Source organism: Nesoenas mayeri (genome assembly GCF_963082525.1).
Source record: "Nesoenas mayeri genome assembly, chromosome: 6".
Lineage (NCBI taxonomy): Eukaryota > Metazoa > Chordata > Aves > Columbiformes > Columbidae > Nesoenas > Nesoenas mayeri.
The window spans coordinates 18776548-18920726 of NC_137545.1; the positions used below are offsets into that span (position 1 = coordinate 18776548).

The 144179-nt window shown below is 39.0% G+C and overlaps 3 protein-coding genes across 3 annotated transcripts; 2 read left to right on the forward strand and 1 right to left on the reverse strand.

Annotated features, from left to right (window-relative positions):
• Nucleotides 1-20292: 20292 nt before the first annotated feature.
• Nucleotides 20293-21372, forward strand: NEUROD1 (neuronal differentiation 1; the record flags this gene model as incomplete). The annotated part of the gene is made up of 1 exon (XM_080346494.1): nt 20293-21372. The coding sequence occupies one exon, from the start codon at nt 20293-20295 to the stop codon at nt 21370-21372; it is 1080 nt and encodes a 359-aa protein (XP_080202620.1).
• Nucleotides 21373-30273: 8901 nt separating this feature from the next.
• On the forward strand, nt 30274-85410 carry CERKL (CERK like autophagy regulator; the record flags this gene model as incomplete). The annotated part of the gene is made up of 14 exons (XM_080346950.1): nt 30274-30278; nt 31561-32231; nt 54690-54932; nt 62605-62736; nt 69503-69566; nt 71620-71762; nt 77630-77704; nt 79061-79238; nt 79516-79584; nt 79950-79978; nt 80063-80171; nt 83064-83160; nt 84374-84549; nt 85329-85410. 14 exons carry the CDS (start codon nt 30274-30276, stop codon nt 85408-85410), a joined length of 2073 nt encoding a protein of 690 aa, XP_080203076.1.
• A 3868-nt stretch (nt 85411-89278) lies between these two features.
• Nucleotides 89279-125981, reverse strand: ITGA4 (integrin subunit alpha 4). Its single transcript, XM_080347140.1, has 28 exons — nt 125774-125981; nt 125552-125673; nt 118557-118663; nt 118329-118458; nt 116812-116879; nt 116016-116145; nt 112458-112543; nt 112070-112129; nt 111849-111986; nt 110708-110819; nt 107606-107700; nt 107146-107236; nt 105829-105874; nt 105320-105474; nt 103259-103413; nt 100792-100941; nt 99097-99173; nt 96473-96623; nt 95639-95737; nt 95129-95208; nt 94815-94901; nt 94179-94269; nt 93365-93472; nt 92974-93093; nt 91142-91261; nt 90539-90637; nt 90215-90334; nt 89279-89379 (listed from the first exon to the last, which is right to left on the reverse strand). The coding sequence occupies exons 1-28, from the start codon at nt 125956-125958 to the stop codon at nt 89287-89289; spliced, it is 3075 nt and encodes a 1024-aa protein (XP_080203266.1). The 5' UTR covers nt 125959-125981; the 3' UTR covers nt 89279-89286.
• Between the last annotated feature and the right edge of the window lie 18198 nt (nt 125982-144179).

Genomic DNA, 144179 nt, shown 5'->3' on the forward strand with positions numbered 1-144179 from the left:
TCTCAAATATTTTTTAAATTACAAATTCAATTATTTGAGTAGTAATGTATAGAAAACAAGATAAACATACAATCTGCCTGCACCCAAACCCAAGCAGAGGTACAAGCTCTCTCCAGAGCATCCCTGACCAAGACAGAGGCCATATCAGACAGTACCAGCACCAGGAAGATGCAGCAACATCTTGGCCGTCTCTGGGATCTGACCAAGCGAGATCCTGGCAACGTTCACTTTTATTGTGTTCTGAGTTGCTTGTTTTGGGGGATAGGTATGCTTGGGATGTGTGGTATACAAAGAACTATTGCCTGTTTTTCTTCGCATGTTGTGTGGCTTCAGTTCCCTGAGTAAGATCCAGCTTACATCCAACTCTGGAGACAAAAAACAAAACAAAACAAAACAAATAACTTAAACCAGGGAGTGTCTAAATCAAATATGACAAGAATAAATGGGACAGTCATGAAAGAAGGAAGAAATGCTTATGCACCTGTCCTTAACATGTATATATGTCTCTGTGAATAAAAAGCAGGAAGTACATTAAAAACAAAACAAACAAAACAAAAACACAAAAAAAACCCAAACAACAACAACAAAAACCCAGACAAACAAACAAAAAACAAACACCACCAAACGTGACTGGAATTAGTTCTGTAAACACGTTCTTAGAGAAAGGTGGCAAAATCCTCCTTTAGTTTTCCCATGCCATGGTAGGTGAATTTCCGCAGGAGTAACAGGATGTACAAGTGCATCTGTAAATTAATCACCTAAAAGTTAGTAGGTATATTGTAGACTGAAATAAGAGAGTTCAAGAAATGTCTGACATTGTCTTTAAAGCTGATTTAAAACAAACCAGAGCAGAATTCTGAAGAAGAGTTCAGCAAAAGCTTTTCAATATGTCAGACAGAGTAGGTTTTACTTACTTCACTTCCCAGAAGAGACAGGGTTGCTCTCTAATTTCCAGGGAAAATCACATGTAATACAATCCTTTGGTAAAAAGGACAGACCTCAGCGTGCAAAGGAAAACAAACTTTATTCCAGAGGCAAAGGTTAAACACAAATTCTTCTATTAGAAAACATATCCAATCTTCAGATACTAATAGAAAGAGAGAATAACAGCTACAATAAAAATAAACCAAGAAAATCAATCAAACAAAAAAACCCCTAAGAAACATGTGTTTCTTCTGAGGAAAAAAAAAAAATCTGTTCAAATAATGAAGGAAAATTCCAGCCTTTTCTTCCTTAAAAAAAAATTAAAGAGCTTAAGTGGTATATGTTCTGATTTCTCCCATTTACAATCTGATGATGATCGTCTCTTTTTTTTCCTGCTGCTACATAATTCCCCCTGTCTGTCCCAGCTCCAAAGTCCACACATATAAAATCAGCCTCTGTGAAGCAGCAGGATGTGACAAGCAGCTCACTTATATCTACCAAGACCAAAGAAATATGAAGTTTGCGTGTTAAAAAGCATTTAAACCTGTGTACAAAACCAAAATTGATGCTACCATATGTTTTGAGGCTTTCCCCACATGGTATCACCAAGTAAAAGCACATTTTCCTGACTAGGAAGGCAATTTTTCCACACCAGCTTAGTGCCTCTGTTGTTTTGGCAGGAGCACACTCATTGTGCTTCTTCACCTTCTTCAGTGTGTGCGTGTTCACTGCATTTTGTCAGCTACAGCCTTGTTTTCCAGAGCCTGTAACCCGACCGCTTCCCAGGAAGCCCGTAATAGCAATCATGCTCTTGCTCATGCTTTTCATGTGTAAACCACAACATCTTTGGGTCTTTAATACTAATTAAGAAACCAAATAATAAATTAGATTTAAAGGGAAATCTTTCGGGAGGAAATAACAGATTCAATTTAATTACAATGACACATCTGGATTATTTTTTGTATTAGTACAAAGAATCTGCACTTAAACAAGTAATCTTTGTCCTAATAATTAAGAACATTTGTCCCTACAGGTTATTTCCTGCCGGGAACTGAGGCTGTTGCTGTGCAAAGGTGGAAGGAGGGCTGAGCCAGCCAGAGTGGGAGCAGAGAGACAGCTTCTCATCACAGCATCGCCCATCCCGCGCAGGAACGCATCTCCTTTGCAACAGCAAAACCTTGCTGCTCATCACTCCGGGATCACCCGCAGTGCCTGCTTTAATGCTACCAGCATCTGTAAGGGCTCCCTGGGGGGAAAGACAGTGGGCATGCCAAATATCTGGGGTGTTGGGATAAAAACCTGAAGACTCCCAGAGCAAAGCAGCAGAGCCAAATGTCGGCAAAGTTCCTCTTGTCTCCTACTGTTCCTCCAGCACCTCTGAACTTACAGATGAGCCTCACAGAAATGCTGGGAAAAGCCAAAAGCTCTGTTCCACTGCCCGCTGGCAGATCCAACCATTTCTTGCCTGTAAGACTGGAACAGTGGAATTGTGCGTGTTTCATCTCTCATCTTTACTCAGGCAAAGATCCCATGTGGGAGACGTGTACGAAAAAACACATAAAAACATTTGAGGTATTCCCATAAAGCCCACACTGGTATTCAAGAAGAGATCAGGCAGACCTCCAGCTATCCTGGCTCCTGCATGAAGAGGATGGACTCAACGACCTCTTGAGATTCCTTTCAGAACTTCCCCTCTGTGCCTATGTTTATAATTACTGGACCATGCCTATATTTGCACTGTTTCACTAGAATGATGCGTACACATTTTCTAAGGAAATGTGCAGCACGAAGGCATTATTATTATTATTACTACTACTACTACTATTATACTAGTTATTATTATTAACTTAAGAACTGCTGAAAAATGGATCACGGTTCGTCAGGAATTGAATAATGGGTTTTTTTTTTAGTCAGGGGCTTTGATGGCCCAAACAGTATTTGCAAATGAAGGCGAAGAACAAAACAGCGACAGCAGAGAAACAGCTGCAGAAAATATAAACCTATTAGCTGCAGCACCACCGTGTGTCAGCCCTGAAAATACCACATAGTGGGAAAACACCAAATTTATACAGGAACTGCAAGAGTAAACATTAAATATATATATATACACATATATACATATATATATATAGTTGGCAACTAAATAAGAACAGCTTAATTTTAAAACTTTTAAAAATCTGTGTCATGACTTGAACCTGTTATCCTTCTTCCAAGTATCAAGACATATTACGTTATGTCAAGGTAATACTAGCACTTCCAGAAAATAAAATACATTTCCAATCAATAAGGGAATACTTTAAATAGGAATTTAGATTTAAAACTTCTCAACAGTTTGAATGGGTTCGTATTTGCTAACTAACATACACAAGTGTGACGGATGCACTCGAACCCCCCGCCCAGATAAACCAGCAGCAGTTTGGTCCAGGCTACAGAGGAGATAAAGGACTGAGCCTCATCCAGGCCAAGAACTCCTTTCAGTAGACCTACAGGGAAGCAGAACAGTGCACTGAACACCGGTGGCTTGTGGGTGCAGGGAGTCTCGTGCAGACCTTTCCCACTGTATACAATTTGGCTACAAGTCAACCACTTCATTCTACAAATACGACAGCCTGGATGAGCCCTGGATGAGCTCTCCCTGCTAAATAAGTGAGCTGTGTGGCAATGGTTTTACTACTCACAAGTCAGTGGATGAGCCCAATTCAAGTTCAATATTAGTAATTTAACTTAAGCAGATGCATACTGAATGTAATTGATTATTCAGAGATATAAGGCTGTATGATTTTAACATACTCTTTGATTCATGTTACTTGGTAGACTAGATTTGCTAAAATTTTAAGCTTGTATTTACCAAAAGCAACTGCACACTACACTAAATGCCTGCAATATAAAGTCTAGCAGGCATTTTGTTGGGAAAAATGGAACTGACTGGGAAAATAATGACCAAAGGCTAATGCAGAGACATTACAGACATTTGCAAAATGGGGCCTATTTTGCACTTCAGTGAGAAGAAAGGATTTATCCAGACAAAATGGCACCTTCAAGGATATAGACCAAAACCAATGTCTACAATTGAACAAAACAAAGGCCCACGTGGAGTCAGAGAAAAAGGGTCCAATGGGGAGCAAAGGACCTGGTGGTGAAATATTGCTACTGGAGTGGATCTTGGTGTGGATGGTCTGTAAAGACACAAAAGTTTGTAGTTTTCTGTGCTTGGGTGGACCTCTGCACAGGTACCCAGCTTGAGCCAGCCCTTCTGCTATTCTACTCCATTAATTTTTTTATTTTCCTAAGAATTTTGTCTCCTAAAAGTCTGCTCTGCATACGGTTACCAGGCACCTGAATGTTTGCTGCTGGAGTTCTAAAATATAGACTCTGGAGCGAACAGTTATCAGGGAAAGAAGAATCCCAGTGTTTTGCAATCCTAGCGGTTTGCACCACAATGCATACTGGCCTGGCATGAAAGTTTTCCTCCAGTGCCCCAGGACACAGACTCCAGAGTGAACAGTTATCAGGGAGGGAAGACAGATACAGGCAACTGGAGAGAAGGTGAGCAGCATTCAGCTTGGCATATTTCCCCCATGCAGTAAATAATAGAGTGAACCCACCACCAAACCAAAAGAGAGTCACGCCCCTCTTTAAAAAATCTAAACATTGCTCTGCAGTAAGCAGAACCCTAAATTTCTCCCCCGTGACAACAAGCACACACACAACTACTCAGCAGCTGTCATATACTGTAATGTTTGTAAGAGTCGCAGCTTTCAGCAGGGGTAAGGATTTGCTTCACCTAACAGGGGTTGGTGCAGCAAGCAGCAGCCACTGACAGATGCTATTTCAGTGAAAATCTTCCTCTCGTGTGTGATACATTATGGTACGTGTGTCAGAGCCCTGTAGGCACACCTTGTTTCTTTTATTAGGGGATACCATTGCACCTGGGTTTCCAGAGTCACATCCTCTGGCCACATGCTGATGGGTCTGGATGTCTCCTCAAGGCTACAGATTAGACAAGATGAGACATTGTCATTGGGTCCTGCCAGCTGCTCCAATGGAGCTAGGTGTGTGCTTTTGCCTTGGCAACAACTGTCAGGGACTGCATATCCATGACATCACCACCTTTTTTTTTCGGAGTATAGTAAGCAAGAACAGTGATTGATGGCTTTTTTATTTCTATTTCCAGGCAATGTGAGATTCTCAGTACCCTACTGTTAGCATTTATCTTCAGGTGCTTTTACATGCTGCACAAGCCAAGCCAAAGAAGTGTCCTTCTACCTTACAGAGCAGGCTGTGCTGGTTGATCTGAGACAAAAACCTTCAGCAGCAATGGAGAGACACAGCACTTCCAGGTAAAGCACATAAACCCTCATAACCCATGCACTAGCTATTTTTCTGTAGGTTTCACATCCTAATTAGCCTTGTCTGGCTGCAGCCATTCTCTGCTGTTTATGCAGTGCCAGTAGCTGTGCGTGGCCCTGCTGAGCATCTCCTCTTGGCAGAGCTGGGAGAAGGGGAACATGGTGTCACCATGGCTTCCCGGCGCGCACATGGCTGGGGCTGCTCCGGCTGCCTTGCCCTGCAGTAGGCTGCTGCAGGAGCACATCCTTGAGCTTCTAATTAATTATGTTCAGAAATGGGATTTCCCAATTTCCCAATTCACTTGGGCAAGTCTGAAAACATTACTGTAGCAGAGCTAATGACCATGGAAAGGGGAGCACTGAGGACAAAGCTCCATCTCAGAATGCTGTGGCCAGGAGAGATGTGCTGGAGAACATGGTACTTGGCACTTTGTTTGGGGCCTCCCTCCATGGATGTACACAGGAGCCTGGAAATCACCAGCACCTGCTGATCCGTGTGTGTGTCTTCTGGATGTAGATTCCCACTCCTGTTTTTCAGAGGCAAGTTCAGGCATGGATGTGTCAGCTGCCTTAATGACTGCATTAGGCAGGGGGAAGATTTCTCTCTCCTGATCCTGATTTTCTTAAAATGCAACCACATAAATGCTCCCTCCTCTGAATAATCCCAGTTCTCCTGGTGATTTGCACAAATTACAATCCCATGACAAACTCCTATAATAGGACTCTATGATCCTTGTGGATCCCTTCCAACTCATTCTATCACATCACTTGTCCAGCTGAAGACCTTCAGTTAAAAATGGGCAGCATGTAGCACCCACTACAGAATGTTTTGCCATAGCAAGCTTGTTCAATTGCTAATGGCTACTAAAGCGATCATGTAGACCAAGCACCCCCTGCTGCTCAAAAATACAAACTCTTTAAATCCATAACTACCAACTCCAAGTTAACTGCATTTGGTTTCATCTAATAATCTGCTGAAAGTCTGAAGTAACCTGCAAACAACTTGCCTCTGTAGATTTCCAAAGCTTAAACAAAACCAAACCCCAGAAATTCCTAGCTGCTTTGAAGTACAAGGAATTCACATCTATTAGTACTAGCCCTGTGTGGGCTTTGAAATGTGTAGCACCACATAACCAAATAAGAGCCCTTAAATAGGTAAGTGTTGCTTAAGCTACCCCAAAATTAAGAATATCATATTAGCTTCTCCTCACTTCAGTGTGGTATTTACTTGTATGGCTACCAGAAAACAAACCCCAACCCTAACCTTCTGGAGAGCTATCCAAAACTTCAGGGTCAAACCTTCACTTGGTACTAGTTCTTACCCATCTTTGGGGAGACCTTGCAAGAACACAACATAAACCTGATCCTGCTATCCTTGTTCTCTCATACTCTTCAGCAGCCTTCACAGGAGCATAGCAACACTATTCCTACCTCAAAATTAAGAATATGACATTCACATTCATTCCCCAAATTATCTCATGTGACTGCTGAAGACAGCAGGAAAGATATGTCTGTAAACCTTATTTTCCTAGCTTCTTGTGTTACACTGACTCTTAGTCTTCAAGGGAGCTCAAGACCACCTACAATTCCTGCAAAGTAAGAATAAGACATTCAAATTCAACCTTGAACTTGCTTCAGGGTATCCTACAGGCCAGAGAGGGAAATGTGCTTGTCAGTATTTCATGTCCTGCTAATCCTACCTGTAACTGTAACCCCATGAGAGGGAACACAAGACTTGGCTTCAAGTTAAGAATCGAGGCATTCACATCCCCTCCTGTATGACTCTCCTGGAGGGCCACAGGAAACTGCTGCTGGCATCCGATTTTCCTAAATTTGACCCGAACCACCCTGTTGCTCAGATAGCTTAAATAAGACCATTAAATATCTTAAAATCTACCTTCCCTTTAGCTCAGGTAGCATTTCCATGTATAACAGGAAAGATGCCACCAAATTATCTTTTCCAAACCCTAAAATGAGTTGTAACAGTCAGCCTACAAGAGCTTAAACACCTATGGCTCCTCCAAGTTTAACAAGGCATTCATATATGGCTGTACCGATCTCATGGCTTTGCAAAATCCAGCAGAAAACCTGCTTCTCCAACACGTATTTTCCCAGATCCTAAACTTAACCCTAACCTCAACTCCCCTTTAGAGTTATGAAACCTCAGATTTTACAGAGTGTTACCAGGGCTAGTTCACTGTTTATCTCTGAGAAAGTTGTTAAACGCAGGTGGAAAACATACCCTTGCTCCCACACTTTCCAAACTTGCTTTGTGCTCAGTTTTCCAGGTTTAAACCCGTCCCAAACCAGATATTCGAATTTTCTGTAAAGTTCTTCAGCTGCGGCACGCCGTGTTGCCCTGCCAGGGACAGGCTGAGACAGTCCCCAGGCAGGGAGAAACAAGCTTTGAAGTGGCCAAGCGGCACCTCTAAACTCAGAGCTCTCCCTCGGGGCCGGCGGCTTCCCCGCTGCCCGGGAGATGGAGCTGCCGCCCGCCCGCCCCCGAGGTGCCGTAGCCAGCAGCCAGGAACCCACATTTAAACATACTGCAATTATCTAAATCCTAATCTGACTGCTTTATGCCGGTTTATTCCTTTATAGTAATTAGTTGAGGTGCACGGAGCGCTCTGGGCTGACAGCTGTAGATCTACAACGTGGCCGTGCCGCTGCTGTTTCAGCCCGCAGCAGAACTGGACTCTGACCAGAAGTAAAGCAGCAGAAGAATGATACTGAAAATACCATTTTCAGTTGATAGTTGTCTGAGAAAGAAAGAGAAATTTAGCAAGGGAAACTGAAACCAACACAGTTCTTACGTGAAAATGTTCATGTCACTAGAAAATTCATTTTCTTTTCTAGTAAAATTTAAAAAATGTATTTCCATCTGATGATGCAGAATTGCCTTTTTTTTTTTTCGGTTAGAAGTATAGGTCTATGCAAAGAGACTTGATTGCTCAGTCAGAAAACAGCAATTATAAATAATAATTCCCAGCAAAACCCTTTTTGGTTGTAAGGTTTTGTATTTGAAAGCTCAACAGCATTGTAGCTTGATAAGAGGACTGACTTGAGAAAATGGCAATGTGCTTGTAGGTAATAGGCAAATTAAGCCAGCATTCACTAGGTATGATGGTTGGCTGACTTTTTGAATTCTATTATTTTCAAAAATTCAAAGGCAGCTTGTGAATTTGAATTTTCCTCTTTCTAGGACCTATCTGTAGGACAGGTTCTTTCAGTGCCACCTTCTGGTAGGCATGATCGTCAGGAAGACTATGGCACTGAAGCTGATGTAGGTGCAGGAAGATTAAATGCCAACATAGATATTTATTTATGGAAAATTATAAAACAGAACGACACGATCTAATGGCAGATTTTTTTTTCTGCAAATTATTTCTATTGTTTGTACCATGCGTTGTTATCCTTCAATACATACTTAGATGCCTATATTAATTTACTTATAAGTAAATAAATGGACACATAAAGCACATATAACACTGCTATTCCATGTCTAGAATATGTGAGAAAGATTTCCATTCAAACAAATGCAAATGTGAAAATAGACTTTTAAGGAGAGTTAGCTTGCTTATTGTCACCATCTAATAAATATTTTCTCTATTTAGGACATATCCATCTCTTCTGCCAGAGAAAACAGACAATTTTTGCAATTGAGAAGAGAGCTTTATAATCACATTATTCACTGACTTTGTGGCAGCCTCTCTGTACCATCTTCAAAGATATATGTGCTGAGATGAGCTGAGGATGGAGATGGAAAGAGAAACTTGTGCTCAGATATTTCTGCAATTCCAGAGCAGAACTGAGTGTTCACAGACAGAGTCCTGCTCCCACATATGGGTAGCACGGTCCTGGACCACCAGTACAGGAGCCCATTCAGGAGATGCTGGTGCCACTGCTGGGAGCCTCAATGGCCCCTGCAGACTGTGGAGCACAGTGGTACATCTCTGCACACTTCAGTTGTTCAAAACAACTGGCAGCTGGTATAAATGGGAAATATTCTTCATCTTCTCTAATTTATTTGGAAAGTTGATAGGGAATGCCATAGTTAAATGAGCACAGAAATGGCTTTAAGTTACCTTGTTTTATTGCCTCCTCTGCTCCTCCCACTCATCTGCACAACACTGTCCTCATTGCCATTCATCTCTCCATGACAGCCAAAGTGAACTTCTGCACAGGTGCTCCATTTCTTTTCTATTGCCAGTATGAAGCAAAACATTTGATCAAATCTATTTTTTTTCATTTAATCTCACATTCTAATACCTATATTTCATTGAAAACTTATTTTCAGTTCCCTGTAAACAACCTCACATCATAGTCCAGAATATTATGTCCTATTTCCATCTTAATGCAATGAAATGAAGATGTGTTCTCTTGAAGTCAACCAGAAACAAAACAAAAAATCCCTGCTTAAGTTCATTGTGTTTAATGCAGGGTTTATTTAACAATTCCAGGCATTTAAAGAAAAAAGAGTTCCTTCTGTTTATAGAAAGGATTCATAGAAAATACTAAATTTCGTAATCAAATAAATGCTAGCAGAAAGGTTGTTGGAAACATCCTCTGCTGGTTGAAAGTGATCGTACATTGATCATACTGGCTGCAGCTTTGAAGGAGGAGTTAGCTGCAGAGGTGCAAGAAGTCCTGTGTTGCTGGTGATGGATCCTGAACGCCACCTTCTCTGAGTATGATGTTGACTCTTGCATGTTTCTTCCCAAATAATGCTTAGTGAATCCTTTTACAGACTCTCCTCCAACTTGGTGTGACAGAGCATCAGTATCTCTCTGGATATTTTCTTCCCCATGGAGTCTGTTAGTTTGGTTTCTGACTAACACAATGCTGTTGCCCAGATGAATGAAAGCTGCCATCTCTTCACACCAAAAATGTAGCTCTAAGCAGCCTTGTGCTGTCTGTTCTTCAGACTGAACTACTGCAGGTGAACTTGGAGCAAGAAGGAAGCACATTGCAGATGGACAGTACAGTGGGTAGGATGACATGGGTGCCAGCCATCCAGGGAGACTTTAGCCTCACTGGAGACATCTCAGGGAGCAGTTGATCAGGGATCTGAACAGCAACAGGCAGGAATTCCCTTCTGCCACTAGCTGATTCCTGCAACGGTAAAAACAAGAAGGACAGGATAACGTAAACATAATAACACAATGTTCCCATACTGGACCAGACCAAAGGTTCATCTAGCCTGCTAATCATGTTTTCAACAGGTCCATCCTGGGTGGTTTAGCAAGGAGGGGAAAATGATGCGGTTCCTCCAGAAATGATGGCCCAATGCAGCACTTCATTGCAGCAGAAAGAGTGAGGGTGCCCTACCATTCATTTTTCCTCTCTCCCCCATCTTCATTCTGCTCCTGGCTGTGCATTCCTGCCCCTCATCCTGCACTTGTGAAGGTGTTTGTCCATGAGCCAGTGTCACCTGTTCAGTAACAAGGAGTTTTCTGAACTGAGTCACAGGCAGCAGATCTGGTTCAGGAGATGGAGCAGACTACATAAACCGGGGCAAAGGAAAGAGAGACATAGAAAAGGAGGCAGAGGGAATGAGCCCTCCTGCCTTGAGCAGCAGCAAGCTGTTACATTTGTCTGACTGCACGTGAAAAGGCAGCAAAACTGAAGTGTTTATCTATTTCAAAAACTTTATGAGATAATGTCCTGCTTCTGTCTTGTAGACTTGTGAGCTAGAAGATATGCAGGTAATCACACTAGTTCTTACCGCAATCCCTCACATGCTTGACATAAAGTACGCACCTACATCATCACATTCAGGCTCATTTTCTCAGCATGAAGCCCTCAGTCAAAGGGTGGGAATACAGAAGTGATGCCAAGGGATGACCAGACCTGCTCAGCAGCACCACTGCTTCCAGGTCACAGCTCTCACATGCATTTGCTCACATCAGCTGTTGAATGAGCTGCCCTAAAATTTCAACAGACAATTTGAAATCAAGGTGATCCAAGAAACTTAGAAGTTCTTGTGGATATATAGTAGAACAAATGGACCATAAATTACCTTTTAACTTGATTATATGCCTGACACCAACTGAAATTGCCATGGATCTATAATTATATCTATAGTTTATACTTTCAATAATAATATATTACAGAAATACAAATTTTTCAAGGGTTATTTCTATTGTGAATCTTGAAAAAAAAGAAAAAAAAAAAAAAGGCTGACAGTGGCTTCTGAATTCTGGAGGGATTATTTTTAAAGGACATTTTTCCCTCTAAATCAAAATCAACATGGACAACTTAAATTTTTAAATTCATTTCCGAAGGAATACGTAGTCTATTTCCTGATAGCTTTGCAGAACACCAGTCTACCCAGAGATGACATGGATACAGGAGAACTACAGATGATAGTTTGAAATAGATCTTTAAAAAATATATATTAATGATACGCTCTATATTTCTGCTTCCTGTCAATTTTAAAAGATGCTAGGTCTTGTTCTCCATTGCCCTGCTGTTGGTTTTGAGGTTTTCTGTGTTGCCAAAAAGATTCTGCCAAATACTACAGCATGAAGTGCCAGGATAAATGTGCAGAAATACAAAAATCATAGATTTGCTCTCCACTGCTTTGTATTTTATATTGTGAAATACAGCTCTGCGAGCCACCTGAAGAGTGATCACATGAGAATTCTCCACTCCCATCAGAAGGGTAAGTTTAATACCGACTTTCAACAGTGACCATGCTCTGCAGAACAGCAGAGAGAATGGTTATATATGTGTTTTTGTACAAGTGAACATAAACAAGTGGGTGCTCTAGCAAACTGACAATAGACTAACAAAGGGCCAGATGCTCTTATCCTCTTACAAGGGTGAAGAGGCACAAAATGAGTAATTATTTATCTTATCATAGTGGCACGTAACTGAAGCTCAGTTGTGGAGGACACAGTGATTTACCAGCATGTTCCTGCTCTCTTGGGAATCCATATAAACCAAGCAAAGGTTCAGCAGTGAGAAAAAAAATCTGACAGAAGGACTGAGCCAGGTGAGAGAGCTACACGTTTTCAGGGTGTACTTTTCTCTGTGCTCAGAAGATGCCTAGCAAAGAGAAATGTTTTCCTGGGCAAGAATCACCACAGATGAATACAAAAGCTATACCTGGACACGTAAGTTCATGTGCACCACAGCACACAGCTTCACCCCCAGCACCTCAGAAATTGTCTCTGCTAGAGCCTTGGGCTAAGGCTCTGGTTTCAGGACCTCTCCCTGTCAGATGACTCCAGCCAGAACATCATAAGCTTTTGTGTGACTGCACATCCCATAACCCCACTAAGGCCAGCTGTCCTTGAAAGGGCATGTGGCAGGCTACAGTGTGTAGATCATTCCTCATCTACTGTATTTTTCTAGCTTGTCTACCCTTGTGCCACAATGACTTAAAGTCAATGTCCATCACAGAAGGTTAATTTTGCACAAGAACTTCAAATATTTTGTATTCCATAATTTTGATCCTAATGGACACTTGCCTTTGAGAGTTCTTGGAGTGTGATTGCAGGCTATTTATGCCTATGTTCTGTGTGGTCTCAGTCCTAGGGCTTTAATATCTCCATAACTCATTTAGGTGGATGTTAAGATTGCTCCCAGGGCAAGCAAACTGGACTCTCTGCATGAACTGAGAGCAGAACAAAGATGCTTTTTGGATAACAAAATGTCACCTCTTAAGTGTGCCTCTGGAGTCAAAGAAGGCAAACAAAGTGTGTAATCTGGTGCTTATCCTGTCCTTTGTGGGTAAGAGGTTGAGACACCACATTGAGACACAGAGAAAGAGTACATCGTATGTCCACGGAGTGCAGGGGAAAGCATACTTGCAGCTGGGATAGATAACATCCCAGGAGCATCTCTGAAAAGCAGTTACATGTGATGACACATGCGCTTGGGCAATTCCTACACTATTGTGAAACACCAGCGGCAATCACAGTAGTAAACTGGGAGTGATGACAGGAATGGCAGAGGAAGGCAAGCACTCAAAATGTGGTGCTGTGTATAGTGAAGAATATCCCCATATACACTTAAAATTCTTGGCAAGAGTTTCAGTTGACTAGTTTTGTTCTACAGCTGTAGAGGTTACACTGTACTGTGATGGCAAAACAATTCTCCATCATGTCCAGCTCACTGTGGAGCACCTAAAGCACAGATCCAGGTGTGAACTCACTCCAAGAGGTAAAAACAAAGCCGCATTATGTAATAAGATTTAATGATTATTTGAATCTCTTTTTCCATCCCTGTGGATCATTGATTTAACCTTCCTTCTTTTGTTTTCAGGATACTGCTGAAACAAGTAAACATGTTCTGAAATTAATCAGGATGATTTTTTGTATAACCCTGTAAGAGTGTTTTGACTTTTGCTTTCTCTCTTCAAGAAAGGAACACTAACAGAACCAATATCTTTGCTAGGAATTGCAAAATGTTCACATTGCATGGCCATAGGGAAGGAACACATAAGCTATTATGTGCATAGCCTGGAGTTCAACCATTATTTTATCTCAGAGGAAAACAAAATCAGACCTTTTAAAGCCTCCACTAAGGAGATTTCTATTTAGAGAATATGCAATAACTCATATTGAGACAAGATTTTAATCTCAGCAAAGCTTTGGATAATCTGCTGGCACCTGTGTTTGCTGCTCTTCCACCCCATTGCACTGCTCAGCGTGAGGGCCAAAGGCCGGATCCTGCACATTATGTCAGTGGCAGCGGTCCTGCTTCCCTGAGAGGAAGTCTTGGCATGAGTGAGGCAAAGGTTTTTCAGGATCTGCCTCGCAAAGTGCCACCTATGAGGAAATGACACCAGTGTCATCGACTTTTTTTTCCACTGGAGCCTCTTATTTTTTTTTGCCAAGTACTGCACTAGTCAACATTATTTGTTGTGGTACGTACATACTGGTATATCGTGCTGACTTGCTTGAGAAAAAGCAAAGACCACTCTGTTCAAGGGAAACAGGTAAAAAGGTATTATCTGGGATGATTTATGAAAGAATTGGTAAAGCTTTTTCATACATAGATCTAAGCTACTGGACATGTAGTCTGTGTGTGCTCTGGTTTAATTACATGAGCAAGTGGGGACATTTTCGGTACTATGCAGATACCACTATGGATACTGTGGAGTCCTGTTGCTGTGGAGGCCCTTGTTTCTGACTGAGATATGAACTCCAGTTACCGAGTATCACACTTAGAAGACTTTAGTCTGTGCATCTCAAGGAAGGAGAAAGAAATGTAAACAAACAAAAACAAATCAAACAAAGCAAACAAAAAAACAAACAAACACTCCAAACTTGTTTTATTCATGATAATTTGGGCATGCAGTGAATGGTGCTGTAAAGGAGGTCATGTGACTGGGCATAGAAAAGAAAATTTTAAAAATCTACTGCTGATGTATCTCATATAGGTTTTATCCCCTTAAAAGTGATTATTTATTTGAAAGGGTTAAAAGTAACATCAGATTTCTCTCCTTCTTTGATTCTGTGATTTAAGCTTCCCATTTTAAAGTCTCCACCCTGTGAAGAGGAGTGCATTATCAAGGAAAGGAAAGAGGCTTGCCAGGGACAGAAGGTAATTTCCCGTAGCAGGTGCGTACAGCAGGTGGTACACAGTGTACCTGCAACGAAAAGGTAGATTTAGTCTAAGATTTTATTTAATATGGAAAACTTATTGCATCCTGAGCCACTACTGGGGACGTGCCAAAAATCGTGTCTGCAGCATGATTTATTACGTGAAAATACCACCAAACTAATCAGTGGAGTTACTAATTAATACAAATCTGCATTTTTGCATAAGCAATTAGTGCAAAGAGAGTGCAATGAAAGAGGAAGTTTGACTCATTTAATCTCAGTGTCTATTCAAGCGGAAAGACTCACTAGGGCAAGGCACTAGGATCTACATTTGGATTTTTTTTTCCTTTTGATTAGTTAAAGGAACTAAAAGGTCAAATTATCAATATTTAATTCAAATGGAAATGCATTTGTTCAAGAGGAAAGAAAACACTTTATTTAAACAAGGTGGGACTCTGGGGGTAAATGCCTGGATCAAAAATAATTAGATTTTGCAGTTATAAGAGCATCTAAATCCCATCTGATAAGAATCCTTTTTCCTAATAACAGAGGTGGTTTGACACCGATAGTAAAGACTGCTGATGTTATTTAAACTCTAGCTCAGGCAGTAGCTGGCCTACCAATATAATTTAGACATTTGCTTTAATGGTACGTACTTGTCTGATTTTTTTTAATCAATTTGAATTATATTTTAAATCTATTGTGATTTCATAATTGTATGCACTTGACTAAAAGAGTCATTTTAAAAGCTGATAATTAAACCTTGATGATGATGTATTTTCCATTAACTAAATAGAAGTTTACATTTATAGAATTAAAACAACAGTATTTATTTAACGGTGAAAGGCTCAATACAATTAATACACTGAGTCTTAAGGGGGGAAAGAGCAGAAACGGCACCTTAATCATTCGTACGAATTTCGACCCCAGCTGTACACGTATCCTAGAGAGTAGATTGTGCGATACAGACTCATCCCGGCGCCAAACCGGTAACAGGGCGCAGTTTTAAAGCGTTATTCTCGCCGGTGATTTCTCAGTCGAGGCAGCCAGAGAGGCCCGGGCAGCGGGCGGTGTGGCTGCCCGCTCCTCCTGGCCCCTCTCGCCGTAGCGCTGGGAGAGGGGCGAGAGGCGCACGCCCGCGATGGGCCCGGGCCGGCAAACCCAAGCGGGACCTTCCCGAGCCCTGCCCGGTTCCCCGCGCCGGCAGTGGCCCCGCCGTGCGGTGGGATGGAGGGGCCGTGCTGAGCGGGGCCGGGGGGGCGGGAGAGCCGTTAGGGGCACTTTCTCTTTTCTTTTTTTTTTGTTTTGTTTTGTTTTTTTAGGATAACCCTCGGGCCGTGTGTGGGTGCCCCACTGGAGAGGGAGGGAGGGAGCGGGAAACGTGACATCGAAAAGGAGAGAGCCCGAACAGCCTGGGCTGCCCGGGCAGTAAATCACTCGCTAAATTATCAGCGCGGCTTCCTCTCTCCAATAGCTTTAAGCTATTTGGGGAGGCATCCTTTTCCCGCACTCTCGCAGGTGCAATATGAATCAATTATCTTAATTAAGATAATGCCGCAAACCCAAGAGATTTCCTCGGGAGCGGATTTCTCGCTCCGGACAACTGTAAGGCATTTCCACAGCGCTGCTCTCCCCCCCTTGCCCGCTCCCTAACGAACCCTCCTCCTGCCCGGCTGGGCTGGGGCTCAGCCTCGGCGGCGACTCGCGGAGGAGCTGCTCTCCCCTCCACCGCTCGCCGCTCTGGGCCCCAGCAGCCCCCGGGCTTCCCCTCCCGCCAGGACCGGGAGGCAGCAGATGAGGCGGGCGCCGGGGGCGGGGGGCGGCCGGGCCGGGCCGCAGCTTTGTTGGGACGCGTGCGGTTCGCGTGCCGCGCTGCGGGAGGGAGACAAGGAGAGAGAGGGGGACAAGGAGAGAGAGGGGGACAAGGAGAGAGAGGGGGACAAGGAGAGAGAGGGGGGCAGGGCGGAGAGGGAAAAAGAAAATTGAAAGAAAAGAAAGAGAGAAATAAAAAGAGAAAAAGAAGAGAGGATTCGGGAGGAAAAATAAGCAGAAGCCGAATTAGAAGCCAGATGGAGAAGGAGGAGTCTGTGGGTCAGGGAGGAAAAAAAAAAAAAAAAAAAAAAAAAAGACGCTCGGAGCCATAAAATCAAGGGGCTGGCTGGGAGGAGAGGCAAGGAAGGTGGGAAACCGGAGCCTCGGAGCCAGGGAACAGCCCAGGGGGAAAGTCAAAACCGCCTGACTGTGAGATCCCGTCGGAGAAGCGGTGCCGGAGCAGCGAGAGGAGCGAGAAGGATGAAGCCGGCGCGGCAGAGAGCCCTGGAGGGCAGCGTCCGTTCCTCGGCCCCGACGGGCTGCACCGCAGAGTGTCCCGTACCTACCGGGCCGGCTTCTCCACGGCCTCGCCTGTCCCCTCGCCCAGCGCCGCCTGGGGAGGAACCAGCTCCCCGCGCCGGGCTCCAAACCCCTCTGTCCGACTGCCTGCCGCTTTATCTATCTACTTTTATGTTTACCTGCAATTTGTTGACTATTTTGTTCTGGAGGAAGCTGACAGTACTGAACACACGCAGGGGCACACGAGCATCCCAAAGCTCTCACCGCTCCCCGGGATCGAGCTCTCAGCCAGGGCCCTCCTCTGGGTATATTTGTCGGTTGCTTCCCCAGCGTCCCGCACTCCCGCGTGTATTCCCAAGTCAGTCCCATCCAAACATGAGTGACGTTTTTCCAGTAGCTAAGGCAGGGCTGGCCCAGCCCCAGGCCCTCCCGTGCCCTCAAAACCTGTTCAAACCTCCCTGGTTCTAAAATGCCTTCCCTTCAGCAGCGCGGCAGCCCCAGCAGCGCCCCGTTAACGGTGGCGCGCTCCCGAGGGGGCGGCCGGCCCGGCGGGACGCCCTGCCCAGCCTCCCGGGACACCGGCATCCTCCCGGCCCCTGCCTCGGGGGCACCTCTACGGGCACAGAAGGGACTCGCCGCGGGCAAGGGCTGCCGGTAGGCGGGTCGGCACCGGCGCTGCCCTGCTGGTCGTGCCTCAGGGAAGGGCCGCAGCCGCCGGTGAGCCGCTCCAGCCCCGCTCATCCCGCCCGGCGGCACACGCCGCGCTGCCGCCCCTCGCTTCGCACGGAGAACCGGCCAGCTTGAAAATAACAAAAACGCAGCCGCTTGTCCTTCGTATTTTATACCGAGAAGGCAAACATCCCCCGGAGTCCTCTCCTGTCGCCTCGCCAGCCCCAGGGCTATGTAGGTCACGAACAGGAGAGAAACATTTTAAAAATAACCCGTCCTGAAAAAATTCCGCAGGGCGGAATTAGAGGTTTCACATTTAAAACTGCATGAGGCGAAAATAAATGATTTTTTTTTCTTTTAATGATTACATCTCCGGCTAATGCACGCCGGTAGCAAAGCTCCCCATGTTATCATGCAAGTGGGATATCTCTCTCGTTAAATCAAGCACATCTCTAAAATTTGGCGGTGTTTGCAAACTCCGCCGAGGCGTTTAAAGACTTTAAAGCCATCGCTCAGCATCTTTCTTTCAAACTCCACGTAACCGCCGGCATTTCCATCAAAAACCCGAGGAAAGCGAAACAGCGTTTGCTCCAGACGGCAGGACACAGCGAGGGGCACAGCGGCTCCGGGACGCCGTTTGCCCCAGCACCGGGCAAAGCCACGAAGGGGACGTTTTGTCTGTGGCGGTGAGGGAACGGGAAGGCCGGGGACAGGGAAGCTCCGGGGGCCAGAAGAGCCCGTTAGGGGCTGTGAAGGAGGGGCGGCGGGGCCCGCGGAGGCCGCATCTCGGAACAATGGGAACAATGCGGGTCCGCGGATCGGGGCAGGCCGCCTCCCCGGGCGGCGGCAGGGCGGGCGCGGAGAGGCGCGGAGAGGAGCAGAGAGGAGCGGTAGCTGCCCTCCGCCGCCGCCCGGGGGGGCCGCCCGGTGACAGATGGCGGCGCCCGACGGGCCACAAAAGGCGTGGCGGCCCAACGGGCGGGCGCGCGGCCGCATACAAATAAGGGGCGTCACGTGGAAAGGAGGGACACGGCCGCGCCTGACGTGGGCGGCCATATGGCGCGTGCCGCCGGGCGGGGCGGGGCGCGGGGCGGGGCGCAGGCGCGCTGGGCGGTGGCGATCGCCGCCGTGCCCAGGTCCCGGTGCCGGCCCCCCGCCGAGCATCCGCCGCCCCGCTATATAACGGGGGAGCCCGGCGCTGCGCAACCTCGGGAAAAAAAAAAAACACGCGCCGCCCTCGGACAGAGAGCTGCGCCGGGGTTATGAGACCGTCACCGCGCAGGACAGGCTGAGCAACGGAGGTAACGGGAAACCGGGTTCCTCCCGCCCCCCGCGGGAGAGGGGTTATTGGCGATGGCTACCGGGGTGGGAGAGGAGTCTGCGGGGTCGGGGCGGGAGGGACCTGCCTCTACCGGAGCAGCTTCGGTTTATGTTGTCGCTTGCGGTCGTGGGAACGGCGGTCGCTCCTACGGCTGTGTGCGGGCAGCCGTATGAGTGCACACCTGTATCCATCCGTATACGCACACACATATGTGTGTGTGTACATATATGTATATAAATGTATATATGCGTCCATGCACACATATGAATATGTGTGAGTACGTCTATACACATACTTATAATATACGTGCTTCCACCTATGCATCTCCTAACTTCCAGCTCCCTCTCCTCCGCCGCGGCACCCCACACTCTGGGCCCCAGTAGGCGGGCGGCATTGTTCCTCCCCGCTATGCCCGGTGCGACTGGGGGTCGGTCTCAACACATCACGAAAGGCCTCCGCGGGGCGCCGGGGAACGATGCCCGTCTGCGGCGGCGGGGATGATGGACACTGAAAGCCGGGACCGTTCCCGCACCTGTTACCGCGGGCGGGAGCCGCGGAGCGCCTCCGCTCGCCACCTCGCCGCGGGCACCCAGCGACAATCCTGGGGGCGGAGGCGGGACCGAGGAAGCCTCGCCAGGAGGGGATGAGCAGTGTCGGTCGGGGGAGCAGGTGCCTGGTGCCCATCGAAGGGGTGTGGGAGCCCCGCGCAAGGCGGCGGCAAGGAGGAGCGGCGGGGACAGGCGTCACGGGTGGCCATTCGTCCCCTGAGTGTCTTGTGTGTTCCCCCTCCCCGTCTTTCTCCCTCCGCGATTCTACAAATATCGGGGTTTTTAAAAAAAAAAACCAAAAACGTTTGGTCTGCTTGCGTCGTGTCGCGCGGGCTGTCTCCCGCACATGTAATCTGCTTATATTCCCCGCTAATATCGGCGAGTTACATAATGGCATTTGAACATATGTCAATTTAATAATAAGGCAGGACCGCGGAGACAATTAAAAGTTTGCGCTGGCACCGTGGGGAAGCCGGGGTTTCCCTTGGAGGGGGGAGCGCGGGCGGCTTCTCCCCGCGGGTTCCTGCGCGGGGCCGCGGCCGCTGGTCCAGGTGCTGATCCGGCTCTTTTCTGTCTTCGCGGAGCAGGTGCCCACCATGACCAAGTCATACAGCGAGAGCGGGCTGATGGGCGAGCCCCAGCCCCAGGGGCCCCCGAGCTGGACGGACGAGTGCCTCAGCTCCCAGGACGAGGACCACGAGGTGGACAAGAAGGAGGAGGACCTGGAGGGTCTGCACGTCGAGGCCGAGGAGGACTCACTGCGGAACGGCGAGGAGGAAGACGAGGAGGACGACTTGGACGAAGAGGAGGAAGAAGAGGAGGAGGAAGAGGACGACGACCAGAAGCCCAAGAGGCGGGGCCCCAAGAAGAAGAAGATGACCAAGGCGCGCATGGAGCGGTTCAAACTGCGGCGCATGAAGGCCAACGCCCGGGAACGCAACCGCATGCACGGCCTGAACGCAGCCCTGGACAACCTGCGGAAGGTGGTGCCCTGCTACTCCAAGACGCAGAAGCTCTCCAAGATCGAGACCCTGCGCCTGGCCAAGAACTACATCTGGGCGCTCTCCGAGATCCTGCGCTCGGGCAAGAGCCCTGACCTGGTCTCCTTCGTGCAGACCCTCTGCAAGGGCTTGTCGCAGCCCACCACCAACCTGGTGGCCGGCTGCCTGCAGCTCAACCCACGGACTTTCCTTCCCGAGCAGAGCCAGGAGGTGCCGCCCCACGTGGCGGCGGCCGGCGCCCCCTTCCCGGCCCACCCCTACCCGTACCAGTCTCCCGGGCTGCCCAGCCCGCCCTACGGCACCATGGACAGCTCCCACCTCTTCCACCTCAAGCCGCCGCACGCCTACGGCGCTGCGCTCGAGCCCTTCTTCGAGAGCGGCCTGGCCGAGGGCGCCAGCCCCGCCTTCGACGGGCCGCTCAGCCCGCCCCTCAGCGTCAACGGCAACTTCTCCTTCAAGCACGAGCCGGCCGCCGACTTCGACAAGAGCTACGCCTTCACCATGCACTACCCCGCCGCCGCCGCCGCGCTGGCCGCCGCGCCCGCCCACGCCGCCATCTTCCCGGCCGCCGCCTCCCGCTGCGAGATCCCGGTCGACGGCCTGGCGCCCTACGAGGGCCACCCCCACCACGAGCGGGTCCTGAACGCCCAGCTCAACGCCATCTTCCACGACTGAGCCCTCCGCCCGCGGGAGGGGCCGAGAGGAGAGGGGCAGAGCCGAGCCCCGCCGCCCGCCGGCGGCCAGCGCCTTGTTTACAGGGGCAGCCCGGCGGGGCCCGCCGCTGCCTTCGGGGGCCCCCGCGCCCCCGCTCACCTTCTGTCTTGCTTCTGCTCCTCGGAGCGACGCTGTAAATTTGGGTTAGGGGCATTGGGATCGCGTCAATTACCTGATCGGGATAACAAAATCACAAGCAATAATTAGGATCTATGCAATTTTTAAACTAGCGATGGGCCAATTACAAAATATATATGAGATCTATATTTTTCAACCAACGTTTTACTACTTGTTACCTTTCCCATGCTGAATTATTTTGTTGTGATTTTGTACAGAATTTTTAATGACTTTTTATAACGTGAATTTCCTATTTTAAATCATGCAGCTTCATCAATTTTTATACATATTGGAAAGGTAGAATTATATCTAATTTATACAAAATAATTTAACTAATTTAAACCAGCAGAAAAGTGCTTAGAGAAGTTATGTTGCCTTAGCACTTCTTTCCTTTCAAATAGTTGAAGAAGAAAAAAAAAATGCACAATCCGGGCAATTTCTTTCCCATGAAAGTATTCTTTTCTTTTTTTAAGATTTTCTTGTTGTTTTCTTTTCTTTTTCTCCTTTCTCTCCTACAAGAAGAACCAGATCCCCTAGATCACGAGAAGATATAAGAACGAGAGACTTATTTTCTATTAAAACATATCAATTCAACACATTACTTGCACAAACTTGTATATAAATGATATAAGCAAATGCCAACACCCTTTTTAAATCGAAAGCTGCTTGACTATCACATACAATTTGCACTGTTTCTTTTTAGTCTTTGAACCCTTCGGCATTCCGTGTTTTTTTGAAGAGAACTTGAAGATGTTAATGTTTCCAGGCGGTATAAATGCATGATTTTTATACATATTCACACAATCCGTGGTTGTCATATGCTCATCTTATAAATCGGAACCTAAAACTAATCAGGTTGTTAAAGTCGGGCTATATACCTATTGTAGTCGATTAGTACGGTAGCTTGAAACAAATTCAAACCATTTAATCCGTAATTAGAACAATAGCTCTTGCATGTACAATGCAGTCCAGAATAAGTGCTGTTTGAAATGTAACGCTGGTTCAACTGGAATCAATCTGTACTGTAATTTTGTTTGTAATCCTGTATATTATGGTGTAATGCACACTGGGATTTTAGAAAAACATCCATTCTTTGGCAACAACATAGTATTGAACATTTGGTCGAATGTTGCGTTTCTCCTTAAATGTGATTATTATTTTTTTTCTTAGTGTAAGTAATTCCTATGGGATTATTGTTTTATTCGGATAGCTCATGAAAGGTGCAACATTTATTATTTGTAGAATAAAATCGGACTTAAAAAAAAAAGGACACGAATTCTTTACTTATCTCGAGGGGTTGCGGGAAAAGAAGGGGGGTGGCGAATTTTGTTGGTTTGTTTACAGCGGAACTGGCCATTTGCAATTCTGATTTGTTGAATTAGGGAAACGGGCAGAAATGCGGTTCGCCTGGGAGCTGCGGCTACCGGGCTGGGCTGTGCCGAGCGCCTGCTCCCGCTCCGGCAGCCCGCGGCCGGGCAGGCTCAGCCCAGCCTTGCTCAGCCCAGCCCAGCAGGTACCGCCCACCCGCGGGTCTCCCCTCTCAGGCCACGGCGGGAGCACTGAGGGGACCCCCATCCCGCCTCGGCCCGCCGCACCGGCGAGGCTCCCCGCACCGAGCGGCACACCGGGCAAACGCCGTTTCGGCCCCGGCCTCGCCGGCAGCAGGTGCTCCTTCTCCCGCAAACCAGACCAGGATCCAGCGCTGTCGATTCGCAGTACCCCCTTCCAAACGCGAAACGTGTGTTTCTTTAATCTCTACTGGTAATTCTAGGGTTTAATAAACCCGGAGACACAACCTGCGGGAGAGCAATTCTCCTAATGACCAGGAACGATTATCAACAGGTCTTTGCCTCCGACTCTCAGATTTAGTTATACGGGGCTCCCTGAAATATCCGAAGCCTGTCACAACGCAGAAGTATTTCAGAAATATTTCACTTAAACACAGCAGAAAGTGAACAAGCTCTCCTGTGGATGATAGCTTTTTTTTTTTGCCTTTTTTTTCTTTTTTTTTCCCAAGAGAAATCAAGCTCTTGACGTCTATTCTAAAGGTGTTTATAGCTACGGAAATCCAACGCGTAAGCGTTGCAAACCCGTGTTGGTGGTGCAGCACCCGTTTCTGCCGGTCTTTTGTGCTAAAAACAGGCTGAAAATTAATTGCGACGCCGGCTGATGCATTTTACAGCACCTCCCTGCATTGTAGCACAGCCCGCAGCTCTGCACTCCAAAACTGTGGCAGAATCTGAAGAAAGCAAGAGGCAACTTTTCAAGCACCCGATTAACTTTTCCCTGTCAGTGGCAACACAGCTAAATATAACCTAGGTAACCTGAGGTGGGGAAATGAATGACAATTATCAGATAAAATTGAAAAACTGACCTAGGCTTGCTCGCCTTTTGGTTATGCACCTTGTTCTTAAATATAAGGATTCTTTTAGTCAGTCGAGGGGCAACTCACATGCCACCATCTTTTATTCAAAGGCAGGCACAGATGTTCCTTCTGCAGGGGAGGTTTTAATTTATGAAAATGATATTGTTTATGCATGAATGCACTCTGCATAACACACAGTACTTCCATCTGATGAGAGAAATACCACAGAACTAGTGCCAATGTCAGGAACATATTCTGCAAATTTAGTTGCTTAAATGTTTAATGAATATTTGGAAGGCATTTCCAAACCACAAGAAACCTTTTCAATTACCTTTTCTTTTTCCATGGTTAATAACAAAATTCAACTCCTCTAGCCAATGCAATTTACTTAAGTGATCTACCTAGGCTATCTGAATGTTTGCTACTGTGATACTTTAGAGAAAATAATATTTTAATGTTATGAGCATCCAAATAAGGCAAATGAATTAGGCATTTTGGTAACTAGAGGCTCCATTTTACAAATCACTTTTGAGTTTTGTTATTTCAATTAGTCTAGGGTTTGCCTTTTTTTTTTTTTTCCCCTCTCACCATCCTTATAATATATTGGAGATTTTTTTCCCCTTGGTGCTGCTTCTGATGCCTCTGTGATATTTATTTTCTCTTACTGTTAATATCAAGCAAAATCTTGAAATCTCTGCTCATAACTCCCCCAGAAAGGTCTATCAAGGTCTCTTTCAAAGGAAAGAATTACTCATACTGCTCCTCTGCTATGAACACATTGCTAATTAACTAAAGCTATGGTGGGATTATCTAATTTCCATATGCAGAGGGGTTGAGTCACACACACTGGGTCAGCCAGCAAAGGCCTAGGACTCTATTTTTATGGCTTGTTGGGACCAGTGGCATTTCCCTTCTTCTTTGTGCCATACTGGTGCATGCCTGAGAAAACTCCAGTGAAATCTCTCCAGGAATCACAGGTAACAGTCATGACTTATGGCTTTTCCCTTCTTGGTTTTCTGAAGCGACAGAAAAGGGTCCAGACGTTGTGGACTCATCATTACCTGTACTACAGCTGAGGTCACAGCTATGACAGAGGGGTCTGAAATGGTGGAACTCCAGATCACAGGTGTGTCTGAAAGGCTGAAGCCTCAGGTTTTACCTGGCACAAATAGAAAAATGTGCCTAAACAGCATCAGCCTTTGGCTCAGTGCCTCCAGGAGGCCTTCCCAAGTGAAGGGAAGTAGGTTCAAGGAGAATAAAAAATCCTGAGTTCACCAGAAAACAGAAAGTCTCTTCCTCTAGAAGATAATGTTCCAGAATTTTAATAAACTAACATTAAAAACCAACATACAATCCCAGAGGTAACAGGAATTACTAGAAATAATTCTAAACTAAGTCTTAAGAGCAAATAAAACAGACCTTTTTCTGTCATCTGTAACAGTAAAAATTCTGGCAATTACTTCAGTATTGTAATTGATCAAAACTGGATCCACCATGACTTTAACAATTGCTTTTGACCTATTAAAAATACAGCGAGTGTCCTTTAAAAAAAACCCAAACAAACAAAAAAACAACAACAAACCACAAAAAAACACCATAGTACTTCTCTACAAAGAACCATCTCATGACATAGTTTGAGAAATTACAGAGTTAAATTCCTGTTCTCTTGTGTGTATATATATATATATATATATAGTATCTAAAGAGAGAAAAAAAAGAAAAAAAAACCCCAAACAACAAAACCCACCCAGTTCTCACTCATTCCTGTTGAGGAAGAACTCACAGAAATGAAAATCTGGAGTTCTGCCTGGTGCCGTATCAAGGAAAATATGCCAAAATTGGTCTTTGTTTTTATTGACCAAGATGGGTTGTATAATAATTATTTCAGAAATTATAAATGGTCTACACTATTTTCTCAGCTGAAAATACCATATTACAAAAAGCCTTAAAAAAACATAGTACAGGAATGTGTTGAAACAGTGAGCCGAAGATCTACAAATAGACTGTTCTTTAAATATGTACATAAGTGTTTTTTTAATAATTCATATATGTATTTAACAAACTGTCAGAAGTTATGCAATACAAAATTAAAACTGACAATGCTCTCAAAGCATTCTCTTAAGTATTTAGGTTGCCTACAGGATATGTAAAACATAGAATACCAGCCCTGGCTTTCACTTTCCCAGCTTGTAGTGGTCTGCGGCATAGAGTTAAAAGCATTTTGCTGAAATAAAATAGAAGCAACTAAGATTTACACTATTTGGCAATATTTTGGTGAAAGAAGAATAGAAAATAAATTCAGAGTAAAACTTTATTATCTTAAAAGGACAGCATGTCAACCTTAATGCAAAGAAAAAATAAAATATCTTTTGGTCAACATATTGTCATTGCATATTCCTTCCTATTATCACATTTTCCTTGATTTTGAATAAGATCAGTTTCAGCTCCTGGTGCTCATAGGAATGACTTCAGCTTGAAACTGTTTTTGCTGCTTTTTATTCCTGCATAATAATCTCACTCGTTCTCTTCTTAGCAGAATTTATCCATCTTATCCACCTCCATGAGTTCAGACTTTCTTTTCCTTAACTACTCTTCTTTCTTTCTCTCTCTCTTTTTCTTTTTTTTTTTTTTAATGGTTTCCTTCTTTCCAGATGTATAGAAAGATGTATTGTAATAGCAATGCTCACTTTTATAGACTATTGGTGCCATTTTTCTTCAAAATAATTTATTACTTCACTTATGGTGTAAAAAGTTTGGTGTTCTGCTTGGTGTCTCTTCTTCGAAGTCAAAGAAAAAACAGCACAACAGAGGTGAATTAATATTGAGGACTATAAAATATTCTTTTCCAGAGTAGCAATGTAAGAAGGGAACATGCTTAGGAGAGCTAATATTTGGGAATGAACAGTTGAAGTAAAATTGACTATACACTAAACCTTCACTGTATAAACAGACACTGTAGACAGAAAAATATACAAGCCAAGGATACGCTGCCAATTTCAAAATTCAGATTTCTGCAGAAGCAAATCTCTATTAGCCACTGAAGCAAGCCAGCTAGAAGAAATGGCCTGTTGAATCCTCCAGATTGGACATTAGGCATTTTCCTCACAGCATCCCATTATCTCTTCTTAATTCCCATTCCTTAACTTCAGCATCAGATTATCCATGAATCTCAATCTGGACTTCCCATTTCTTGCCTATTCACCCCATTGCATTTTTTCTTGAGGAGAGAGGCTTCATTTTTCAACAGTATGTTTTACCTGCTTGCTTTCCTTCACTAAACACTAGCTATACTTCCCTCACTTGCTATTTCTGCTAGAGGTTGTCATATCTCTTCCCTTTCTTGACTTCACAGAATTATATCAGAAAAGATTTCTGAGACTTCCACTACTTTTTAACATGTAGACAACAATAGATTATTTCCTTCATTTGGAGAGAAACACTGATAGTTAAGGAAAGGCTAGCTAATCTCCTAATTTCCCACTACCTCTTATCCAGGCTCATAGAATGCTCCTCTCTCCTAGTTCAGTTCTCTGTGGTCAGGGGCAGTGCCTTGGCATGGTGCAACTTCTTCTCCAGGTCCAGACTGGCAAGAACAAACTCTGAAAAAAAACCCAAAACAACAAAAACCAACTCCCACAAAAAACCCCACAAGAGAGGATCTCTGCTCCTTCACTCAAGAGCTGTGGTTAACAAGAGATCCTCACCCTGGTATCTGCTTTCATGATATCCTTGTTTGGCCTTACACCTGCCTTGATAGTACAGACTTTTCTAGTGGCTGCTGGACTGGCACTGACACTGGTCATCAAGCCTAACCTCCTGACTCTGCTTTTCAGCTCGATATTTGACCTACTTCATTATAATGGGTTTGTCTAGCTAGGTGGACTCTTAGCTGCACACAGGTCTGCTTGCCCTGGTCAGATACATAGTGATCTGCCTAACTTGTTGTCACTCTCTGCTCGGCTCATGTTATAGAACATCCTGCACTAACTGCTCCTTGACAGTTCTTTTGTGCTTCTGGCTGCTTAGGCCCTGAGGCCACTACCAAGCCTTAAAAAACCTGACCAGCTCCACCTGCAGCCCCCTCCTCTCCCCCACGTGTCCCACCCAAGGGCCTGGAGCTCTATTTAAGCTCAGCCAGGGCTATCAGTTCTTCTTTTAGAGATGCTGTGGGATGCTGGTCTCCAGTTTGGCTGTAGCTATGATGTGGCTATGAGTGTTGATAATCTAGGTCTGCAAACTGGTGTCCTGTTCTGGCTTAAGCCCTGCTCATTGCTGTGAGTTTACCTGATGATTTGGATTCTTGGGGGATCCTAGTGCTCTCCCTTGGACTACTGTGCTCAGGTACCACCCGGTGAATCCTGGCCAGAAAGGTCCCTGCCTTGCTAGCCCTGGGGTTCCCTTTTGCTCCCTGACCTTTAGTGAGTAGCTGGCCCTTGTTGTGCCAACGGCTTTGCTTCCCTTTCTGGTGTGCCCCTCACCCCCTCTTTGCTCCTTCTGCTTTAGCTGTTCTATTTGTGTAAAACAAACAGAAGATGTCAAGATAATTCTCAGGGCAGCTCCACTGGCTTTTTAAGTAAGTAAAATAGAGTAATATGGGATTAAGACTATAAAACAGTGCTGAACTGTTTTGTGAACTCAGTTCTATGACTTCTTTTTTATTCCTGGTACACTGTAAGAATGCACATTTTCCACATTTCTCACTAGAAAAAGAGAATAGCTATGTCTTGTAGAAAACTGCTAATGAACTAAATGTCCCTGTGCACTGCATTTTTAGTCACTCTTAAATTGAAGGATGTACATTAAATTCAGCGAGTTACTTTATGCATAAAAAACCCCATACAAATATCTGCAGAATACTTCTAGAGATTATCTAAAGAGTTGCAAAATCTAATGTAAAGTATTTTTATAAAATATGTTCTTCAATTTAGTCTTTATGAAGAGGTGAATAGGGTTTCTCTGTGTTCATGTATCTATTGCCATTGAATCAATATGCATGACAGAACAGGAAAGTAAAACACATTTTAGGTGCTTTGGGTGACTTGCAGTGGCCTCTACATCATCCCTATTCCTTGTGCAGCTTACTGTATTTCTAGATGTCCATTGATCATTCTGGAATCACAAGTGCCTATATTCTCCACTTTGAAATACTAGCTATGATCAAAGATGTAGAAGAAAGCAAGGCCATTATATGTAGGTTTGGTGATCTATACTGTTTGCCTACTATACAGTTCCTGCTACACGTTTACTCGTTGTCTTGTGTCTCTCTTTTTCTTTCTCTAGTATGGGAACATCACACCATACACTCCATGGGATGATCAATATGCACAATCCTTCCTATGAGAAAGGACCAGAAAGTTCTACATGTGAGTGTTCCAGAAATAGTCTGGAAGATGGATAAAATTATATTGCTAGACTATTCCTTTTTTTTTTTTTTTTTCCTGAACTCAATGTACAAATCTGAAAGTTGTGATATTTTTTTAAAAGTCTGTTAAAGTAGACTTGCTTAGATTTTTCTTTTCCCCACTGCCCCCAGGAAAAAGTGTCTAGCTTAGACTTTCAAAGGATTGTGGGGACTGAGGATTTGTGAACAGACTCCTATGTTTGTTCCTCCTGTGGTTTTTGTTACTATACACAGTTATCTTACTGTTTTCATCTACTACATTTTGGTATCTTAACAGTCATTGATTTAATACACCTTTCAAGTAACATCAATAAAAGGGTCTTAAAAGTTTTAATGACATCAGCTGAAAGGTATTACAAGTCTCTTAGGAACTGTAATAGTCTTCCACTCATGGTACTGAATTATTTTATGGTCCTAATACAGTTCTCAGCTTATCCTTTCTTGTACCTTATGAGAAATTACCTGGTGACTATATATAATATACATACATAGGTTAGGCTAATAAATGGTCTCAGAAACAAACAGAAATGACTACAGGGAATTAGAAAGGGCATACTGCCTCAAAATTGATTCAACTGTATCCAGTTTCATGTTGTGCTTTATCTTCTAGTTAATGATTTAGCTTGCCTTTTGAATGACATCAGTGCAAACACATTAAAGATCACTGATGCCAAATAACAGACATACGTTTAATTGGTTCATCTAGTGTTGTACCAGAATGATAAATTGGTATGGCAAGTTTGTTTGGCTTGCAGTTATTCCTGCCTTGTCACTCAGTTATCTTCAGGCAAAAAATGTATTTTGCATAAAACTTTCACATTTTACACAATTTCAATTATATACAATTTTTAAATCTGATTATTCTGCAGTCAAGACATTTATATGACAATAAAGAAGATCTAAGGGCCAAAAAATATTGACACAATTGAAGTCAGAATAAACTTATTGACACTAACAACTTTAGGCAAGTGAAAACGTTATGCGGTAATGTTAGGGTTCAGAAAGGCAAAATGGTGAGGGCTGCATTTCAGTGAAAGCTGTATCAGTGGCTTGATGCAAATTGAAAAGCACTTACTAGGTTGTGTGTTCAACAAATGTTCAGAGTATACTTTAAATGTGACAAAGAAATAAACGGAAATAAGTATAAAAAAGCTGTACCCTAGTTACTTTAAGAATATGTGTTAAACCTGTCTCCTCAGCTACATAACTAGGAGCTTGGTACAGGTTCTTATGCAACTATTAGTATTACAGAAGGCAGCTTAATAGTTGTGAAATCATATCTTATCTCATGGACTCTTGGCTGGTTTAATTGCAGACAATCAGATTTCCTTAGCTGTAAAAGCATTTCTCTTCTAAAGAGACAAACATCACAATAAGAGCTGTGGATATTTTGACAGGCACTCTGAAATGTAGTTTGTATCAGTCTGCAAAAGGCAGTTTTCATAATTTATTGCTTTATTTATCAGAGAGAAACTGCATATTTGTCTTATTACAAATAATAAAGATAAAATTACTAAACTGCTCATTTATGAATGTCCTTTTCATGCACTAATAGGCCACCAGGACATTATACAACTCAAATGAAAAAACTCTTCCTGTGTTCCTTCAAGTGAAGCGCTAACAGGCTCAGGAACACCTTATAACTTGGAGTTGATGCTGTAGCTCTAATGTGATTGTCATCAGCGAATCTTACAGCACATGTGAGTAAAGCTGTCATACCTCCAAACGGTTTAGAGCCTGGGAGCAAAGAAGTGTCTCCCTCCTCTGTGTTAAAGCTTTGAAGGTGAGGGATGACTATGCTACATCCTCGGTAAACTTTCTGCATCGGCCCACTTGACACAGAATCGGTTCTTGTATGAGTTTATATTGGATTCTGAGGCCATGTGTTCCTCAGTTGTTATGAAGGATATGTATGATTGTGATACTTCCACCTAGGTTTATGATAATACTGTTCTGCAGGATGTCAACATGTGATTTATCTTAAGGCTAAGCCACAGAGACAACCTGCAAAAGACTTGACCTTTTCAGTATGAAAGGGCTATTGTAACTTCATGTCATACTTTTCCAAAGCTGAATAATCGTAATATTTTAGTGACAACAGGAAAATGGAAGACATATGGGAGTCTGACGAAGAAAATGAACTTCTGTAGCTAGAGAATTCCTTCATTGCACTCCCTGGGGAAGTACTCAGAGTAACTCCGGAGAACAAACCCTTCTCACGCCAGACAGCCTTTTGGCTATTGTCACTGCACTCCGGTCACCCCAGAGCTCGGTCCCTCGAGCAGGGTGCCGGGCTGGTGCCGATACCCGCGACGGGCCGGGCGGCACCCGGCGGAGCCCTGCCGCGCCCATGGCAGCGAAGGGCTCGCCCGCAGCGGCACAAGGAGAGGTTTCCCGCAAACGAGGTTCAGCGCGGCCCGGACAGGCTGACCCGCTCCTCTCCCTCCGCTCCCGCGAGGGAACGGGCGGACCAGCGGGCGCTGCCGGTCGCGGACGCGGCTGCGGGCCCGGGACGGGCTCCGGCCCCTGGGCGGCCGCGGCTCCGCCCGCGGGGCGGGGCGGGCGCTGCCTTGGCAGCAGCCGGGACGCCGCCAGCGGCCGGTGCGCGGGGCGGCGGTGCTGCCGCCATGCTGGGCGCCGCGGGCTCCGCTGTCCGCCTGCAGCGACGGGCCCGGCCCGAGCGCGCGGCCGGCGGCCCGGCCCCGCGGGAGCAGCGCGCGCCGGCGGCGGCCGTTGGCACCGGTCGCGCTCGCTCCTCAGCGGCGGCAGCGGAGGAGCGGCGGTGGAGGGTGGCCCCGCTGGCGGCGGCCCCGCCGGCCGAGGCGGGGGAGGAGCCGCTCCTCAGGGGCATCTTCGAGATCAGCAAGAGGAGCTGCGACGTGGTGCTGAGCGCCCGGCGGCTCCGCTGGAGCCCCATCTTGCCCGAGAGCCCTGCAGGTGGGACGGGCCGAGGCGTGGCGGGGCGGGGCAGGGCAGGACGGGGGGTGTCCGGCGCGGGGACCGGGGCCGGGCCGCCTCCGGCAGCGGTCGGCGAGGCCGCCCGGGGCGAGTCGGTCTGCCCGCGGCGCTGCGGGGGAACGGCGAGCTGCGGCCGGGGCCTCTTGGTGTGGGACCATGGCCAGTCGCCTTAAAACGGGGTTATAGTGAAGTAGTTGAAGTCAGTGGTGTCAGACATGTCTCTTCCCTTCAAGGTTACGCTGGGGATTTAAAAAAAAAAAAAAAAAAAAAGTTCATAACGCAATGAGCGTCTTCTATTTGAACCAACTCTTCCAGGCAAGAGCCCTTAACTTCTTGGCGGGTGATATGAAAAGAACAAAATGTAAGAGATGGTATTTTATGTCTTCTTACCGCTGGGTGGAACAGTAAGAGGATTTGATTTTGTTTCTGCTGCATCAGCTTTTCTCTGTTGATTCTCATTGATAGGTACATAAACTAGGGTGCATATAGGTGGGTGTGATTTTGTGAGACATGCCAGAGTTTTGTGAGGAGGCTTCTGTAACAGGTTGTCATTACTCTATGTTTTCCAAAGAAGCAACAGATCATGAGAAAGTGTTGTTGCAAAGGATTTGATCATGTGAAACAAATTATGCGCAAAAGTTTTAGAAGAATAGGGATGCTCCTTAAACTTATCAAAGTTTTTTTTCCTTCTCTTTTATTTTTTTTCTTTCTCCTAGAAACTGTGAAAACATAAACTCTCAAAACTACTTAGAAGCTCTTATAGAACTTCTACAAGACTACTTAGAAGCTTGTTTACTGCCTTGACCTCCCAGTGCTTATGTAAAGGAGAAATTAAAGTTGTGTTCAGGAATGCAGAGTTTCCAGACAGCACAGTTGCCTTCTGGTATGGTGCAGTTTACTCGTTAGGTCTAAAATACCAGTTTAATTTTAGTATTATTTTGGACAGAACTTAGTACTTCATGTAGGTGACATCCAACAGCCATAAACTTGGTGTACAGAGAAAGAAATTTTCATCCACAGGCCAGTTTTTCTATATTATAATAATCTGTTCCTCTTCAAGGTAGCCTGTATGCTGCAGGGGCTTGAGAATGGTGGAGATGTGTGGAACTCCAGTGCTGCTGCTGCAGAGAAATAATCAGATGGTCACAGCTGAAGTTGTTATGCTTCGTTTCATGAAACCATGTTGACATACCAGAGCTACTGAAATCAAATTGATATGGTGCCATGCACAGCTATTGACTCTTATCTTCCGAATAGTGTAACAGTGTTAGTGCAGTGTTGTGCTCAAACTTAGCTACTGGCTTTTCAGCAGGACCGTTGAGTTCTGATGATAGCCGCACTGATGTGCATATGACAATTCCTCTTGTGGAGCCAGTTTGGGTGCCTTAGTAATGCTGTTACACAATGCTGTAGCCTCTCTTCCTTCCCTTTTGGGATTAACTACAGGTCTCTGTGTATGTGATCTGAAGTGAGATTTATTAATTATTTAGTTCTGTGTGCAGTGCTCTTATTTGATTGTCGCTTTATCTTCTAGTTACTTTAATGTAGCTTGAGTTGTCATATATCAGGAAGTAAGGCCCATGAATGCCTTTTGTTACCAGAGAAAGATTTTAAGGTACAGAGAAGAAAAATGAATTTCTATATATATTGCTTCATGCTTCCAGGGATGGGAGTACATTCTGTGGGTTTTTTTGTTTGTTTTCCTAGGAAAAATTAACCCCCTAAATTGCTACTTTGTGTAAGATCTTTTTATACTGAATTTACTCATGAAGACATTGTGAGCTTTTCTGTCTTAGTTCCTGGAAGGTAATAAAGTATGCAGAACTTAAAGTCAGGCATATTACAGATGGCAAAATTTCAGGGATCTTATGAAAAGCAGCACTGACAATTTGGTGTCAATTACATCAGGATTTTGGCTTTTACTGCACATGTGTTAAATATATGCCAATACTTCATTGTCTCTGACAATTCAGTTTTGTACTACGGTGTATTGAGCTGCTGAATATTTTGGTTTCTGAGAAGTTCTTTATGTCCTACCTCTTTATTAGCTTCAGTGCAAAAGGCAGTAGTGTCTTCCAAATGCTAGTTTTTTCCTGAGGGCTGTGGTAGGCTATGAGCTTTTACCATAGGGTTTCCAAATTCTTTAATGTAAAGTACTTACATTGAAGATAAAAGGATTTTCAGTTCCTCAGTGGTACAGATGCCACCACTACATCATCTGTGGCCGTTCCTGCTGATGTAGTTGCAGATGTCAAATGTGGGGTTTGGAACCTGATTTCCCACCCCCTGCTATCTTGTATCCCAGCAGCAATTACCCTGGGGTGTTGCAAGGGTGGGACCTGTACTGGTGCTGGGTGCTGGAAGGGGCCATCTGTTACTGTCTCATTCCATGTAACAGAAGTACAGCAGTGCAGAGCTTGAGCCGAGCTGTCAGTAGGTACAGGCAATGGTTGATGGCAATCTGAATAGGTCTGTTCCACTGGGATTTAGCTTAAGCATACTTTCTCCAAAACAAAAGATTCATAATGTAGTTTACTTTAGGCTCTAAAAGGTCAGGTCTTCAGACTTTGCCAGTGATGCTAAATGAAATGTCTCTTGCTTGGACTTGCATGTAGTAATTTTTCATATTTTCAGAAAAGACCTTTCTTCTATGGCAATCACTCTAATCTGTCAAGTGCAGGGACTGCTAGGTAGTTGCTTTCTCCCCTTTTCCCCTCATCCCAAATAATTCATAAAAAATATTCCTGTCTTGCTGAAACTTTCATTTGTTGTCCACAGTTCTGCCATTCCCATCATATGTTCTTGTATGTGGTAGCTCATGCAGCCTTGGCTCTTTCAGCTTCTCCTAAATAGAACTCAAAGCTCCAGTTTAAATTTCCCAAGCAGGTGATGTCTGCTCCACCTGGGCTTCATGTGTGTGTAGTTGTGCTCCATTGCACTGTTTCTGTGGAGCTTTTGGTGGTGTGATTATAAGGCAGACATCCTTCTTTGCCCTCCCTTTGAATTCTGTGGCTTCTGTTTCCTAGAAGTTTTTGGCTGCCAGTGCTCACTGAGGATTTTTGATGGCATGCTTTGTTTTTCACTCTCCACTCCTCATAGTAAGCCTCTTCTCCCCTCCCAAATAGGCATGACCCATTATGATATTTTTGTGTTCTGTATTGTAACACAGCTTTGGGCAGAAGTTAGGCCTGGGCAAGCAACTACATGTGGAGCCTGAGGGAGCAAATGAGTCAGGTGGGAACATGGGCAGCTGCCCCCCCGGACAGGCTAAAATTACCGTTTGGCTGTGCAGCTCAGCTGAGCCTTTTCTTCTCACTAGAGCCGGATACCCTCTGAGCTGCTTGCTTGCTTCTAACAATGCACTGGGTAGTGCAATGAGAAGCAGAGCTCACAGTCAGTAATTACTAGTTTTTTCTCCAGCTTCTTTTCTATATGACTTTCCTATGCTATAAATATAATAACTGAAATTAGGAAAAAACAAGACTTCACTTTCTGTATTAATAATCCAGCCCCAAACTGTAGAGCTTCTCATTTTGGATGCTGCTTCAAAACCACAGCAGAGAAAGCTCTCTTAAGTACATACTTGAGTATTATATGTGATTTTTAGATATTTCAGAACATAGTAAGAATGACTGAATGATGGAAAACAATTATTTACATTTAAGAACAAATGCTTGGAGTGGGAGTTTTTTTTGGTGTGGCTAACGTTTACAAACTAATGAAATGTAGAGTATTAGTAGCAGTGGATGTGGGAATTGTTTGTGTTTTAGAACAGTTTCAGTACAGATTCAGTCTTCTTTATTCTGTTCTTCCAATATGGCTTGTTTTTTTGCTGTTGAATGAGAACTTTAATCTTGATATTTCTTTAAAGTCTTCCACCTATTTTTAAAGATTGCTGCAGAACTTCCCAATTTACAATAACTGCAGTTTTTCAGCAGATTTCTGTCAGACAGAAATGGAACAAAACTGGCACTCACTCAGTGTTTTACTGGTATGTGAAGTCCAGAGGCTTTTGATCATTCTGAAAAACTTTGTAAGTACAGTTTCTTGTGTGTGTAGTATACTTGACTGAGGAGTATATGAAGTTGTTCTCTTAGACTGACAGCATGTAAGCTGGACTAAGTATTTGCATCATAAAAATAATTTAGATAAAACTTGCTTTTTTAACATAAGTAATTTTGCATAATGTCATAAATTAATTGACCAATAAGAAAGGAAAATCTCTGGAACAATCCAGAGGTTCATGTATGATTGACTATATATTTCCATAATGAAGTAAAAAAAAATCAATATGTGTTGAAGTATACTATTCTTACATATAGCATACTATAGTTCTTGCTGATATTCTTCTAAAATCTAGATTTATAAATATTCTATATAAGTGCAGCAATAAGGAAAAAAATCACTGATGTATTGCAACAGTGAAAGAGTTAGCAATAAAGGCTCTAATATTAATTCTGAGTGCATAGTGGCCTGCTGCCAAGGCTATTTAGGAACAGATGTGGCTGAAATAGATACCAATAGTCTGTTTGGGATCTCTGAAGTAAGACATCTGTCAGTCTATCGGTCAGTCAGGAATAATGGAAATGGGAACTGGCTGTTACAAAATGTGAAGTTCCACATTGGTGAAATTCAAAGCTTTTGATTGCACTTCTGACCTGTAGAGAACATATTTTTTATAAGTGTCTTACCTATTGTCAAAATAGGAAACTATTTTTAAGGAAGAGACCTAAAAATAAGTAATATGAAGTATATCTGACAGTGAGATGTACATGTATCACATTAATATAAGGCTGTAAAATGTAAATTGGAGGAAGAAGGCATGCTGTTTTAAGCAATCCCATGGTGTCTGAACTTGTAAGACACTCAAATATTTTTCAAGGAAGTTAATAAAATTAAGGTCTTTAAGATTAATACTGTATGAAACCGCAAAAGAATTTATTAATTTACAACTTTTTGTGAAAAATTAAAAATATTTAAGGAAATTTGGTATACTCATTAGAGGACTCTTAAAATAAGTTCTTAATTCAGACAGCTTTGAAACATAATGTCTTGATTCTCTGTGTGTCTTTTATCCTTTTTAAGCACATCAGTTAATGACTATGTGCTTTTGGAAAAATTTATGCTGTTTCATGCTTTCTGGTATTTTTCTTGTATTTCGCATGTTTATGTACCTCTCTGCTTATGTTGAAAGGGATTAACACACTCTGGGCATCTAATAGTGGCTTTTGTGTGTACTTTAATTCTCTACCTCCAAAGAGAGAGATCAGATATTTAAATTTTCACTCTAGAAAATAAGTTTCTATGCTAGGTCTTGCAAATTGTATTTGTGTGTGTTGGAGTTCACCTACATGTCAAGTTGCACTTGTGTTAGTGAGTTGGATTCTGGTACTCTATAAGTTTGAAATAAAATTATTTATTTACCTTCCTCACAAAGTAATAACTCTTCTTCACGACGTTTTCTTTTTAATGCAAAGTCTGAGATTGCTGCCTACTTTCTTTGTCTATGGCTGTTTCTCTCATTGAACTGTGTGTAGGATGTGGTTCTGCAGCACCTTCTCCGGGATAGTTGTGGGGATCATGGTTCCTAATGGATTCTTCTCCTATGGTAAAGCCATACAAGCATACTTCCATAGTTGTAACTGTCCATGGTAATAAATGGGTTAGAATTCAGAAAATTATGTTCTTTTGCATTTTCTTATTTTGTATCTTGACAAAGGTGTACTCAGATTGAGACATTTCTATCTTTATTTAACAGTTACAAAATAGAAATACAAATAAAGCAGGATAGTCTGTCATCTGGTCTTGTCAGAGTCAAAATAAACAAAACTCAGAAAAACAATTTTCCTTCCATTGCAGATAGCTTATTTGTGAACTATGTATATTACAAGAGCAGTGGGTAAATAATAGATGTTGCTGCAATTATGCAAAAAGTTAAACAAAAAGGTATTGGATAGAAGCAATCACTTTCTGTTTGCTGTTTCATTTAGGTGTATCTAACTATATTATGCACTGCTTTTAGAAGAAAATTTTTACTTCAATACCCATAGTGCTCTAAAAATATGTTTATCCTTCTTAGACAATTTATTAAAAAGCCTATATGGCTGATTATCTGAGAACATAAACCTGAATAACTGAATAGTCTTTGTGTACATTAACATTAGTGGGTTGTGGAACTAATGTTTTCCTTTCAAGGAAATCAGTGGTCCTGGTTTTTATGACTTATAACAGTGTGCGGACAAAAAACCCATAATGTGTTGAGTATCTGATACATGTATTACCATATTGCCATAAGGAACTGCTATTATGTTAGACACCAACTGATTTTGTGATAGTGTTGGATTTCTCTCACATATGCTTATGTTTTTGTACAGATGATCCTTTAGGAACATCTGCTAGCTTTGTGGTGGTATCTGCTGTTTCCTTTCAAAATGTGACCTTTTTGTCATTTACTGCTGGGACTGCTATAGAATTGCATTATACTAATATCTTTTTCTAAATTGATTCCCCTCTCATAGACACTAACTGTCAATTTTTTGAGTTAATTTGGTTTCACCATTTTCTGAGATACTACAGATTTGAGTGCAACTGTAAAGTTGATAAATTAACCTCTTAAAATACCATTTAATTTATTGTATATATATATATATATATAAAACCAAAAAATACCAAACAAAAAACAACAAAAACCAAACCAAAATAAAAAACCTACAAACCACACCTGCTAACTTGAAACAAGTGACTAGAATGCCTTCCTTCCTTCTGTTTAGGTGGTCTCAAAAATACTTGCTTCTGCAGACTGTAAGGATGGTATTTCTCAACTATTTCATTAGGGAAGAAGTTTTGGAACTCTACTCTTGCAGTTTAGGAACCCTTCACCCTTTATGTGTAGTGCAGATAATATCCTTTGGACAGCAATACCAGTTCAGGATCACATCTTCAAGTGTAGCTGAATAAGTGAAATTGCAAGCACAGCAAAAATTCAGCTGTGCATGTGGCACTGCAATCGGCAGGGAAATAATAACCCTGTAAATGCAACCAAAAATGGATTCGTAGTGTGCTGAAAACTCTTTCTCTTGGATGAATCACCCAAATGTATGATAATGTCTCTTCCACATATGGATGTTATCTGGGTAACTGGGTTTTATGTAGTTACAATTAAGAGTCGAAGACATTGTTATTTCTTATTTCTGCACTCTGGCTGAGCATAGAAATCCTTTTTGTAGGACTTCAGATTTACTATCAAACTGATATACTGTGGCCCTTTGCAAGAAAAAAAGTGTTGATTTTTTGTAATTTGGAAAAGTGGCTAATTATTTTGTTTCCGACATAGGATATATGCTTGTATAGAGATAGTACTTTCACATATTATTCATGGCGTTAAAAGTTAAATGGTATTTAAGTGTGCATGAGACTTAACATAGTTTAAAAAATAATTAGGCTTCTGGTACTTCTTTAGCTTCATTCATTGATATGCCTTAACATCTATTACTAGTTATACTTTTTGCTTCAAACTGGATTAATTTCAAAAGTGATCTTGAAGTTAAAGTAATTAACTTTATACTTTTCAGTGACAATGCTGCTAAAGGCAAAAAATAGTTAACTCATTTAAAATGCATTTGTGGCTTTCTTGATTGAACCTAAATTTCCTTATGAACATGGATTTCGTTATTATCAAAGTACTCAGGTTAAAAATGCTTTATTGAATGAGAACATTTTGCTTCCTCTAAGGTCTCATGGTAACTGTTTTTCTATTGTGTTTCCTCATGGAAAAAAATCCCACCCTCTCCCATGACTTAAGTCGAGCAAAGCAACAGGAATTGTCACACAAACCTGGAAGTTTTGTGATACTGGAATTATCAATATCACCAGCTCTCCTTTGGAGAAGCATCAATAAGCTGTGTTTCACACAACATGCCAGTCCCCATTACTTAGATACAGTTATTGGGAGTGGCTTGTTCATGGTGTAGGACAGTATTAGCTGATTTAATCTTTCGGTAATGAGTTTGGTGTTCGGAGATGAGTGCATTTGTTTGAAGCCTTGAGCTGTATTGTATCTTTATCCTACTTGTAAGTGGGCGGGCTTAAAAATGCCTATGGAAAGACTGAGAGGGTGCTTCTGATTTTATTCCTTCCCCGAAGTTTCCTATGTTTCTTCTGTTTAATCTTAAACAAAGTCCTCACTTTATTCTTTGGATGGGTTTTTGATTAAAGTATTTTTTTCTGTGTGATCTACGTTTGTCATCCTAGCTGAATATTGTGCAATATTTCAACAGTGTCTACTGTAAATGCCAAATATTGAGTGTTATTTTATTAATGTTAGAGATTAAAGAAAACAAAACCAAAGTACAGAACTCATGTTGAGCTCTTTATGTATATCTATCAATGACAACATAGCTCTTAGCAACTTCGATGCAATAAATATGTAAGCCCTTAAGTTGCAAAATGAAGAAAATGTTTCAAGCCACACTTAATTTGGAGATTTTGTAATATGATTGTAAGCCAAAGCATGTAGAATGATTGTAAGCCACAATGCTTAATTTTTGTAAAATTAGAGCTCAGAAACCAGAGTGGATCCCAAGTTATTCACATGATCCCAGGATAACTTGTATAAGAATTCAAAATTATTTTCCAGGCCCACCATGGACTTTATGTTACAAGCAAAAATTAGTTTTTCTTACTAGTAGTATCGAGGCTGCGCTTTTTTCTCATGTTTTTTTAGTGGTAACAGACAGAAAAAATGTTTGGTTTTTTTTTAATTATTATTATTTTTTTAAAGGAAGATAAAAAGTGTTTTAAAAAAATCTAGGTCTGAATTTTCATGTGAGCATTGATGTATGGTATGCCTTTCTGTAAGGCATTTGAATAAAGAAAATTCTACTACTTCTGTTTAAGATCTGATGCAGCTTCCTCCTTCCCTTGTCTTCTTGTTTGGTTGTAGATGTAGGAATATATTAAATCTCTGACAAAAAACCCCCACTATAACTTGGTTTACCTCACAATTCTTTAATCTAGCATGTGGCTGTTTCTTCCCTGTGTTGCGATTTTAAACAAATGGTCAGCTCATGAGCAGAGTTTGATGCCGAACTCTGAATTTCCCAGCTTTTGTTTATTTGAGTTATGTAAGATGATAGTTACGTAGTTTTCAGTATGGAGTAGTTGCCATAGTTGTCAGTTTATTTGAACTGTGACAATATATCTCTTTTGTGAGTCCATACACTGAAGTGAATATCGGAAAGTATGCTTTGTGAAGCTCAGAAAATGCAAAGCAACAGATGTTATCTACTGCACAATTATGTGTATCCTGGAAACAGATCTTTGCACAGTGCAGACAGTCTTGGAAAAACAAAATTTGACATACAAATGGTCAAGTTAAGGGTCACAGCAGTAGATACTTATGACTAAATGTAATGCTGTTTTGCAGATACTGCTCTGAGTTTGAGTAATTAAGTGCTCATCATTCTATTAAAGCCCCCTGTCTGACAGATGTTTAAAAATCATCTTTATATTTATATTTTGCTGTTTTAGTACAGTAAAATAGAAATAGAATAACTATTATCACTTAATGTTGTAGGAAAATGGCTTTTAAAAAAGAGCCTATGTTATTTTAACACTAGTGAAAATTCTTGTGAATAAATTGTTAAAAGTAAGTAGAAAAAAATTCAAGATAACTGGCTTTCTGGGTGAGAACAGCGCATCTTTGCCTGGCTGATCTGTTGACTGTTCAAGGTGGTTCAAAATGAGATGGCTCCTGTCTAAGTCCTCTCCCTGGTATGGTGTTTGTCACAGGGCCTGTTGGTGACTTGTCAAATAGCTCTGTCAAGAAAGGTACTGAAAAACTTCATCCTTGGATGGTTTTGGACTTCCCAAAGGCCTGTTCTGTCACATTTACATATAGTAACTGGGGCTGAGGTAATTAGCTAGGGATCAAAATAATCATAGCACCACTGAATAATACACTAACAGTTAGATGGCTATAGATGGTGGTAACTCGTGTCAACATCAAACTTTGAACAGATTTATGGCTTCATTTAGTAAATTCTGCCATTGACATATTCCAGGGTAAACCTAAATACATTGATATGTTACAATAATCAGGAAAAGGCTGTATATAGATGTCTATTTTTAGTTTGGTATTATTTTAATTAAAGGAAAAAGAATGCTTCTGCATATTTAATGTGAAAGATACTGATTCTTCATCGCTTAACTGCAACACACTCATTAAACAAGGCTGTGATTAAACTAAGAATATCCTCCAGATCCTTTTTGGTTCCACAGATCTTCTGTGATGGAAGAACAGTAATAACTAAGGTTGCTTTAAAAAACAATGAAAAGAGTACCTGATAAATATTTGTAGGGTGTTGATCTTTTGTTTGTTTGTTTACTGTAGTACAAATATAAGTGAAATGAAAAGGTGTTACTAAAGGTGTTGTGGTTTGGTGATTTGTAGGCTCTTTCGTGGTGGTGGTGGTGTTTTTGTGTGTATATTTGTGTTTTTTTTCACCCCACTTACATTTGTTGAGGAGTAAATTATTTAAAATATGATGGAAACAAGCAGGTGGTGTTTTTGAAATTTTGTCCCTAGGTCTCACTTGTTTTGTGGAAACTATTAGTGGAATGTATGCACAGCAGTTCAGTACTGAACTTAACAACGTAATTAATACACATTTGTTTGTTTTTCTTGCTTAAAGCAGTTACTACTTTTTTGCCTTTGCAGGTTTAGCAGTTTAGCAGTCTTAGTTTGTATGCAGGAACAGACAAGTAAAATGAACTTACAGTAGAAAGAAAGCTGTTCTTAAATATGTTTCTCTTTGTTTTATGTTTCTAATATTTGTTTTCTTTGTCTAATTCATAGCCTGCCAGAAAATTTCCTAGTGCCTTTGGTATGTTAACAGTGTGGTCTGCAAGGAGTATGGATGAGAAAAAATGATGTGGGATAAACGTGGAAAAGCAAAAATGCTATATTTGAGGTTTTGGGGACTGTTAAAATCAAAGAGGAAAAACATTTAGAGGTTGTCAGTTATGTCCTACAGCACAGCTTCAGACCCACGTCCGTTCTACAGATTTGACTAGACAATGCGACAGTGAGTCCAGGAGTTGATATAATTAAGCATAGTGTAATGTACTGATCTCTTATTTGAATGCCATCAGCTTGAGATCAAGATCAGGAGCTGTGGCTACATGGTTCCACGTTAGGAATGGGTTTATTATGTGGAAAATGTCATCTGTCACTTAAACAGTTGTTAGGTTTATTATATTAAGGATCATTAGGACATAAATAGAGACTAAACCAGGTGTTTGTATGCTCTATAAATGAACATTTATTTAACCATGTCTTGAATATTGTGTGCAGTTCTGCTGTTCTCAACAAGGATGATGTGGGACTGGAGAAGGTTCAGGGTAAGGAATAGCTCCTCAATGAGGGTGACACAACACACTAGGCCAGCACTTTTTGGTCTGAAAGGAGGTCTGTTTGAGATGAGGCTTGGAGAAAGTAGATGGCAAGGGCTTTCTATCTTCCAACATAAGACATGCAGTGAATTTAATAGGCTAAGAAGAACCAGACTCAAAACAAAATAATCATGCAGCAAGGAACTGCAAAACTTACTGCCAAAGGATATTGTAAATAATAAAAGATTTTGTGGATTCGGCTGGAGATGGAAGGCCTAATTTAAATGCTGTTCAATGTGAAGAAATGGCAGTCAGTTCAGAGTGTCCCAAATGAAAACAGGTGAGGAGTGGGAAAGTATTGGTGGAAATTAGAATAAATGCTTGCTTTATTCCTTCTCTTTTCTTAGCATCTGCTTATGGCTGTGGTTTGATATAGGATACTGGGACAGATGGACTTTTGCTCTGACCTGGTATTCCTGGTCTTAGGTACCAGAAACCGGTTAAATTATATTTAAATGATACTTTATGTAAAAGTGCATTCCGAACTAGTCTGTAACTCCATCTCTATTTGCACTACTGAATTAGCTTTCCTGGTAGAATTTGAACTTCAGTTTTGCAAAGTGCTTGTTTTTATCAGTTGATCAATTAACTTAAAGAATGTGTGTTCTTTGACAAAATATCAAGAGGTTATTTTTATTAAATATTGTTAAGAATTACAGTGCAGTAGCAGACTGTATAGGAAACCCATATTTCTTAGCTATAAGTGCCTTGAAAATACTGCTAGTGTGTACATTCAGAATTACTATAGTCTTGTGGAGGTGTTGTTTGTTTTGTTTGGTTGTTTTTTGTGGAGAAGGGAAGCTAAATTCCAAATACAATAGCTACACTTGTACGGGATATTAGTCTGAAACCATTGCAAACCATTTCAGAGGAGTAATTAGTTTAATCAACCTTAAGATTAGGAAAAAGTGCAAATTTAATATGGTTTAGATTGTGTTTTTCCATAAATCTCTTTCAGAAGACTTCAGATGTTTACAGGGTGAAAGATGACCCTCAAGGTAAAACATTCCATTCATTATGTCAACAGTTTGAAGATGTGTGCCAGGGTATCTATAGTAATTAATTCTTGAACACAGGTGGTGATAATTTTCTTGCACTGGTTCATGTTAAGGCTAAGCCAAAGGTTATTGTCTGATTTGTAATGTGTGACTGGATATGTGTGGAAACTCAGATTTGTTCAATTTACTTTTAAATGAGCAAGGTAAGTTTAATATTGAGATAGAGGAAAATTTAGATAGAATAGTAATAATAAGGTACATACTGTGCAAGTGCCTATTGGAGACAGTCTGAAGATGCATCTCTTAGTTGCTGTATGGGTGCTGTAAATATGAATATCTTTCTGATCCTGTGACCATATGCAGGATTTTTATGCTGTGAGTAAAATTCTTAGCATCTGCAAGTAAGATATTTACTTGAACCTCATAGTGCTAATCCCAGTACATGTGTGTCTGTGTGGTGTAATTCTAGCATTTATAAGTTTGGAGGAACAAAAATTCATGTGTATTATGAGAGATTTGAATTGTATCTTTGTCATCTGACATGTGTTTCTCCAACAGTGAAAACTCATCTGAATTTTTTTTTTATATGTCAATCAGTAGTCTTTCTGTTTGATTTTAGTATGTCTTGATACTAGGATTACTAGGATTAGGAATAGGCTGTGATTAGGAGTGGTTATGTAAATGTGGTATGTAGCTACAGTTACCACACTGGAGTTAAGAGGAGTAGACAGGGTATGACAAGGAATTGGCTTAAAATGGATAGGAGACTGCTTGTTTGAGACTGTTGATGCACACAGGGAAGCAAAGCATACATCATGGAAAATTTTGGGATGTTGTTTTGACTAGTGGCTCTGTTTTGAAGAAGTTGGTATGCCTGTCAGAAAATAAGTAGGTTTCTATATGTAACATAGTATAATACAGGGCGTTTCAAAAAGATGGACCCAATTTCAAATCACTATATCTCTGTTTGGGACAAATTCAGCTACCATCTCGAAGTTGTCTGTGCAGCAGGTGGAGGGAACACAGAGCATTTATAAAAGGGTTACTTGATAACTCTGTGAAACCATTTGTAAATTTTTGTGTTGTTGTAACATGTTGCCATTGTGAAATACGCTGCTTTGAAATTGGGTCCATCTTTTTGAAACACCCTATAACGTATAATGCTTGACGTAAAAGTGAAAGTTATTTCTATGCTGATAGTTAATTTTGAATTTAGTGGTACTTAATGCTAAAATTTTATTCACTAAATACTTCATGGATTCTGCATGTTCTTTATAAAATACATTAACTTATTCTACTTTATGCACTTGTTATTACACAAAAAAACAAGATAAAGATCTTTTGATTTTTGAGAATCTCATGAAAATTTCCAATAATGTGTTTCAAATGACTCATTATCATTTGTTCTTATAATTCCTGAACTGTAAAACAATATAAAATATTAAAACAACTCATAGCACTGGCTTTACCTGATAATTTCTGAGTGTATTTTGATTTCCAAAATAGCATTATATATAATTTTATTAAAGTCTAATCAGATATTCCACAGAATTATTTTTTTCTGGAAAACATTTTGTAGAGCTGATGATACACTTTGTCAGTGTCTTATGCACATGGTTCAAAATTTAAATTAACTTAAAGAGATTCATTATTTACAATTTGGGGTTTATTTCAACATAAGTGTATTGCAGTGTGTATTCAACAGTTCTGCTGCTAAATGAAGTAAGCATATATTTAGCTTGCTGTGCAGATACATGGGCACAGGTGGACATCTTGGTAGTGTGCACCATGCAGTGAAACACATGGCGCTACACAACATGGGGCAAAGAGCACGCAGTTTGAATTAGAAGTCATTTTATGGATACCATATAAATTTGTACTTGCTCATGTATGGACTGTAATTTCTAAAAAGGATGTTTATGTTTTTATGTTGAATGTTTGTGATACATCACTCTAATGTAGTTGTCCTTTGTGGAGCAAGACAGTATTGTTTGAGCCTTTTTATGTCAATATTTTAATAATTTATCTTTATAACTGCTTTTGTCTATATTTATAGTAACATTGGCACCCTGTGTACAGAAGATACGATCGATGCTGAAAGGAAACTTGCATCCATCTGGAAGCAATAAACTTTTCTAAAAGACTGCACAGTGTTACTTAATCCTGTGATTTCTTACTGTGAGCGAAATTAGGGTTTGGTTCAGTTGTGTCACATCATATTGGTATCAAATTTTTTGTGAAAGCTTTGTCATAGTATTAAGCTACGAACAAAATTTTTAAATTGATGAAAGCCTGAGAATGTAATTTCCTCAGTCACAGGATTATGCATCGCTGCAAATGTAGTCAATTCTGTATAATAACAATCCTTGTAATACCAGAAAGCCGCTGGAGTGTTGCATTTTGTAAGCTTTCTCTTTAGATAAAGGACTAATTTGTGTATTGCACAACTGCCTAAGTATACCTTAAATTTTGTGTTGTGTTCAAAGTAATTTTTGTTCTATACCTATGTGTTGAAATATTTTACAAAGTTAGAGAAATATGAATAGTTTCTCTAAAAGGAACAAGAACACAGGAACATGTATGTTATGAAGATCATGTAAATTTTTTTTTTTCCTTTCTTTCAAGTCTGTTACAAGTGTGTTGTATATGAACAAAACCGGATTCATTCACCCCTGCAGGCAAAGCAGTGTAGCTTACATTCTTCCTATTCCTATGTGGCAACTGAACTGAAGAGCATTGGAGTGAGGGAAAGGTTTTATGCTTGTCAGAGGATTCTGGTGGAGCTGCTCCCATCTCATACCCTTGGGCTAGTCCAGAAGGTCCAAATAGGATGATACAAAGGATGACTGAGTATATGAAGAGATCTCCTAGAAAAACAGACCAAAGATCAATGAGGATCAAGCTGAACATGTAGCTGTTAATCAGTGAGAAGTTCATGGATGAGTATATGTAGCAGCTAATAGCTGTGCTTTAATAGCTAAAAACTAATATACATGAATTGCTGATAGTGTATAGAAGGAAATTGTCCTGCGTTTAGAATGGTATATGTCCGTTCTTTATTCCTGAAGGAAATGTTGGATTGAAAATAGTTTCCAGAAAAGATCAGAATTCAGGTATTGGAGGCATGTGGAGTTCTCTGTGGGACACTAATATTAAGCTTTATGGATGGTTTCTAAGTCTGTATTTGAGGCTAAAACAAATCTCATGCCAATAAGAATCCAAGTCAAACCAATCATTAACTTGTTTTTGATAAAACTCAGTGACGTCATGTGGCCATAAAAGGCTGTTTTGTTTCCCCATGTCCCCCTTATTTTCTGAAATGACAGAAGTAATTGCTGTGATTCTGACATAAATTAGTAGGTACAAAACAGTGTGTACATGGTAAGTTTTTTTTAAGGAATATGAAATTGAGCTCATGTTTCCTCTTTGGGATTTTTTAGTATTTTTCAGTTCTGCTACCCCATTGTATTAAAACATGTAAGCCATTAGATCCCAGTCTTAGGCTTTATGTCAGAAATCTATCTCTTTTAATGAATTCCATTATATGATGTTTGTACTGTTGGACTAATTTAATCTGGTGCTTGTGTTTGCAGAGGTTTTACAAAATGATGTAAATCATTGATGTTTGTTACCCTGTTATTCTGAACTTTGTTACCTCACTCCTTTCACTTATTACATGAAAAGCCTCAATGTTTCAGGTGCTTAATAAAAGGTTTGCTGCTACTTTTCCGATCATATTATGAAATCAGGCACTAGGTGGGCCAAAATCTTAATGTTAGTTGTAGAGCTTTCTATAGTAAATTTATTTTCAGTGACCTCTTTCTTGGTGTGGTATTAATGAGAAAATGTTAACTATAATATTAAAATCAAAGTCTCTGCTGCATGCATCCTGTCAAATGCTTCAGGTTCAGAATCACTCACTGTCTCCCTTGCTTGTTTTCAGCTAGGATTATTATTCTGCACAGCTTTATTCCCAGTTAAACCTCTTATTTGGAGGGTTATTTTTCATTTTGTCAACTCTTCCTTAAGGTGAAGCTTCTCATCTGGGACAGCATTATGCCTTGTGCTAAGCTTTAATCACACTTCTTCATAGAGGTATTTATTCAATAAGCTATTTGGTTTCTTTTCAAACTACCAGTTTCGAAAAGTTTTTCTGAAGTTCTGCCATTAGTCTGTAATTAATAAGCAAGGTACTTCACTGCTGTAAAACAGAGATGGAACAAGATGTTAATGAAAACTTGATGGATAGATGTCTAATGAGCCTTATTACAAGAAGAAGGGCCTTGTCCATGGTGTGCTGGGCATCATAGAGACTGCTGTGCATTTTCTTATCACTTTGAAGCATCTCTAGTGTCGTACAACTTGTGTTGAACTGATTATATTAAACAACTTGTCAGAAGACTAAGCCAGCAAAAAACAAAAGGAAAATGAACTGGACAATCTATGTTACTTTAGGGAGTTGAACTGACTCAACCTGGTTTTGCCAGGTGCCAGACGTAAGGAGAAGGGCTGGACTACATAGTCGTGGCAGGTGAGTGAAGGGTAGGTGCTGGTATTGGAAGAAGCATTAGCAGCAAGGTATTGCATTGGCTTGGCAAAATACGTCACTTCACCATCAGATTCTCCGGAGAAGGAGAATGAAAATTGGTTGTATTCCTGTCAGATGTTTTTAAGCTCAGTTTTCTGCCCTGAAGGAATGCAGCTGTTGCTGCAAGTGAATAGTTGCCATTAAAAGATTAAGTTAGTAGCTACACACCGCTTTTAATCTCCAGCTCTGGAGGAACTGAGGTGCATCTCTTTAATACTTCATAGTACTTTCTGAACTTCTTGCTGTTTCCAAAGAGGTCATTACACACAGTTTGAGAAATGTTTTTCTATACTAGGGCCTCAGTTGTGTTGTGCTTCTCTAGGAGGACTGGAGTAGTGTAAATGTAATCTTCGAAGGAAAAGCAGCTGCTCCCCAGTCTGGCACTTGCTGTACCTTGTTCTCCTCAGTTTACTCTTTTAAACTCTTGGCAAGCAGAAAGTGCAATTTTGTTTTCTCTGCTTGCAAAAGAGAGTAAGAGGCATAACATCAAATTTTGCCAAAGGTGTTGCATGACCTGTCTTTTTGAAATATAAAACCCTTGAAAATTCAGAAGTTCTGAAAATAGCTTTTATGTCTCATGTTTATGGTCTTTAAATTAATGTTAAATAGCCTGAAAAGCTATATAGTGATTCTCAGCTCTTCTGGCAAGGGTGATCATACGTGCTCCTTTATATTTGTCATTGCCACTTCTTCTTAATCAAAGTTGTAGCTGGAAACTCTGTAGAGCTTTTATGAATGAGTTGTATGCTACTTATTGTGCTCTGCGGGCTACAATAGGGGGGAAAAAGGGCTTAATAGTTAATGACTTAATAGTTACTCGTTTACATGCATTAGCTAAACATTATCATATTAATTTTAAATATTACTAAGCCTAAATTTGTAGTCATATTGTCAAAACCAAATTAATTTTTATTCTGTTTATTTCCTTTTTGGTATTATATTCATGCAGTTATATTTTATTGCATATCATGAGTGGTTATTTTGAAAATAGCATTCATACAGTGCAAGATGATCTGTAATCAGTTCTACAATAGCTACTGTTGATTGCTGTATTTTCTTTGGTATAGTCTTGATGATTTTTCTTCTAATTATTTATGTAATGTTACACTGCACTCAGCTAAAGCAATCAACTATTAATGAAGTAAACTTTGGGAGCATAATGGGATAGAGAACCTTAAATGTGTAAGAGGTTTATCTATTAAACGTAGTTAAGTGGGACTAGGTGTCTTGTCAAAGGTCATAGGAAGAATTTATGGCCAAGGGAGTATAATAGGTTTTCCTTAATGTCCAGTTCTCGTACTTGAATTATACAGCCACGTTTCATGTACATTTTCTACTGTATCCCACGTACTCCAGAACTTTGCAGTAGAAATTAATTCTTCAAATACCACTTCTAGATGTTGGGCCTCTATTGAAGTAAAACAGTCCCAATAAATGTTTTGCTGCTGAAGTGTCTGAGTCAATATTTTAATACTATATTTCTCTTTACAAACTCATATTTTTCAGTAGTACTGGGGTTTTTTTTGTGTACGTTTTCATCAATTTTGCTTTAAAATTTAGATGATCTATTTGTTTAAAACTTAGTTTAACACTCTTAACTAATTAAAATTTGGGTTGGTATTTACAATTAAACTGTATTTGAGTGCATTAGCCCCTTACCCTTTGATTTAGCTCAGTGTGGTGTACTTAGACAATTTTTCATTAAATAGATTAGACGAGCACAAATAGGAAAAATGTAGGATAGTCTCATTACTTGAAATCAGTGAGGAGATAAATAGGGGCATAAAACTTCCTAGAAATTCACATATCTGGGCAGGCTTTTTTTCATGCTGTATTTGGAAAAAAAAGTGGACATGTGCAGAAACTGTGAGTACAATTAGCGTCAAGCAGATAAATCCAACTCTAATCCTGTTTACGCTCTACATCAGACAGATGTGCTGAGATTGATTTAGACAAGCCCTTGGCTTATAGTATTTTTTTTTAAGTGCCATATATTCTGTTTTTGTTAGATCATTGTTAAATGTTAAGTGCTGTTAGTTTTACTCTTCCTAATGCCTGTAACCTACTTTATACAGGTTCCCTCTCTGCTCTCATGATGACATGGCAGCCTGGTAGAAGAGATTATCTTTATTCCTTGTAATTAAGTTGACTTTTTTTTCAGTAGATACAACAATGGGAAGTGGGTACTGAATTAAATAAATAGCATGATATCTAATAGATGTATGCTTAAATCTCTTGTAAGAACAGATGGTACCCAATATCTTTCTAAGTAATGTGAGAGGACAGTTAATGTCCTGAAACAGCTAGCAATAACCAATATGATACTAATGAACCAATAGGTGTTTTTAAGTTTAAAAAAGTGTCTAATCCAATATACACTTTATTTTTAGAGTAAACTTAGTTGTTATCACATACTATAAGTATTTCATAAATGTAGCTGACTCTGAATTGTTTTATAAAATTTTACTGCATTTGTGATGATGTTATTTTCAGTAAAAACAGAAGATGAAAATTATAGAATATGCCTAGGGACTTTTATGCAGATTTCTTTTCAACATTAGTAAAAATTGGCTGTCCTAATTCTACTAGCTAGTTCAATAAGTCCTCTACAATTTAAAACTTGAGGATAGCGCTTTTGTATGATTCAGTATTCCTACAGTTTATATGGTTCTCCAAGCTGTATATGAAAATATATTCCAGTAAAACAACTAGAGTCAAATACTGGTTTTGAAAGTGTAGTGCAACCTAGTAAGAATATATTATTTTAATTTTCAAAAGTTTTGATGTGCATCTGAACAACACAAGAATTTGACAGGTACAGAATAAGAGGAAGATGTAAGGGAAATAAATATCAGGCTGAAAAAGCAGCATGAAAACAAGACTAGAAAAGCCTTACCTGCCTCATGACTAAATGCCATTCTATGAAAGCTAGTAGAGGAAATAAAAAGTATTTTAACAGACTTTCATTTGACCTGATTTGTGCAGGACAAATAGGCTAGTGTTTGTAATTTATTTGTGATGTATACACATAACCTTAGCATAACAGAATTTGTGATATTCTCAGCAAAACTAACAGTTTAATCCAAAATGTTATTTGTTTAAAAATATTTCAAAAGCAAACTCATTTAACATACTTGTATTGGTCTGGGGGAATAAATGCTGCAGCTCTCTGCTGCAGAACAGCTCTTATACAGGGTGTTTCAAAAAGACATACCAAATGTGAAATTACTATGCTTTGAAATTGGGTCCGTCTTTTTGAAACACCCTGTGTTTCACATCTTTGTTTACCCATTTTCCCAAAGCTTTGAGTCTGCATGCTCAAATTTTCAGTATTTTGTATGTCTGACAGTGAGACTTTCCAGAAAAAGATAAGCAGACCTCTTTGAAAATGCTGGTTTTAAAATTAAAACAAGTCTTAAATAAAGGTACTAAACTATGTAAGTCTAGGTAAGTGATTCAGGACATCACAAATACGTGTTTCATTTAAGGCCTACAGAGACTATTTACACCCAAATGTTTTAGAAGAGCAATACAAATTTTGGAAAAAAAAAAAATCAAGTCCCCAGATTTGGTAATGTTAGTATTAAGGTTGCTTGTACAATGTCCACTCACCCTTTGAGTGCATGTAAAATCAGAGTTCAAATGGAATCATACAGTTGTGGTTTCATTCATTGTATCTTATAGAAAGCACTTTTACAGCAGTTATTATAGTATTTTAACTTTGTTTTGTTTCATATTTTGTTGAGTTGCCTTCTGTTTATTTGCTGCGCGCTTCTGAAACTCTGCACTGCAGACAATTTCCCATATACTATCTCAGTGCACAGAAACATTTACTTGTCACAGTATTGTGGCTAATTATGGAGTGGTTTTAGTCCAATTTTACACCTTAGTAGCTGACACATGCAGAAATTAAGGTGGTAAAATGTATGTGAAATACAGTAAGGTCATGCTTCTATCTGCAGTAGGTTATGGGTATGGAACAGGAACAATACGAAAATGGGTTGGTTGATAATTGTTGAGAGAGGCAATACAGACCTGAGCTTCGAGCCATGTTAGCATTGCTGAGGTACAGTCCTTCAGGATTTCTGGATAGAAAGATAGTCACTGCATAGTTTGTTTCAAGAAATTATGTTGAGAAATGCCAGTTTCAAACTGTTACAAGAATTCCCACAGGCTTTATTTTCCTGCTCAGAAAATGTTTGACTTTCTGAAGACCTCAGCTTCATGTGATATAATGAAATAGGTGATATCTGATTTTGCAGTCTCACACCTGCAGAGCTGTCTGTCTTTTCCAGGAAAACAGTCAAAATACTCTTTTGGAGCTTCTCCCTGACACTTTAGTACAACATGCAGCAAATATTCATCAAACAGAATCGGTTATGGCTTTTCCTATTGAGAAACCACTTGACTGAGCTGTTGCTAGATTTGAAAAAGGTTTCTGGTTTCTAGTTTTTCTTGCCTTGGGCTGCAAAGGGATCTTTATTTTTCTAGCATATCAGATCTGCTGTAATTACAAAGCAAGCAAGGAAACTTTTTCTGTCCAGAGTATCAGATACCTACAGGAAAAGCAACTATTTTCCTTCACTCTGTGTATTGAATTTATTTTTGAGGAATCAGGTGTTTTACAGGTCGAGAGAACAGAAAAAGGAAAAGCCTGTAGCACAGTAGTTTGGTTGCTACATCTCCAATAGGCAGTCAGTCACTGAAGTGATAGTGTCTGCAGCCACAGGGGCCGTGTGTAAAACAGCCCTGAGATAAGAAAACCTTCAGTGTTCCAGCCTCACACAAACCGCCCCTGGGGTGAGGGTTTTGAACTGTCATAAGAACTTTTGAAACGATTTTTCTTTTACTTGTCTTCTGAAGTAAGTTCATAACTCAAAAATGAAATATAAGATTGATGACATACTTTTGATTTATTTTTCTATTTTTGCTTAACTATTTTCTGATATATGTTTAGTGTAAACCCAAAAGGCAGCAATGGTATCACATGAAAAAATACATTGAGCACTGAGTCAGCTTGGGCCACAGCACACTTTCTGATCTATGATTGAGGAGAATTCAATGAAGAATTTGCTTTTTGAATGCAAATATATAAAAGTGGTTCACTGTTCTTACAGTCTGCAATTTTATTCATTTTTTGAATATCAGAAAAGGGATTAAATAACCTCTTTGAAGTAATGTTATTTGTATAGCTGGACACCTAACCAAAATAAAAGAAAGTTCATACAAGTATAAGACCAGTGATTGAAGCAAATGATATGCAATAAATTTCAATATAGGCATGAGCAGATGGAATAACTGAAGCTAGATATGAAGCCATAATTGTATGGTGGTTTTAGACCTTACTCCTAATAATATTGGTAACATTTTTAATTTTTTTTTCTCCCCCCCTCCATATAGGTGATTCCACTATGGTTTTACAAGCTCAAGAGGATATTATTGAAATGAAAGATGTATTTTCAGTAAAACTGAAACGTCGTCGATTTGCAGGGCAGAAAAATGGTGGTACTGTGTTGGGCATCACAATTTTTAAATGCCTGAATAAAGAAGAGAATAAACTAACGGACTGTGCTATCCATTTAAATAACCTAAGTGAAGATCATTGTCATACATGGTTTAAACACCTAAAGGAAATTTTGAATGGTAAGCACTTAATTGGGGTTGATGTTGTTATTATTTCAGACTTGTTTTTGTTGACTATACAAAAGGTTGAGTGATGCCTAGAAAAATATTTTGTCTGTAGAAGAAACTCAGATATGAATGTTATTGCTGAAAATGTTTACTACTGAAGGTTTACATGGTGAAGTGTAAAATTTAGGAAAGTGACAATAATTGATAATTAAACAAATTGGTGCTATGTTTTGGAATTGTTTTGGAAACTACTGAAAATAAGTAGCTTTTACTGTATTCTACTGAAGAGTCTTCTGGGAAATCTACTTCTTGAAGAAATAAATATATGTTGTTGATGTTGTCACTTGGAATTGCAGCACATCTGATGGTACTACAGTTGCTGCAGTCCTGGGAACCCTTCAGGGACTTCCTAGTGGCTGTTTAGGAGCTCCCACCTGAGACCTACAAATTCTTTAAGAGTCTAATGAGGAGAGGCTTTCCTCTTCTTCATAAATACACAGGACTCTTATTGTATAATCTGATACAAAATGTATTGACATTAGCTAGTGATGAGAGGCAATTCTTTATTTTAAAAAGATCTTTCTGTGTTTGCCTGGCCTAATGCCAGTTTCAGGATGCTTTGTTTAACCCTTGATAGTTGCATTTATGTCATGGAAGCTGTATCAAATTCAAGAAAAAAAATATTCACCATTTAGGGAAAACAAACAAACAACAACCAAAGCTTTTCACTGTAATTTAATACAGTGAATATTGGAAAGACATAGAATATAGCACACTTGTGATTTAAAAAACAAACAAACAAAACCAAAACACAAAACAAAAAGCCACAAAGCAAACTCTGATTTAGCTCCAAAATATGTCTCTGTTTACAGACTATAGCAAATGAGTTTGTATATTACAGAAGAAAAACAATCCATTTTGTAATAAACAATTCAGTGTGAGTTTTAATAGTCTATACTGAGCCAGATTACAGAATTCAAATCTTGTGCATTTCTAGTGTAACAACACTTCCAATAGTGGCTTATAGTGTACTTCTAGTAAAGTGACTTTGTGAAAAACAGATATTAGAGAAAGTAAACATGAGTTGTTAACAACACATTCTTACCTAGTTTGCTTACAATATGCTTTAGATTTTCCAAATAAAATGTGTATTAAAAAGTGCCTTCCCTTTCCTCTTTTTGAAAGACTTTGTCACGAAATACCTCAATCTGTGGAAGTGCCAAGATTCTTACAGATCTCCAGCTACCCATAAAGGCAAGGACATTTGCATAAGGAGCAAATGTCTGTTTTGTTCCCAGATTACCCTCCATCCATCAGGAGCAGTGATACCATATGTTCACAGAAAAAAAGCTGCAGTATCTCTTGCTCAGGTTGCCTTGACTTCGAGGTGCAGTCTCTATTTTATAGCTTTGTAATTGGAAACCACCTGAACCTGAAAAAAAACATTCTGTGCAGTGTTGCTGTTTCTAGTTCTTCCTTCAGCTTTGGTCTTTCACCAGAAGCTGAAACCTTGTGCAGATTTTTCTTGATCTCTAATCAGTACATTTTTCTCCTTTCTTTTTACTTCAGGAAAAATAACCAGTCACAACCCCCAAAATAATATTTACTAATGTGTATATTGTTTTAAGTTCTGTAATTACAATAAAAGTAGTTTTCATACTGTTACATTTTGAAGTCTTAAGTAGAGATTCAAACTGCCTTTCTATCTAGGAAATCAGCAAAAAAGCAGCATCATTTCTGCATGTAGTGTGGCAGAGGCAACTTACCAGTAGTTCAAACAGTGATGGTATAGTAATGGTATAATTCAGAAAAAAGTCTTCTCATTTAAAAGGTACCAAACATTGTTCCCAGTGGGATTCAAATCTGAACTAAAAGTGTAAAATTCAGGTAACTTCTGTTGATTTCTCAGTAACTGAAATCTCAAAAGGCACATTGATATATAGCTCTGCTTGAAACAGTGATGAACTTTCATAGTTTTTGCAACAGATTACTTTCATAATAGTGCTGATGACATCTTTGCTAATGAGCTAAATTTGGCTCCTTTTTGGTTTCTTTCTGAACTGCAGGATAAAATTAAAATTTCATTATTCTAAAATGGTCAAAATTAAGTGTACAGGTCTCTTTTCTAATCTATGTGATCACAAAATTAATTTTCATTAACTGCTGCATTATTTCTTTGAAGGTTTTTATTGTTTCTAGGCTGGGACAAATTAAAAGCAGGTGATTTATTAATACCAAAGTGGAATGTATATATGTTTGGGTATGGCTATACAGTAAACATGCAATTTCATTTGTCAGAATGGCTAAATGTTATGAAAAGGTGTGTCTCCTTTGAAAATAAATGCAATTTCTATTTATTTACCTTGCTCTTTGACAAGTTTTAGATTTTTACACATATACATTCATTAAGAAACAACAATAGCAAGTTTATCAGTGATGATACAAACTAGAGATTTATTTGGAGATTGTTCTAGTCAAGATTTCATTTTTTTTTCCTTTTTTCTGAAATACTATGTACACAGTTTTACTGTGCGTTTTGTGTCTGACATGAATGTTTCTTGCATGGTTTTTCCTGCTCATACTTATTCTCTTCACAGTGAGTATCCTCTGTTGCTTTGAACTTGATTTCAGAGTACTTCAATTCAAAGCCTAACTAGGCTATAATTTTTTATGATGCCTGTCATAATAGAAGTAACACACAGTTGTAGAATTTACAGTGGCTGCTATTATGGCTTTTTGTGCATTTGTGGCAGAGTAACAAACACCTGAACTACCATCTTCCTGCTTTTAAATAAGTTCTTTTTTATTTGCATAACATTGCTGCGGTTCAGATGCACACCAGCTAGATATGACGAGCTTGTTCAATGACGTGGTGTTCAGGAAAACTGATCTTCTGTATATGGCTTATTTGTTAAACTGACATAAAATTACCACTGCCATTTTAAGGCATGCACCTATGGAGCCTTGGTTCTGGACTGGCTCCTGGAAAGCCCCAGATGGCAGCTTTGTCAGATTCTAATATGTTGCTTTCTCGTGTCAGACCTGTTGTACACCTGACTCTCAGTGATTTCCATTTGTACTTTGCATCTTTTTTTACCTGGACTTACGGCCATATATAGTGCACATACTCTGTCTCTGGCATTCACTGTTTAATGTAATAGCCTCTATGCACACAAATGCCCAGTGTTACTTAAAGGGTTAAGATAGCCCCAGAAATGGAAGTGCATAATTGTCAAAGCTTTTTTTTTTTTTCTTTTTGGCAAGATAAGACTTATTTTTATTAACAGGTGATTTGAAAAGATTTTGCTTAAAAACTCTGTAAACTATCAGAAGACAGTAAATGTCATTAAGAATAAATGGCAAAGTAGCAAAAAAATGCCTGAAATGCATTTTATTTTTATCTACCATTCTGTAGTATCGCTCACAGTGGGATTTGATATGAGTGTCTGAAACTTCATGCATGAAGTTTTAATTAAACCATTAATGTTAAACATTAACTTTGGTTAGTTAATATTAACAGTGGTGTCTCCATAGTTACATTAACAAATCTGTCTCATATTATTAATTTTCCTCATGTATAATATTCTTACTGTTGTATAAAGTATTTATAAGCATATGTGGTAATGACGTGATTTCAAGCTCTTAACTTTTGTAACATAAACCCATTTTCATAAAGCTAAGAACTGAAAGCAGCACAGATGTATGTCTGAGCATAGCGTCTCTGCTGCCCTATGAGCCTTTGTTTTCAGAACACCCTGATTGACCCACCACCCTTCATGGTTCACTGATTCACTTGATAGATCAAGTTTAAACTAGTGCATATTAGCACATTTGTTAGTACTAGAGGAACAGTTGGCCTTCCTGCTTTAGGCTGCTGGTTCATTTCGAATGGAGCAGCCACAGAAAACAATAACTGAACACCAGTTAGGAGAACACCAAAAGGCTGACAGACTGAAATCAGTTGCAGACTGCAGTAAATGAGATTTGGTTCATTCATATAGATATTGTTTAAAGAAAATTAAAGGGCTATTATTATTTTAAAATACTTTTAAAGAAGTTTTGCCATATAGTTGCATCAAAGTTTTATTTTTTACAATTATTGGATGTTTTCTCATTAAACACTATTTTCTGGTGTGTTATAAGATATCCAGAGCATGGTGGGAATGATAAATAATAATTTTTGGCATGTTCATCCTTTCATGTCAGTTGGCAATCATTTGGCACAAAAAACCCCACATCACTAGGGCACCATATCTCTGCTCAAATGCCTTATTTTTGTACCTATTTCTATAAACAAAATAGCTTACCTCTCTAAAACTGTAAGTTGATATTCAAGTAGGCATAAAGAGAATATTCTAACACTTTTATCCTGTGAATTTATTTGGTTTTTGAGAATCTCACTAGAACTTATGTATTAACTCTGATCTACTTTTCATAATGGTAAATACAGTTCTTGGTTTACAATCATTTAAGGAATGAATTTTTGGTTAAAAACAAAACAAATTCAACTCTCTCCTTAAAAATCTAGCATTTTTTCCCTGCCAATTGAAAAGTCTTTATTCTTTTGACTGCTTATGCTTTCTTTTAAAACTTTATATGGCTACCTGGGGCATAAATTTTTACACCTAAAACTCAAAAACAGTTAAGTGAGATAGTGATGTTTGGGTTTTTTCCTTCAGTTTTCTCCTAATGGTGCTTTAGCAATATTGTAGCTTGCGCTCTCTGGGTAACAGCATTTATGACACTTCATCACCTTTCTCTACTTCTACAAACTCTATGCTTCGCTATTCTTTCCCTCCACTTCGTGTATTATATTTTGTGTATATGTATATATTTAAGTTTAAATGTATGTTTTACTTAGAAATCAAAGATTCAAGTCAGTTTTTACAGTTTTGTGTCTCTAGGTATTGAGCATTTAGTGACAGCTGATCATAGGTAACAATTCCCATAGAGAAGATAAGAAATGTGACAGCACATTTATGAATGTGGGTAAATATTGTATCTTTTAAATCAGGAGTCTTAAATCTTGTAGTTTTCAGTTTAATTTCTATTGACACTTTAGGCAAAATATTTAGTTACTAAAATTATTTTTTTTTGGTCTTAATATTTTTATGTCTTCTGAAAGACTGCAACAATACCAGATTTCTGTTAAATGTCTTGAATAAAAGTTATTATAATGCCTGTATGATGATGATTTATGTGTTTTAATAGTCTTTGGGAACTTTCGTGTAGTATTCCTTACTAGTGCTGAAATTTCTATTATTAGAAATTATACTATATTACACACCTGCAGGGTTTGTTTCTGGAGAATCAAGGATATTTTAGGTTGGAATGGACCGCTGGACATTATCTGTTCCAGCTTCCTGCTCAAAGCAGGTGAACTTCTAAACAAGAACAAGTTGCTAAGAGCCATGTCCAGATAAGTTTTGAAAATCTGTAAGGATGGACATTCCACAGCGTCTCTGAGCAAGGTGATCCATGGTTTAACTGCCCTCACTGTAGAGTTTGGTTTTATTTCTTTATTTCAGATTGAAAGGTTCCTTGCTGTAACTTGTGTCTGTTCCATTTTTGTTCTTGCACCTGCAAGAAGTCTGGCTTGGTGGTCTTTGTTACTCCCACATAGATAGCTAAGGACAGCATTTAGGTAGATTCCCTTCTGAAGGCTATACAAAGCCAGCAACCTCTGCCTCTCACATGTGACCTCTTCAGCTATTTGTTGTAGTCACAGTTCTCTGTTGGACTCACTCCACCTTACCAGTCTTGTGCTGGGGGACCTAAAAATGGATGCAGTTTTTTTGAGATTCAGGCTCAAAAGATGGTGATTCAAGGCCATAGTGTTATCTTTTGAATTGCTGGTTGTCCTCTTTTTACTGCAAACCCAGTAAGCATTCAGCCTTCATGGCATCAATGGCACACTGTTGACTCATTTAAAGTTCTTGTCAATCAGGAACTCCAGATACTGTCTAAAGAGGTCAGTCCCCAGCCTCCACTGTGAGGGTTTTGCTGGGCCAGGTGCTGGACTTCATGTTTGTCTGAATTGAACATCTTGAGGCTTTTGTAAAATCTTTCTTGTAGCTAATCAAGGTCCTTGTGAATGGCAGCCCTGCCCTTCAGCACATCCACTGTCCTCACAAAGTTCCTTATTTTCTTTTTATCTCCTTTATAAATGAGATACTTTTAAATATAAGTACTAAGGTGTGTTACCTAAGACATTTAAGATTCAACAGGCATCAAGGATATATCAGGATTAATTTGTTGTGCGATGACATGGCACTGTGTGTAACATTTTGCCATAAATAGAATTTGAAATCCTGTTTTTTATGTATGCTTTCAGGCTATAGCAGCAAACTGATACAGTATTTTCCTTCAGGATCTTTAAGAAATCTTCTAAGATTTAGTAACACTAACTGACTAAAGTGCTACCTTGTGTTTAAATAAGTGAAAAAATAGTCTGTAGGACTTATATATTGTTATTAGATATTTTGATCTTAAGGAATACTTTCCCATTTGCTGCTGAAATAGTACTTAGCTATAATTGCTCTAAGGAATTATTCCTGGTCAGTCAATGAGGTAGAGTGAGGAGGAAGAGCTTCAGGAAGTACCAGCTGACACTCGGAAGGTACCTGCGGCTGTAAAAATTGAATAATTGACAGGGGACAGGAAGACCTGCTTTCATTCTTGATTTCTTCTGGGGTTGTGGCCTGCTACTAATTTTGTTCCTGAATGTTGAAAGCGGTGTACTTGCCAGATATTCTAGCTTTCATTTGGCTAAGAAAGTGATAGTCTAATTTGATACTAAAAGAAAATTTAGAATTTATAAATTAATTACTTGGACAAAAAATTGTTCAGCTAATATATTTTAAATGACTACCAAGGGAACAGCAATATCATATGCCACCAGTTGCTTTTTGTAGCAAACCAACCTCACTGAATCATGGCAATTGTAGCAATTGTAGAAAAGAGAATTTGAAGACTAATGTTATTGTTTTAGTAGAAATTATTTACCAGTCAACAAAATGCAATATTCCGAATAATAAAATTACTTAATGGGATAAATGTGCAAGACAAGGTAGTGTTTGCATAGCAGTATTTCTTAGTGTTGTTTGTTATTTCAAAGACCTAAATGTAACATTTTGAAACAAGAAAAAGAGCAATATTTCTCAGATTTCTGAATGATACTACCAAGTCTTCTATTCCTTTGTATTTCTTTGGACATCTTTTGAGATGAGACATTTCCTTTGCACTGTTTGGTTTGCATCTTGGAAAGCAAAAATGTTGGATTGTATTATCAGTTTTGTTGGGTGTTATTGTCATATGCCTGCTGGGACTGTTCATATTAAATTCCGAGAAGGATTGGTTTTGATGTTTGGGTTTTTTTGTTGCCAAATCGTAGAACTTCTCCACATTCACACTGCTCCTGTGTCAGGGTTTAACTAGGTTATGGCATATACATTTTTTTCCTGGTGATTAATTTCTACTGTTTATGAACTGTACACTCAAAAGTAATCAGTACTGCAATTTAAAGATAAATAGCAAAAATCCAAGAAGAAACTGAGACTTTTTTGAGACTATAATTTATTTATCCTGTTAAAGAACTGTAATGGATCTAATATTAAAAATTCATTGAAGCTATAAAAATAGCTGAGCTGTGTGCAATTTTACATATTTTGTGTTTTCTTTCTAGGCTTTCAAAATAGACCCAAATCCTTAAAAGTGTTTGTCAATCCAAGCAGCCACAAAAGAGAAGCCACTCATGTTTATTATGAAAAAGTTGCACCTCTTTTCAAGCTTGCTGACATCAAAACTGATGTCACAGGTAAGTTGCTTCAAGAGCATAGTTTAATCCTTTGTGAAACTAGTACTTAAGTGTGCAAGACAATTTGAATTTACTGCTAATCCTTATTGGCTTTGCCTGCAAGTAGTGCATTTGGAACTGCAGATATATACAACAGATAGATATATACAAGATAATGTATTTTTGTTTTATCAAAAAATGGTTTAGTAATTCTGTTATTCATTGATTATTTTTCCCCTATAGCTATCAATACTAGTAATATATTTTTTGCATTTTTTAAAGCAAGCATTCTATAAAAAGAAACAAGCACAATGTCTGAGAGTTGTATGTACTTGCTAAGAGTTGTTCCTGCATTCTGACAAACACATGTCCTTAAGTATTACTTCTCTTCTGAGAACATCTATTGGCCTGACATCATAAGAGGGGCTTATCCAAAGGAGACATTATTTCTGGGTTCTGACTCAGTTTCAGGGATGATATGGAGCCTGAATGATTAAGTTCTGTGATGACAAGGGCAGCTCTCACGAGGCACATGGGCATGACTTGCAAACTGGGGAATGAAAGGTAGAACTTTCATGTTGTAGCGATGCTGCCTTCTGCTCAGCAATGGGTTCCTGATAGCAGGGTTGGATTTAAGGTTCCCAGTTTCTGCCAGAGTTCCGTTTGGCTGTTTCCCTTGATTGACATTTTATGAGAAACTGAACAGGGAAACAATGAATATTTTTAAAGCAGTAACGCATAATGATCTGATCATTCCTTTTGCCTCCTTCTGTGAAGAGAATGAAATTTAGGCTGCATCAGATTTTGTCCCTGAAAACACCCAAGTTTACAGAGAAATGATGTTAGTATTTCCCATTCCAAATAATTTTTTATCCATAGTATTACAATTCCCTTTAATACACTGCTAATTTTAGATTATGCATTTCAAATTCATGTGACATGAAAACTCTGATGCAAGACATTTAACACCAAAAAGCCTTTTTCCTATGTTTGTTGTAGTTGGTTTGCAAAATAATCAGTTCCATCTTAAACAAATGATAAAACAGAGGTCTCATCCTACAGTTGTCTGTTAAACTTCTTATGAAATCATGACTACTTCAGGTTGCAGGGCAAGAATAATTCTGAGCAAATCTGATATAGGCATGAGGATATAATAATGCAATAGATGTTTGTACATGAGATTTATTTTACTAATTTTGTTACCTGTGTCTATGTATTTTTAAATTACTTAGCCCACAATTTAAAGTAAAATCAACTGACCATTAAAGACACATGAAAAAGATTGCTTGTGTTAGAATTCTGTAGTGATAATTTCTTAACTTCCCTTAACTGACAAGGGAATGCCAGTAGCTTTAGATCAGTTTTGATTCTCAGAGGTGTATTTTTCATCTGCAAAGCACAGATGATAGTGTGATGAGATTAATAATAATCTTGTTTTCTTAGAAATTGAACTTAGCCTTGTTTGGTCACAGTTTTTTGAAATATATTTTTTTTTTGGTCAGGCAAACCTTATTTAGAGATGACTGTCATATTGTTAAAATATTTATTGCTTTACTTTAAACAACTCTGTAAAGAAAATTGCCTTTTTAAAATTGTTTGCCTTACTACTCAGTATTTCTTTGCTGTGAACATAACCTTGTTTGTTAGACCCTGTTAAAGACAGCATTATCATTAACCTGTGTGAGATTAGATTTTTAGCTATGTAATGTCACCTGGAATCCTAAGCTGAAATAATAAACCAAATCTGTATCAATATTTTTACATTAATTCATACAATGTCATATGAGCTCTTAATATAATTTGTAGTGGTTTTAAAAACGTTTTTCCTAATTGAATAAAAATAGTTAGGTTTTTAAAATTGTTATTATTATTGTTTTAAATTTTGAAAAGAAACTTCTGTTTTTAGCCAGATATATGTTTAATGGCTTATCTTTAAAATAAGTTTATTTTGGCAGTGTCCAAATACTATTGTGCTTATTAGCTGACTAACACTCCTCCTACAGGCAAAATGAGAAAACTACAGTTTTAAATGCTGGTAGAGAACTAAATAATTAAGAATTATGCATTAAAATAAATTTTTTAAAAAAGAAAGGGTGGTGGTGGGTGCTGAGTGAAAGTCCTGTCTACTGGTGCCATCTTCCAATAAGACAAGTACCTCATTTCAAGTAAATTGAACATTTTTTCCCCCTCCCATAATTGCTTCAGATTTTGTGGAGTCTGCATCTCACTGTTACTGCTTTCCTGAAACATGGCCAATATTTATATACGTAGTGGTGTACAAATGTGTATTAGGAAGTAAAAGTTGAAGGCTTTTGTACAATTTTTACACTGAAGATGATTTTAATTTTAGTCTTTTCACATGCACATATTTAAAGCTTGAAACTCATTGTACACAAAAATCTTAAAGCAAATTTGAACCTCTGAAGTGACTTCCAGCAAACACACAACACAAGACTTACAGGTTGCTGAAACAAAACCAAAAAACATACCAAAACAACTCTCCCCCAAAACAAACACCTGCCCCCAAAACCAAACAACAAAGAAACACCCCTCCCAACCCCAAAATAAAACAACAACAAAACACAAAACAAAACAAAACCAGCCAAACAAACCAAAACCCAACCAGCTTTGATAGTGGTGTGCTGAAAGAGAGAGCTGTCCTCATCCAGTCTTGTATTTTGGTAACTGGCTGTTGTTTCCTGTCTCATCAAGCTTGCCAGATTTTACCTTTCATTGTAACTTCTCACTAAACAGTGTATTCCAACAGAAGTTTGGAGTGGAGGTATTATCTCCTACTCAAGAATATACGGCAGTCAAAAGGCATGTATGTAAATAAGTGAATTCTGAAACGGCCTTTACTTTCTCCAGTTATCACAGAATGTCAGGGATTGGAAAGGACCTCGAAAGCTCATCCAGTCCAATCCCCCTGCCGGAGCAGGAACACCCAGATGAGGTTACACAGGAAGGCGTCCAGGTGGGTTTTGAATGTCTCCAGAGTAGGAGACTCCACAACCTCCCTGGGCAGCCTGTTCCAGTGTTCTGTTACCCTTATTGAGAAGAAGTTCCTTCTCAAATTTAAGTGGAACCTTTTGTGTTCCACTTTGAACCCATTACCCCTTGTCCTATCATCGGTTGTCACTGAGAAGAGCCTGGCTCCATCCTCATGACACTCACTCTTTGTATATTTGTAAACATTAATGAGGTGACCCCTCAGTTTCCTCTTCTCCAAGTTAAAGAGCCCCAGCTCCCTCAGCCTTTCCTCATAAGGGAGATGCTCCACTCCCTTCATCATCTTTGTTGCCCTGCACTGGACCCTCTCCAGCAGTTCCCTGTCCTTCTGGAACTGAGGGGCCCAGAACTGGACACAATATTCCAGATGTGGTCTCACCAGGGCAGAGTAGAGGGGAAGGAGAACCTCTCTTGACCTACTAACCACCTCCCTTCTAATACACCCCAGGATGCCATTGGTCTTCCTGGCCACAAGGGCACAGTGCTGGCTCATGGTCATCCTGCTGTCCACCAGGACCCCCAGGTCCCTTTCCTCTACACTGCTCTCTAATAGGTCATTCCCCAACTTATACTGGAACTGGTTGTTCCTTATCTTTAAGTTTGGTAGGTTGTTTTTTTTTTCTTTTGTGCCAAATGAGATGTATTAATTTTAGTGAAAAAAAGTCTTTAAAAGTGCTTTTTTGTTGTTATTTTTGTTACATGGAATAAGCAGATCTCTGAAGTGCTCAGTGCAGTAGAAAGTGGGAATTAACAAATTTAAACTGAAGCAGTACTTTAGGTAAGGCTAAGCAATACTTAAAAACTGGTCTTTATAAAGTCTTTTAATAGTTTGGCAATCTTGAGTGCTGCAGGTGGGATATTGGCTGTTAGGAGAAGACTGGTGACTCCTCTGAAAAATCCTGTTCAACAAAAGCTTGATCTGCATTTGGGATACCTACAAGTACGGGCAAATAGTGAAAATTTGTGGTAGTATCTTAGAAATATTTTAGTAACTTGCAAAATCTTACACATACTAAAGAAAAAGAAATGAAGCTAACCCCTACAGACTCCTGGTTTGTCTCACTTCTAGCCCTGGATTTGACTCTTTTGCTTCCATTTATGCACAGTTACAAGCTGAATGTTTAGGAAAAAAAAATTAGCCGTCCCCACACCCTCATTTTTAGGGCAGAATCACAAAGGAGAAGAGGGTGATTGACAAGTGGATAAATAACATTGGTTTAAATTTTCTATACAGTAAATAACATTACTTTTTTTTTTTTTTTTTTCCAACCAATGTCAATACCAGTTAATCTGTTATCATTAGCCATTTTAATCCTATTGGCATTAGTCTGTGACATGAGTGTCAGTATTCATATGTCATATGGCAGTGTCCCACATTTTGAAGTGTTGAACCAATTATACGTTGCTTTTTCTATATGTAGGGAGTGAACCCCAGTTTTCTTGTTGGATACACGAGATGTGGTGTTACAATGTTGTGGAGTATGTGGCCGTTCCAATGAGGTACACTCTCAGTGCCCCTTTTTCAGAACGCTGTTACTTGAAACTTAATTTGTACTGGAATTTCCACGTTGTGAACAAAATGTCCTAGAAAAAGGAAAACTTTTTCAGTTATGTATTAGAAATCATTGAAAAAAGCATTAAATAATATTTTTGTGAATTTTCCCACCCCCTCAAATACGTAATCTGAATCTTTCTTAAAAGGTTAAAGCTCTTTCTTCCTCTTACCATTTTTTTTTTTCTCACCCCTGAATTAGAACAGGACCATGTATCCATGTATTCAGACATCTAGCTTTTTCACTCTATCAGAATTACATTGATGTGTCACACTGGAGGTTGTCAACCCTGCAGAAAACTTTATAGACGTGGTTTTTTGTGTTAGTGTTGGATTTCTTAATTTTTTTCCTACTTGATTGCTCTTCTATGTGTTCTCATGAATCTTTTTCCTGGAAACTTATTTTTTTCATTAACTCTTTGTCACAATGTTTCAAAATAGATGCCTCTGTCATTCTCTCATTAAATTTTAAATTTCTTGGGATCATCCCCAGTGTTAAGCATTGCAGCAGTCCTTCTGTATAATTCCAAATTTAAAATCTTAGATGCGAAGAGGATGGAGTCCCCATCAATCTGGCTAACACTAGTAATTTTTACTGCCTTTATTGGTTTCTCTGTACACGAGTTCTCTTTGTTTTCCTGTTCTTGTTCTTTGAGTGAATTAATTTTGTAACAGCATTAGGAAACCACTGAGCATGTTTTCTTTTACAAAACAAAAACTTATTCATGGTACCATTTTAATTATGTATTCATAACTTTTGAAATCTCATCATGTTCCTTTAAAAAGCATGTAGCCTGGTAACTAACTCTGTTTTCATGGGAACAATTTCTTTCATAGCATTTTTGCATGAGGCACAGTTTTATTGGTCACTTTTTTTCGCAGTCTACAGGCAATGACAAAAGGATAGTTCCCGTCAGTAAATGCAAAACTGAGTATGATATCTTAAATATTGTGTTTTGAGCTTCCAGAAGAGGTCCTGCATGAAAGTAAAGTCTGTAAATAATTCCTGAAAGGTATTATAGTGATAGGTATTTCTATAGCAAAATGTTAAATTCTCTGCCTTTGGTATAATAAAAATCTAGTTTTTAATTAAGAATTTAAAAACACCAAGCACTAGAACTTTACTGATACTGTTGGAAGATGTTGAAGTTACATGGTGATACACAATTGTTTAGTGTGAATTGTAAAAATGTTATCACTTTTTTTTTTTTTTTTAAATTATATATACACTCACTATGTATACTTGCATTCTTGTGTGTGCATATATTTCGGGAGAAAGGTGTTTTCAGTTATTGTAAGCAGCATTTCAATAGTCTGTAGAAACACTGTTATAACAAGTATAGATATGGAATGATTGTTTTAGACACCAAGACTAATAATTTTAAGTGTTTAGAAACACTGGAGAAAAGCCTTGAACTATGCTAGCACCAGGGACAGAGACAAGCATGAAAGATTAATGTAATTTTGCATATAATGATGCACATTCTTACACAAAAAATCCATCTGCAAGTGTCATGTCAGTCAGCAAAAATCTTTGATGGGTGGCTGCAGCTGGGCTGCCTCTTCTGGCAAAGCTGGCCTAGAAAATGCTAAATGTAGTTATGATGCTTTGTGCCATCTGTAGTATGCCAGTTTATCCTGTCTTCACTGGCATTTACACTGCTATGTAGGATATCAGCAAACACAGAGACATCAATGTAGAGTGACAGATTCATTTCCTCCAGAGGCTATGAACTCTGGTGTATACTTGTGCCACCTTCCTCTGTGTGTTATATTCTGTTGTCACTGGTATTTGGCTTGATTTCCTACTTCCCTGTTTAATTCCTCATATTTTTGATTTAGCAGTTTGCATATCCTAGCACAAAGGCAATTAAATTTGATTGATACTGAAATAATTTAGTCTTAACTGAGGATATGCTTACATTTTTCTGAAGTTTACCAACTGTGTCAATGCTAAAACTTGCACTGTGATGCAAAAACATATCTAATTCTCAGAATTTAAATGCACTAAATACCCATGTGTCTGATGGCAGCTGAGTTTTAATGTCTGACTCACTTTTTAGTGAGTGTAACTGTAAAACATGTTCTCATACTTCTAATGCATTCAATTATTTATAAAATATCTGAAGTGAATTTCTGTATGTTCCTTATGTTAGAAGGTAAAAGAATTAAAAAACTCTTAAATTATCTGATCTTCTGATGATTAAATAATGTTGTTTTCCACAGTAACCGAATATGAAGGTCATGCTCTCTCAGTACTTAAAGAATGTGAACTCCAGGCATTTGATGGGTAAGTTGGTTAGTGGCAATGGATGTTAGTAAACCTCATCACATCACTTTCTATTTGTATTACATCCAAAATTATGCTTGTAGGTATTTAATGAGTTACTCTGTTTCACATACATGTTAAGACTGAGAAAATCAGTTCTTATTCAATGCTTTGGTTTTTTATTACTTACTGACAATGTTTGTTCAAGCATTTCTAAAGACCTGGCGTGGATTAGTAATGCAATCTTTGGCATTTTTACATTAATCATTCAATAATAAGATTCAATAATATATCTATATATATAAGAGGAGTTTTGCATACTGTGAAAATCTTACAGCATTCTTAAAGCTCTTTTTGGGATATGTAGTGAGCCATACAAAAAGTCTGAAATGCTGGTTTCTAGTATAATCAGTCTCTATTAGTTCTAGAATCTCATGGAGTTAGGTGAGAAAAGGTATTGTGGATATTGTTTAGAGTAGCACAGTTTAGTCAGACCTTAGTCTTGTGTCTGGTTAGACTGATAGACAGAAGTGTCTTTATCTAAGGAGCCTTCTTCAAGGTCTTAGTCAAATCTGTTTGCTCAAGACTTTCTACTCTTTTATGTGTAGCAGGTTCTCACCCATCAGCCTTGGAATCTCTAGTCCCTGACAATATCTCTATGTCCATCCAAAAAGGCAACTCTTGATGATGAATGCTAAATTAATAAAAATTAAAGTTGGCGGTATTTTTATGTTATTCTTTGGACTCTTCATCTATTTCCAATAACAAACATAGCCTTCCCATTTCTCCCACCCTGCCCCAAATCAGAAGAAAATACATCTGTTTTCAAAAGTGTTAATAGCTAGAAGACAGGCCACATAAGTCTTGCCAGGTGTACAATTTATTGTACTACAAAGATTAACTGGTTTTGCTGCTGTGGCAGAAACTTGTAAGCCTAGGAATAAACCAGTCTAAACGCAAAGTGAGGCAAAAGACAGGAGATGACTTCCAATTACAAGTGGGAATAAAATGTGCTCCAAGTGTTTGCTGTGTACTTTTCTTTTTAAAATGTGGACAGTGTGTTTAGCTAGATAGAGGAAATGTTCCTAAAAATTTAGAAATTAAAAAAAATACCTAGGAAATTACAGGAACTGAAGAAAAATATTGAAGGACCTGAGATAATTTAATTTAAACATTTAATAACATAGTGAGTATTTTCTTATAAAGAGCTTACCAGTTTTATCTGGTTGAATTATTGGACATAGTTTCATAACTGCATTCATATAGAAATATGAAAGAAGATGTTTTAAGTAAGTGCTTCCTAAAGTAAATCCAACATTTATATTGTAAATACTTGGATTGTACTGTTATTATTTTTATCATTTAAATGTATTTACTTTTAAAATTAACTTTCAAACATTACTGATTTGGAAATCACTTGAATAGTTAGTTAAATAAACAAAAACAGGAAAAAGTTGTTTGCTGTAACAGAGCTTTTACAGACAAATGCAGTTGTCTCTGTAGCCACAGCAGGTGGGAGTTTAATTACATTCTCCAGAAGGAGTGATTAAGTACCTTCATGCAAAGGATTGCTGGCATGAGGGTTTTATACCTTGCTAAATCCCTCAACTGCCTGCATAGTGTGTGGAATTAGCTATTTTCAAGTATTTTAATTTTATTGCAATATTTGGTGAGTTGTTATTATAAGAGCAATTAAAAAGCATTGGAATGCTTCTGTGGGTTAGGATTGAAAGATTTAAAGAACTTTTACACCGAGGCACTTGAGCATGTGCTTAACTCTTCCATTTCATTGGTTCACATGCATGACATGTGACAAGGTAAGCAATAATTTGTTAGTTCTTAAATATATTTACTTCCACTCAGATAGAATAAAGCAGAAACAAGGATGCTTGTATCTCGTTGGTTAGAATTCACTGATCTAACAGCAAAGCCCTAGCCTGTTCTTAAAGAAATAATGTTTTTTATCTTTTTGAAGTATCATTCTGTAGATGGTGCATGATATCTACCTTCCACTTGTTTGGTCACCTGGGAAAGAGTTTATTTTGAACTATTTATCATTTTTGCTTTGTAATAGGGTAGTTTGTGTTGGTGGAGATGGATCTGTCAGTGAAGTTGCTCATGGTCTACTACTGAAAGCCCAGATAGATGCAGGAAAAGACACAGACTATATACCAACACCTGTCAGAGCACGGGTTCCTCTTGGAGTAATACCAGCAGGTGAGACTAAAATGTACTGTTACATTTTTTAAGTAATCTGTTTTAAGTCCCTCTGGCATGTTTTACAGTTTTGGCTACTCTAGGCAGTTCTTGGTGCCTTCAGTTACTTAAGGGAGCTATTGAATAAATGCCCTAAATTAGTGATTTAGATTGATTACAAATGGCTAGATTTTAAATCATTATGATAATTTATAGTAATGCACAGATGAGGTCTTTGCCTAGAGGAAGAAAAATGAATAATTTTCAACTGATCCGTGCAAAGATCAAGTTTTGCCCTTATTTGCTGCCAGAAATTATACCAAATGAAAACTTTGTTTTCTAGAATTTCCTTAATATAAGCCATACTGTTTCACTTCTCTCTTCAGATTTCTTGGCAGGATTCTCTGTTGGATTCATGCTTAGGGTCTATTTTTAAATGATGTCCGAGGAATACATTTTGTGAATTATGTTAAAGAAAAATAATACTGTGCACACAAATGTGCTTTCTCTCTCCTTTGCTTCTACAGACCTGAAAAAGTTTGCATCTCTCTGGAAAAATCCTCTTGCTCCTTTATTAACTTGTGCTTGCATCTTGTGGTATGGGGGGGTATTTTGTTTGTTTGGGGGGATGTATGTGTCCTTTCTCCTTCCAATTCCTGAATTTGCCCTTCTTGGAGTGTAACTTGGGCCAGGCAGGGAGGCTTTGTTAGAATTAGTACAGGCAGATTCTGGACTTCTCTTTAAAAGAGAAACAGTATTTTTGCACAGACACGACCTTCTGGTGTGGATGTTCATGTGACTTTCAAGTTAAAAAACATTTCAAAATGCATTGGTAAAAGACACAGTGATCTCCAAGACATGAAGCAAATGAATTTTAGTACAGGAATTGGACCATCTCCTATCTGTTCAGTTACTGAGAATATCTTGCTGGTGTTGAGTCAGAATCTCTCTAGGACTTGACTCTGTGCTCTCTGGGTGTGCTTAGGTCACTGTGTCTCATCATTAGTGCTTTCTCTCCTCTGTTTAAGACAAATATATCATGACGAAAGAGGATTTGTAAACCCAGAAGAATGCTGTAAGGCTTGTTACACATAATGCCATAGACTTTGTTAAAAGAGGTTGAGAACAATTTATAGAATGATAGTCTGAGAAAATCCTTAATAGGTTCCTAAAAATAATCTATAGCTTATTTTATTTCCATGTTATTGATATTCCAAAAAGTAGTCAGTTAGGAAACAGATATATATGATCTTTGTGTACCTGAAGAAGATGGAATTCAATGGTCAATTAATTATTTTTTTCTCAGAAATCCATTGTACCAAATTATTAGATTCTTCAGCTGAGTAAGAACAGAAACAATATTACAGGAGACCATTATTTAAGTGGCTTAAAATCTGATTTTAGCCTTGACAGCATTTAGAAGTTTCAACCAACTTGATGGGAAGGAGCTGCTTTTGAAACCATTTACTTCCTGAAGAGAAAGGTCCAAAGCGGAGTGTGTTTTTACTAAAACATTTCATTGAGCTGCCTTATTCTGGTCCAAATGCAATGACTGAGATGTGGGGAAGCTACGGTTGTACTGCTGGCCCTGAGCAAGAGCGTGTGTTGCTATGGGAACTACTGCTAAGAAACTGCACGGAGGGGGAATGGGAGGAAGGGGAGGGAGAACTGGAAGGACATTAAAAAAGCTATCCAGTTGTTACAGAACATGAGACAATCTATATCTGATGACTGTGAACCTTTTGGTCCTAAATGGTTCATTTAAATAATTTCATGATTTCCAATTAATTCAGAAAATAAAATATTACTGAGGGGCTGTTAATTTCTGTGATATTTCAGGCAAAGAACCAAAATGTTGGTGCAGTTTTCATCAGAATTTTAGCTATGCTTGACTAGGAAGTCATTACATCACATTTATCTGTTTGGATGGGGGAGACATTAACAGCCTTATGAATATTCATGTTGTCTGGTTAATTAAGTTAATTGTACTGCAGAAGTGCTTGCACTTCCAAGGACAATTTTTTTCTCTACAATTTCTGTTTGGTACCTTCATCAGTCATGTTTTACATGACCTGCAGATACTTTGTCCTTACTGTGATGCTTCTGCACATTTCATAGAAAGGAAGTTGTAGGAAGTTGTTTGTAACGTCAAGAAAATTGGTTAATATTTTGAACAGAATTATATTTTATTAATAGTAGAATCTTCTTTGTTTCTGTTTAAAAAATGCTGGAGTTGTATGAATTAAACCTTTTAAATCAAATTGAGTAGTTGAAGTGAGATCTAAAAATGTGACTTGGTAATCTGTGAGGGGTGCAGGCCCATACACAAGCATCAAAAAAGGTTATTAGTCTCCGAAGTAATACAGCAGCGTTCAGGGGAACCATCTTGTTATTGGTAAATAATATATCAAGCTTACACAAGAGAGATAAAGGTTTAGATGACTTTGGAAGATTAATGATGACATTAAACCCACTATTACTAAATCACCACTTAAATCAGCAAAGCTTATGTTCTAATATTTTTTTGTATGATAGCTTGCTTTGTTTTGGTTCTGGTTATAAGCTATTTTTTTGTGTGTGTGGCATCCTGCTTGTATAGGACCTAGGTAATAAGATCCATTATTCAGTCATTACTGGGCTCAAAATGCTGTTAGGCGTGTATTAAAAGTTTTTTTAGAGAAAGTGATTGTACTTGCTACTGCAAAACTGCACATGGTCTGGATCTTCAACTTGTGAAAGGGTGGATAGTTATTTATGCTTTTAAACACAGGCAGAACTTGTTTTATTTTCCCAGGAGTCGTGAAAGGGTGGGGTTTTGCCTTGTTTGCTTCTGCAGATATTAATGATCTCCACAGATTTAAAAGCAGGATGCAATTACTTGTGCCCATCCTGTTTAGTAAGAATGAGATTTAATTCTCATTAAAGTCAGTATGAAGACTGCTATTGACTTCAGCTGAGATCATTTGTTATGTTGCTGCCATCTGCATTGATAAATTACTCTTACTTAAATGAGGAATCCCAGTCTTAAGACTTACTGAGTTTGATCTTAGAAGTGTATTCTGTCTCATGCTCTTTTATTAGCTTGATGCTTAGTGACAAAGAAAAACATTTTTTTTTTCAGAATAACAACTTCCCTGTTACCAATTTACAGGAAATAAACACGATTTTCATGGCTTATGATGATCTGCTCTTTGTGTGTATTATTTCCTTTGTTTTGGAGAGGTTCCCATAAAAGCTGATAAGAGTTGAAAAAATTTCATTGAAGGAAATATCTTAGTATTTTTGAGTTACTTCTTCAGGTAGCTTCACTAGCTAAGAAAAATCAGTTGAATCTAGAGTTTAAATGTCGTAAATCATTCAAACATGAGGTAGTGTTGGACATATGCTTGTATTATTCTGTGAAGAATTGCCTCTTAGATAAAACCTATCTTTTTTTGTCACTGAAATTTCCTTTAAGAACTGTTTCTCGTGTTCACTGAATTGAAAATCTCACCATTTTTGCATAGTAAATGGTATGTAGAACTACATTCTTTGCCTTTTTTATGTGTATTGTACAGAAAGGAGAGTTCAAATTACTTTTAGTTGGATGTAAGTTACTGGATTGAAATGACTGAAATTGTACTATTGTTAATAAACTGGACTTCTTGTTAGCGTATCTAGAGAGACTTTCTTTTGGGAGAAAAAAGTGAAGACTCGCATTTAGCTTTTGAAGTTATCGGTTTATTCTTCTTTCCAAGTACTTCATAATCCAAATTTTTTGAGTTTATTTAAACATTACTTTTTTGGGTTTTTTTTTTTTGTTTGTTTGTTTGTTTGTTTTTGAAAAAGAGAAATTAATAGTATAGTCAACAATAAAATTCTGAGAAATACATGAGTTAAATTGCTGCTTTTTTAATTGTTCAAAGAATAAAATTCTACATAACCTGACTTCTTCTATGTACCACTGGAAATGTAAACTTCAAAGACTGTTTTGCATTGGTTATCTTAGTAGAGGTCCCTCACTTATCTCCTTTATGTAGTAGGAACCCTGAGAGCCTTACTCAGAGCTCCTCTCTCTGATGTTACAAAGGCTTTCCTTGAGGTTCTGAGTATTTTGAATTACTTTCAGAGACTAAGGTGTTCTAAGGGTGGAACAGGTGCTCTAGTAGATACTGAGATAAAATTCCCAGTTATTTTACAAATTAATATTCAGAGAAATTGTTGAAAAAATTTGAAGCATTTACTCCTGAATAAGATGCCTTTAGAGCTTTGTAATTATGTACATCAGTCTTTCCATTTTTTTTTCCTACTGCTAACATGACATCAAACATTGCAGAGTTTTGGAATGAACATATTTTTTTCAGTCTGGTGCATGATGCTTTTAAAGTGCTTATTTAAATATTGAGTGCTACTTGTCTGAAATGTAATAGTTTTCCCCTTTCCTCTTGCGTCTCCCTCACTTTTAAAAGACAAGTTTAAATGCTTCAGTAAAACTTAAGACACATTTAGCATCCAGAATTGCCTGTTGCTGCTGTAACACATTAAATAATTCAAGCAACAAGAAAATGATTTGAAAATTTAACTGAATTAATTCCTTTATGGCATGTTAGGCTCTAAATTGTTCTTTTGTAATTTTTGTTATTTTAATTAATCTGTTATTGAATTATTCAGCCCTTAATCAGTGATATGAAGAAGCTCAATACTCTGCCTGCTTGATGGCAGGCCCTGGTTCTTTATTTTTGCAGAAGTGAATCCCATGGCCCTGCTGCTGGGCTAAGGAATGCCAGAGTCATGATCAGTGAGAAAAAGCAACTTGAAATTCTGTTAAACCTGTACCCAATTTGGAAAGACATAAGTATTCCCTGTTCAAGATTTTAAAAATAAGTTGCTGTTTAAAAGTTATCTGATACACAATGTCCTATGCATAAAAGCAGAAGGGCAAAATTTACATGTATATTGCTGTTTCTTACACAGGTAAAGTGACTTAACATATGAATCACCACCAAACATTAGTCTTGAGAATGATGCTTCTTTTTCTTACAACTGAGAGCTAGTTTTCCACTCCCTGCTGACATTGCTGGTTCTTGATTCTTTTCTATTTACTGGCTGATTGACTACTTTTTCCCCTTGTTTCAAAATAAATTAAGCTCTTCTGTCCAGTGGCTGGTAGTACAACTGCTCTGCCAATGTCCAGGCGATGGCAAAGACAAGTTAGGTCAATTTTAATGCACTGAATACAAGTCAACAATTTGTCAGACACATCTAATTCTACATTCTCTCTGTTTTTCGGTCATCAGGGTGTTCTCATGTAAAGCTGATGAGCAATAATTAATTTTATTCACTCTTGCTTCTAAGAATCTAAAATGTAGCCTGCAGGAGGCACAGCAGCTGTCTTAGACTAGATCTAGTAGAATTTTGTCTGGGAAACATACAGTTTTACACTGACTGGGTATTGTATAATTTTTTGAACTGAAAAATATTCCCCAAACATATCATATGATAATCTGCCTTCTAGCACAGCTCCTCAGTACAGCACTTCATGTACAGAAGAGATGATTTTTAGGGAGATGGTGGTTGTTGTTGTTGTGTGTTGTGTTTTGTTTTGTTTAAAAAAAAAGGAAATAAGCTTTTCTCCTTTCTCCTCTTCGTTTTTATGACACTTATGAATGAATTTGCAGAGATGATTTTATAGAATGTCTAGAAGGTTTAATGGTTTTTAGATTGTATTATTCAGCATTTCGGTCACCAAGATTAAGTAATTTGGTAGAAGGACATTTTTTTTCTTTTTTTTTTTTTTTTTTTTAGGCAGTAGATGTCCTAGTTTCTTCATTTAAAAAAAGTTGTGTATGTATTTTATTTTTCTTCTGTATTTGTCTTATTTTTACAATAGTTTGTGTTCACTTTTACAGGTACTACTAATATTTTGGCCCACACTCTCTATGGTACTAAGCACGCAGTGACTGCAGCACTGCACATTATAATGGGTAAATGTTTTTAAAGACATTTTCAAATTTTAAATAATGAAGCAACAGTTAGAAGTTTGCCTTAACCAGTTTGATAAACACATACCATTATGCTATATCACTGTAAATTATATTGTAAAACTTTAAAACCTAAATGATTCTTTCATGATTCTTAGTGTACTAAAAAGGTTATGATTCTTTGAGCATAGTTTAGTAGCAAAGGTTGTGGATCTCATCTGGTAACTGAAATCTGCCGTGGAGTAATGCCTGATTTTGCCATCCATGCCTTGTTACTGATGTTCTCTTAATTCAAAAAGTAACCTTTTCCAGACTTGATTTTGTGAACAGTGTTACTCTGTGTGTGTTACTATGCAGTGGTTGGTTACATTAATCACCTGATTATTTTAACCTGCTGAAGACAATAGGAAAATATACAATACTACCAGCTTGAGAAATTGGTTAGAATTAGACTTTTAGTGAAGTATTTTCCTATTTCTGGGAAAGTATCTTTTATTTCTTTAGCTCTGCATATCTTTCTTTCAAATACTAGAAGTTTTCTTAAGAAAATTGTATTAGCAGGAAAAACAATATCACTTGCCATTCAGGCTGCACAATATAAATAGGTTTTTGAATGTGAAAATGTAATTATGCTAAAGAAAAAAAAAAACTAAAACACTAAGTTGCCAGTGCAAACCTTATTATCACCTCTTAGGCACTGTTAATATTTCTCTCAAAGCAATTTTTCTTTAGGTCCCCTTTTTTCTTTTTTTTTTTTTTTAATAAAAAAAGAGAATAATGGGGTAGATAGTTCCATCTTGAGTATCTGTGTTCTAGACTGTACACTCAGCAGTGGAAACCACCCAGGTTCTATTAAAGAAAAAATGTACATACCCCATCTTGAACAGATTTAGATGTATAAATTCCATAAGTGTAAACATAAATATATTTGAAACCTATATTTAGGAGTTCCTGTAACTCCTCCAGTACAATGTTCAGTCATCACAAATATTTGGTGGAATGGCTGGAAATATTTTTGTAGAGATATTGCATTTTATTTGATGCTGAGTTTTGAAAATTGGAACAGAATTAGAAGTCACACCCTGCGCAGCCTGATGGAATGGCCCAGTTTTTTGCTGTAATGTTTTTAATATTTTGAAGCATCTAAATGTTTTTCCCTGACATTACTGCTTTCACAGAATCTTATTTGTATCTAGATTGACTTCAGTTTCAATCAGTAAAACTTGACTTCCTAAAGAGAGTCTGAAGCTTTTTTTTATTTCTCTCAGCTGAAATAGATGGAAAGAAAATGCTAAGTTGCATTCAGTTTAAAATACAGATGTTATTTGTAATTTCTGATCTTTATCTTTGAAATTTTAGGACACACTCAAGCAGTGGATGTCTGTACTTTCAGTACTCCAAGCAAGCTTTTGCGGTTTGGATTCTCAGCTATGTTTGGTTTTGGTGCAAGGACTCTGGCTTTGGCTGAAAAACACCGTTGGATGCCCTCCGGTCAGCGGAAGGATTTTGCTTTTATCAAAACACTGGCAGATCTCAAGTATGCTATAAGCTGTTATATTTTTGTAGTATTTCTCATTTTCTTGAGGAAAATGCAATAGCTAATGTGGTAAAAATACAGACAACAGTAGTTCAGCTATCTTGACTTCTCAATTGCAGACATTCAACTCAGATGTAATCTATATTCCCCTTACAAGTTAAAGAGTAGATAAATTCTGTGTATTCAGCACCTCCTTAAGGTGATCTTAACTTGGATAAAATCTGTCTCACAGTCAGAATGTTGGTTTACATTATAGTAAATATCAATACTTTTCTAGGCCAGAGGAATGTGAATTATTATTTCTACCTCTACAATTTCCACAGGAGGACTCTCATGAGAGTGGCAGGTAAGTAAAACTGAGTCAATTATTACCAAAGCTACAAAAATGTGTGTGTTTGAAGATAGAATCATACAAATTATTCATTTTGTTCAAATTCTGTCATTGGGTAAAACAACCTTAAAAAGAAAAAGATATATATATATAGATATATATATAGTCAACTGCAAACTTGTATACTTTGTCCAGTGTCCCCCATAGACTGTAGAGGATTTGTTACGAAGCAGTCTTCCACTCAGTATTACTGATGTATTCAGTTACATTAATAATTTCTTCCATTGAGATCTTACTTTTTTTTTTTTCTAAAGTAGATGTTGTTTAAATGTGCTAAAATGCCTTCAAGTTGTTTTACCTACATGTTTCCACCCTTTTAGAAAGAAGAAAGAGAAAACTAGAGATAAGGGTGAGTTTTTGCTGTTATAATTATTTAAAAGCAAAATGTGGCTGGTTAAACTGGAGTAATATAAAATTACTGTGTTATATTTAGGTAGCAAGGATCAATGGCAAAAAATTCAGGGTCACTTCCTGAATGTGAGCATTATGGCAATCCCTTGTCTGTGTTCAACAGCACCAAGAGGCTTGGCACCTAATACGAGGTCAGTAGGGGTTTAGAGAATTAGTCATGTCTATAAATTCTGACATCTTACCTTAAGACCTTGGCTTTTCCAAGAATACAAGCCTTTGTTTAGGTAGTCTAGACCCTCTGGAATGGGGGAGGGAGCATGGACTGCAGCAGACTCGATAATCCCAGAATTGTAATAAGTTTTTGGATCAGGCAAATAAGGTCAAGCAGTCTAACTAGAATAATGAGTAGATAATTGCTGTGGTTAAATTAGTTGGCAAGTCTGACTTAAGTAGTAGTCATCGAGCAATCATCTGTCATAGGATTTGGCTATATATATAAACTTTTTTTTTCCCCTGAACTTGGGAAATATAGCTTCTGCAAGTAGGGTTTCGGAAAACAAACAAGTATGTAATCTGGTTGTTGGCATTGAATCATTTTGCCTTTAGCTCATTATGGAGAGCATGCTTTGAGGTGATCAAAATAGTTACTAGGCTATAAATATTCATACTTGACGTATCCAGTTCATGATTAAGCAGAATAGCAAGTACAAACTTCGTAGTTGTATGCAAAATACAACACACTCCCTGAAAAAAGAATGCAGAAACTCATGTATGTTTGTGTATCTATAAAAAAAACAATGAAACAAAAAAACCCAACACTCATAGAAGTTTATGGAATGAGTCGGTTGTTTGTTTGGTTTTGTTGTGGTTGTTTTTGGTTGGTTGATTGGTTTCTTTTTTCATTTGATTATCATTAGGTGAAAATGGATTTGCCTTAGAATTGATCAGGTATTTTTCTTCAAAATTACTGGCTGATCTGATAGAGACTTCTAAGAAATAATGTAGAAAGAAATGGTTTTAATGAAACTCTTATTGAGAAGTTTTCTTTGCTGCAGGGGTCCTCCTAAGCCTCATACACCTCAAGATACTGCCCTGATGCCATCTTCTCTTAAGAACTTCCTCTGTTCAGCACTTAGTGTGTTATATATGAGTCAGTAGAAAAGTTCTCACAAAAATTGAAGAAATTAGTATTTTTTCGCTTTGCTTTCTCTTCCCGTCTGTTCTGACACCTGTTTCTCAGTGACAGGGAATTTTACGACAGCTCCATGCAATTATTGTAGGTTTGAATGAGCCTGTTTCTCCCACAGTGTAGTTCCTCGGCAGATCTCCCTATCCTTTTATAAGAGACATGCTTTATTTTCCTCTCTTTTAAAAAATCATCTTAGGCATGCAGTCAGATAGTAGGGTAGGAAAAGTAGACTTTTCAGACAAGTGCTTTCTCATAGTGAATGACATCTTGACTGTAAGGCTTTTCAACACTAGACACCTAAATGTTGCACTAATTTTTAAAGACTCAAGACCCATTCTACAGTGTCAGCTAAACTTAGCTAGGTTTCTTCACTCTGTCCTATTTTCCTCAAGAGGTTTTTGCCAGATGAAGATATTTGAAGTGGAATGAAAGCTTTGACTGCTGCTTGTAACACTAGTTATACTTGTATAAATTTGCAGAAGCATGTCAAGATATGTTCAACTATCTGTGCTATGTGAGCCACATGGGACATGTGTTTCTCACAGCATAGGTGGTGTGCTTTGCTGCAGATTGGACTTTCAAGAGAATTAATGAGAATTCTTAGCTCTGAAAATGAAAGGTCATAGCGCTGAATGCATTGCCCAGTTGCCTGCTGTGCTCTTTCCTTGCAGCAAAAGGAGGCAACTTTTTCAATTTCACCATCACCGTTTTCTAAATCAGCAGAGTAATGCTATGCCAGGTGACTTGTTTAATGGCTGTGTAAAAATTTCTAGATTGTACTGTGTCATAGTCTGAGAACATTTCTGATGCAGTTGTTCAGTGGCCAGAGAACTAGGAGTGGGGAAAGATCTGTGGTGATAGGCTGGAAGTATTTTTTTAAATATTCTTAACATATTTTCCAAGCATACATGCTGAATAAGTAAATATATATATGTATCCATATATATTCAGAAGATATGAAATACATCGTCTTCATATAAAATACTATCTTAGCAGCGACTGTCATGTTCATCAGATAGTCCTGTTGAGCATTGATTTGTCTCTGTAACTTAGATGATTCTGAGGTATGATTGCGTTGAAATGTAGGTTATTAGCTTCTGTGACAAGGCACAGTTGCATTAAGGACTCTGTGAATTGATACTAGCTCATTGTCTGACCAGATTATCAAAGATGCTAAAATATAAATAGTGACTAGATACCACTGAGTATCTGCCCTGTAGGGTGCTTTCTTGATTAATCTCTAGTATATGACTCTCTTATCTTGTACAAAATTCCCTTAATTTTTTAACTTTCATGTGCTTTGTGAAATGTGTAAGTAGAACTGTACTGAGAATTGCAACAGGAGTTTGAACAGTGGCATAGTTGATAATCAGGGTCTATTTTAGGACAGCGTTAGTGTTAATGGAGGAGGTGAATAAACCCGTCTGCACTGGGCTGTATGATGGGGACATCCTTGCATGTATCACAGGAATGACTTATTAGCAAAGCTCTGCCTCACAACAGTTAGGGTAATCACTATACCATTCTGGAGAGAAAAGCATAAAGATAAATTTGTGATCCCTGATGTTTGAAAATCATCTGTTAAGTAGAAAAGCAGTTTTTTAGATTATATGTATTATGTTCAATAAATTATGGATGTTGATAAGGGAGAACCATTTTATTATTACAGTATATATCATAAATACAAAGATGCTGAGTAACCTCAGTCGCATAGTTTATATTGATCTACAGAGGGTGATGGTGGGGTTTTGGCAGGAAGATTTGAAAAAACATTGAGACTATTCTATTAATTTACTCTAGTAGCTTTTTTATTTAAACCTAGACTTTTGAAGGGCCTGTTTAACTACCAATTTAATGAATTTTCTTTTGGGAACTAAATGGGTCTTCTTTTCAGGTTGAATAATGGAAGCATGGCTCTTATTGTCGTAAAAAATACTTCTCGAACAGAGTTTATGAAACACCTGAAAAGATACGCCAGTGTAAAAAATCAGGTACTATTAATCTATTTCTGGTGATTATAAACAGAACAATTAATCATGAAGGTAGACATGCTGCAAGAGTTAATGTTAGCATCCTTGTAAAGAGACTTAGCTTCCTGTCAGAATACATTAGCCCCCTTTTTATCTGATTTTTTTTTTTTAAATCACTAGACTAATACCGATTAGCCTATTTCAGCCCATCTGTCGTGGTTTAAATTGTATTTGTGTTGTACCATAGTTTTGTGGGTGTAAAGCTCTTTCACCACAACAAAGGAAATGCCTCCCATGTTTCAATTTTGTGTAGTGCAGAGATGAAGAATGCAGACTGGGGGTGCATCACGAAGCTCTTTATAAGAAATAGGTGAAGTCCGTCATTTCAGCAGATTACTGCATGCTCTATGGCAGCAGTGGATTATGACCATTGATTTTTAGCAGGTATGCATTCAACCTAGTTAGGAATGCTTGCAGAACTTGTGTTCATTATTCTGTCTTTGAAGACAAAACTGAAGCATCCAAACACAGTGCTTTATTGCTGTCCTAAATACCCAGTGCATAGCCAAAGTACACTGGTACCCATTCAAATGTTTCAGGACTATGTAAAATCACTTTTACAAGAAGACTTAGGTTTGAATCTGTCAACAGTCAGAGTTTTGGGAGAGAGGTGGATGAGAATTCCATGTGACAGCACTAACAGCTGCATTTAGGAAACAGTTTATGCTTTCCAGTTATGCTTTTGGAGGAAGGCTTTGCTTTTCTCTCCACCTTTGTAGTAGGAAATTAGACAAGGAGATGTAGACCCTCCTTTAAACTTAAGATGACCATTTACTGGAATTCTAACTAGCCTCGTTTAGGAGAGGACTACTGCTTGTATTTTCACATGCTCTGTGCAAGCTGTACCACCTCACCTGTAAACTGAGCAAGTCCAACATGGGAATGCAAACGAAACATTACTATTTTTTTTTCTGATGTAGTATATAGGACAAAAATAGCGTGTTAATCTATAAATGTTAGCTGAAATATATAATGCCTCATGTGGTCAAAGCTAGAGTTAAGTGTTCCCATTTACTTCAGACAAAAAAAAACCCCACACAACAACAACAAAACCCAAGCCCCCAAAAAAAACCCCAAACACCCAAGCTTTTGAATTTCAAATAATTCCATTTGTTGCTGAACTATTACGTCTATCTTTTGTCTTCATTTAATATGTATCTGTGTTTTGGTTTAGTTCAACTTTCCCTTTGTTGAGACCTACACAGTTCAAGAAGTAAAAGTACAACCAAGACTTAAAAGTGGGCTTGATGCCAAAGAAAATACGTATTTGAATGCTGCTTCTGCAGAAGGAAATTACCCTTGGAATATAGATGGAGACTTAATGGAAGAAGCATCAGAAGTTCATGTTCGGTAAGGCTAAGTATTATGATTATGGACTGTATGCATGTAACAGACTAGTACTGCAATCTTAAATGTACATTGTACAGATGGCATCAAAACTGGGTGTTATAAATACTGGGAGAATGGTATTTTTGTGTGCTCCTGTGCACTGCACCCTCTGGTCCCTTTGCCATTGTTTGGGACTCTGCCCTGTTGCCTTGTGCCCATCTTTGGTAAGGTTTGTTATCACCCACTTGGCCTTTCCTTTCTGATGCTTTGTCAGCTTCCAACTCCACTTCTTTCTGCCTGGAATTTTACCCTTCAAATTCTTAGGGAACAGATGTATTTAAAGGTCTGTGACGTCTGGGAAGAGGAGCTCCTTTTGGGATAAGGGTTCCTGCTTGGAAAGCCCTGGGTGTAACCTTAAAAACATGCAGTTTGTGGGGAACTTAGTGCTGCTCAAGAATAGTCTCCGTATCTTGGACCAAAGAGCAAGCCCAGGAAATAAGAGGAGTATCAGTGGAATTAAATGGGCGGCAGCTCATTCTTCTGCAGCACACACAGGATTAGTTGAAGGCACAGAGCTCAGAGTAACAGTCTGGTATGCGAAATGAAAGGCAGATCATGTTATAGGATATATAATATGTATTTCTAAAGGTGACGTTATAGGAATGGTCAAAATGTAATTCACCTGATTTTATTCAATATAGCAGTTCATACATATTTGTTCTCCCCCTTGATCCCCAGAAGTGACAGCCCCATTGCAAGGGTTAATGAATTTGATAAAGTTTGACTTCCTCACTTCACAGGTTGCATCCTCAACTTGTTAATCTCTATGGAGTGAACACTGATGACCTGGAGAGTTCCCAAGCAACATGCAAGTGCATATAGGAGGGACACACCACAAGTTGTGTTTTACAGAGTCCCAACTCACTGAATTCAGTTGTTGTAGAAGCTTAACTGGGATATTTGTAATATTTCTGGTTTGAAATTTTAATCAAGTTATATATTTTTATCAGTTTGTACTTAACTGTAAAGAAACTATAAGGCTTAATAAGAAAAAATGAAAAATGATTTATATTGATCTCATAAATGTGAGGTTTGAAAAGTGTCTGTCAGGATAGAAGAAAATCTTTTTTTTTCTTGAAAATTATTGAGCTTTTGCAGAAAATACAGTATTAGATACATTGAAGTCTGCTCTTGCTCTCCATGTTGTCAGATAACTCAGCTCAATTAGAGTTGGTGAATGGAGGTGCGATATCATCTCATGCTGAAGAACGGTGGCAAAATACAGGTTGTTTATATTTTTTTAACTAAGTACTTCCATTTTAGGTATTATTTTTAATGTTGCTTTCATGTATTAGCTTTCAAATAATTTCTCATCAAACACTAATACAAAAGAATATGCTGATGTCTTATATAGCTTTTCTTTGTTGAAAATATATTTTAAAGACTACTCTTTACACAAAATAAATGTTTTAAACTATTTTATCTATCCTAGAACTGAATGATATTCAGCATAGTTTTTGTTGTTGCTGAGAAAGAAGTTATGATAAATACCTTAAGAGGTGACTTATATTTTTATAACTGCCTTTTAGAGCATAATTTTTATGAGCATTTGATTTTTGTTTGTTTGCAACTTTAATACAAATACAGCAAATTAGGACTACATTCTTTCTGGAAACTGGCTTTCTTTGAGATAATGAAAAGTAGCAGCCCGACAAGTTTGTCTGCCTGCAGGACCATGGGGATAATGAATGTTTTCATGTTCACTTGTCTATGAACCATTCATAGAGCGGCTGACAACGCTATGAAAGCTGCATTATCTCCTGGCTCGAATGAGCTGCTTCAAGTTCCTTCTTCAGTAAGTAGCCAAGCATAATGGGAAATCTCGTAATTTAAAATTTTGTTAAAGCAAGGTCCTAGGTCTTCACATGGGATCTGGAGCTGTATTTTATTTTAAATACTACTTGCGGAAAATTCTTAGCTGCAATAAATACATAAGAGAAAAAAGAACTGCACCTAAAGTACAGGAGAAGATTGTCGCCTAGGAACAAGCTGTTACTTGTTGGAAATCTCACACAGTTTCTGCGGGCAAACTGGTCAGCAGTAAAGGCCCAGTTCCCAGACAAACAACTGTTGTAGGGCTCTTCCAGCTGGTTCTGCTCTTTGCCCTGAGGCTGGGGGCTCAGAGCAGGAGCAGTCACAGCACCCTTTGGGCTGGCCTGGCCCAACCTCCTGCTCAGAGAACAGCCATGAGACCAGGTCTGGTCGCCCAGGGCTTCACCCAATCTGGCCTTGAACCCTCCTAGGACGGAGACGACACCACCTCTCTGCAGCCTTGTTCCCATGCCTCGCTGTCCTCGTGATGTTCAGAACCTGCCCCTGGTCTGAGTCACAGTGAGTAGTCTCCAGTTAAACCGCTATTAATTGATACTATATCACATCCAATATTTTTAACATTTTAAGACAAGTCAAACTAAACTTCCTAAAGTTGTCTAAGAAGGAGATTCCAGCTACATGCAGCAGATTTAACTGTTTTTATTACATGACTGAGAATTAACAAAATGAACTTGCAGAGGAAACAGCATTCATGTGCTTAACTTTTGGGGGATATTTTTAATACAATGAAATTTAGTGATACTTTATAACCTTGCCATCATCCAGATATTGTACATTTTTTTTTTTGCTCAACCTGGTTTATAAAAGCTAAGTGATTTTTGCTTCATGTCCTAAAAACAGGTAGCCAACATTAACATGTTAATAATAAAATCTGAATAGGAAGCATACAATTTCCAAGGCAACATTAACACATTTACTGACTTACATAAACTATTTCAAAGATAAATAAAATGTTTTCATTTCACTTCTTTGCATTGCTTGTACTAAAAAGAATGTTAATGCTTCTTCCAGTATTTGAGGTATATTTTTCACAATATGCTGTTATATCAAACTAATTTCTGTTCAAAGATATTTTTCTTAAAGTGCAAAAATTCACTAAAGACATTTGGAGGATAAGCATTTTGTATATATTTTCATAGACTTGCAAGAAAATATTTCATTCTTCACATACTTTATTTTGAATTTTTAAAAAATATACACACATTCATTTGTCCTTACACTGCAGATTTTTAGAGAAAAAATTTACTTCAGAGGGATCCACATCTTTGGCATCAAATGAAGTGAAAGGAAATTACAAAATGGTCCCCAATACCTTTACAATCTGTGGCCAATGTGGCTTTTATGGCAGTAAACACTCTTGTTAACAAAAGTGCTTGTTGAAGGCACTTCCGTATTGCTTCTGAGTCTCAGGCTAATTCCCATATGATGGTGCAGGTTCAAGGCATATGTACGTATTACATTCATCTCTCCTTGCAGCTCAGAAAGACATCGAAGCCTGACAAGAAAGGCTGTATTGCGCACTGCTGCTGCAGTAAATGCAGTTATTGAACAAGTTGTACATTCTTCAGTTGTACTGGGGAGCAAAGCAATTTTTTTTTTCCCCTGGATTGTACTATTTCACCAAAGCTAGGTGGCAGTGCAAACTTATCTAGCTGAAGAAACTTCCTGTAGTAGCAGAGCAGTGGTTTGAACCATGTTTCTATTCAGTCACTTGCCTTTCTGCTGAGTGGCTTCTGAGGATACCTGTTTGGATGGTATTTAGCTGAAAACATCACAAGAACCCAAGCTAGTTCTCCAAATGACTTCCTTACTAAGTACTTTCAGGTAAAGGGTGGCACACTGAAAGATAAAATTTGGCCCAGTAAGGTTGGCAGTTGGAGACTTTTGGGTATGTGTTCCTCTGTTTTGTCATCATGTGAAGGTTTGTTGGGTTTTTTTTTCGGGTCCCGGAAGAGTGACAGTACTAAATACTGTTATGCTAAGTACTATAGAAAAATCTTCAAATAAATAGAAATAAATACTTGCTGTAAAAAAACCCCACATAGAAATATTTCATTGGAGAAGCCCAAAATATCATGGCACCAATATCTGAGGAAGGGATGAAACAACTAATTCTATCATACTTGAACGTACCATGTTAAAGATGGCCACAAATGATCATCTCCAATGCATTCCTCTTCCTACAGCTGAGAAAGGATCCTGTGCTGCATCTCCGGGCTACCCCACAGAATTCCCTGCTCTAAATCCACCTCCATTCCTCCTGGTTCTGGCTAGCCTGGGTGGCTCAGTCTCTGCAGTGCTGGGGCTGTGCCCGTGAAGCCACGGCTTATAAGGTTGCCTCCAGAAGCCCAAGAGAGCTTCTGATAGCTGTGCTCCACTTATGGTTCTTTTAGTGGTTTAGGCTAATTTACCCTCGTAAAACTGCCAAAGCAAGATGAGGCAGGATTTTTCCTTGAATGGCTAATCAAAAGATAATTGAAACTCAAAAATTAGTAGAATAACTCATGCTAATGTGTTTGAGATCTTATTTTCCAGGATTGGCCAAATGTTGTTACTTTCTAGAAATTCTCTCTGGTAAGTAATTATTTTTATCTTTAGTGTTCTTCTGTCTGTTTGAAACCAGATATATATATATATGGCATTTCAAATAATACTGTGAGACTTCAAAACAAACTGTCTTACCATTTTCATATTAGGAAAACAACAGTACTCTAAGGTGTAGTCCTCCATACAGTTCAAGGAAATAAAGTGTATTTTGTAAGAGCAAGTGAGCTCAAGACCAGTTTTCTTGTCACTGATGTTTCTCCTGTGAATTAACCTGAATCTTAAATTCTTCATTTTAAAATTAAACATTTATTTGCCATCTTAGTCATCTTTGTTCCCACTTGTAAAACTCCAGCTGCCTCTTGGGTTCTTGTCTTGAGGGACTGGCTTGTATTGCCTTTTGAAAAAGCCAATCTGAAAAACATAATTTTAGAATCTGTTGTCAGCAAATGTTTGTTATCAAATCTAAACCATAAAAGATGAAGTAAAATAAAATGCATATTTATGGTGTTTATGATCGATGGTATTTGCCACTGCTTTGTCGTACCAAGTAATCAAGTGTTACTCATCAATCAAAAAAGTGCGTTTGCTTTTTCTTTGACTTATTGGGAGGCTAATATTCTCCTGCAAGGAGTAAGGACATGTGGGCTTGTGAACTACAACAATCCACAGAATCCAGTATTTTTATTACCATTTCAAAAAACTTTCCTGTTATATTTGTTTCATTTCTACACTTCCCTGGGAAAAACGATGGATAGAGAAAGTCTGCATGTAGGTAAAGAAATTACCAGGCTCTTTATCGCCTACCAGAGAAGCTGCTTCCTTCATAGTTTTCTTTTTTTACTTATGCATAGGATTTTTTAGCATTTATGTTGCAGTTTAAAATCTTAAACATTTCATTCTGTCATGAAACTATGTTATAGACTATTAGTCACTCTGTGTCAAGTGACATTAAATATGGAGCACCATTCCACAAAAAATGATCCATTTGATATCAGTAAGTTATATAAATCATTTGCAAGCGTGAGATGCCATATAAAACATGGGAAGGGGTTTGCGGTGTTAGATAACAGAAGATAAAATGAAGGGAAATGGAAAGATAGTTTGAAAAAACCCAAGTTACAGGAGGAGTTATGTTTCTTTAGGAAGGACAGATTATTTAACCTTCAACCTGCATTAACCAGTCTAAAGATCCACCATCAGTGTGAATTCCTGACTTGAGAACAACTGAGAAATACTGAAAACCCACCTTCCATAGCAGAAGTGAAAGAAGCAAAAACAAGGTAACACCAACTATTAGGCCCAGTCCAATAATTAGCACGGTAACACGATATTTTGGCTTTTGGTGGTGCACTCCTTCCAAATAGACCTGGAAAGCACAAAATAAGTTTAGTGCTGATTTCCTCCCCCTCAAAAGATACTAAACCAAACTAGGAAAATTAATTGCATTCTTAAGTAACTAATGCTATATTTATTGCCTGTGTATATATATGTATAGAATTCCACAATTTGAATTGCTGTTGTTTTTTCTACTTTAACAAGTTTAGCACAAATTCATTAAGAGAATTCTTACATATGCAACTTGCTTGTCCTTGTGTAGTTCAATGACTTTTGCATTTTTCTCTGGTGAGGCTGTTGCTTTTACTTCAAACTTCAATGCTGATGCATCATCCTGATTTAAAAAAATAAATCCATCTTTTATAAAATAGCTTCAACACATTAACTCCTACCCAGTAAAAATGGTAACACAGCTGCTCACAGAAACAGAATCTCACACAAACACATAATGGTGCCTTTTTCTGATCACAAAACAAATTAGTACCAGAAGCTGGAATGAAGCCCAGTTGGATTTTGCTTAAGTCCATATCCATGCTGCTTTTCTTAGAAAAGTACAATTATGAGTTGAAATTAAATCCAAATCCTACATAACCCAGCCAGAACAGGCAAAGGAAAATATACTATATGATTATCTAAAATACATATATATTTTAAAAGTAGTTTTCTTTTTTCATATATCACCTTAAGACTTAACATTGAAAACGTAGGTGACACCTGAAAGATCTGGATTTAATCACACTATTTGCAAAAATATATTAATATCTAGAATTTATGTGCAGAGAATTCAGAAAACATGCCTTGAGATATTCCCCTCAAGTGTGAAAAATTCATGCTTTACCATTTCTAAAAGTGAAGGAGTAGCCTCCAGATGCAACTGAACAGTTGCTTCTTTTCCACTCTCCATGTTTCCAAGCTTGCAATATATTTGTAAGCAAAAGTTGTCATTTTTCATGCAGTACTGTAGAAGGGAGGGAAAGGTTAAAACTTAAGTTTATCAACTTTATCATCTTAGTATTAAAGACACTCAGGCACTGAGTTAAACAAAAAGATCTAGGTTCTTGCAAAATCAGGATGTAATTCTAGGTTGTCATACATCACTATCCTACATAAGTGCTTAAGGAACAGTACAAGGGACCAATCTAATTGCTACAGAAGACAACGGGTTCTTTCCCTTAAAAATTCCAATTTTTTTAGATTGAAAAATAACTTGTCATGGCTTGGTTATAGATTTGCTTTACACTCTTATTTCAAATTAGCTTTTATCAAGAATGATAAATGACACTGGCTATAAGATATCCAGTATAAACACTACAATTGATAGAACCTTATACTTGTACACTGACAGCTAGCACCATTTGCCTCAGCTTTGGAGAAGACAAAAAGAGCAAGCCTGTACATGACTATATTCTTTGTCCAAGACTGTGATGACTAAGTTCTGATTTGATATTATAGAGCGGGCTGTCTCTCAATCATTGGTTGATGTTCCTTGTAACATACTTACTTAAAGTCCCAAATATTTTAAAATGTCTTTTAGGATGAAGGTATCAAATAAAATTGTACTCTAACAAAAACAAGTGGCAAGACACAGAGATTCGTATGAGAACCAACCCTCAAAAATGTAACACATTTTGTAACCAGCCATTCTGTTTTGGACTACTGGTGGATGAGCAGTGCCCCCCTGCCAACCCTCCCCCTAGTTTTATTGCTGAGCACAGTGTCTTATGGTCAGGACCTTTGGTCAGTTGGGGTCAGCTGTCCCTGCTGTGTCCCCTTCCAACCTTTCATGCACCCCCAGCCCACCCTGCTGGAAGGGTGGGAAATGGGGAACGCTGTGATACCGTGTAAGCACTGCTCAGCAATAAACAAAACATCCCTGTGTTATCAACACTGGTAGGGTCACAAATCAAAAACACAGCCCCCTGCAAGCTACTGTGAAGAAAATTAACTCTCTCCCAGACAAAACCAGCCCAACCACACAGTCAAGCATCTGATCTCCAGCCGGGTCCATAAGCAGTTACAGAGGGACGAACCTGAACAGACCGGGCATGTACAATATTCTCCCAGCCTCCCAAATATTTTTAATAAGAACTTCCCAAACCAAAAATTATTTCCATCTATTTTGTAATTCTTAATGACTTTCAGTCCCATTAGCTTGTATAGTCTCCCTTGGAATTCACTTATGTTTCACATTCATAACACCCTTCAGTTAGAAGTTCCATCCTGAGTACTACTCTTTTTTTTTTTTTTTTTTAATCAACCTGGCTCCTATTAGTTACATTTGATGGCACTTTTTTGATGTGGAAAAGGCAATGAATATTTGATCTGCATGCTTCATGTAGTTAAAATTAAGACTGTTTTTCCCACATGCATAATTTTCCATTTGTTACTGAATTTCATCTGCCATTCTGTTTGCCCACTCTTCCAGTTACATAACCCTTTGGCAGTTCTTTGTAGGTGACTGTCATCACCACTGACTTCAGTGACGTGTCATTAATCAACTTCCCCATCTCAGTTCTCACCTTGTTCACTAAAGTTACTTAGGACTATGCTGTCCCACTACCAAACCTTACAAGACTGCTCTGGTGACCTCATTATATAACATATACTCTTGTCTTAAGGCTCATTCATACAGTCATTTTTTTCCCACTGATGCCAAAAGACAGACCTTACCATTTGTCTCTTAGCAGGCTTTGAAAAGAAAGTGATGACATCCTTTAATATGTTCTCATTTTTTTCTGCTGCACTACAGTCTCTGGGATATTTATTATAGGAACACTGTCCAACTGTTGTCTGGAAATAAAAATAACATCATCACTGTTAGAATGTAAACATCAGACAATAATCAGAACACAGATTTCTGAAAGGCAGGAAGCTTGAAAGGAATGTAACTTGTACTTTCAGAATTCTACACCACATGGGGCTGAAGATCATTCTGTTCTTTTCACTCTAATTCACCATGGCTAACAAACCAAACACAGACTTAGTACCTAGTTCTGCTCTGCTTCTCTTTTCCATAGAATTAATATAGTTAATAATAGTATATTAAGTAACCTCTGCTTACCTTGATATCCAATGTGTTGAATAATTTGAAGTCATTGGGTGGAAAAGCATTAGGTATCATTATCTCTAAGTTTGTATTTGGAGCCATGCTAGGTCCTGCATTCATAACCTTGTGGGGAAGAATGTTATACATTTAAAGACTTAATTCATGGTAGCTATTCAAGCAACAAAAAATATATATGAAGTATATATACATAGAACTTCATAGAATGGGGCAGCACCTGCCTTGTTACACTGTCACAAAAGGGGATTCTGCTAGGAGTTGTAACATTTTGCTTAATTCATTCTGCAGGCTGACTGAACCCTTAACTCTCCAAACCCAATGAGTAAGTAGTGCTAATGCGTGATGACTACCCTGAGGTCATACAGTCTGCCTTCCGGAAGAATACGCAAAAGGAACTAGGAGAGATTAATGTCTAACTCCTGCTCTTAATCCATTGGAGACAAATCTGATACCTATAGATCCTCTTATAAGGAGCTCCTAGTTCCTTTTGCTTACTGTAAGATAATTCCTTTTAAAGTGTTTCTTAATGTAAGAAGTGGCAAATCAGAACTGCTCTGCCACTTTCAATCCTGCTTGTACTAAGTATTTTTTCTCTGACCATTAAGTGGAAGATTGCCCAGACCAAAAAAAGTGTTTAAAGAGGGATTAACAGCCACTTCCCATCACTAATGCACAAAAGTTGCTCACGATGCCCTTGTACTCTTAAAAAGCTCCTATTGACTGTGCAGACAGTCAATAGATACAGTGAAAATCTTAGCAATTAACCTTCAAAACAAGGTGGATAATGGGGTTTACAAAGAAAAACTCTTACATGGAAAGTGAAGTTGATATTCTCCTTCATACATGTAACTGGTGAATCTTTCTCACTTGTTCCATAAATAAACGAAGCTGGTGATACAAATCTACAATGGTTTAAAAATTGTTAGTTAATAGAATTGCTATATATCATTAGCATAACTTTCTGCTCCATGCTAAGAAAATACCACAGTATGTATTTAAGTAAATAGAGGAACACTGAGTAGAATTCCTCTATCTTTGTGCTCTTTCCTCTTAAGAAGGCAGACAAATCAGAAAAAGTCATAAATCATCGCCTATGTTCCATGAATGGCTCATAGACAAACCCAGAATATGGTTCACATTAAGCAAGGACTCTAAGGATCTGCTGTGCTCTCATTTAATACCTTTATCTACAAAAAATATTCCAGTTGTTAAAAAATATTAGTCTGTTAAGAGACAAGTTAGAGGCAGCACTAATATCATTGCTCTCATCTCCCAGTAGTGGAAACAAAATCTTAGCAGTGTGTGGGTCAGACCCCAGGACAGCTGTGCCATCTCATTCACAAGTTTTTTCAGCTACATCAACCTTCTCCTTAAAAGCTTTGGGAATTTAGACTAGTAACAAGACAATAGTTTTACAAATGTGCAATAGAGCAACACGCTGACTTACCCATGAGCATTTAACTCAATCTCGTATTTTAGAGGTACAGTTAAAGTTAGCGTGTTATCCAGCAACATGTTCCCATCTTCATTTTTACTATAAAAACATAATGAGAGAAATGAGTATGAAATGCATTATTTCTATAAACAGATATTAAACACATATTCTGGCTTATTAAAACAAAAATATTTTATTGGTAACAACATGTCAGGCATTTAAAAAAAAAATTAAACAGGCAGGAACCTGCTCATTATTTTAATATCTATTCTCTGTTTTCCAAAGCTAGTAATATTTTTCATTGAGCAATTTTTATTAGACTTTACCAGGTAGCATTAATGATGATGTTGAGGTCATCTTCTGCTCTAGTAAATGAGCTTGCATCCAAGAGGAAACTAAAATCCAGCTGTAGAAGAGATAAAATTTTCTTTATATCACATGATAGTGTGTCTTAAACACAGCTTAAATAAAAATATTCGTCTAAGTTCATTTAGAACTTCCTGATTTTAAAAAAATTCAGAATTAAGGAAATACTTGCTTTTTCTGTCTTCTACTCCCTTTCTATTGACCCAATACATTTGTTCACAGCCTTAGCTTACTTGTTGAGGAAGCCAAGCACAATCAGTTGATGCATAATACAAACAATATTGTCACTTAATTAATTATTGCTATGAACTAATTTTAAAAATAGCAGAGAGATTCAGATAGCAACACGATAGAAGATGTTAGTTGTGAATGAAGGAGAGATTCTGAAAAACAGGGTTTCCCTCCCCCCCGAAAATCCTCATAATATGTTTTGGTTGTTTTTAAAGCTGGGCAGTTCATAGATAGATTACCTTTGATTTGTGATCTACATATAAATAACCAACGCTGCACTCAAGTTTCACTGCATGAATTTCTTTATCTAATACTTCACAATGGATCTGTTTTTCTTCCTAAAATAAAGGACAAGTTATTAATGGTTAAAATAAAACTGCCTTTTTTTTCAGACTTTTCAAATTACATGCGCACGTGGAAATTGTGTAGTTTTTATTTCCCTGAACTAGGTGTTCGCCATTTTACTGATGCAAATATACAAAACATTCATATTATTCACGACTACTTTAACATGTCCTTGTATTGATTGCTGTGTCCTGTTACTTCACCTTCTGTTTGCCAATAGTGAAGCCAAAGCAAATGCACCAGACTCACTCAAGTTTAAAACCAATCTCTGAAAGGTGGCAGGGGGATTCTACACAGGGAGCAGTTATTTTAAAAAGCCAAAAAAGCAGAACAATTAGGTGGGTGACTTCTTCATCAGGCTGAGCATCTGAAAAAGTACAGATTCAATGAGACCTTTGTGATTACTGAAAACACGATCATCAGACAAAAAGTAGCAATAACATCCTGAAATACCTTTAGAAACAATTTTAAAAATTTTTACTTGTTACTATCAAATAATTTCAAAACCAGGATGTAATTCACCTGTATTAATTAAATTGCACATGGTTTAGGAAGCTAGAAGTCTGAGAACTTAAAAACTTGAGTTTTGTCAGCTTTTTTGGATGGGAGGGGTGTAGGTTGTCAGTATCTAAAGTAACGCAATGAGCTATTAGCATAATTTGGAAAATGTCTGGCTGAAAAAGAAAAATGTCAAAGGATTACTGTTTGACAGGCTTTTTTGTTCTTACCAATTCTAAGACTCGGATGAAATAAAGGCCTTTAGGGATCTGAATGTGGAGAACAGTTTCATATGCATCATCTCCAGCATTAAGCAGAGAAACGTTCAACAATAAAGTCTTCATGCTTCCAACAGCGAGATACATTTTCTTATCATGAGGCCTGTAAGAATAATAATCATAATATAAGTGAAAAGTAATTGTATATAGAGCTTGGATGCAAAAATTTTCCACCACTGCTCTGTTAGCTCATTTCATTTGGTTCTGCCCAAGCTCACCTGGAGATCATTAGGAAAGTTTTTACTCTGTCCTGTAGCTGAAGGTTACACCCATAATATGATGGTCAGCTCCAGTATGGTACTTTTAAAGGCCAAAGGTTATTAATGTGAGAGTAAAAACATTGTTAGCAGAGCAGTTGTGCTCCTGGCTTTTACAAGACAGGTCCTTTCCTTCAAAGACAAGAATTGCAGTGTGCTACTGCTACAGTATTTTCACGCATTATTTCAAAATTCACTCTTTGTACTCGAAGTACAGGACTGAGTTCATATGTAACAGGTCACAAAGAGGGGAGTGAACATGCCTGTCTCATGGTCTATGTAAATTTCTATAATCATGTTACAAGTACAGCCACCCTATGGGGGGCTAAAAGTAAACTTCAGCTTGACATTAAAGTTTAATTAAGACTTGTAGAAAGGCTGCCTAGAAATAGACATTTATCAGAAATTCTGGCTTGAAACCAAAGCATTAGTCACCAAAGACCTTTGGGAATGAGGCTGGCACTTAGAAAAGCAACAGAAGGTAAAAGCACTGCATAAGCAGATAGGTTCTAAGACAAAAGCAAATTAAAGAAAACCAAAATGTTAACATTTGAGTAGCTTGATTAAGTTTAGGACACATTTTAAAGTTGTTTTACTAGTTATATGCTTACCACTCAGTCCTCTTTCATGCCTTAAAGCCAAGCTCATTAACAAGATGCTGTCACAAAGATGCCTCCCAGCTTAACACGCAAGTACACAAAAGCACCAGGTGCATATCTGGGACTACAACAAAGCTGCGCTAGAGCTTTGCCCTGGTAATCAGATTTCATTCTTCATTAAAAAATGCCTGTTGTGGACTAGAATTTACAGAGCAGGCCAAAATCTAAGCAATTTAAACAAAACATGATAGTGGATACATGAAGGCTCGTAACTCAGTAAGGCAGGCGTTGCAGTGACACCCCTATCTGATTTCATTCTTTTAAGACTAAAAGCCTCTGCTTTGCTGTTCAAGGATAATGAATGCATTCTGTCTAGACAAAATAAATTAACACTGCACAGCTAACTAGTTTTTAATCAGGATTCTAGGGGCACAACAATTTAAGGTGATACTTCACACTTTATCAAGATATTTAGCCTATTTATTTACACTGGAAATCTTCTACTGGTACCTAATGCCAAGCAGGTATGTTGTAATCTGTGCTCAGGATCACACAGGTGTGATTAATCAGAATTATGTGACTGTCTTCATCTTTTGTTGTCACCTTACGTTGTTCAACCTAGTATCTTGATTAAAGTAGAATCAGCTTTAAAAGTGATAAATTACACAAGAAAATCCAAGTCACACACAAAATACCTAACTAGCTGAGATGCACAACAGGTAGAGTTTCTCTTTTTGCACACTAACAACCAAGATTTCTTGCTTTGAAGTATAATAATCAATAAAAATAAAGGTTGTGATGATAAAATAAAACAAAATCAAATCATTAAAATCCATTCTGAATAGAAACCATGGTACATGGCTTAAAACCTTTCAGAGATGCTGCTAAACAGAAGTATATCTGACAGAGTATTGCTTGGTGTAAGACAGATTCTGCGAGACAAGAATTATTGTATTTAAATATTTTTAAAGTGCATTGATTATCTTTCCTAACAACAGGACTTAAACGTGATACCTAATTGGAAACACTGAAACATACAAAGGGGTATATAAAAAAATAAAGATGTAAATGAAAAAAAATAAATCACAAAGCAAAATTAATTTTGGAAAATGCAGGCTAACTCATGTGGGGAAAAGAAGTCTAAACCTCACATAATACTGAACCATCTGGCGTCTCAATCAGCAGTAGAAAACTGAGGATGTAATATTCTCAAGTAAATAAGGAAAAAGAGCCACTTAATTATTTTATAATTGAAATAATAAGTATAACAATGTCTTAGTACAAAACTGAAGTATCTTCTTTGTACAGTGCAAGTACAGTATCTTTGTAAGAGCAGCAGAAATAATTGACAGCTTGTCAATTTAACAGTAGTTCTGATGTCTACACATTGAGTATGCATTGTGCCCTGAATCAGAGCCCAGTTATATATGAAGTGCAGAATTCAAGTTTACCTTTTCATGAAGAAGACATTTAATGAGCTGTAAAGTCTTCTAATTATGCAACATCACTCCTCCAATTATATAACTTTTGTTACATTTCCTGAAAGATTTATTATTTTAAAATATTCTTCAACTAAACACAGCTTTACTCCTCATATTTCCTCAAGAAGTCTCTAGTCTACTTTTGCAAATTAATGTTCTTGACATACAAAAGATTAAAGAATAATTTAGATAAAATCTTACTGAACCCTCAAAAAAAATGAAAGCTACATTATACTTACTTTGAAAAAGCAACTTTTCCAGAAACTCTCAAGTCAGCAGAACAATTTTCTTGGGAGCAAAATCTAGCAAAAACAAACTACAAAAGACAAATTTACAAAAAGCACTTTAGTGTATTATGCATACTCTAGTGAGTAGAAGTATTTCCAAAGAAAGAAACAAATCACTTTGTTACCAAGTATCTGGAATTGGCTAATAGAATCACAGAACGTTAGGAATTGGGAGGGACCTCAAAAGACCACCTAGTCCAATCTCCCTGCTGGAGCAGGAACCCCCAGATGAGGCTACACAGAAACGTGCCCAGGTGGGTTTGAATGTCTCCAGAGAAGGAGACTCCACAACCTCCCTGGGCAGCCTGTTCCAGTGTCTGTCACCCTCACTGAGAAGAAGTTTCTTCTCATATTTAAGTGGAACCTCCTGTGTTCCAGTTTGTACCCATTGCCCCTTGTCTTATCATTGCTTGTCACAGAGAAGAGCCTGGCTCCATCCTCATGACATTCACACTCTTGCTCCTAAAAACAATTCAATCAGGCCGTGATTTGCCATTTTCCAAACACATTCTGTGTACCCAGAATGACAGCAAAGAGACCATCCAGACTCAGTCTCTCACTGTTAAACCAGTACATATAGGTTCAGCTGTTTTTTTAAAAGCAGTACATAAAATGGCTGAGCCTTTTAGAGGATCCAGACCTGAGGTCTCTGCAGTCTCTCCTGTGATACAGCACATTAACTTTTACAAAAGCATTTCATTACATGAACTTTACTTATCATAATATACTTGATGAAGTTTGATGAGACTAGAGACACCATGAGTTGCATGTGTCTGTGCCTTGATTATCAGTGTCATATAGAGCACATTTATGTTGCTATATTCAACAACACCTTCTTTCACTCTAACTCCATGGTTTTTAAAACAAAATTGTGAATGAAGATGAAAAGGAGAAGCACGCCATTCAAAAGGAGCTTTTATATATCTCAGCGTTCTGATAGTCAATTTTATCTGAATTACATGAAGCTCACTTGCTGTGAAAAGTCATTGTACGTTTATGACCATTTGGTAGTTAAAAATTCAGAGCATCCTGACTTTAGGTTAAGTCAAAGTCTGTTGGCTTTTAATAAGGTGGGTTTTTTTTTTAAAAAAAGTTAATTTCATACTAATTTAAGGATACAGAATACTTCTTTTTTTTCTACCTCACAGACTATGTGTTTGAAAATCCGCAAATACTTTTACAGAACTAATATTTCAGCAACATTGTTGAAACACTTCAGAATTAATACCAACATGATATTGTGTATTTAACACAGAATTAATTTTAAAGAACAGTTTTATACTGGAAAGTGGCCCATCCCGTGTAGTTGTAAAAGAATGAATACTTCAAAGAGTGAATTTCATATCTTTGTGTTCTGACATACATAATATTTTATATTCTTGCAAGTTGTCTGCACACACCTCTTTTTTCTTTTTTTTTTTTTTTTTGTTAAATCATAATACAAATTATATACCAGTTCTGCAAATATTTTTTTAGCGAACACTTCGGCAATTTTTAGCATGCTGGTTTATTAATTAAGATCAAGGCACTAGCTGCTGGTCAGGAAAATGTATTCCTTCACATCTATGGATGTGCAAAGCTTTTTTTAACTGAAGATTAAAACGTGAATATTTACTCCATTTGAAAAAAGAGAACTTGAACACTAACCTTGCTTTTTATAACATCTTTTTCTTTCCTTTGTTGAAGAACAGGTTGAAGTGGTGAAAATTCTTGAGCACTTCTTTTCTGTAGAATATGATGACCCAGATGATAACTTGCTTCAACATGTACAGGAGTCAAGATATCCCTTACATCTTTCTATGAAAATTGGAAACCTAATGAGTTAATCATATAAGACAAGACATGTGTGCTTATGTTTTAAAGATTATAAGGTTCCCTAGCAGTAACTTAAACAGGAACACTTATTTTTTAAATGTAAAATAATTCCATATGACATATGGCTCCTACACTTTTCCAGACATCTTTGCCACTGTAAGAGGTAGTCAGAAGTGCAGAAAGGCATCATACATCCAATGACACCATCAGGCATTTCAGAACAGGAGATTCTTGTATGAAAAGAAGTCTTACTGAATAGTGAACCTACTTCTGTCAATAATGCTGCGTTAGACACCTATGAAATGCTGTCCCACTCAAACAGAAAAAAAAAGCTAAAGTTGGCTAAAATGGAGAAAATTAACTAGTGGTATCATGCCAGCCCAAAGCCATGGCTATTTCTGTGTGAAGTCAAAAGGAGCTCTCCTGCAGTACCACTAAATCAAATCATGACTGCATTTTATTTTTCTGACTTTTTATGTAGAATCATATAATTGTTTCGACTGGAAGAGACCCTCAGGATCATCGAGTCCAACCATAACCTTACTCTGGCTCTAAACCATGTCCCTGAGAACCTTGTCTAAATGCCTTTTAAACCCCTCCAGGGATGGTGACTCCACCACTGCCCTGGGCAGCCTGTGCCAATGCCTGACAACCCTTTCTGTGAATAATTTTTTCCTCATATCCAAATATTGCCTATTCTATATTAAAAATTATTAAACTCCTCAATAAATGACCATTTTGTACATGAAAGCTTGAGAGTGTAGGAATGTTGCAGATGAGAGCCCAAACTGCCTACTTGTGAAAACTGAACAGCTTGAAGCAGCAAGTGCTGACAACAGCAAACCCGACTCAGTTATTCCCCAAGCGTAGGAGCCAGGCGGACACTGACTGTCCCTCCACATGGCCACTGCTTTAATTCTTATCTGCAAGCTTGCTTTGGCCAAATCACATATTATCTAATTCATAATAATTTTCCACAATGTCTTCTCTGCATCTGCTTTATATTACTTCCATTATACTAATTAGCTATTAATTAGTCTTTACTCAAAGTACATAAAACGTACATTGTCTCTTTGCAAAAACTGTACTTGACAGACGTTCACACTTACTTAACTTTAGAAGCTTCACACAAGTACAGAAACCTCAGTGGGTGGAAGGAGATGCTTATAATGCTATTAATTAAGAATTAGAAAGAAAACTGAATGACCTGGAGGAAAAAATACTAATTATAAACTACAGAAAGTGATGAACCAAATCATATCCTTCCTCCTACACAAATAACTGCTGATGCTGGTACAGCAACCTGTACAAGGGTGGCTGTCAGTCAGATCTCTCTTAGCTAATCAAACTCTCATAAGTGGCAAATTGCAGTTGCTCCTGTAAGTAAAATCCACTTGGGTGCAACTACCAGTTGAGATACATCGGGGCAATTTGCCAGTAGATAACATGAGCTTTCCTGTCTATCCCAAAGCTTTGTTGTGAAGAATTGGCTTGTAATGGTGTCATAAACAAAACATAAATAAAAGGAAGAATAAAAATACATGGAAGACTTTTTCCATGCAGGTTTTTTTGGTTTTGTTTTTGGTTTTTTTTAGCTGTAGAAAATTAAGTCTATTTCCCAGCCTCTGTGTAGGAGCAGCTGCACTGGTCATCCCGATAGATGTTTGTTTCAAAAGGTTACAGAATTGCTACCTTGAAGATTTTAAAGAAAAGGCCAAGCAAACTTGCCCTTTATTTTATTACCCTTGTTTCTCCTTACATCTAAATATTCCCTGTCTGAAGAATGCAGAATTCTTTAAAGAATTATTTTCCCCGTTAGGTAAGGTCTTACAGGAGACAAGTCTATATTTTCTGTGTTAAATAAAACATAGTTCCTCTGTGTCTGCTAGTTTTTATTGTTTGTATTTTAGGACTTTTCAGTTATTCTCCAAAATTTCTGTTGGTATAGGCAAGCTTCTAAGATGTTTAATAGACTGAATCACTTTCATTTTTTCTTGTCCAGTGAATGGCCACAAAAATATATCCTCATCCTGACTGCAGTTGCTTTTACTTTCAAGACAGGTTCCTCGTTCATCCTTCAGAGGGATACAAGCAGGAATTCACATTTCATTTCCTCCAGGACAACAGTAACTTTGCAGCTGCTACCGGAGTCAGGATCTTACTGACTAGATTCTTACTATTTATTGCCAAATCAGTATCATCCTTAATTCCAAAGGATTGTTGCTGTTGGATCAAACTCTGCTTCTGGAGAAGCCAACGGGGCAATTTACAGGGCGATGCATATTGAAAAGTTCATTACCCTCATAAATGCTGGATGATCTTTGCAGGCAACATTCTTGTTGTAAATCTTTACATTTCCTGAGATTGCATCAGATGTTCCATTGAAGGAAAAATAAAATCTTGCTTGTGTATCCACTTTTCTGTTCACATCAACGCTCAGATTGTAAAGCAGTACTGCAAAATAAACCCCAGGGAAAATAAAAGTTATAAAAGCTTTAAGTGTTATAATTTTCATAAAATTATGATAGAAATTACATCTTCTGACTCACTTCCTTAAGTATATTCTGTAATATCCATTTTGAAATGCTCTGTTTAAAAATTCTCTGACATAAATCCATACCTAACAAAAGCTTCTATCCCTCTGAAAACTGATTGCGTCATGACTGATCCCTGATATAAGCTCTTATATCAGGGATAATTTTGTTGAGTTATATTTATAGTTTTCTATCTGAATCTATTTAAAGAAAACCTGCTTCAGTTACTTACAGGGTTGACATTAAATTTCAACAAACAGATAAGTCGGAAGACTGACAAATATTGTTTAACTTCACAGTTTTTTCTATTTAGGTTAGCATGAATTGCTGTGATAAATTGCAAATAAGTTTCAGAGCATTACTAATCTATTACTTTTTAATCTCTGCCAAAAGTTGAGATAGAACATCCAGAATTTCCTCTAGTCTTCTCCGTTTAAGTTGAAAAGTCTTAAGTCTAAATCCAGCAAGGATAATCCAGTCTGACTGCTTGTCTTTCACAACAAATATGAATTTCAAGAGATCTCAACTTGAAACTTTACAGTTCATCATTGGATGTGTTCTCTGTAATGTGTCCCTAAAGTTAATTGCATATTGTCATACAGAAGATTTAAGCACTTTAATTTTATATACCATGTATTTGCAGGGCTGTTTGCAGTTTACAACTAGCACAAGTAGGTTAAAAACACACAGACAATATGGTCAGATTTAGAAAGTAAATATTCCCTCCAATAGATACTGCCTCAAGAGATATCAGTTTTTGCCAAAAGCAAAATACACATTACAGAAAATAAAATATAATACAAGATGTATTCTTCGGTAGTTTTGATGGGATCTCCTCACTTTCACGTGAAGTTCCATACTGGCTGGCTCAGGGGCTCAAGTTGCTTTAGGAAGGAACATCTTTTCCCCGCTTCTAAGCGGAGGAGAGTGTCCTCCAGCAGTCTCATACGTCCCTGTCTGGGAGGACTGCTTTTAGAGGACATCTGAATCTCACGCTGAGTAATCCATTTCATTCTATGTTAAGAAAAGACATTCACCCACATTAATTCCTCACCTAATTGCAAAGCAACAGTCCAGACATTTGCATGTGGAAAGTTCAGATAAACTTGACAGAGACCCGAGTTGGGCCCCGTGCTAAACTCAGTGAGGTCCCTGGGCAACTATGTAAACCAAACTGTTCCCAATGTGAGTGCACTCTGTTTTTTTGTGAACTCTAAGGGCATATCACCTCATGTAAAAACCTATCAGAATGACAGGTCTAGTTATTATGAGGGACCATCTGAAATGTCATCACTACAATGTAGTTCAAAAGTAGTATAGGAGTGTGAATTTAACCCCACCACCGTTAACGCAAATTAACTCAGGTATGGGAATTCACCTGTCTATGGTGGTACCCATTTAGTACTGCTGCAAAAGCCATGTGGAAATATTAATAACGGGTTGTTTGTGCACAGCCCCAGCTCAACTCTTTAGCATCACAACTGAGCAGCTAGCTAGAAGTTAGTCTTTGTCCAGAACTTTAGATCACATTGTTGATACAACAGGCAACTTGGAGCTCTACCTTCACCCTCGCAATATCTCACCTTTTTAACATCACTGTCTCTCCTAGGCCACGAAACCCTGGTAGTCCTAGCAGGGACGTGCTGTTATACTAAATTGAATAAAAGTGTAATGGCTCAATGTTATAGGGCAATTGTGAGCTAAAAAAGGTATTGTCATTTTATACTGAACTCAGATTAATGGTCCACTAAATACAAATAACGTTATTCTGTAAATAGGTGCATTAGAAATGAATACATTTACTGGAATTTTTCCAAGTAGCTTACCAATATAACCAGGTACCTCTCGTCCTGTATAGGTAAAGCATATCTTCAAATTCATACAGACAGCAGGCTGGTCATTTTCCATGCAGTTTAAATTAGTTCGATTTATTGAATTAGGATGTTTTAAAGAAGCTTCAACAATTATCACCGGTTTTGTTCTAAGAATAGAAGAGTTAGTGTTCACAAACACTTCAGAAATAGCTCACAGAATCTGCAGAATCTAACAACCTCTGACAGAATCTAATTTTATATTTTATAATTAATTTTAAGTTATCTGCATTTTTCAGAATTCAAATAGTTGTATGTAGAATGTTTGTGCCTCAAGAAGTTTCACAATTATATTTTCATTTTCTTCAAAGTGTTTACTTAAACATTGCCTAATGACTGAAGTTCAAGACACCAAGAAAAATATCAGGAAGTTAGAATATACTATTCTGTTTTAGTAAATTGCATTTTAAAAAATACTGTTAAATCGTATGGCATTTAAAAGCACTGAAATGTAGCAATCCCACCTCAGCACCACAGCAGAATCAGAGAGAAACGCACCAACTGCTACATCTGTAGTCAAAAAAAATAGATCAATAAGCACAATTTTCCAACAAGAATTACTTCTCAAGTACAAGCACTTTGTAGCATATTCACCTTTTGGTCAGCATTAAAACACCATTTGCCCTTTATTTGTTAGAAGGCATGTGCTAATATTCAAAGATAGTGTTCTCCATCTAGAAGAAGATGATTCCTCAAATACTTGCCCACTGCTGATTAACACTGCGTGCTAATTTGCTGGACTTGCAGATACGGGTAATGGCATAATATGACTTCTATTCCACATTTAAGTGGCTGATACTGAACGACAATTCAGCTAAATAGGAGATATTTGACTTCTTTTTAATCCATATATTCAATATTGCTACACATACACATATACATGAACAATTCAGTTATATACATATATTGTTCTATCTATTATATGTATTAAACTGTACATAGAGATAGAAAATATATTTAATTTATTCCAAACTAACTGAAAACTATTCATGCAATAAGAAATACATATAGCACATATACCTCTCAAATGAGGTAGTAAAAGGGAATAATCAGATGAGTGTAAATGATACAAGGGTCTGTACACAACCTCTGAGCTCAGCATTACAAATTAACCCAAATAACTTCTCTGTTGACACAGCCAGAGCACACAACACACAGCTCATGGTAACTTTGTGCATTTATACACATGGGGGCAGGACAGGCAATACCTGACCTGCTGTAACAATTATCCATATAATGGTAAAATATTTTGGCAATAAGTTTTATACCAAATTAGGACTTTTGTTTCATGGCCATGAGGACTCCACAACAGTGTCGATCCAATGCCATGAGCCCGGACTCAGGTTCAGGTATCGTTCACGCAGACTGAGAGTCACGGTGCTGTGTGACTCCTGGCAGAACTCAGACTTTGTGAACACCAGCAAGACTTTTAGGTTAGCACACTAGTCCAGACAACAAACATGCTTCCAGTGCCCAAACTAGCTCACTGACATTAGCAGATGAGATAGCTGCCATCGAAACAGAAATTGTTTTTCTTCCTCTTGTGCACTATGAGCTTAGAATTACATCATTCTCAGTCCTTAAATAATGTCAGATAACCGTGAAAAGTGACTGCTTGGCCTCAGCTTTACCTCTTTTTTTTTTCTAAAATGCAAGATGTGACATGTCATCTTAATAACGGATTCTGCTTCTGTAAAAAGTAACAAGTAGCACGGCAGGGTTGTTCCCTATGACTCTCTAGTCTTTTAAAAATAAAAAATAAACACAATTGCTTAATTCACCTTGATAACCATTGTTATCTGCATCAACGCCACTTGCTATGGATTGTCCAAACATGCTTAAAGAATTACTGACTTCATGTCCTTGTATTCTCTGAGGAGGAAAAAAAAAACAGAAGAGAAAATTATTCTTGGAAAGCTAATCTTTGAGTTACAATTTCCAATGAAAAATGTCAGCACAACCATCCTGCAGTTGCATGCTTACCTGTGAAAATACACCTCTGAAAGCAATATTCCTCAATTACTGCAAATGTTATATCCCATAAACCCTGTCTGAGGCCTCCAAATCAATTCATTTTCTGTTACAGGTTATATTGAGACTGGAAATCACAGACTGCAAAAAAAAAATTCTGGAGTCTTTTAAAGTACCTCAGGCGGTCTTCAAGTTAAATGAAGGGAAAACCCTCTCAAATTTAGACTTGAGGTTTTTCTGGACAGATTATTTTTCGTTGGAAAAACGTACCTGTGAAAATGATGGTGTTATTCCATTTTCCCTGCCATTGTATATATAAATGACCCCTTTCAGATTATCTTCTTGTGGAGCCCCAATTGCTACATCTGTGGAAAAACAATTTAACAATAATCACTTGACTAGGAAACATAGACAAGGAAGAGTTAAAGAAATCCAAATCAAGATGCATTCAATGCCAGGCCAAATTTATTAGACTGAATTCAAAAGAAGTGCTGAAGATAGATATAAAGCAAATGGAAACAACACAGACCACCTCAGTAATCTGACTCTGTCTTAAGTACTATGTTTCTGGAAAACAAGGGCAAATACAACCATTTTGTTCAAGGCAAAGTCTGTTTCTACCTATACTGAATTTGACCCTTAAGAGGTTACCATGGAGAATGGCCAAAATTATCATGGTCTTTAAAAAAAAAAAAGAAGAAAAAAAAATAAAAGCCTTGTATTCTTGGAACTATGATGATTTTCTTCCACTCTGTATTCCCACATGGATTAAATCACTGAAACACAAGAAGTACTCTTATTACACTGCCTGAAATCAATCATTTATTTTGCCATGAAATGTCCTTAACAGCTGATAACAAGCTTGAACAGGCGTTTAACAAGGAACTGAAGGTGGCTGGTTTGTACAAAGGGATATATGTTCTATGCCCAGATTACTTAATCTCAGAGGGGTACAGTGACACAGAAACAAACAAGCAACCCAGCCATCCTCAACAGGCCTTACCAAATACCCCCATGGTTCCAATAGCCAGAGCTTGTTCACCAGAAAGTAGAGGGTTGAGAGGGCAAGATGAATGACATCATCTTGAAATTTACTAATATGAATTAATAATTGTGAACTTTCATTCACAAATAAGCAAAACTGAACTATCTGCAAATCAGAAATACTGTATGCTGCACCAAACCAAAATCACAAGAAAAGCACAGCTCTAATGATTTGGTTTTACTGAACAGCTCTCTGATTGAATCCATATTTATTGAATCCATACTTTGGTGACTAAAGGACACAAAATATGTCTTTCTATTTGGTGAGATGAAAACAGGACAGCCAAATTGTGCTGTTCAATTAAAACTACGCATATGTTCTTGAGGAGGTTAGACTCTACACCAACATGCATGCCCTTATCTTCACGAGGCTGATACTGATGGTTTAGATGGTTGAAGAAGTTGGCTATGCTCTGCTTTTTTATTACTTACTGCAGACAAATGGTTTCTCCAGCTTGTATTTATATTTTGCTTCCAGCTCTTTTTCTTAGAAAATGTATTTTCCTACTGCCACTCTCAATATTGCCTCCACTTTTTCAATGTTTTTGCTCCTTTCAAAAGCTAATCCACTTGCTTGCTCTGCCTTCCCCTGCAGGTTTAGGATGCCCATTTTGCATTATATCCTGTGTCGTGCATCTACTTTACTATGTTGCTATTAATTTGATTTCACTTCCCTGTTCTCCAGCCCTACATTTAGATACTCTTTTCCTTTGCAGTTCGCAAATGTTTTGGGACAAAAACTGAAACCTGTGTATAAAATTGTGAAAGTAATGCAAAGCAGGAGACACTGAATTTATCAGGAGTTGGAGGGACAGGTAGCAAAGAAGGGAAAAAAAAGGAAGATGAGTAAGGAAAAAGGAGGCCAGATAAGAAGAGAGTGACTGTTCCAAGATTTGCACGTTATGGAACAGGAGCAAGAACACAAGACAAAGGGAAGAGTGAAAGGACCCTGGATGATAAGTGCAAATAAAAAGGGTAATTCAAAAGCATGAAGACAGACATGTACTTGGTAAAGATAGAGCCCAGAAAAAGCTGACAGTTTTTGCACAGTGGATGTAAGCTCCCTGCCTACAGTCTACGTTTTGATAATGGAAAAACTAAAACCATTTACGAATTTTGAATAGTAGAAAATGCCTGTCATATTTTTATCCCACCCCTACGCAGCCTACAGCACCTGCCCCTCTGCTGGAGGGGAGCACATGCTGGTTTTCCAGGCAGGAATACCAGCCATTCCCACGTGTTTGAAACCATGACAAGATGCACGGGGGTGCTGGGCCAGGCGCTCTCTACCTGTCTCCAACCCAGCCAGAGCCCTCCCGGCCAGCAGTGGGTTTGCAGGTGGCCTGAACAGCCAGTGTGTGGTCTGGAAGAAAAGAAGTTGGGAGCAGCAGACCACGGGGCTTTCTGTTATAAATACATTTTAGGCAGCCTGACTGGAAGCAGAAGGGAAGTAGAAGGCCATGAGAGTCATTCTAGATGTTGTAACAACTCTTAGATCCTTTCATCTGTTTCCTTTAACTAACAACCCTTTTAGCTGTAACTTTCACATGACATTCTCTTTTCAGTGTCTATTTCTTTAACGCTTATTACAGAGGTTAGACACAAATCTGGAGACTGAATCTCTCTGCCCTCTAAGCAGGTTCCACCTGAAAAACATCAATGGAAATTTCAGCCCACATCTCATCATATTCAGAGAGGCTGCTTCAGCCTGGGCACTGGGAAGGGAGGGATAACAGTTTCTGTTTCTATTTAGGCATTTAATTTCATGTGCCTGAAACAGACCTTCCTGTATAGACAACAGGAAGAAAAAGGTCCCTCAGAGCCCCATTAACATTTTGAATTCACTACAGGGGCATGGCCATCAAAGTCCTTCCCCTTGTTCTCTGTGCTTCCCACCCAGACAGCCTGTTCTAGGCAATCCCTGTCACCTGAGGGGCTGAGTGGGAAGAATCCCACAACAGTCTCCCAACTTGCAAGTTCTTTTTGATATTCCCATGTGTTTAGTACTTCCTATTGGTGACACAGAAGTAGATCTTGACTCAATGTATTTTTTTAATTTATGATGTTAAAAAATTGCCAAATTGTTCCCCAGCTGTTGTCTCAGAGTATGTTATCACCTAATGCATACTTAATTAAAGCAATAGAACTTAATCTGTTGGTATTACACATCAATGACTGTGAAATAGCTATATTTCAAATCAGTGTCCTAGAAAAGAAAGGTCAAGTCACCAACTGAAAGACTTCTCAGCTTCCATAATCCTCCTGTTTATCATGACAGTCCACTGCTCAGAGAGAACTAAACCCAAGGGATTTTCTTTATATACTTACCTTCAAAACCATCATTATCTATGTCTCCTAGGTTGGCTATGGACTCTCCAAACCTGGCTGCATATGAGTCACTCCCGCTGAGCTCCATGTTCAGTTCTACCATCTTTGCTTCCTGAAGGAAAACAGAACCAATGGCGCATTAACAAAGTGTCTTCCAGGTCACCTGGAATATTACTTAAAATGTTAAAACTTCCTTGGATGCTAATATATAATCCTATTGAGCTCCTTGGTGCAGAAGCAAGCATTACCAAAGATAATTAACAGCATTTAGTATTAAGAATAATGAAGAATAAGAAAGTTGCTCTTTAAGAAAAAGAACAGCAATGTGTTCCTACAGCAAACACCTGTAAAGAGCGGCAAACATATCAGAATACAGGGGCTTACTGCTCTGTGAAAACTGTGTTTGCTAAAAAGGTAGTAAACAGTAGCTGCTTCAGAGCTATTGTGTGTGCCTTAGGTAGTTGTAGGTATCCTGGAGCGACTCAGTTCTCTGTAAGGAAAACATATTAAGAAAATGCTAATGGCAGGCATAAGAGAATAAATATGTATTAGCGTGGAGAGGAAGGAAAATAAGACAGGAAGATAAAATATACCACACCAGCCAAATTCAAAAGCCCACAAAAAATAGTGATTATACTTTCACTTCTGATCCTTGAATAAAAGGAAGCTAATTCTAATGCAGAATCTGTCCAGATACTTTATTTGCCAAACTGGAGACTACCAGTCTCTTTCTTGAATTATACTACTAACTGCACACAAATTTTTCATTGCCTGTTTGTTTCTGAAGTGCTAAATCAGTTACTCTTCACATGTCAGCTCAGTGGGAAGCATGGCAGCAGAGGAGAGCTCGCTCAGAGGCTACAGTGGCAGGCAGCCACCACCTGAAGTTACTGTGAAGGAAAACCAGCCCGTCCTCAGTTCTAACACCAGCCCAAGGAACGGTGCATTGGAGTTTACACAGCCATTGAAGTTTACACAGCCGTTGCAGGGGTGCTACACAGTCCTGCTGGAACTGTCATTGAGGTTCTAGAGCTGGTTTCCCTATATCCTGAAATATTGTATGATAAGAGAGGAAATCTCCTCTTAGCTTGTTATACTAGAATGACTGTGTTACTATGCATTTTTAATAGAAAATACTTACAGAACCTGAATTGATATAGACATAAACTCTTCCTTCTTCTCTGATGGTACTCTGCATTGGAGCACCAACTAGCAAGTCTGAGAGGCCGTCTGCATTCAGGTCCACAGCACAAACTGCAGCTCCAAAGTAAGAACCAAGCTGTGTGCAAACACGAAATCACATTATCTTCAAATTTTGATCAAGACATGCAAGAAATTCCATGAATAGCATGAAATCTTTACCTTTTTACCCCTTAGTTCAAATAGAATATTTAGTTGCTTCTCAATGCTAAAGATGTATGCCTAAAATGAAAAGAAAGTATAAGTGAAGTTCAGCGAACATAATCTGAAATACTTTCCTGTGCCTTCTTTACATCACATCTCAGAGAATCAGTAAAGCAACACACAAGGTACAAGCTGTTTACTATTCCCTATCTGTACCTTTCCTTAACACCACAGTTCACAGCAATGTTACCTACACTATCTTGCCTCATTCCTTTTTAGACTTTTTTCCCCGTGAGAAATCATACATTTCTGACACTTGTCTTTAATACGTTAATCTAAACTGGAAAATCACGGCTGGGTATGTGGGGGCATATTCTTCAAACCAATAGTACAGACAATCTCTTACTTTACCAGTCTGCTCCTGTTGGGGGGCGCCTCCAACTACTTCTGTACTGGTTGATGTCAGAAAATGCCCAGCTCCAACAGAGTATCCTGTAAATTAGAAATACACTATTCAACACTGTAAATGCTCTATAAATAAAAAAATATGGGAGCATGACGTATAAAAGCTGTCGACACTACAAATTATTGTGAGTCTGACATTCAGACTTCATGCAAGTTAGCAATGAAAACAGAAAAGAAAATTTTTGAAATATAAGCAAAAGGTCAATACAAATGGTAAGTTCCAGCAAGCAGCAACAAGTGTCAGAAACACTCGTTTCTTTCCAGGATCTCAATTATTTGCCATACTTTAAAAGACAATAAAATAAGCTGCAGATACCTTCTGTTAATACATATTGTTCTGTGAGTCCATATTGTAATACAAATAAAATTGACCAAATGCCCATACAGTCCAATGTGGAAAAACTTGATTCAGCTGTTACTCTTTAACTTTTTTTTACTGGACCGCAGAAAAATGAAACGTAGTGCTACTTACAGGCATGTGTGTGTATGTGCACACACACACAGAGCACTGGGGATATATACATAAAAAAATGTCAGGAACAAACTGGAGCAAAAGCTTGATTATATAACAAGAAAAAGTTGCATCAGCTTTTGTATATGAATCTACATAACAAAGTATTTCTGTACATGGCGACAGCTCTTAAACAGGACCATATTTTGGTGCAGACGTCCAGCCACAGAATTGCAAACTGGCGGCTAACGCCTTAGTCTGTAGATGCAGAAGTCAGCCTTACTCTTTCCAAAATACATTATGGCGAAGTTGAAACAGGGAAGACAGTTAACATATTCTGCTCTCTCACAATTACTGCATGACTGTTGATTTTCACAGCATGCAGGGAAAATGAAAAAATCATCTTGGATCAGATGAGAACAAGCCTTAAGTCTTTAATCTGTGAAGACAACTGTCTAGAATTCAAGTTCTCATTAACCCAGCTTTTTATTTTCATAATTTCAGTTAAAAGATGTGAACAAGACAATTTATCATTTAAAGATCAACACCTAGTTTTTAATTATTTAACAAAAAAATTAAGCTTAAGTGGATGAACCTTAATTTACCTTCTCTGACCTTTATTTTCTAGTTATTTTGGTTCTGCTGAAGTGTAAATATTGCTAATTCTGAACTTAAACAAAAAACCCAAACCAAACAACAGCAAAAGCCAAACACACACAAAAAGTACAGTAATCAGATAGTCCTCATTTTTATCATGGTATGCAGGCGGTTGTTATTATTATTTTATATTTTTATTTATTATTTTATTAACATTTAATTATGTTTGGTGGGTGGAGAATCACATAATTGACCCTTTAAATTTAAAGGTGTAGTCAAACAAAATTTTATTTCCAACCCCAGAATTCTCTCCTGTTTACCACTAGTAGTTTTTCAGTTTTCTCAATTGTCATTTGTCACCCTCTGGTTCCTCAGAGAAACTGTGCATTACTTTGTGATTTCTTTAAGGCAGTATGTTAAGAGCCTAAGGTTACTCTTTCACCAGGCCCAATTGATTTGAAACACATTACATATCTACTTCTGTTTGAAGAAGTCAGTTATTAATCTCCAACATACTCTGAAGTAGTCAAGGAAATATTACCAGAAGTTCTGTATTACCAGCTTCTCTTTCTAACTTCCTTCTTTCTTTTAATTGTCTGGTACTTAAACAGTTTTGTTTCTTCCAATTTATGGAAAATGTTACGGAACTTTTGCACACTCTTCCTGCAATCTCCAATTTGTTTACTATTACTCTTTGACAGTTTAATTACAAATGTAAATAAAGCCAACTTCTCAGTCCCCACCTGAAGGATAGCGTAAGTAGGTCATTATGTCTAGTTATGTGCTTGAATTACATTCTGGTCACAGTATACTTCCACCACTTGGTAAAGATATTTTTGTTCATTTAAGGGAGAAGCAAACTCAGACTTAAAAAAAAATAAAAAAACAAAAACCAAAACTAGTAACAGAATTAACTCTAAATAGATTTTGGCCTTAAACAATGCCAAAGATGAGAGAGAAGCAAAGCTGTGGGAAGGTATCTTTAAATTTTTTCATCCACATGATGTATTATCACAAGGGGACAAAGTGGAGGTTTAGGTAGCGTGGAACAATGCAAAATTTAAGGTTGATCAGAGCTGCTACTGTAGAGACACACAGATAAGCTAATGGCCCCTTTCTCCACTTTCCTGTAGAAAAGGTGAGTTCAGAGGACACACGGCTCTGCCAAGCCAGCGTGCGGCTGCTGCACCAGCTCCCCGCACAAGGGCTGGTGCACCAAACCCCAGCTGATCCTAGGCCCTGGCCGGCCAGGTGTGCAGGATGTGCTTCCCTGCACAGTGCTCACGCAGGCTTTTATCCCCTTGCCTGTGTCTGGTTGTTGGTTATCTATGACTTGACTTGTTCATTACAGAAATTCTCACTCTTATACTTGTAGGAGCAGAAACCTGGAATGAGCTTTTTTTCCCCAGACAGCTGCAATATTTGGTCTACTGATGGTTACTGGAAAGCTGAAGCAAGCACTCTCTGAAGTTTTTCTTTTGTCCTATGAAAGCTCAAGAAATGTCACTGGTTAACCACAGTGATCTGAGCATCTGATCGCCTTTTCCCATCCAGCATCACTTTTGCACGACTTTCCTGTAGAGCCAAATCACAGCCTTTGCAAGGCTCAGTACCAAATTCTGAAGCACTTTGTATTTCATAACAGTTATTTCATAATGTATGTCTGTTTCCTATTATCGAAAGAGGGAAATCAGAAACAGGAAATGTTTATCTACATGAACCAGATCTATGAATGGGAAAATGCAAAAATCAGTGGTCACAAGCAAAAATATTCTTGCTCAGGAGTTTGGGAAGGACAGACAAACCTTTCTTAATGTGTAGCAAGAAAACTGAGGCTGCTGATGGCTCCTGGCATAAACCCTTACAAATTCTAGCACTAAATTCAGTGAATTACTTGGATTTAGGTACATCAGTAGGAGCTTCATGGCTTTCTTTGAATACATTTGTAGATAAGGTTTGCCCTTACATGTATCAAGACCAAGATATGGTTGAAAATGAATCATGATTAGAGGCAAGTCTGTCTCTTAAGATCATAGCATATTTCCCCTTATTGACAACGCAATTAAGACTTGTTTCCTTGCAGATTTCACTATAACAAACTCTTCATATTTCTGTTATATGCAAAATCATTGTCTTTTGCTATGAAAGCCCTTGGCAGCATTTCAGACTTAAAAGTGAAGTGCAAACCATTGCTGATCAGAAGCATATATACACCTTCTAAATTAAGAAATGATAAAACCAGAAATCCAGTGTTTGAGAAGCTTCCATGTAAAAAGAGCAGAGAGCAACACTTGTAATTAAATAATATTTAACAAAATCAGAACACATTTAGAACTGTTGCTTTTGGAGTTAATAAAGAAATCACTGATAAACACTGTGCACTCCAAGATCAGCTATTCAGCTAATTCTTTGACTTATATTTTTTCAAAGTATTAAACATTTTTAAAGTACCTAGATAACTGCCAAATTTCACTTGGTTATTTGAATCTGTATAGGCATGGATTGTATTTGCGGTTGTATTGTACACAAAAATAGAACCGGTCCAATAAAATGATCCAGGGGCTCCCATTATAATTAAGTCCTAAAACAAAAATAAAACAAAGCCTTGTTATTCATATGTAAATATTCATGAACATAAGCAAAATAAGTCAAATGCTTTTCTTTACATCTCCTGTGAACTCTACTGGAGATGCATCTAGCTGGGAGATTAGCACTAGATCAGAGACAACATTTTTCAGACTTTCTAAAACATAGTTATTAAAAACTTCAAGCTGTAAACAACTTAAGACAGCAACAAACAGAATATTTTCTTCTCAAAAGAGTTTTTTAGAAATCACAATCTTAGGGCAAAATAGAAATTAAATAATACAGAATATTACTCTGTAAAGCAAGAAAGTAGGCATTATTAGTGTTGATGTTACAACAAAGACAGGATAATAAAACTTCATAATCTGTTACAGTCATGCTCTTTTTCCAAATGAAAAGTAATTTTGGATTTTGTAAGGTGTAAAAGTATTCTTGGGAATAAAACGTGTAAGTGTTAGTTGGGAATTATCATGCAAGTCTTATCAAGATTCAATGAAAAATAAATGAGAAAAGTCTGCTTTTTCTCTCCCACAAAAAAAGACAGTGTTAATGTCTTCACTTACATACATACTTCTATGTATATATATATGCATATCTATACATATATGTAAGTGTATACATATATAGTGAGAGAGAGAAGTTTGGTATCTTCAATACACACCTCAATATAAAAACTAGAGATTCCAGCCTGGCATGACCCGTGGTTTTCTCCAAACTTTCGTACATGATCTGAAAACGGACAAGAAATATTAAAAAGGATGAGAAGCCTGTGGTCTCAGAATTTGTTACTAGGTCTTCAACAGAAGTTGAGACAAGTTAAAAACAAAACAACACAGCACTGGTTATAGGTTCTGTAATAGAACCAAACTCACTGGTTTTCACTGTGTAGCCTTTGACTTCAATATACTATTGTAACAAATTCAAGGCATGGTGTTATCACTTGATCACAGCTGCCCTTGAAATCTTGTGACTTTAAAGGATGTAATTTTCTTTTTAAATTATTCCATGAAAGTAATATGCCACATGACATAACATGAATAGTTGGAGCAGCACAGATATATAAGCTTAATTTTTCCCCTCCACTCTGTGTATAATTCAGGCATAATCTGATTGGCAGGCTTATGTGTCTCGATAGAAGTTGTCTTGATGCTCCACTACAGCTTTGAAGGAAATGCTTGTGTTATGGATATCCTAGACACATTAGTATCTATCATCCTTAGCAGCTGTCTTTACATCCAGCTCTCTCAGATCTGTTTTCCTGCTTTTCTTTGCTAACTGCCTCCCACCAGGGTTCCCCCTTCATTTCTTCCACAGATTTGTTCACTTCAAAGTCACCAAAGACAGAAGCACAATTTCATCCATGCTCATAACAGTCTCCAAAGCCAATGGCAGGACAGCGTTTGATGGCATCACTTCACTGGTCTGCATGGAAAGGCCAGACTGTCAGCTCCTCCTTGTGCTGGGCCAGGGGCAGGGTCACGAGATCCTTCTCCTGGCTGGGAGGCGGGTATGAAAGTGAAGGTAGGGATGGACTCATTCAATGATAGCTTCAGATCCTGACTCATTCTGCTCCTGCGGTCCTCTGGGGAAGGACCACTGAAGGTCTCATACCACAGCAGCAGCCTTGGCAGGAGGCAAGTAAGGTTCCTGCTCTGGCAGGGCACTGGACTAGATGATCTTTCGAGGTCCCTTCCAATCCCTAACGTTCTGTGATTCTCTAACAGTGACATGCGCTGAGTCAAGAGACCACAGCAGTTTTGTACCAAGCTAAGGAGCGGACGGCAACAACCACCTGTGGGTATTAGTGCTGCTCTGCTGTGAGGCACCCTGCTGAGCAGAGTGAGCAAATGACAGAGGAAAGGAAGAAAGGAGGGATGTCCTCTGCTGGCCTGGTTTTGGGAAGCACACATCCTTCAGTGATCCAGTCCAAGGAGCAAGTATTCTGATGCCCTGTTTAAACTATTTTTTTTTTTGCATGTTGAAAGCAGCTTTTCTTTGAAGGGATAAACCTCTTGCTAACAAATTGGATCGTAAGTTGGGCTTGTATAATTAGTCCTCAATCTTCAAATCTTTGGCTGCAGAAAGCCTGCTCGGAGCAACACAGACTCTTCATAAACTCCGCACCACGCAATTATGTATCTTACCCTTCCCTACAAAGGACTCAAGAATTCCGCTTACCTATATAGCATGGGCATATTCTTCTGCTCAGTTCAGTCCGAAAATCAGAAGAGATGGCATAACAAATACCATGTGGGAGTTTGTGTTCATTTCTTATGTAAAAAATGTTTTTCCATCTATGCCCACAAGCCTACAGATAAAAAACAAACGTGATGTTTGACACAGAAGCATAAGAAAGGTGAAGGCAGTCTGACAAACAGACATGCAGCTCCAGCAGTTGGTACGTACAACGACAGATCCGTTTTCTTTTGGCTGCCTTGATAAGCTGACACCCAGCCACTGGTTATCACGCTCTTCCAAACACGTCTTCCCACAGCGCTCTCCCCTGGGGTCACCTAGGACACAAAGACCAATGCTCTGAACAGGGAGACAAGCTGAAGGGCCTCGTGGTGAGGAACAGGAGCACCCAAGGACGCTATGGGGAGACTGCAGTAACTCAGGTTTGGTGGACCTGACCCCTGTCTCTTATACAGGCCATGTAGACTTTTCACCTTCTTGACCAAAGGTATGATGGCATGCAGCCAAAGGGAGCACACTGGTTCTGAACGTGAGAGGTGTGCAGTGAGGGTTGGCTTCTCCATCGTTATTGAAATTAAGATAGAAAGTGACATTACACTGAGTCTGATTAAGGGCTGGCTTTGCAAGTGTTCTCAGCCTAAAAGTTCATAGGAAACACAAACAATATCCCTGAGTACTACCTAAACTCTAGCCTAAAGCAAGCATCTCCAACCACAGATCTATTGGTAGAGGACCTTAAATTGATCTCTACTGCAAATGGCTATCAAATAAAGGGCATATAACTGCAGTCTCTACTGGGGATGTCAGATCATTATGTATGCATGTCCTGTGTACACCTTGCACTGTTGCAATTATTTAGCAGTAGCTCTTTGTTTTTTAAGACCTTGAAGAACATAGTGAAATTTCTTCTAACAGGCTACAGTATTGCCAAGGCAGCAAATATTCGCTTCCTTCTACAAAGCAGTAGTGGTACCCATGATAAGGAGAAGCTACACATTTTAGAAGTATTCTAAGTCATATAAAGCAAGCTTTTAATTTGTAGGATGCTCATATTAATAAGCATTAACCAAACTATTGAACCAGTATTTTCTATGCATCAGCATTACACAGTTTATAAAAAAAAACTGGTTATAAAATAAGGAAGCACATCATGTCATTTGAACAATCTCTTTTGCATAATTTTAAGGCTTTCCCAGATTCAATGCAGTTACTGGTGAATCTGAAACTTTTGAGGTTTGAGGGGTTTAGTTACCCAGAAGAGGGCACCAGTGCAGATAACAGAGCACCAATACTGACAGGGACATGGTTTGACAGTAAAAAAAACAAAAAGTCCAATGCATTAAAGAGATAAGTGGACTTGCTGAATTCCTTTCACAGGACATGCAACTGTACAGTATTAAGTATGGAAACAGAACAAAGGAATACACCTCGTCTATTCAGTAGCCAGGAGAAAGATGAATGACTATGGACTTTGCTACAAACACTCTCATAACCAGCAATGACTTCAATGATTTTATACCTAGGATGTCATGGACTGGAAGACACCAGATTATTGGAATCAAGATAATTCTTTATCAGATGGTAAGAAAACATCAGGAGAAACATTTGCAGGAAAAAAACCCAACAACCATCCTTATTTCAGAGCTTGTTCCTTACTGTTTTCTGATAGGCCAAGCAATTGACATTTGTCTGAAGAAACTGCTGGAGCCTTGCTTTCTTCTACTTCCGTACTACCGCTCCACTTCTTTTTCCAACCATCCTGCTCTCTCCCCATCCCAATGGAGACATGAGTAGTGCGGTCCAGAACCCCTCACCACACTGCAGGGAGGGCAATGTACCCTGTGCACTGCAACTATACTCTGCCTTCTTCCAAAAATAACAGCCTTGAGAGGGTCAAGAGGATCTGATCCTTCTTCATCTCTTCTTTACCACTTCCTCCCCCATGTGCCCTTCCCCGAGACATCAAAGAAATAGTATGCAGAATCCAAGTAAACAGGAACCGACCTTAGCACTCACAATAATATCACATTCAATTGTCTTTGGGCCAAGAGATTTTATGTTATTGTAATTTAATAACTCCTGTAGGTCACCTGATGAACAGTAATTAACATGTGGGGTCTTAATCCAAGGCAAGCACAAAGTAAAATGCCTTAAAGATCTACTAAAAAGTTGATTTTTCTGCAGGCTGTTAATTATCGAGGTTTCAGAGATAAGCTTCTGAATTCTCCTACTGGGCTAATGTCAGCTACATGAACTTTCACATACTTAATATACACCATTTTCAGACACAGGTTTGGAATTTAATTTCGGAGTTACATCACATAGAACTCCTCACTTCCTAAGGGAGACACTTCCATAGTTTGCATGAATTACAGGGCATGTTAATCCGGTTGAAATCTCCACAGAAAATAAAATTCTATTGCACTTCCACGTGTAAGAATTAATCCTCCTTTAAATCACAAAAGGCACTTCTGGTAACTCTCTTCTAGCAATGCTTTCTGTCCTCTTATGACAATGACTTACCTGGGACTTACTGTACAGAGTGTATGTGAATTTGCAGGAAATGGAAGAAGTTCTCCATTCTATGACCAGTGTCATAAATTTAGATCTCAGGAGGCCTTCTGAGACTTTCTGTCAGTAAGTCAGACAAGACCAGATAATGATGATGTGAGAGATCTGAGGAAGTTTTGCTTGTCTCAGCACTTCATTCCTGTGCCTATTTCAGAGGTCCATAACAAGAAAAAGCACAACCATTCCTTCACACTCTTTGGACTGTACTCCTCTTTTCCTTGGCTCCAGCGCATGTTCTTGATTCAAGTTCACTTTGGCCCTTTGCTGATCCGCTGTCTTATCCCTCCTCTCTTTCTCTGACTGGCAAGTATTCAACCACCTTGGAAATTACAAGCCTTTATGGGCGAGAGAAGCATGAGCTTGACATCCCAGACACTATGATAGGCCCCTGCTCAGGGTACGACATTATGAAAGCTTTACTGAACGAGAAGAGAAAATGCTATATTCTGCACAAGCAGCACTGCACAAGCTCAAGAGGACATGACAGCTTGGCTGCCTCAGGGAAAAGGAGCACGCGCTGTCATAAAGTCACCGAGATATAAGTAATTGCCCAGCCTGTGTACATTGCACAGCTGGAAGCTACGCTGTGGCTATCGCTGCACGCATCCACAGAAACAGCACCATCACATATAAATGAGGTCACAACTTATAAAGCCACTTCTAGCTTTGGGCTCAAGAGCTGTAATACATATGTCTGCAATGTCATCTAAGAAACCAGTTTTATATAACTTGCTCCAGTGCTTTCCATGCCAAACAACCTCCCACAATCCTTTTTATCCTCTAGACCTCCTCTTGTCCTATTACTAATGGATTAAAACGAGGCAGTGTACTGCAAAGACAAACCTTCTGATATCCTGTGCCCAGGTGTCAGGGCCTCATCAGACTCTGTTTTCATTCACCCAGCATCTTTTCTCTTTTCACAGATTTGATGGGTCTTATCCCTCTTATGTCCCTCCAACCACTTCTACCCAAAACACTGTAGTAAAGCACAAGCTGTTTCTAGAACTCTCAACAGACTGAGGCCCAGAAGGTCCTGTCTTCCTCAGAATAGTGCGGCTCTTTCAGATTAGATCTCTGGCAGGGTACAAGCAAGGCTAGTGAGATCAAAAAGCCAAACTACCAAAGGCAAAGCTTACTGAAATCAAAGTCACAGGTCAGCCTTTTGGGGAAAGTAATTAATTGTTCACTTTTCCATTGTAAGGATTCAGCTGGGGGAGCCAGAGGGCAATTTGTTCATAGGTTAATTGTAGCAGGGTCTCAAAGGAATGGCCAGAAGGCTGAAACTTGGGACAGAGCTTTCTGGCCTTAGGTTAAACAACATGCAGTGAATTTACTGTACATTTGTAGATAAAACTTTTTTATTTTCTTTAAGTGGATGAAAAATTTTATCAATTGTTTCCTGTATTTTTAGCCAATGAATAACTGTTTCAAATCTGTGAGCAACTTTGTTAAAGAATTTATATAATGTTTTCCAGGTCCAAAACATAACCGGTCAAAACATCTAAAGGACTTGGTGCAAGTCCCTCTGCAATAGCCTACGACTGCTCCAAACTGACATGGGCAAGGTCCTGGAGTATAAAAGCCTAGAAGACTGGTAGAAGACTGACAGTGCCCAAAATAATAAACCTGAAACATTATACCTTGTGTTTGTGCCTAGAGCTTGATTACAAACCTCTGCATGTAAAGTAATTTACCGTTTAGAAATACTTCAAATACAAATAAATCAGCAGTCCAGAATACTTGACACCATTAACAGAAACTCACAAAATGTTACCCCTCTATTCAGCAATCAGAGAAAGATTAAACAATGCCAGTAAGGGGATAGGAAGACAAAGATTTGCTAGTATATCTCATGGCTCCTCTCAGCTCTTAAACCAGCTTGGATCCCTGCAACACCTTGAACAACATTAAAATTCTCCAAAGTGTGCCTGGATGAGTTATTTCCAGATCCTGCAGTGACTACAGCATAGGACTGTTCCCAGCAACTCTTTCTCTATCAAAGAAGCACACAGGAATGTGTGACATAAGAAAATACAACAGCAGTTTTGTGTGATTAGAGGCTTCCTAATTGTGCATGAATCCTTCATTAATTAGTTATGTCAGTTTCAAGGCTACTTCAGTGAAAAATAGCAACAAAGTGTTTTAACATATTTATGCCTCCAAGTAATTCAGGTCCATTTATTACACAGACCAAACATTTGGAAAAAAAAAAGCCCACTTCTATTGCCTGTTGTCACCTCTACATTTCCATGACTCATAATTGGAAACTTTTTATCTCAAAGTTTCTTCTACTGAAAGGAAAGTGAATTCAAGTATTTAAGAGAAAGATAGAAATAGCTATTCCACAATTTGCCTGTCCCAACAATATAATAAATATATCTCTACACATTTTTTAAAGGAAATTACCCATTCTACAAGATCAGAACCCAAACTTGTCGCTGGCAAGAATCCAAGCAGAAAAACGAGGAGGTCAGGGACTGAAAGACAGTGTCAATAAAACCATTGCATCCAAAAGTTGCTGACAGCCTGAATGAGTTAGACAAGAGATAATTAAGTTCAGCTTTGCAATTGCAAGTTCCCTTGTGTATTTCTGTGACCACTCAGCAGGATGGCAGAAGCTTAACAAACCTCAGATACTATCCCACTTCATTTACATCCCATTCACCACAGCTGCCTTTGGCTTCTTCATTGACCTCATTGCCCTGTTTTACAATAGAGCACTTATTTTCAGTATCTATTTAACTTCAGAAATACTGTAAACGTAGCTTGGTGATGTAAAGGTGTCACTAAGAGAAACAAACATTCTGCAAAAAACTCTTATAGTATCAGTGTTTTTAAAAGTGCAGGACAAGACACCATTTAAAAGTGCACCACAAGACACCTACAGCCTCTGAACCCAGGAATAGAAGCTGTGTTAAATTATGCCTTTAGAACCACATAAACATTTTCATTTACTTATTGCATCATTTTGTTTAGGATCCCCATAACTGCTGAGGAAAAGCCCATTATTACTTTGTTAGAGATTTTGTTTCTCCACTAGCTAAATGAGTAAGTTGAGAAGTACTGCAGCTGTATGTAGTTTTGAAAGAACCTGAAACTTTCTACCCTTCTCCCATGTAGTGGAGGGCTATTTTTACCTCCAATCCAGGAGGAGGGGTTCATTGCCTCTTAGCATATGCTATTTCACCACTTTAGTTGATTTCTTTGGCTTTTGCAAACCTCCTCTTACAAACAAACAGTTGGAGAAAAAAAATTCTTCATTATGTATCATTTTTCAATAGATCTAATGTTGGAATGAAATTACTCAAAAAAAACCCCCAAACAAACAAAAAAACCCCACCCCAAAATCAACCAACTAACCCCAAAAAACCAAACTACTTGGCCTAGAATAAGTTTAATTGCAGTTCTTTCTCTGGGCAACTGGTTGTCTTTTCCTTATGTGGTTACCATTAATGCACCAGTGAAGTATCTTAGGTTTTGTAGCTTAGTTACAAAAATAAATAACTCTTATTTCTGTGTGTAGGAAAAAAAAAAAAATGATAGAACCTGTCAGTTCTAAGTGTTATACATAGACATGTAAACAAATAATTGTTTCAACATTTTTGTCGCCGAATGCTGAGTTCTGTCCTGAAAGCCCATCAGGTCATGGCACGCTATCGCTTTCATTGGTTTCAAATATTTTTAAAACTCTTTCCCGCGCGCCTTATCCTTACTGGGCGGCAAGTTCATAGTTGTAACGGATCGGATGGTCTCGGTCACCGCAGGGCAGAAAGTTCAGCAAGTTTTCTATGCATAGCACAGGGATAAAGTGAACAGCACTGTATGCAAGGCGGGGCGGGGGGGGGGGGTGGAATTCACACATATTCATGGTAACCCAGTGCAAAGCGTTCTCCTTTTTAAACGCATATCAAATTCTTGGAAGATGATAAAGTATATCCAGTTACATCTCCCAAGCATGGGGACTGGGCAGGTAAAGAGAAGTTAGGTTAAATGCATGAGCTGGAAATATTGATTCAATCAAAAATAGCTCTGTTTCCCTGACACTCAATTTTTCAACAAATCTGCAAGCAGGGAAAACCCATCTGCAAGGCGATTGTGGTTCACAGTTACTTTAGGGTGCTTCCCTGAAAGGAAGACATTGCAGAAGAAAAGGCGATTTAGGCACACACTTCCACCCCCTCATCTCTGAGCTAATTGCATTTGCCCTCTGCTCCGAGAGTTGAACTAGCTTTCTGCTGAGAAGGACGAGACACAGACCGAAACTGTTGAAATGAGTGCTGAAAGGTGCGAAAGAAAACTGTGGGAACGGGAGCTGTCACATGCGACTTCACTAAACCAAGTTTCGGTGCATTTCTTTCTGTCTACGGTAAAAAGGTGCCATCGTTGCTGCTCTTCAGCAATAGCGTTGATCTCTCCCTTTAGCTAGAGGAAAACGCCAGTTTCATGTGAAAAGGACCCATGGGAAACCCCCGTAGCCCTGGAGGTAGCGGAGCCGCGGTGCGCGCAGGGCGGGTGGGCACGGGGAGGCACGGACCGTCCCGTCCCGCTGCCGCCCTGGCCCTGCTGCCACCCTCCCCGCCCACCTCACGGCCCAGCGCCGGGGTCTCCCCGCCCGCGCCCCGCCGCCGACTCACCCAGCTGGAGCTGCTCGCACCGCCCGCGGGTGCTTCTCCCGATCCGGCACCGGAAAATGGCCCCGGGGTTGGTCACCGAGCTGTTGGTGGGCCAGCTGGCCCGGGGAGCGCCCGCAATAAGCCTGCAGGGCAGAGAGGGTGGCGTGAGGGGCCACGGCCGGCGGAGCCGGGAGAAGGCGCGACGGTACTCGCGGGGACGGGACGGCCCGGCCGGGAACTCACCATCTCTCCTCGCCGTGGCTGTGCAGGAGAACCGAGTACCCGAAGAGGGTCCCGTTGTCTCCCTGGAAGAGCAGCGGGTGCTGGGTGTCCAGGTTGTAGGAACGCGCCGTCGGCAGGCACTGCCACAGCAGGAGCAGCGGGGCGGCCCACCCCACAGTCCCCGTCGTCCTCCCGCAGCTCCACATGGCTCCGGCTGGCCGGAGGTAGACGGGCGCCCGGCCCCGGCTTCCCGCCTCGCTCCGCTCTCCCGCTCGGCGAGAGGGCAGCGCCGTGCCCCCGCCCCTGCCCTGCCCCGGGACGGCGGCAGCCCGCGCCCTCCGCCGCCTCTGCTACGGGCGGGCCAAGCCGGGCCGGGCGGGCTCCCCGCAGCCCGGGGTGGGGGTGTCCCCTCCGGATGGGGGAGTCGCTCGGCCGCGCCGCCTCCTCCCGCGCAGCGGCAGCCCCTCTCCCTTCCCAAGCGGCGGGGGTCGGGTTTCTCCCCGCCCCGTCCGCGCCCACGGGGGTGCTGCGGAAGGAGCACGACCCGCAGACACTGGAGGGTACGGCCCCAGGACCCCGCGGTCCTGGGTAGGGCACGGACCGGTGAAACGCGGCCGACTCGACCCCCGCCCCGGCAAGACAGCGAGGCCCCCCTCACCTCAGCCCCAGCACACCTGCCCGGAGGGCGGCGCGGGAGAACTGCCTGCTAGGCCGGCGGGTGTTTTGGCAGCAGGGGCAGGAGAGCCGGCAGCTTCTCCTGAAAACTCCCCGCGGACCTTCCCACCCCACTGCCCTAGAGACGCCCGGGCCCAGATAGTTCAGTTTCCGGCTCTCGGAGCCCATCTCCCCTGAGCACCAGCTGGGGAGCGGCAGCCAGTCCCAAACCTGTCTTCTGGAAGGAGAAGTGTGTGGCAAAGCTTGCCGTTCTCCTTTCAAATTTAGGAAAAATCCCAGTACCCCTGTGCTGTAAGGCTTGCCACGTTGCGCCCTAACAGCAGCGGACAGTTTTGAGCCCAGCCTGCCCATATTGTGCAAGACTGCTCGCTGCCGATGACTTCTTCCTTCTGCATGGAATGAAATCAGAACAAGCCCCCTGTCAGCTTTTTTACGTATTAGAGTAACTTTTCCACATTGCTGTTCAGTTCTTCTGTTGCTGACAAAGTTACCAGACATTCCTCCAGACATCATGGGAACAAAGGAAAACCTGAACATCACGGAAAAGATCTGGTATTTAGCAGGCCTTGAAAAGGATCCCTTGATCTTAGCTTTACTATGTGTGTTTTCAGAAGTCAGTCACTGACTTTTGGTTTAGCTCGTACTAAGTTGTGCGCATACTGAAATAAAGGCTGTTACTTGTACCTATGAACCTTGCCTCGCTGGGGTCCCTTGAGTACCAGGGCTTCCCTTCCATTAAAATAATCCGTATATATCGATAACCAATGTATGATGGTATTTTGAGCCAGAGGAACAAGAACATAAGTACTTCTTCAAAATGAAAATTTTAGTTACAAAGATTACTTAAAGTATCTGGAAGACAAATCCTGTATAATTTCAACTAGTGCATATTATACACATTTGAAATAACTGTGAGATGGTAGTCCCATCCACTAAAAGAAATTCAGAACACAGCATTTTAAGCTTCTTGGAATAAAACCTCCCATTCATTTCCACTCAGTTGGTGGAAATGTGGAAAGTTTAACACTTCTGCAAAATGTTGAGCAACTACCAGAGTGGGACACTGAGGCAATGCAGGAGTGATACATCTTGTCATCCCAGCCACATGCAGATGTGTAGGTCCTGGAATGAGATCAGCATGTTGCATGATCTGACCGTTTGTCAGTCAGCAGTGAAATTTTTAAGTTCTCGTTTCTAGTACGATCAGGCAGCTTCCCTGGATCACCTTGATGTGGACCAGGGACTGTTCTGTGCAAAGGAGTTAAACAGCTCCTCAGCTGCTATTCGTCTCTCAACTGCTGACATCAAAGGAGTTACAACAATCAACAGCAGCTGGGAATCTGCATTTCTAGCAGTCAAGAAATTTTCACCATCATTCTGAAAGCAGCAAAACAAGCATGATTCAAAACTGAAATGCTAAGTTGTGGTTTAGTTGGTGGGAAAGCGTAACATTGTTTCACCACCATCCGGACCACTTCACCCGTTCTGAGGGACTTTCAGGTTTTTCTCCAAGAGATCATTACAATTCCTCGGTTCATTTCTGATTCACAAAAATGGACACAAAGCTCTGTCCCTTGAATGACAGAGAAAGGAACAGTTTCCCAGACTCCTTTTCCCTTGCAAGTTTATGTCCTGAACATCTCTGTTCTTTCTGCTCTCTCACAAGACCAATCTTAAGTCTATCATTTTGCAAATAGCTGCTGCAGGAAGCATGTGACTGCCTCCAAGCAATCTCTCTGCAGCTGTATTTCTAACCATTTGAGAGAACCCCACCCTAACCCTTGATGAGATGACTTGTTCTTCACACTTGATGCTGTAGCTTATCAATGGCTATCATATAGGCACAGGGTAAATGTGTGCAAGCTGGTTATAATACTCAGAGACAAACTCTAGTCTCTTGAGACCAGTTTTGCTTGGGAGAGTTTGGGGAAGGAGAGACGTTGCTCAAAGTTAGAGGAGCTTTGTAGAACCTCCACTCTAGTGGCCCCTGGACTGCTCAGAGGGCATTGAGCTGGTGGCAGGGATCCTAGCTGGTGGGAAAAGGTAGATGGTAAAGCTGTGGGATTCAGCTATCAGCACAAAAATACCTGCTTATGGGATGCAGATAAGAACTGTATTGTAGCTCACCTGTCAGGAGGAAATATGTCTGTTGTCATCTAGACTGTGCTAGAGTAGATGTGATCATGATCCAACATAGATCAACGAAATCAGCTGAACATGAATCTACTGCAGTGTGAGAAATCCATATTTTGTGAAATATCAAGCACAGTACCAGACAGAGAGCAAAAATAATGTAAAACTGACAAAATGGTGTAAAAGAGACAGAACTTGAGTTTTATTAGGGATTAGGAGAACTTGCAGAAAAGGTGGAACCAAACCAACACTGCAAGCCAAGTACCTGTATTTACAAAGAAAAAAAATATTTATATATGTTAAGTTATCCTGAAATAGTAAAAAGTTACCCTGAAATATTAAAAATAAATTCTTCCAAAAACATCTTGCCACTATGCAATCTTGACAGCATATCTCCCATAGTCCTCTGTGGGTTAATAACACTGGGAGCAAAATATCACTGTGACTTGCTCTTCTGCTTGACTTTGGTTGACCATCTAAGGCAATTTCAGAGAAGCTATTGGGATGTTTTGTTAAGTGAGAAAGTATATTAGTCCACAGTTTGGCAAGCATTTTTCGTAGCAGATGCATGCACTTCATCTGTCCTCATCTCTTGCTGCTCATTCTTGACTCATTCTGCTGCCTCTGTTACACTGATACTGTTCTGTGTCCAAGCAGTGAAACAGATCAGAGGAGTGATCTGGGTTAAAAATAACCCAGGAAAACACCCCAAACCTAAATCAGCAGTGCATATGTTGTGTGGCTGGCCGGTTCTATTGGTTGTTGTACCAGGGTGTTTTAAGCCGGTGCTGCAGTTTTAGAAACCTTCTCAGGCAACAGCCTTAACTTTCCAGAAGAAGTGGCAAGAGTCTGCAAAGTTAAAGCCTACACATCTACCTTAAAATGGAAGCAGAAATCAATTTCCCCAACATTATTTTCCTGCTGGAGTTAGGGATCTTGGTCCAAATACTCTTCTGCCTGTGTCCTGAGGAGTCCAGCTTAAAAAGAGCTCTGTCAGAGTAAACCTGGTTTATTGGTGTCATAAATGTCAACATAGAACATCATGGGAACAAGATGACCATACAGATCTATATAGGATCATATATGGCCCTTCAAGATTTAATATTTCAAATGCAATTATGAGGTAGTAACTACTGCTGAGATTTTCATGTGGGTTTGCATTTGGAGGGAGCGTGAAAGGAAGTCACGGGGGGAAAACAAACAAACACAACCACAAACAAACAAAACCCCTCAAACAAACAAACAAACAAGCCAAAGCAAACAAAACACTTGCTTTCCCCATTGCTGTTCAATTTGGGAAAATGAATGGTTTGGGTCTTTAATCACTCTGTGAACATTGTTAACCTGTAATACATCCCACTGCTGGTGAGGTGCAAGGGAAGAAAATCACTGTAGGAAGAACATATTCAATTCTGAATGTCTGTCATTAGCTTTCTTCTGTGTAACCTGTACTACTCCCTTTTTGATTCCCTAACTTGGAAGACATTTGTATTAGATTAAGCCCTGTGTAAGGGCTGACAGTGGGTAACTGATCACAGGAGTGCTCTCTCTGTCTTGCAAATGCAAGGGAAAGCACACATTCCTAAAAATCTTCATGCATATGCATGCTTCCAGCTGTGTCTGTCCTTGTTCTTCTCTGTGTCATGTAAGCCTACCACTGCTTATGGAAGAGTGTCTCTAAATCTACTCTCACTTAGAAATAAAAATGATCAGTAGTTGATTTCCCGTTCCTAATAAGAAAGAGTTGAAAGTTTCATTTTGAAATTAACTAAGTACTTAAGTATAGGTATTTCAAATTGAATTTTTCTAAACCTTTGTAATTCACTGAGACATGGAAAATCTAGGATTTTGGTCAGACCAAAACTAAGTCTTGTTTTTCTGTAAGCTTTCCTCCCACTCCCACTCCCCTCAATGTCAGTGGGCCAAAAAGTCTATTATTAATACACTGTCATCTGTGAAATTATAGAAGGTAAATATATTGTTTCACTTACCCCTAAGATTCTCCTCCAGAAACTTCACCTTCCCTCTGCTGTAAGATATATGTGAGCTTGCACGAATAAGATATGTTGTCCACTGACAAGTATAATTAAGCCCAGATGGCTGAGGCACCAAAAAGCAGCTAATATTAACAAGGGTTTTAATTTTTATCATTTTGCTTATGTTCTCTTTAGAGCTCTGAATTTTGTATAGAATCAGTTAATGAGCAAGAAGCTTTTCATTTAAACACAGTATCTTCATGCTCATGTAATGTCTTTTTAGGAAATACTTTAAAGAAGTTTTTCTTCCCTTGAACACTTGTGTTGGTGAAGTAAAGACAGGCTTTCCAAAACATCTTTCCAATATTCAGGCTTATAATGTCATCACACAGATAATGACTGAGAGAAGCAAACAATAGATCATTATATTTAACAACAGTTTAACTAAAGACTGCATTCTGATTTATAGATAGGTAAGACTGGAAATCAATCATTACATGTGTTTGTGTGAAAAATGCATTCTATATCCTTTTTCTTCCTCAGAATTTTGTCTAAGATTTTTGAGTTTCAAGATCAGATCCAACAATAAATAATTAGATTTGAGTAGAGTTGGGCAGTAACCTCTTTTCTGATGCCAAAGGAATTGCTGAGCTTTTGAAAATTTCCCATCTCAAATTCAAACAAAGAGCATTTTCTTGCGAGATCTCTGTGTCTTCCATTACAAAAGTCTGGATCAGCACAGCTGCAGCATTTTTCATTATTTTCACCTTTAAAAACAAATATTTTAGGCTTGGTACTGTTATTTTAACATGGAAAGCAAATATGCATGTTCAGAGAATTTCAGCATAAACTATTATTTAGTTTTCATATTTTTCAAAATGAATTTCTTTAAATTGACCCTTTCCTGCAATTACATTTCAACATATCAGTATCTCCACAAAATAAAAATCCTGACCATGTCTTCATATTGTGAATCTCTATTTTTTTCATATCTCTATTCTTCCATAGCCAACAAGATTGGGTGCAATGGAAATAGAACAGAATCCATGAGAACTTTGCCTAGATTTATATCTTAGCTGCAAAGCAACTTTAACATTGATCTGTTCCTTCTGCTAGGCAAGATAAACCAGAGGACAAGGTAAAAGCACAGGCATTGGTTATTTGACCAAAGCGGACCAAAGTAGACATTAGTTTTGCTGACAAGCAGCATCAGTTCTGTACTCAGGTATGAATTTATATAGCACTTATCATCACTAGACCAAAACCTTTTGGAGATATGATAGTTTCAATTTGTATCAACCTTTGAGTATGTGCATATGTCAATACAATGAGATCGTTATGTTACACAGGACTGCCTTACTAGTTGTTATTTTCCAAAAATGTCCATTTAAGAATACTTAAATGACTGAAAATTTTGAGAGGAGTGGCGGTGCTCTTTGCTCTCTCTCCTTTATCTTTTAATAATTTGTAACAAAATTAGGCATGGTAAATGATTGGTGAAAGTTGGATAACTAATAGTTTAGAATCTGTGGGTCAAATGATGCTGAGGCTGAAAGCCTTTAACTCCACAGGAAAAGTGAGTACTATGAAAACAGCTCCAAAATTGTGAAGGTTTTGGTTGTGTGCAGAGCATGTTCTTTCAGCAGTGACAGCAGCTAGGTTTCAGATAGGAAATAAACTCGTAAGACCCTCTTATTTCTTGGAAAAGAAAAAAGTCAAAACCCAAACTAAAACAGTCGTTGGAAGAGAACTGTTGAAAGGAAACATCTGGAGGAAATGCCAGTCCAATTTCAATCTTGTCTTCAGGACACCATAACTTACATTTTCCAGAATGTGATACTGTGCTTCATCAGACAACATCACAATGAGATCATACCTCTGAATATGGACTCCAGGCCACCTTTATGAAGCATGGTAATCGTTATGTCTGATTCTGCTTCCTGAGAGAGTATATTAGAAATATTTCTCATCCATTGGTCCTTTCTTTCATGCTAGCATGGAATCCTAGATATGCATAAAAATGATTGCTTCACAAATTCCAAATCTATGTGAGGATGGAAGGAGGCATCTATAACCAGGAGCCAGCCCTGAGATGTCAACAGTATTGCAGAGAAAAGCCTAAGACAAACCACAGCTAAATCCAGGACAAAATGGTGATAAGAAGAAATTATGGTAGAAGACAGTGAAAAATCAGTGATCTTATGCAACCAAATGCATTGTGAGATTTTTGGAATTTTCAGAGGAGAGGAGAAAAGAAAGATTGTTCCAGCTTTTTATGTATGTGTTAATTTTTTTCTAGCACTCCTTCCATGGATGCTCTTAGTATGAGCACAAAACACATACATTCTCCATAATACATCTTTGTGGATTTATTAACCTCTTTAAAAATTTGGGAAAACAAAACTTTTTGGCAAGCTCTCAGAGTTCTACTTGTTAAAATGTTGACTTAAAATGCCCTTAGTACCAGCATAAACTTCATAAGTATTTATTTGCTAGCTGTGATTACTATGATTTCATAGGAATCAGGTCCAAGACAAGTTTAGACCCTCACATTTTAAATGTAAAGAAATTTTGTTGGCTTCCAGGAGCGAGACCAATCTGAATATCATTGTTGTTTAGTCTGAAAGAGAGCTTTTTTTAAAGTTACAGCCTCATATTCAAGAAAAATGTAAGAATATTGAGACTAGGCAGAAAACCAAGTGTGCAGAGAATATACTATTAAGAGTTCATCTGCTTACAGATAAACAGTTGTCCTTGTTCCTGTTTTTTGTTGAAGTAGGTTCTGTCTATTTCCCTGTGTGTTTGTTTTTGTTTCGGTTTGTTTTGGTTTGGGCTTTTTGTTTGTTTGGTTGGTTTTGTTTTGTGTTTTGTTTTGTTTTGGTTGGTTTTTTGATTGTTTTGTTTTTGTTTGTTTGTTTTTCCTGTATAGTGATCAACATAATAGGCACCATAAACAATTACTTAAAAGTTGTTGCTATAAAGCCTGTCATGAAATGAAATGGTCAGCTTCTGTCCTACTTAGTGGAATTTCTCTGAGTTGCCTTGGCTCTGTTTTAGAATAGTACGTGTAGTAACTTTAATGTTTTCTTTTTTTTTAGGCTTTGACTTTGAAATGTCCTAATTCTCTATTTTTTTCTGAAATGTTGTAGTTATAGCTGGATGTATTTGAAAAGCATGTAGCCTTTTGAGCACTCTACAGACTCAACACCCAAAATGCATGTATGAACTACGTACATATGTATTCTAATCTCTTATTCCCACAGTAAGTCTTCTGTTGCAAAATAGACCTGGAGCATTTGTAGCATACTCTTAAACTCTTTCATTAAGTCATATTAAAAATTTACACACCCTATATACGCAGGGGTCAGGTCTGAAAAATGTTCTTCTTTTTCAGTGAACGCTTGTCATACCTGAGCAGGTGCCCCACAGTATAGCCTATACTGAGAAGAGAATACTCTGGCTGCATTGCTACTCCTGTTATCAAAGAATTTTGATATTCAGCTCTTTGTTGCTAAAATACACGACTCCAAGACAATAGTGTGTTACAGGAACACAATAAGCAAGATGCTTTAACAAAGAAAAGTTTTGGCAAAAGAGCCTTCTTATAAAAACAATATTATAATTCTAGGACATCAGTGATTTCCTAAGGAAGGAGTAAGATCTACCATGTCTTTTCCTTTTAATGAGACAGTATTTCCAAAAGTCAAGAAAAGGCCATATGTCTGTCTTCCACATAGTTGTGGTTTGCCTGCAACTAACCATGATAATAGTTTTCTTTGTGGGAGGAAACCATAAAGACATGGATATCAGTTATTTTGTGACAAATGCATGAATGTTTTAATAGGAGCAGAATGAACAGTGAAACTGATTATTTAATAACTCAAATAACACAAATTATTTAAAAAATCACTCATGTCCTGGAAGGTCATGAAAGCATGTGGTCAGCTGTGTCACAGCCCTGAATTTTAGTGAACTTAAATTTCAACTCATACGTGAATATCCTAATTAGAGAATCATTGACTGAATTTGTATAGTTTAGTGCACTTCACAGGAAATACTGGGAATACTGCCTGATTTATGAACTGAAATGTATTCCTTTTTAATTTCTAAAATTCCTACAGATATTTTTATGTTCGAGAGGGTTGCAATAAAATGTGTAACCTAGTTCTTTCAAATCAGCTTTGCATACATGGAAACTAGATGACTGACTTCTGTAGTTTTCCTGCCTTCTATTAAATGGAGAAAAACAGTGGAAATAATACATGATTGAAATGTGAATTGAATCATGCAAATTTTGGGAGAATCCTGTCTTCACTGGCTCTTGGTACACCTGGGAGCACCATTATGTTGAACAGATGGTGATATCTACTAGTCATTTAAGTGCTTATGAATGCTTGTTCTGGTTCAGAGCGAGGGCCTGGCCAAGCCAGCACTCCTGTCTGCAGGAGCTGCTGGGCCAGACCACAGCAAAGACAGGAAAATCTGGTATGATACTCCCCCATGATTGTTCTCCTGCTCCCAGTACCCAAACCAATTTTGCCCTTTGAGTTTCCCTGATTATGCATGAAGAACGAGCTCCTACTGTTTGTTTTGAAGCTGGCTCACCCAGTTGTATTTGTTGTCCCTGAGCTATTGTACCAGAAAATGTGGGGGTGACCAAGCTCTGCGCCTGTTCCCCATGCTCTGCTCCCCCATCTCCTCCCCAGGCTGAGGAGGCTTGGCCTAATCTGTAAACCCTTAACAGAATCACAGAATGGTTTGGGTTGGAAGGGACCTCTGGAGATCATCTAGTCCAACCCACCTGCTAAAGCAGGTTTACCCAGAGCAGATTGCACAGGAATGTGTCCAGGCAGGTTTTGAATGTCTCCAGAGAAGGAGAGTCCCTCTCTGGGCAGCCTGTTCCAGTGCTCTGGCACCCTCAAAGTGAAGAAGTTTCTCCTCATATTCAGATGGAACCTCCTGTGCTTCAGTCTATGCCTGTTGCCCCTCATCCTGTCACTGGGCACCACTGAAAGGAGTCTGGTCCATTCTCTTGACACCCGCCCCTGAAATATTTATAAACATTGATAAGATCCCCTCTCAGTTTCTCTTCTCCAGGCTGAACAGACCCAGCTCTCTCAGTCTCTCCTCATAAGAAAGATGTTTCAGACCCCTAATCTTGGCAGCACATGTGCCGTTAATTAGCGCTCCCTGGCAAGTGCCGGCAGCGGGGCTCTGTGGGCACACCTGTGGGAGGAAGCGGCCAGGGGCTGCTGGACAGAGCCGGTTCCAGCCGGTTGCAGCCAGTTCCTCAACGGACTCCCTGCAGGATGGGCCAATCCACGAAGCTGATGGTGCCTATGAAAATATCTAAAAAAGGACAAAACACTGCACAGGCGGTGAGGATTGAAGGGGAAAAAGTGACAAGCAGCCCAGCGAACAGCAGGGCTGGGGCAGGAGGAGGGAGAGGAGGTGCCCAGAGCAGAGACCCCCCGGCAGCCCCTGCAGAGGAAAGCGCCATAACAGAGATCCAGCCTGCGGCTCAGGAAGAACCCCCTGGAGCTGTGTGCCCTGAAGGAACCACACACTATGGAGAGCCCACATTGGGGCTTGTTTTCCTGACGGGAATTGTGTCCATGGAGAGCCCATGTTGGAGCAGATTCTTCTGACCTGAACAGTGGCCATGGAGAGCCCACACTGGAGAAGAGTTTCTGGCAGGGACTGTGGCCTTGGAAAGCCCATGCTGGAGCAGTTTCTCCTGACAGGAATTCTGGCCATGGAGAGCCCACACTAGAACAGGTTCTTCTGAAAAGAAGTGTGGCCATGGAAAGCCCACGCTATCGCAGAGCTTTCCTGACAGGAACTTTGGCCTTGGACATCACAAGCTGAAGCAGATTTTTCCTGACAGAAAGTGACCCATGGAGAGCCCACTCCAGAAGAGGTTCTTCTGACAAGAACTGCGGCCCCTGCAGACCTTATACTGCAGCTGGTTCTCCTGACAGAAACTGTGTCCCTGGATAGCCCATGCCAGAGCAGATTTTTCCTGACAGTAACTGTAGGCTGTGGAGAGCCCATGCTAGAACAGATTCTTCTGATGGGAATGGTGGCCATGGGAAGCCCATGCTGTAGCAGAGTTTTCCTGACAGGAAATTTCGTCCTGGATAGCCCATGCTGGAGCTGGCTCCTCTTACTGGAACTCTGGCTGTGGACAGCCCATGCTAGAGCAGACTTTTCCTGACAGGAACCATGCCCATGGAGAGCTGGTGGTGGACCTGGTTCTCCTGACAGGAACTTTGGCCCTGAAGAACCCCCTGGAGCTGTGTGCCCTGAAGGAACCACACACTATGGACAGCCCATGTTGGGGCTTGTTTTCCTGACAGGAACTGTGTCCATGGAGAGCCCATGTTGGAGCAGGTTCTTCTGACCTGAACTGTGGCCATGGAGAGCCCACACTGGAGAAGAGTTTCTGACAGGGACTGTGGCCTTGGAAAGCCCATGCTGGAGCAGTTTCTCCTGACAGGAATTCTGGCCATGGAGAGCCCACACTAGAACAGGTTCTTCTGAAAAGAAGTGTGGCCATAGAAAGCCCACACTATCGCAGAGCTTTCCTGACAGGAACCTTGGCCTTGGACATCACAAGCTGAAGCAGATTTTTCCTGACAGAAAGTGACCCATGGAGAGCCCACTCCAGAAGAGGTTCTTCTGACAAGAACTGTGGCCCCTGCAGACCTTACACTGCAGCTGGTTCTCCTGACAGAAACTGTGTCCCTGGATAGCCCATGCCAGAGCAGATTTTTCCTGACAATAACTGTAGCCAATGTAGAGCCCACACTGGAGCATGTTCTCCTTACAGAGTCTGCACTCATGCTGTAGCACATTCTTCTCACAGGAACTGTGACCCTGGACAACCCGCACCAGAGCAGATTTTTCCTGACAGAAACTGTAGGCTGTGGAGAGCCCATGCTAGAACAGATTCTTCTGATGGGAATGGTGGCCATGGGAAGCCCATGCTGCAGCAGAGTTTTCCTGACAGGAAATTTCATCCTGGATAGCCCATGCTGGAGCTGGCTCCTCTTACTGGAACTCTGGCTATGGACAGCCCATGCTAGAGCAGACTTTTCCTGACAGGAACCATGCCCATGGAGAGCTGGTGGTGGACCTGGTTCTCCTGACAGGAACTTTGGCCCTGGAGAACCCACACTGTATCAAGTGGTCCTAGCAGGAGTTGCACCCATGCCATAGCATATTCTCCTGACAGGAACTGTGGCCCTAGAGAGCACATGCTGGAGCAGGTTCTCCTGTCAAGAACAGGGGCCCATGGAGAGGAATTGCAATCCACGGAGAGAAGCCACACTGGAGCTGGGAAAAATGTAAGAAGGAAGGAGAGGCAGAGAGGGACTGTTATGTACCCACAGTAACCCCATCTCCCATGCACCTCTTGGGCATGGGTGTGGGACACAGAAGACCTGGGAATTATGGAGTGAAGTTGAGCCAGGGAAAAAAATTGTGGTGGTGGGGAAGGTGGTGGTTTAGTTTGTTTCTCACTCTCCAACTCTTTTTTAACTGGCATTAAATTATTTTTCCCAAGTCAATTCTTCTTTTCCTGATGACAGTAATTTATAAGTGATCTGTCTTTATCTTGGCCCACAAGATTTTTCATCATACTTTGTCCCCTTGTCCTATTTGAGGAGGGGGAGTGAGAGAGTGGCTGGGTGGGTGCCTGGCAGCCTGACAAAGTCAGCCCACCAAAGTTCCAGACCTTTTCCGATGCCACAATACTGCTTTCAGTGTAAAGGTGACTAGGACTGTAAAAACTGAGATATAATCAATATTCAGGGCAATATTCAACGTATAACTGAATGGGTTTATATAATATCATGTGAATGTTCTCTATTTTCCTAAAGCTTGCTTTGGACTTTTTATTTTTTTTTTTTTTTTAATTTTCTTTTTACTTTTTAAATGCAGCTTACCATGAAACTCATGGTGAAAACAGGCTTAATCAGGGTCTAGTACCTGCAGAAGAGTCAAGATCGTCGTCACAACTAAGTGGTAAGAAACCACACATTATTTGATTTTTCCAGACTTTAAAGTGATATGTAATTTCTCATATGATATAGAAGCAAAATATCCAGCACTTGGTTACACAAACATGTCCTTGGGGTTTACAGCTATTACAAGCTTAATATTATAACTTGTGATCTCGCCTCTGGTAACCCTTCCCTACTGTGCCTTCCCCATGAGAATCCTGCCTGGGCTGTACAGAGGGTAGAAGAGTTCAAAAAGCACAGAGGATCTTATCCTGAATGTGTGAATTTGTGTCAGTTTTAGATAAGGTGAGTGAAGAATCTAAAGCATAGTGTTTATTACATAATGATCATGAAAACGCATCATAATTTTAAGAACAAAGGGTTTTCTTACTTTAGGCAGACTACACTTATCTTTTTATGGCATGTCATAATTTTAAAGCAAGTGAAAAGATGTACTAATTAAAAAAAGCTGCACCTATATTTAAGCATCCTTATAAGCCATATGTGGTAGCACTCAAAATTTTGTAGAAAGAGTGCTATGGGTATTAACCTAGCACATAAGAAGAGAACAAAAATAACTGAGCCATCTTCTTTCTTGTGACACATCTGAACCACAGTTTTCTCTTTATTCTCACAGTCAGGATTATTTCACGTACACAAACTGACCATAAATGAACATGCAGTTTGCATCATAGACATGCCTGTGGGATAACAAGACACAATATCTGTTTTGAGAAATGAGTGTTGCTTATCTATTTTTTTTTCTGCTTACTGAGATCACAGAAGGCAGCTCAGAGGAAAGTAAAACAGAATTTAAGTGTCATCACAGATGGGTAAAAATAAGATGTTGAATATGTATTTTATGTAACTAAGACAAAATTCTGTGTTTCTCAGGAAAACAAAATCATATCTAGATCCAACAAATGCTGAATATCTTCAGCAATGGGCCATGTCTCTGTAACCTTCAGTAGTCATAAAAGCTGTTTGGCATTTCCTTTAATAAAGCAGAGAGAGTTGCCCATACTATTAATTATTTAAGGTTAGACTCAGTTTGAAATTCTATCTCTTTTAAAAGCAAATGGAGTTTTTCCATTGTTTTCAACTAGGACACAATTTTGCCCATCTGTGTATTTGTCTGGGACTGTGCGAAGACCAAAACACAATCATTAGATAGAATCAGATTAATGTGCTTTGCAGCATGATTTTTGTTTAGGTTTTCTATCTAATAAAAATTGATCTTCTAATTAAAAATCTCACAAAAATTCTGGCATATTTACTTTAAATATGATTACATAAATCCTTGGCACAATGTATGAAAAACAGATTATCTATTTAAATGAGTTTTCCCAAGATGTTTCTATTTTGAAATGATACAGTGTGTCTTTACTATATCATATCACTATCATCAAACTTCTGTTTTGTAAGAAGTTTTTTCTTCTTGTTGAGTAGAATGAAGTGTGATATTGTACATCTCTTTCTGAACAAACTTTGTTTCTGCTATGAATGTATAGCAATTACTACAAGGAACAAATCACTAAACATCCCCCCTCATGTCTCAGCGACTCATGTATTGACAGCAGAACTTTCAGAGTCAGGAGTAAAAGCCTTTACGAACATAAAATGTATGAAAGTACAGAGTTTAAAAGGCAGTCATCAGTTTTAAAAAATAAGATAAAGGATGAATTTGCTTGTGGTAATTTTATCTGTTCCAGATAATTTTGAACATTTTGCCGCTTGGTTATTTTCAGTTATAGCTTATCTGAAACAGTAAGGCTTACAGAAGCAAACCTGATAACGAAATTTTCATATATTAGAAAACTTATGAGTTGAGTATATCTCTGCATGAACACAGTTATAGCTCGAACCCAACTGGATCGTGTAACCTCATCTAAGTGTTCCTGTTCTGGCAGGGGGATTGGACTAGATAAGCTTTTGAGGTCCCTTCCAATCCCTAACATTCTCCGATTCTGTGATTCTGTGATGTGCAGAGATGTCTGCATTGCTTTTCCATCTTTCTTCTCTAGATCCAGTCTTTTATTTACTTCTAGATTTCAAAACCAGTAGTGTCTACTTTTTTTGAATTAAAAATTCCAAAACTTATAGTTGTATCATCTCCTTTTTGAGATAGTTTTTGAATAGTCACCTTGTATTGGCTGCTCGTTCATCTTTCATGGTTTAGATCTTGAAAATGCAGTTTATGAAGACTGTGAAATCAAATAGGTCTAGTTTTACATATTTCCAAGGGGACTGGTGTTTTGAAATTAAGGAAGCCGAGTGTCAGTCCACTAGTAGAGTTCTGCTCCAAAAAAATACCTGGGCCCAGTGTTCATGTCTGATATACACATAAAATGCTAAATATTTTTAAAGAAATCTTCATGATACTTTTCCATAGAAAGGGTGAACCAGTGCTTCTGAAATAACTGGGAGACTGCAAGGACTTCAGGCTTATGGTAGATGAATAGAGAAGAACAGAACAATCCTGGAAATTAATAGTAGTAGAAGGCTGCATTCCACAAGGGAACAGTATTACAACTTTTCAAATGTCATGGTGTTTAAAAGAACAAGCTGACTGACAGAAATATTATCCTTTAAAAGGGTTTAAACTAGTGCCCATGCATCTTTTAAAACCCACAACATGGCAAACTGTATTTCAACAAGAGCTATAGTCACTGAAAAGAGGGAATGCACTGTGCTACTGCCGAGTGGAGAAAGGCCTGTTCAAGTCTGCAGTGATATCTGAAGGACAGATTCGTTAGCACAAAGGAAGTGTCACGTGTAGTCTTGGTAGTTGGATCAAAATTGCAGCTCTGGATCTAATGTGTTGAGCACACAGTCTGACTTCAATAGATGCACGTGTAGGACTCAGTGTTTGCCATCTTAGGCTGTAACAGCCAGCAGGGCTTATAATGAGCTGTGACTTGTAGAGAAATACACCATAGTAAATAATGCAGATCATGTATTAAAAACTTTAAGATGCAGCAGTTCAGGTAGTTAGGCATACTGCAGGTTTTTGTTCCATGTCTGAAAGCTAAATAGTATATACCAGAGGGCTGGTGGGGGATGAGAATTCTGTGGAGTTAGACTAGCTGAGAAGCTGGTGTGGCTAATTATTTCCAACCACTCCTTGAGCACTAGATATATATTTTTATATTCCTAAAATAGTTTCCTCTCCACTTGCCTCTGTTCAGCAGTGGTTGCTGATACTAAACATTTGAGAGCAATTTTGCCATGACTAGGACCAGTTTCAGTAACAGCTGAAGTTTTCCCATAAACTTGTGTGGATTATGCAATTTAAATGGACAGAATTCAATTTTAGCTGCCTGTCATATTGTTCATAAGCACAGTTACTTTTCAGAGAGTATTTTTGTAGTCTTAGCACATATGATCTCTGCAACTCACAGTGTTTGCATACCACGCAGCATCTGGTTCAGTTTTTACAGGATCTTAACAGATGCAGTCAGGAGCAATGTGCAACTCCCTGAAGTCTAAAAATAATTGTGTTTCAGTAATCTCTTATGCTATAATCACTGTGCCATACAAATATCATAATCATATAGTATTGGAAATGACTCTGAAAAAACAGAGGAAATGTCCACAGCATGTCGTCACTGAATCTTTTATTTAACAAAGAAGAAATGTTAGAGATAGAGAATACTTAAAGAAACATATTGACATTTTTATGCAAGAATAGTTTTAACTTATATCACGTTGGAAATATTTTTAGCATCAAAATAACCCTCCACAGATGTAAATGACATATTCACTTAAGCAAGTACTAGGATTTGGCCTGCATTATTTTATATTAAGGAACATACAAAATTGTTTCTATTTTCTTCGCATCAAGAAGAAAGAAAACTGTGTTTCTTTTACATCTGCAGTATAGACACACCATTGTACCATACTGGAAGGAAGTGTAACTTCATCAAGCCACGTGTTGGGCTCATACTTTTAGTTCTTCCACAAAAGTATCATTGACTGAAGTGAATGTTTTGCCTGAATAGATGAAAGTCAGAGAGAACAGGACGAAGTGCCTGATGAAAGAGCCTTCTTACAGTAACTTTAAAATAAATATGATGTCCCACAACTGTGAGTAGCTCCAAGTACAAATTTTGTGTAACCCTTTCAGATCCAGGCAGCAGATCCAAAGTTAAATCCTATCCTCAAGGTGATTGCTGAAAAGAAGAAATAACCAGGCATTGAAAAGCCATTCCTCAGTGTTTATTCATCATTCATCATGTTTTGGGGTATTATTTTGTTGTAGAGAGATTCTTAAAGCTAACATTTGTCTAGGCTTTCCATTTCTTTCATTGTGAAGATTTAACTGGCAGGAAGAGAGGAGTATGGCTGCTATCTTGGATTCCCACAGCTCCAGCAGGACTCTGGCTTACAGCTGTTGGAACTAGTAACCACTAGTATAGTGACCACTACTGGGGTACACTCACTGGACTAGTAACCACTACATATAGATGTTGTTGTTTTCTTTTTGTGCAGGGCATGTGTAGTGAGATGGAAAATGAGCAAAAGTAAGAATGCCATTAGGTATGACTCTTAAAGTTAATACAAAGGCTGATGGCTTCAGGCCACACATGAAACAGGTGTCTGAAATCACGTGTTGTTGTGGAAGGATATAGTAATTTCTGCATATACATATAAGCAACTGAAGTGAGACCAGCTCTGTGGAGAGTGTGTGTAAACAACATCAAGCACATCTCCCCTATTACTCGAGACTTGTATGTAAAGGAAAAAGCAAACGAAGATTTTGTTAGGAAGCTCATTCAAACCCAAATGAACTTTGAAATCTGAGGTCTCCATATATTACCAACAAAGATATCACTAGTTATATTTCCCCTGGAACACACACACACAAAATAATTCATGGAATTAGATCTGTCTTATCACAGAGAGATTATAAAGGTAAATGATTTCCAGGTATGCTCAATTTTATGAAACAGAAATAGTCTAATTAACATCTAAATAACTTGTGACTTGAGTGATCTATCACATATAATTTTGTGCAAATAATAGCCTTACATTTCAGATAATCCATAGGCAGTAATTTGTTTGGACAAGTGTCAGTGAACAGTGATGAATAACAAGCAAATTCTACAAGATCATTATTGGTTTGTGGTTCAGTCCTAACAGGGAAAATGACATGTAGTAAACAGAGTGTTAATTTTGAATGGTTCATCCAATTCTACTAAAAGGCTTCTTGGGGAAAAGATGTCAAGGTTTCAATTCTCATTTTCAGCACTTCATTTACATATTGCAAATAACTCATAGATAGCCAGTCAAGAATGTGCTCCCTTACAACATGAGCAACTCTAGTTGTATGTATGAGAAAACATTCTTTGGTGACAGCGTTAATCCAAAAAAGCCAGATGTGTAATGTTTTCATGTTTGTTTTCCTTGTCACTTTCAAATGGTTCCAGTTTTCATTTCCTAAAAGTTTTTGCAAGGCATTCTAAATCTGACATCCTTTAAGCAGTGTCTTTCTGAGATTTCAGAAATTCAGAAAGAAAGGCCTAGAATCTGAGAGGTGTGCAACTGCATAAATTATTTGTTAACAGTATTTAATTACTATGGTACTGAATACAACATTCAGAAGAACATTTCTCTTTTGTTCTGTATTACACAAGT

Coding starts and splice junctions, on each gene's coding strand:
- ITGA4 (XM_080347140.1), bottom strand. CDS start 125,958: ATGTGGAGCTGCGGGAGGACGACGGGGACTGTGGGGTGGGCCGCCCCG. Junction 116,880..118,328: donor AATATGCCCATGCTATATAG/GTAAGCGGAATT, acceptor GTCCGTTTTCAG/ATCATGTACGAAAGTTTGGA. Junction 93,473..94,178: donor ATATCAACTTCACTTTCCAT/GTAAGAGTTTTT, acceptor CTTCCCCACAAG/GTTATGAATGCAGGACCTAG.